The sequence below is a fragment of the Panicum virgatum genome, chromosome 3K (assembly GCF_016808335.1).
Source record: "Panicum virgatum strain AP13 chromosome 3K, P.virgatum_v5, whole genome shotgun sequence".
Classification (NCBI taxonomy): Eukaryota; Viridiplantae; Streptophyta; class Magnoliopsida; order Poales; family Poaceae; genus Panicum; species Panicum virgatum.
Window position 1 is genome coordinate 11,200,594 of NC_053138.1, and position 141,854 is coordinate 11,342,447.

Consider the following 141,854-nt stretch of genomic DNA (forward strand, 5'->3'; position numbering starts at 1 on the left):
AGCTGGATCTTGGTGGGGAGAGAAAATCGCCACTCTCTACTGTTCACTAGAACAGTCGGGAAGGCACCAGCTGAGCCAGTCGTCTAATAGTAATGACTTAATCACCCTGCAGCTGACTCCTCTCCTCTAATGCAATCCACATATACGCATCACACAGTGGCGAATCCAATAGCCAAGTCAAGAGGGGGCTCACTCTCGATTCTCTTCTTCTTTTCTTCTTCATTCTTTGGTCCAAAAATAAAGAGAGGGTTTAGAGAGGTATCCATAGATCTCGAGAAGGGGTGTGTGTGTGTGGATGGGTGGGGAGGGGGCATGATCCCCCTAGCCCCCCATGTCGATCCGCCCCTGCACACACATGCGTTGGCACCTAATCACACCTACTAGCCACACGCGGTAGCTAGCTTGGTCATACCATTGACCAAAATCCCCTATATGTTGACGACCAAAATTGGTACAACCGAAAAAACTGCTCAGACCTCTTCTCCAAACCGGTCAGACCGGTCTGGTCAACTTGTTCAAAATGCAAAACTAGATTTCACCAATGGATAGCTCTCGTCGAGTAGATCAAGATTCATATGTAGGACGTCCAATTTGAAGTCCGGATGAGAGATATACGACTTCGGAAAAATTTGCACCTCGGGCAGACCGGTTTTGGTCTGTAAAATCCGTGTAAAAGTTGTATTTTGGCACGGAATTTGCTAAGTTTTCGACCCTATTCGGGGCAAGACCTCCACGTACATCCTATAAATATAAAGGGTCACAGCCGATTGAGAGTATCCAATCGATCAAATACACAACTTTTATATTTTTATCTTTTCTCTTTTGTCCTAACTTTTTTAATCTACTATTTGTTGTTTCTCCTTCGTCTCTACGTCGATCGAGGGCGTGCTAGGTGGTCTACCGACCCTAGAGCAACTCTGTGTGCGCTTGCCCCGACGAGTCCTCCTGGGCGAATGTTCGTTGGTCTGTCGCCGGTCTTCTCCAGCGAAACCGGTCTGACCACCTTGCGTAGGTGATGCTGCATCGAGCCCCTCCTCGCGCCGCACATTCGAGTGCGTTCATATGTTGGCCTTAAAAGGCGTCAACGCTATGAAATACAGTTTTCTACAACAACTTGGCCTGAAATCGGTTTCACGAGATCGAGATATTATTGGTAGTCGTCATCACACGCTCAGTACAGCGCGCCATCGAGTGTGTTCGGCTCGATCAAATGGACCAATGATATATAGGATCGATCAGGGCCATGTATGCATTATTGGGATCTAGTCGTCGATCGATCGTTGCTTGGGTTATATATGGCGCTGCTGCATCATGCATGAGAAGACATATGGTAGCTGACCGAAATGGGTCATTACAATCATTATCAGCTCCTTTTCTAGCTAGCTTTGTCGGCTGTCGAGGAAAATACATATATACACTGCGGCTTGGTTTATTATTTCCCATAGGGAGAAAAATTGTAACTTGTCGGAGAAGATGCCATAACTGTCCATGGGTGTGTTTAGATACCCAAAAAACCCCCCACAAACTCCAAAATTTCCATTACATCTCCATCACATCGAAACATTAAATATAACAAATGATCTATACATGGAGTACTAAATATAGGTAAATAAAAAAACTAATTGCATAGTTTTGGTATACGTTGCGAGACGAATCTTTTGAGTCTAGTTAGGTCATGGTAGGACAATATTTACCACAAACAAACGAAAAGTGCTACAGTGTGCTATAGTGTTCAATGTGACTTTTTCTCCCATCTTTTCCAGGGATCTAAACACAGCCCATATATACCCTGTGACTTCCAGAAGGATTATCATGCATCTTCGTCATACTCAGAGAACGGAAATGCGTGCGGACAAACGGGCCGGGATACATGCATGCATGCATGCATCCAAACATGAGCTGTGGCGGCCAAGACGACGCGGCGAGATGAGAGGACGAGATCATACACTAACCTTCCACAGATCCTTGGAGAGAAGGCAGTGTCGAGATTTGATCCGTACGTACGTCAGTACGTGGCGCCGGAGATCCGGTATCAGCGGTGCAGCGCACCTCGCACAACCGTCCAAGCTCGTCATTGAGCCATTAGCGACTGACTAACCTCAGGCCAACCCGGCCGCCGTGCCATCGCCAAGGGAGAATCTCTCTCTCGTAAGCCCTGCGGCGATGAACAACGCGTGTCTCTACTACCTGTAGCTCATCGCAGACTAGTATGAGCTTGCTCCAGGAAGCTGACGACTCTGATTACTCCCCCACTCTGACCAGGTTGTGTTGTCGTATTTCGTATATGCACTGCGTGAAACTTTTTTTTATATTTCCCTTTCGAACAATTCCACTTGAATTATTTTGTAAGCTCGCACGGATCTCGATCTTTGCTGCCAAGAAGGGGAAAAAGAAAGGGGGGGGGGGGGGGGGGGGGGGGACATTTCGCAAAACGGAGTGCTCGGTGGGAAACTGTTCCGATGCAAGGGTGTTTCGCGCAGGCTCAACTGCGTCACGTCGGGTCCTCGCCATCGGAATGCGCGCGTGAATCTTCAAGTGCGGCGGGCACGTGCGAGCGCCGAACGGCGGTGGGGGCGGAGGCACGTGAGCGGGGCCCGCCGCTCCGCACCCGCACCGCACCGGGGCTGGGCTCGAGGAGCGTACGAACTGTTCCACACATGTGGGCGACTTTGACCGTACCGTCGGCTCCGTAGCCCGGACGAGGAGAAGGCTACTCCTAAGTCCTAACCACGATGTGCTCTTTGGTATCAAAAAATTGTAATAGAAGTGTGTTTCTTAACAAAGCTTTGGTATCAAAAAAAAAATCTCAAATCTCTACTGTACATGATGTGCTCTTTTACTCTCTGGGAGTGGCAATTGCCTTCTGTTTACTTAGGTCCACATGTACTACGTATGCTAGCTGAATCCTATAGGAGTTAAGGAGTATACCAGCTAATCCCTCGCTTAAACTAGAATTACGAACAGCTACAGAGCTACTACTACTAGTAACATACTCTACATGCTCCTAACCACCAGCTAATCACCTCTCGGTTCGTGTGCACATCCACCGTACCGATCGATATCACGAGGACGATCCTGCAGGGGAGTGGATTAGTCAGTAAACTAATGGCGGATGCGCGCTGATCGACCATATCGATCACAGAGGTGGTCGCAGCTACAGCCTACAGGTAGGGCTATATACAATTAACCTAGCTGTTACGGCTTTTATTTTTGTGAGACCAAACAGCTAGTCTGTGCGGCTGCAGGAGGATCTGTCGTTACGATCCTACGACACGGACGTGCGGGCCTCGCGGTATCGCCCCCCGCCCGGATTCGGTGCTGGATGTCATCTTGTCTCGGTCAGCGCAGCAGCTCCCTGCAGATCGGCCACGCACACTGCCAAACCGATCGTGATGTGTTCACTTCCCTCAAATTTTCCAAACTTTCCGTCACATCGAAATCACATCGAAACATTAAATATAGCAAATGACTCATGCATAGAGTACTAAATATAGGTAAATAAAAAAACTAATTGCATAGTTTTGATGTACGTTGCGAGACGAATCTTTTGAACCTAATTAGCCTATGGTAGGACAATATTTATCACAAACAAACGGAAAGTACTATAGTATACTACAGTATCCGATGTGACACTTTTTACCAGCTTTTTGCGGATCTAAACACACCCCGTGTTATCGTAATCGTACCAGTCACGATTAAAATACCCTTGAATTCAGGAGCTCGGCTAAAAATTCACGTAAATGTAAATATGACAGATAAAATTAAAAACGATTTTTCCACCAACAGGTGTCCTGATGTCGGATCAAAGCAGGTTCCACCAAAATACTATTGAATTAGCTAAAATTAGGTACCGGCTAATTAGATGGTGGATTCGAACAGGTTCCAAAGTACTCTTAAATCCAAGAACTTAACTGTAAATTTACGTACATGTAACAGTGAAGATCAAGATCGATATTGTGCGAAACATCGGCATGGGGCGGCTCAAATCGTCGAGACAGAGCAAGAAACAGAACAAGACAAGGCAATGCCAGTACGGTCGTTCAAATTGCAGGATCAACAAGACGGCCAGCTATCCAATGAGTTGGCTTAGCAAAAACAACGAGCACGCTTAATAATTTGCAGTTGCATACTTGCATTATTATTCGTGGAACACCAATGCTTCTCCCAGGAAAGAAACAAAACCAACAGCAACAGCTCGTAAACCGCGCTTCAAGTCACAATAATCATGCGCACGTTCACACACAAACACACACACACACACGTATCTATGCAAATGATCAACTTGCCCGTGTACTTGACGCAATCCAGGTGCATCACGCACGCACGGTGGCACTAGCTAATAATCTCTCACCTAGTAGCTAGGTCGCTAATGCATTGACCAAAATTGCAAATGATAACATCCATGCATATCTTAGGACAACTTGCATTGGCCTGAGATTAGTTTTAGCAAGATTGGCGACAATCACACGCCCACTACAGCGCACGGTGACGATGTGCGAACAGTATACAATTAACCGATTAGTTTTATAGTATGGCTATCGATAATTTTGTAGGGCTTACGGCAATACTCCTAGTTGGGACCTAACCGATTGAATTGTTGCGTGCAGTACCATACTGTAGTACTCCTATATCAGTATCACGCATGTTGGCTATAGTTGCGTGCTTTTGTCAGAAACGGACCATGCTGAGTCATTCCTACTATTCTTCGATCTGTGCTTTATTAATTTATTTATTCATTTATAACATGTTTATTATTTGCATAGAGGAAAAATTATAAAATTGTTTATTATAGCATTGTTCATGAATATTTCCTGGAAATAGTTTCAATGATTATTGAGTCGTGAGGAACAGATCTGACTCGATTATTTCTCTTTTTTTAGGGGAGGCTCTATTATTTTCTAGTTGAGGACATTATGGTAGTATAAGAAACACATTTCTGTATATGGATGGGCAACGGTTGTTGAGTGCACCTACGTAGACACAAGGAACGCCTTCAGTATAATCATTAAAAAAAATGAAAACACATTTGTTTCCTAGAGAAAAGATATACATGGTGTTTAATTCACCGAAGACCTTTTCGCTGGTTATCTTGTCCACAGGGAATTTCTTTTAGTTTTAGGAATAGTCTTATGTGCCAGGCCCCTATGTTATGATATTTTTTAGATTGCATAATAAACTTAGACACTCACAAATACAGACATACTCACCCCTATAAATGCATGAATGCAAACTCACTTCTATGAGGATCTTCGAAGACTTAACATACAAATCCTCAAGATTGACGAAGCACCACAAGCGTCTAGCTCCCACAAACGTCGTCTACCACTGAAAGCACAACACTGTTAAATCCTAGAATATTCGCTCCCACGGGAAGTCGAATCTAGAATTTGATGTGCTACCGAAGCTCTTGTACCACTAGGCTACATGCTCTTTCGCCCCTATTTTACTATATTGACAAAGTTAATTTGAAAGTTCAGAGACCTAATTGACAGTTTAAATGCAAGTTCGGAGGACCATATATACTACTTTGTCCTCTGAAAAAAGTTTAGAATCGTTTCAATCAACAATAATGCTAGCTCTTCCAGTCAAATTGAATGGAACCCCATTTTCTCGATCTGATAAGAATAGCTCTGAAGCGCCCCGACCCCAAAGATCGAGGCTAAACCATGTATTAATTACCGAATAGGGTCTCCGGCATAATACATGTTACATCAAGTGGAGTCCAGAGTCATACAAAGCTTATTCAACATGTACACGAGAGATAAAGCAACAACACAGAGCTACACAGAACAACCATAGGATAACGACTAGCATGACGGCATGAAGGACTAGCTCTTCATCCATCACGGCTCCACTCGATCAGCTTGGGTGCGGACACGATCTACTCGTAATCTTCAGGCACAAAGTCAGGATCCTCTGAAAAAAATTAATCAACAAGGGTTGAGTACGAAAGTACTCAGCAAGTCCCATCTCACCCTTACGGGGAGGGAGTTACAGATTAATATGCAAAGGTCCATTAATCAACTAGAATAAATAACAAATGTAGTATTAAAGGTAACCCAACCAGTCATCCATCTCAGGGGCTAGGTGGCTCAGCTAGTTGAGATGTCCACACCGTAACCTGTCCAAACCGAGGACACGGACCATTCGAATGGATTGTACACTCTGCAGAGGTTGTACGCTTTACCCACACGCACTTCACCATCCGGAGACGGCTCCGTCATAGCCGACACCCAGCCGTGGCTCAACCCCGACTAGTCGCCCACAAACCCCCGGGGTCTTGACCAATCCAGGTATCACCCCAAAATATATCCACCCCGGACGACTATCAGGTTAGCCAGTGGGATTAGACTAAGGTTTGCCCATACAAACCCATGTGGTCGTACTGAAAGTAGGTTAGGTGAGATGGCACCACAACACACGGTCCTTAAGATTCATCAGGGCAGCCAACAACCATGACCAACCAAACCCGAGATGTCACCACGACAGAGCTCGGTCGCAAGTCTACCACCACGGTAGCGCATGCACCAACACATCCCATACTGCCCTGACCTCATTACCAACCCCGTTTCATCATTTAACAAGATCTGATAACATGCAGGTCTGGCAGTAAATCAACATGCAACATGGCTTCATTCAGTGGTTTCTCTCATTCTCTCAGTGTTTCATCTCATGTCATCCCTATGTCTATCAAGTTTTATTTAACCTCACTTAGGATCAATCATGGTCAACGTAAAGGATCGATGAGACTTGCCTTCGCTTACGTATGCGTCGGCGGCGGCGATCTCCTGATCTCCCGGCTCCTCTGGTTTCTCTTCTGGAATCGGTTCTACTTCGTCATACGCGGCGGAAACACACAACCGACAAACAGCATAAGCAAGCATAAACATAAAATAAAATGAGCTCGAATTGGAAACGATTTAAGATATGGGGATAGGAATAATATTTTTGGGAGATTTTCTAATGGCATGGCCAAAACTATGTTAGAAATGTGTGGTAAAGTCTCAGGTCGATCGGAGATTGTTTGGCGCAAGAAATGATAGGTTACAGCGAGGTTTAGGGGTTGAACAAGGGGTCAGGGACCTATTTGTAATTATTCTCGAGAAGGCAGGGGCTAGATTATAATTTTTGGAAACATCTAGACTACTCTGGAAAGAGGTTGGGGCCTTTCTGGAATTATTTTATAGGGTGGAGGGACTAATTTTCTAATAAATAAAAGAGAGGGTTTTCTTTGCAAAATGATTAAAGAAGGGGGGACTCTTTACTAAATGGGTAGAAAAGGAGGGGGCTGGGGGCAAAATCGTCCCCTTTCTTCCTCCTCTCGCCAGGAACAGAGGAGGGGCAGGGGAGGGGGCGGCGCTCCTGGCGCCGGCGGCCCAGGGTGCGGGAGCGGCCGGGGAGGAGGGGAAAAGGGAGAGGAGAGTGAGGGGGTTTGATTCCCCACCTTGGCTCGGGCTGGGGTGGAGCGAGGGGGTCGGCCCACGGTGGCGGGCGGCAATGGCCGCGGCGGCCCTGGGTGGCGGCGCTGCAAGGTCAGGAAGGAGGCGTACGGGGCTGGGCGGGTTTGTGGAGGAGCGGAGGTGCGTGGAGTGCCTATTTATAGGTGTGGCGAGGCGGTGGAGAGGGCGAGGCAGTGGTGGCGGCCGGCGAGCGGCGTGGCGAGCCTTTAATGGCGTTCGGCCGCGTTCGCGTGTCGCAGAGCGGCGCACGGGCGACGAGGCGGCGCAGGGGTGATGGGACGCGAGCGGCAGCAGTGGCGAGTAGGCCAGCGGCACTGTGGTTGACGGCGGGCGGCGCGGCGAGCAGTGTCACGCGTGGGCGTGCACAGGGGCGGCGCACGTGGGCGGGGTCGGGAGCAGCGGTGAGCGGCATGGCGGGCGGCGCGCGTTGTGTGGCGCGCGTGTGCGTGCATGCGTGGAGCGCGTGGGCGAGCGGCCGCATCGTGGCGTGGCGTCGCGGCTCGGTGCACCGAGCACCGTGTGCGTGCGCGCGCGTGTGCGCACGGGCGGCGAGGGGCGGCGCGGCGAGCCGGCCGCTCTACAGCGCGCGAGAGAGGGGAGGGGGAGCCGGGCCGGGCTGTGCGTGCGGATGCGCGTGAGGGGCGGCGGGGCTTGGAGAGCCGGGGGCCGGACGGCGCGGGCCGAGCGTGAACGCGGGCCGAGCGGCGCCCGTGCGGGAGCGGGGCAGAGGAGGGAGAGAGGAGAAGGGAGGAGGAGGGAAAGAGAAAAAGAAAAGAAAAGAAAAGAAAAGGGGAAAAGGAAAAGAAAAGGAAGGGAGAGAGAGAAAGAAAGAGAGAAAGGGAGAGATGCGCCGGCGCCGATCGCGGCGAGCGGTCGCGCGTGGCCGACAGGCAGCCGGGCGGCGCAGGATGAGATGGCGGCGAGGAAAAAGAGGGAGGGTACGGGCGGCGGAAAAAGATGGGGCAACGATTGAAATCGGACATCAGGGTGGTGGAAACTCTGGGAGGTGATTAGGGTTAATTGGGCTCAACGATGAAAAAGTTTTGAAAAGAAATATTTTAGCGCGTGATTTGATTTGGTAAATTTTTGGGATGTTACTAACCTACCCCACTTAGGTTGAATCTCGTCCCCGAGATTCAGTTAAACTACTAAAGAGACTAGGAAATTCGGCTCGGAGCACGTCTTCTCTTTCCCAAGTTGCTTCTGCTTCCGAATGTCTGCTCCACTGTACCCGACAAATTCTAACTGTTGAGTTGCGGGTTCTTCTCGTCACAGTGTCCAAAATTTTAACTGGCACCTCTTGATACCTGAGATCATCTTGTAAGTCGATTGTCTCTGGGCCACTTGTTCTTCCGGTACTCGCAGACACTTCCTGAGCTGGGACACATGGAACACATCGTGCACATCTGACATCTCTGCTGGCAACTGAAGCTTGTAGGCTACTGCTCCCACTTTCTTGAGAACTGGAAAAGGTCCAATGTAACGTGGGGCCAACTTCCCACGCACCTGGAATCTGCGCGTGCCGCGAATTGGGGAAATTTTAAGGTACACATAATCTCCAACTTCAAAGCTGAGAGTACATCGTCTTTTATCGGCATAACTTTTCTGGCGGGATTGAGCTGCCTTCAGATTCTCTCTGATTTCTGCTATTTTGTCTTCTGCTTCTTTAATAAAATCTAGGCCCTCAATGATGTGGTCGCCAACTTCGGTCCACATGATAGGTGTGCGACACTTCCTCCCGTATAGGGCTTTGAACGGCGACATCTTCAAACTTGACTGGTAGCTGTTGTTGTAAGAGAACTCCGCATATGGCAAACTGTTTTCCCAATCTTTGCCATACGTAAGAACATAGGCTCTTAGCATGTCTTCAAGGATCTGATTGACTCTTTCTGTCTGGCCATCAGTCTGAGGATGATAGGCTGAACTGAAGTCCAACTTTGTACCAAGTGCTTCATGTAACCGGCTCCAGAATCTTGAATTGAACTGGGTGCCTCTATCTGACACAATCCTCTTAGGTACTCCATGCAACTTCACAATACGCTCAATATATAACTTGGCTAATTTATCACCTCCATAAGTGGTACGCACTGGGATGAAGTGTGCCACTTTAGTGAGTCGATCAACAATCACCCAAACTGAGTCATGACCGCTCTGGGTTCTGGGTAGACCGGTGATAAAATCCATACTAACTTCATCCCATTTCCATACTAGGATCGGCAACGGCTGAAGTAATCCACTGGGCTTCTGGTGCTCTGCCTTGACCCTTTTGCACACATCACAATGAGCGACGAATCGAGCGATATCCCCCTTCATACCATTCCACCAATACTTCTCCTTAAGGTCCAGGTACATTTTCGTAGTGCCGGGGTGAATGGAATAAGCTGAGTTGTGGGCTTCATCCAAAATGGTCCTGCGGAAATGACCTTGCTTAGGCACACACAATCTCTTCTTGAACCACAAGACTCCATCTTTATCTACTCTGAAATCTGGGGCTTTGCCTTCACTGTTGCGACCTTTAATCCATACCAATCTTTTATCCTCCATCTAAGCTTGCTTGATCTGGTCGTCCAGGACAGGATGAACACTAAGGTTGTAGTTGCAAGAGCGGCGTACAACCCTTAGATTCAACCTTCTCATTTCTTCACTCAGTTCTGGGGCTTGTGTAACTAAGTGATGGCAATAAGCTTTACGACTAAGCGCATCAGCCACCACATTAGCCTTTCCAGGGTGGTAGTGCATTTTCAAATCATAGTCTTTGATGAACTCCAACTATCTTCTCTGTCTAAGGTTAAGATCTGATTGGGTGAAAATGTACTTCAGTCTCTTGTGATCCGTGTAGATTTCACACTTGTTCCCGATCAGATAATGTCTCCAAATCTTGAGGGCATGCACAACTGCTGCCAACTCCAAGTCATGGGTGGGGTAGTTCTGCTCATGTATTCTCAACTGTCTTGAGGCATAAGCTACAACTCTTCCTTCTTGCATAAGCACACAACCCAATCCTTGTCGGGATGCGTCGCAATAAACGACAAAGCACTCCTGATTATCAGTGTCGTGGGATTTCTAGGGTACCCACAGCCGGGTGGCGGAATGCACCCGCCTATTCCCAGAGAGGGGGTACTCGGGAAGGTACTAGGCGATTGGGCTAATCTAGTTCTGAGACAAGCACATAAGAACACACGATCTAGAGTGGTTCGGGCCGCCGGAGCGTAACACCCTACGTCCACTGGGAGTGGTATTGATCTTGGTTGTGTATGAATCTATCCTCTGCTGGGTCTTGGCTCTCCCCCCAGCCTAGCTTTCTTCTAGCGGACGCCCCCCTTTTATAGACCAAGGGGTGCGGATACATAGGGCGTTGATGCCCCGACAGATGGGCCCAACGCGACTGTGCAGCGTACTGCGCAGAGTAATTTAAACAGCTACAGTGGTTGCGAATCTTTCCTCCGATATGCTTCCATGCCCTGCACACCCTCTGACGAAGGGAGGTCTTCTCTTGTCATGTCAGCAAGGTGCCTGTTGGGGGAACGTAGCTTGCGGCGTGACCTGTGGAGGCTATTATGTAGGCGTCATAATGGGTGAAGCCGAGCCGTCATATTCATCTTTTATGGCAGACTGGCAGGCGCGGCGTGGGCGGCGCCAGCAGCTCCACTATCTTGGTAATACGCGATCAATAGTGCCCCCTGGTCAAAGAATCGCCTCGGCTTCTGCTACATCAATGCGGACGTAGTTAAGGATAACTACAAGGCTCTTGCTTAGACACAGCAAGAGGGGGTACCCAGTCCTGGGGTACCGACAATCAGGCAAGACTAGCACTGGGGCAGAAGTTAGTCTCCTCTTCAACTCTTGAAAACTTCTCTCGCAAGCTTCAGACCAGACATACTTCGTGTCCTTCCGGAGCAACTCGGTCATAGGCCGGGCTATCTCAGAGAAACCTTCGATGAATCTCCGGTAATAGCCGGCTAATCCCAAGAAACTCCTGATCTCCGAGGCTGAGGTTGGTTGTTTCCATTCTGATACTGCCTTGACCTTTTCTGGGTCCACTTCAACACCTTCAGCTATTAAGACATGACCCAGAAAACTGACTCTCTGCAACCAAAATTCACACTTACTAAACTTGGCATACAACTGGTGTTTTCTGAGCTTTCCCAGCACAACTCTGAGATGTTGTCCATGCTCCACAACACTCTTAGAGTAAACCAGTATGTCATCTATGAAGACCACGATAAACCGATCTAACTCCTCCATAAATACCTTATTCATGAGAGTCATGAAAAAGGCGGGGGCATTAGTCAGACCAAAAGGCATCACTGTGAACTCATACTGGCCATAACGGGTCCTGAAGGCTGTCTTAGAGATGTCCTCTTGTCGCACTCTGAGCTAATGATAACCTGACCTCAGATCTATCTTGGAGAAGAACTTATCTCCCTTCAGCTGATCAAACAGGTCATCAATCCGAGGTAGAGGGTACTTGTTCTTGATGGTGGCTACATTCAGATCACGGTAGTCCACACAAAGTCTCATGCTTCCATCTTTCTTCTTCACAAAGAGCACTGGGGCTCCCCATGGAGAAGTAGCATGTCTAATAAATCCCTTTTGTTGAAGCTCCTCAAGCTGCTTCTTCAACTCGGCAAGCTCTGGGGCTGCTAACCGATAGGCATTCTTTGCTATAGGCTTGGTTCCAGGGACTAAGTCAATAGTGAACTCTACATCTCTTTCTGGAAGCATACCAGGTAATTCATCTGGAAACACATCTGCAAACTCCCGAACTACTGGCACATATTCTGGGGATTCTGCCTGGATGTGGTTCACCATGGAGTCTGACAGGCTAGGCTGGATTAGGCATGTGATTGTAATCCCATGGTGGTTGGTGACTGTAACTGCTCTCTCAGCACAGGCTATGTTTCCACGGTGTTTGGTGAGCCAGTCCATACCAAGTATGACATCTATTCCTTTGGAAGTAAGGACTACTAGGTTGGCAAGGAATACTACCCCACTTAGGTTTATAAGGATATCTAAGACACCTAAGTGGCAGGGTATGTGACCTCTAGGGGAACGGGTCATTAGTGGCCTCTTAAGGGCTATAGTAGATATATCATGCTTTTCCACAAAGTTGGAGGATATAAAGGAATACGATGCTCCAGAATCAAAGAGCACTGAGGCTAGAGCTGATTGGACCAGAAACTCACCGAAAATCACTCCTGGTGCATCCTCTGCTTCTTCAGCATACACATGGTTCACCTTTGCCTTGTCGAAGGACTGCTGCTGGCTCCTAGCTGGTGCTGTACGGTTGGCTCCAGTCGGCTACTTTGGTCCTTGAACCGAGTTGGAGAAAACAGAAGGGGCGGGCTGATTGAGATACGGACAGTTGGCCTTGTAGTGTCCGGCTTCGCGGCAGTGGAAACAGGTCTTCACATTGGTCAATTGACTTCCACCCGACGGTTGGGTGCGTAAGGTATTCTGGGTCTTTATAACAGGAGCTGATTGGACTGGCTTCTAGAAAGAACCGGGGTGCGCTTTGAATGAAAAGGCACCCTGGCTCCTCGGGCCTGAGTGAGCAGGATACTGGGTCCTCTGAAACTTCTCCAACTGCTGGGGTTTCTTGCTTTCAAACCGACGTTTGCGCTCACTGAGTTCCGCCTTCCTGTTTCTCTCAGTGGTGATAGCCCTGTTGACCATAGCATTAAAATCACTGTGGATGGTGACTTCAACCAAGGTCCTGATTTCAGAGTTAAGCCCACCAAGAAAAGCTTCTTGCTTCTTCTCGTCATCATTGATATCTTCTGGTGCATAACAAGACAACTCTGTGAACTTATGAAGATACTCTGTCACAGTCATATCACCTTGACAAAGCTTTCTGAACTCATCCCTCTTGAGCTTCATAACACTGCTGGGAATGTGATGTTCTCTGAAGATCTTGACAAAGTCAGCCCATACCATCTCGCTAGCGTTTTCATTTATTTCCCGGTAACTCTGCCACCAAGCAAGGGCTGGTCCCCTTAACTGCTGTACTGTGAGCAAAACTTTTTCTCTGTCATCTGCATGGTCTACTTCAAGCTTCATTTCAATCTCTCGCAGCCAATCATCTGCCTCAATTGGGTTGTCAGACCCTCCAAACTTGGGTGGCTACAGGCGGTTGAAATATGCAATTCTACTGCCATTGCCATTAGGATGTACTGTAGGTCTAGGGTTGCCAAGATTGCCTTGAGCTTGAGCTGTGAGAGTGGTCACAAGAACTTGAAGAAGTTGGTTCTACTACTGCAATATGGCTGCCAGATCAATGGGTGCTGGGGCACGGGGAGGTGGCGGCGGCAGGTGTCCATTTTCTGGTGCTTCTGGGGCTACATTCAGAGGGGCTTGGTTTCTCGGGTTGACCTCGTCACCGTATTCCTGAGCATGGAGTCCCTGGACTCAGCTCGAACGACGAGACATCTGTGGTCAAGGAGGGATACGGCAGGATTAGGTGACTTTCCTAGTATATTCCGGGGGTAGATTTGTATATATAATGTATTTTGTACCACACAAAGCACACAAGCCAATCATTCAACCATCACATAAGCATTCATTCAACCAAGCAGGGATACATGACACGACGGATTACAACAATGCGGTCGACTTTTAAGGGTCGGCCGGAACAACTTGGCTACTGGTCCCTACGATACGGTCTTCGGGGTCTCAGTCTTCAGCTTCACGGGGTGACGCGGGAGGTGTGGGTGGCACCGATTCACCAATTCTCCTGCGCGGTTGGGACAAGGGATACAACCGAATTCCCTCTAAGATTGGCGGCTTCGCGGCAGTCCTGGAATGGCGTTCCTTGCGCTTGGCACGGTCCACTGGGTAGACACCCCTAAGGAGCTGACTGTGGCGATCTGCCTGCTCCCTAATGTTCTCTTCGGCCACGGCAAGGCGGCTTTCAACTTCGGCTGCTCAGGCTTCTGCCTGGGCTACGACCAGTTTAGTCCTACGCCAACGGGACTCCGCTCCCTCAGCACGCTAGATTAAATCTCTCACACGCTGATGCAGTTGGTCGCACAAATCGTCGAGGCTAAGCAAATAGCCGGACATAGCGACAACTGTGGGGGTTCTTCTCTGTCCCTGCGGGGCTCTCCAGGTTGCGGATCCTCGCCGCCCAAGCGGGACGGCTACGATCCAACAGTGGAAAGTACTTCATGGGGGTGGAACCCAAGTGCCATTCAAACATCTGGCGCAGGTACTGCAGTGCCTTGCGTGCTGCAAGTTGAATGATGTCCGGCATACGGGCTCCAGTGGCGGTGACGCTCCAAGGTTGCATCTCCAGGTACTTATCATTGGCGCCAATATGGATGGTGACCTCGCAACTTTCGGTGCCATGATCCATGAACTCGCGACCTACATACTCCGGTCGTTCCGGAATACCAAGTCGCACCGTGGCAGTATAAAGCACCCTACGGAATCCATCTTTGTTGATGCAGTGGGTGGTGGTCCAGTCATCCGCCATCTGACTTACAAAGGTAGGGTTAGCATCATAAGGATAAAGTTTTAAGGAGTAATAGGGTTTCAAGGATTGACCATCCTAGGGCTCCTACGATCATCGTTCCTACCGGTGCGTGTCCTACAGCCAAGCATGGCTCTGATACCACCTGAAGCGCCACGACCCCGAAGATCGAGGCTAAACCATGTATTAATTACCGAATAGGGTCTTCGGCATAATACATGTTACATCAAGTGGAGTCCAGAGTCATACAGAGCTTATTCAACATGTACACGAGGGATAAAGCGACAACACAGAGCTACACAGAACAACCATAGGATAATGACTAGCATGACGGCATGGAGGACTAGCTCTTCATCCATCACGGCTCCACTCGATCAGCTTGAGTGCGGACACGATCTACTCGTAATCTTCAGACACAAAGTCAGGATCCTCTGAAAAAATTAATCAACAAGGATTGAGTACAAAAGTACTCAGCAAGTCCCAACCCACCCTTACGGGGAGGGAGTTACAAATTAATATGCAAAGGTCCATTAATCAACTAGAATAAATAACAAATATAGTATTAAAGGTAACCCAACCATTCATCCATCTCAGGGGCTAGGTGGCTCAGCTAGTTGAGATGTCCACACCGTAACCTGTCGAAATCGAGGACACGGACCATTCGAATGGATTGTACGCTCTGCAGAGGTTGTACGCTTTACCCACACGCACTTCACCGTCCGGAGACGGCTCCGTCATAGCCGACACCCAGCCGTGGCTCAACCCCGACTAGTCGCCCACAAACCCCCGGGGTCTTGACCAATCCAGGTATCACCCCAAAATATATCCACCCCGGACGACTACCAGGTTAGCCAGTGGGATTAGACTAAGGTTTGCCCATACAAACCCATGTGGTCGTACTGAAAGTAGGTTAGGTGAGATGGCATCACAACACACGGTCCTTAAGATTCATCAGGGCAGCCAACAACCATGACCAACCAAACCCGAGATGTCACCACGACAGAGCTCGGTCGCAAGTCTACCACCACGGTAGCGCATGCACCAACACATCCCATACTGCCCTGACCTCATTACCAACCCCGTTTCATCATTTAACAAGATCTGATAACATGCAGGTCTGGCAGTAAATCAACATGCAACATGGCTTCATTTAGTGGTTTCTCTCATTCTCTCAGTGTTTCATCTCATGTCATCCCTATGTCTATCAAGTTTTATTTAACCTCACTTAGGATCAATCATGGTCAACGTAAAGGATCGATGAGACTTGCCTTCGCTTACGTACGCGTCGGCGGCGGCGATCTCCTGATCTCCCGGCTCCTCTGGTTTCTCTTCTGGAATCGGTTCTACTTCGTCATACGCGGCGGAAACACACAACCGACAAACAGCATAAGCAAGCATAAACATAAAATAAAATGAGCTCGAATTGGAAACGATTTAAGATATGGGGATAGGACTAATATTTTTGGGAGATTTTCTAATGGCATGGCCAAAACTATGTTAGAAATGTGTGGTAAAGTCTCAGGTCGATCGGAGATTGTTTGGCGCATGAAATGATAGGTTACAGCGAGGTTTAGGGGTTGAACAAGGGGTCAGGGACCTATTTGTAATTATTCTCGAGAAGGCAGGGGCTAGATTATAATTTTTGGAAACATCTGGACTACTCTGGAAAGGGGTAGGGGCCTTTTGGAATTATTTTATAGGGTGGAGGGACTAATTTTCTAATCAATTAAAAGAGAGGGTTTTCTTTGCAAAAATGATTAAAGAAGGGGGGACTCTTTACTAAATGGGTAGAAAAGGAGGGGGCTGGGGGCAAAATCGCCCCTTTCTTCCTCCTCTCACCAGGAACAGAGGAGGGGCAGGGGAGAAGGGAGGAGGAGGGAAAGAGAAAAAGAAAAGAAAAGAAAAGGGGAAAAGGAAAAGAAAAGGAAGGGAGAGAGAGAAAGAAAGAGAGAAAGGGAGAGATGCGCCGGCGCCGATCGCAACGAGCGGTCGCGCGTGGCCGACAGGCAGCCGGGCGGCGCGGGATGAGACGACGGCGAGGAAAAAGAGGGAGGGTACGGGCGGTGGAAAAAGATGGGGCAACGATTGAAATCGGACATCAGGGCGGCGGAAACTCTGGGAGGTGATTAGGGTTAATTGGGCTCAACGATGAAAAAGTTTCGAAAAGAAATATTTTAGCGCGTGATTTGATTTGGTAAATTTTTTGAATGTTACAAGCTCGTACTACGCGTACCTGCACTGTTCATTAGTAGTAAAATTATGTTCAAAATATAGTTGTGAGGGACAAGTTTCAAGGAGGACTCTATGATGCGATGCTCCTTTTTATGTTGATTCTAGCCTAAGCCATAGGTTAACAGAAGTACTTCACTTTGGCATGTCATGATGGAAAAAAGGGGGCTCTTCTGCATTTTTGTAACTTTGAGGATGTTATGTATCCCGATCAAGATGCATGATGCATTCCTTTAATTTTGCAATAGCACATGATCACGGCTGGATGACCACTCTTGCCATGCTTGTCGTCTTGGTAAACATGTGCGTCTTCCCTTTGCTTCTTCGCATAAAGTAGCTAGTCGACCTTTTGAGCTTTTACATTGTGATGTGTGGACCACTCCGGTGATTAGCAATTCTGGTTATAAATAATACTACCTTGTCATTCTTGATGATCATACACACTTTGCTTGGACGTTTCCTCTGCGGAATAAGTCTGATGTTCTGCCAACTCTCATTTGCTTTCACGCTTATGTTCGTACTCAGTTTCGTAGCTCCATCGCTAGCTTGCAGACTGACAATGGCAAGGAATTTGACAACCACGCGCTGCGATCTTTCCTTGCATCTAATGGCATGATCCTCAGGCTCACCTGTCCTTACACATCGCAACAAAATGGCCGTGCCGAGCGCATTCTTCGCACCCTCAATGACAGCATTCGCGCCCTTCTCTTCCACGCCGACGTGCCCACGACATTCTGGCCCGAGGCTCTCGCCATGGCCACTTACACGCTCTACCATTGTCCATGCCGCCCACGCAACGATGCTACACCGTACCAGCTCTTGCATGGCCACGCTCCTGACTACGATCATCAGCGGGTGTTCGGGTGTTTATGCTATCCCAACATGGCCGCTACTGCTCCCCATAAGCTCTCGCCACGATCTGCGGCCTGCGTCTTTTTGGGCTACCCGGCGGACACCAAGGGATATCGCTGCTGTAACCTCGACACTAACCGCGTGATTGTCTCACGCCATGTCTACTTCGACGAGGATGTTTTCCCCTTTAGGTCCAAGGCTCCAGAAGCGCCCACGACGAAACCGCCACCTCTCATCGAGCTGGTGCCTGTTCCGCCGGCGCGCCATGCCGCGCCACGGCTCGCCCGGCTGCCGCCTGCAGCGACTGCGTCAACGCCGACCGCATCTCCAACAACTCTGCCCTCCACTGCCACATTGCTGGACGACGCTGCATCGCCATCCCATGTACATCCGGTGGCCTCGTCAACTGCGACGTCCTCGCCCTCACCGTCGGCACCGTCTCCTGGTGCTGTCTACGACACGACACCAGTGCCGTCATTGCCTGCTGCTACTTCCTCCACTCCATGATCGACGCCAAGCCAACCAGCCGGTACAACCTCTACGACAGCGCCTGCACCGCCACCGGTTCCTCCTCAACATCCGATGGTGACTCGAGCACATGATGGGATTTGCAAACCCAACCCGCGCTACACCACCGTCGCCACCGTGGACGTACCACCCGCTGTTCCATCGTCGATCCGGGCTGCACTTCGCGATGATGCTTGGCGCCAAGCAATGCAGGAAGAGTATGATGCCCTCCTGCGCAACGCCACCTGGAGTCTCGTACCTCGACCGCCAGGCGCCCGTGTCATCTCCGGCAAGTGGGTGCTCAAGAACAAGCTGCGCCCCGATGGTTCTCTCGAGCGACGGAAGGCCCGTTGGGTTGTGCGTGGGGGCAATCAACGCCCGGGTGTTGATTTTGAGCAGACGTTCTCTCCCATCGTCAAGCCGGCGACAATCCGCACGGTTCTCACGCTAGCAGCTTCCAACGGGTGGCCAGTGCATCAACTCGACGTCAAGAATGCGTTCCTCCACGGCGAGCTACAAGAAATGGTGTATTGTCAGCAGCCCGTGGGTTTCGTCGACAGCGAGCACCCGGACTACGTGTGCCTTCTCTCCAAATCACTGTACGGTCTTCGCCAAGCTCCACAGGCCTGGTACCAGCGGTTTGTGGCACATCTCCGAACCCTCGGCTTCGTCATCACCGGCTCCGACACCTCCCTGTTCGTGCTGCGCCACAGCTCCGACACATCTTGGCTTCTCCTCTACGTCGACGACATCGTCCTAACAGCATCGAGCATGACTGAAGTGTCCGCTCATGAGAGAAGACTTAAATGTGATACAAACATCAGTCCCAGGAGGCTGATGACACATTTATTACATCAGATGGTTCATTACCGTACAACTCTACGCGGTAGCGAGCAGAGAAGCGCCACTATCGCGAGGATTACAACCCACACCCACACAACGATATTAATTGTAAAAAGAGGGTCATCAGAGTCTTGCGCCATGCGGAATCTCCTGCGGGTGACCCAAATCCATAGGCAAGGCTGGGTGCAGGACGGTACCCTACTCAACGTCCTCTGGAACGAAGTCTGGGTCTTCCTCTGTAAAAATTAAGAATGGGGTGAGTACAAACGTACTCAGCAAGTCCAACCACACCCACGGAGGGGGTATAAACAGAATATAATGCACAGGGTAAATCAAGGATAAGGCTAGGGTTTGATTTGCGGAAAGCAATATTTTATGCAGGGGTTCATTTGAAAGAAAGCATTTTCCAAAACCAGTTTTCTTGTACCGAGTAACACGAGGGGTTGATCCACACAGGATCCAAGTTTTAAGCTGCTACCGGACTCCTCATCCGCCATAGCACACGGCACAACTGCCGGACACATTTCCAAAACAACTCACGCCAGCCCATCCCACAATAAACACTAGTTATGTGACCACACCGTAACTCGCCCAGTACCGTGGGTATGGCTATTCGAATAGATTCTTAACTCTGCAGAGGTGTGCAACTTTACCCACAAGCGGGGTACCGCAACTCGATCACCATAGTGTCGGTGCAGATCCGAACAAAGTCATTAGCCACCTTAGCTAGACCTGACTAGCCATCACGGGATGCACCAAGGGGTCATTGACCTATCATAGAGGTTGTAACCGGGGCATAAGTCACACAGAGCTAATCCCTTCTTCTTGATCACCCGTTGCTCTCAGCTCTCCTGATGGCTATCAGACTAACTAGTGGGGTTTATGCTAAGCCGTTGCCCATACAACGGTCGAGTGGTTTGCACGATAGTGGAGTTAGGTGAGATGACACACCAACTCGGTCCTTAGTGGTGACAAGATGGATATCTCCCTTCCTTGCTCTGCCACACAGGCACAAGCACACCAAACGGCAAATCACACAGAAATGCCGTCCATCCCGTCTAGACTCATATTTCAAAAATTTCTACTTTTATCCCTTCCCACACACACACATTTTCTTTATAAAACAAGTTGTATTGAGTATGAGATCCTAAGCGTTCTAGCAGTGATTAACGTCCAAACAACACATTCAGACATTAACCTAGGTGGTCAAGGAATGGTTATAACAAATCAAGGGGTGGCTATCCAACCGTGTTTTCAGCAGGCAAAACATATGCAATTTTATAAAACAGGCCAATAGGTTGTGTTTATAAAAACTGGGACAAAACATGCATCAAAGGGCGGGATTGAACTTGCCGTCTTCAAAGCCTTCGGGGGGGTCCTGGTCGAAGCGCTGTCCTTCGGGTTCGGGGTCGCGGAACTGGTCCTCGTTCGTCTGCTCACAGTACTGCTCGTCGACGGGTTCTCCCTCGTTTACACCGTGATCTACGACGTATACAAACATGCACACAATCAAGAAACAGAAATAAAAGTTTTATCGTTGAGCTCGAATCAGAAATAATTAAGATATGGAGTTCGGAGTAATATTTTCGGGCGGTTTCCTAATGGCATGGACAAAACTATGTCATGAGAGGCGTGGTAAAGTTTATTTGGAAAGGTAATAAAGAGGGGGGCTCTTAATGGAATAGGAGGGAAGGGGAGGGCCTAGGGGCAAATTTGCCCCTTCTTCCTCCTCCCATCGACAGGGAACAGGGGAGGGGAGGAGGCCTCTGCGCCGGCCGATTCCGGCGGCCCAGGGCTCGATGGCGGCCTGGAACAGGGGGAAAAGAGAGGGGAGGGGAGGGGAGGGTGATTCGATCCCCAGCCTCACCTCGTGCCGGGGCGGAGCGAGGCGGCTGGGCGACGCGAGCTGGTGGTGGCGGGCGAAGATGGCTACGGCGGCGGCGCTGTGGCCTAGGGAGGGGAGCTTGTGGGGGGTGGGGAGCTGTGCGGGAGCCCTTTTATAGTGCAAGTGAGGCGGTGGAGGGTGGGGTGCGCCGGTGGCGGCTCGGCGGGCGGTGCGGGAGCGTTAATGGCATCGCGACATTGCATCGCGAGCGGCGATGCGGCACAGCAGCGATGTGATCACTGGCAGGTGCGCTGTGTAGCTCGATGGCGGGCTTTGCGGCGGGTGCATGTGGGAGGGCCGGGCGCCGTGCGCTCGTGCGGTCGGCGGTGATGGCGGGGCGAGCAGTGCACGCGCGTGCGCGGCGAACGAGGAGGGCGGGCACAGAGCGGTGCTATTACGGGCGGTGCACGGTGTGCGCACGTGGGTGAGGTCGGGAGCAGTTGCGAGCGGGACCGGGCGGCCGGCGAGGAGGCTCGGCGTGCGCTGCGGCGTCGGCGAGCGTGGGCAGAGGGGCCGAGGCGGTGCGGGTGCGCGCGCGTCGCAGCACGGCCACGTGAAGTGCGTGTGCGTGCTCGTGGCGGGAGGGTGGCGACGGACCGGCCTGGTAGCGGCGGTGCGCGGCGAGCGGCGCGGCGGCGTCGCGGCCCGCGTGGAGCGCGTGCATGGGCGCGTGGAGGAGGCTGAGGGTGAGCGCGCATGGGCAGGGAGCAGGGGCTCGGGTGCGCATGGCAGGGAGGGGAGGCGCGCGCACGAGGGCCGGGCCGGGAGCGGCCGGGGTAAGCGCGGCTTGAGCGGCTGCTCTGCAGCGCGCGGGAGAGAAGGGGAGAGGGAGGAAGGAGAGAGAGGGAAAAGAAAAGAAAAATGGAGAAAAGAAAAGAAAATGGGAAAAAGGGAAAAGAAAAAGGAAAAGAAAAGGAGAGAGGGGAAAAGAGAGAAAGGAAGAGACGCGTCGGCGCCGACCGCGGCGAGCGGTCGCGCGTGGCCGACAGTCGGCCGAGCGGGGCGGGGTGGGACAGCGGCGAGGAAAAAGAGGGAGGGAACGGTCGGTAGAAAAGAAATGAATGAACGTTAAACGAACTCAGGGTTTGGGACGGCGGAAAAATTCAGATTAGGGTTTAGGGTTACTGAGCTCATCGATGAAAATAATTTTGAAAAAAATAGTTTAGCGATTGGTTTTTCTGGTAAATTTTCAAGGATGTCACAAACCTACCCCACTTAAAATGAATCTCGTCCTCGAGATTCGGCTGGTTCCTAAACAGATGGGGGGATTCTTTCTTCAGAGTGTCTTCACGTTCCCACGTCGCTTCTTCTACTCCATGTCTGCTCCACTGGACTCTGCAAATCCGTACTTTGGAGTTTCTTGTCCTCCTGGTGATAGTGTCCAGAATCTTGACCGGTATCTCCTGATATCGCAGGTCTGGCTGCAGGTCTATCGCTTCTATTGGCACGTGTTCTGCCTCGGGTACCCTCAAACATCTTCTTAATTGCGAGACAGGAAACACCGGGTGTATATCCGACATTTCTTCCGGTAGCTCCAGACGGTATGCTACTGCTCCGACTTTCTTCAGAACTCGGTACGGTCCAATGTACCGAGGGGCCAACTTTCCTTGTACCTGAAACCTTCGGGTTCCTCGAATGGGTGAAACCTTGAGATAAACGAAATCTCCTGGGTTGAAACTTATTTCCCGTCTTTTCTTGTCCGCGTAGCTCTTCTGTCGAGACTGGGCTACTTTCAGCTTTCCTCTAATCTCTGCAACTCTTTCTTCTGCTTCTTTTATGAGTGCGGGTCCGACTAGGGCACATTCTCCAACCTCTGACCACATCAGGGGAGTTCTGCATTTTCTCCCGTAGAGAGCTTCGAACGGTGACATGCCCAATCTTGCTTGATGGCCGTTGTTGTATGAAAATTCTGCATAAGGTAAACTCTGTTCCCAATCCTTGCCATAGGTAAGGACACATGCTCTCAGCATATCCTCCATGATCTGATTCACCCTTTCTGTCTGGCCATCCGTTTGCGGATGATAAGCGGAGCTGAAATCCAATTTGGTGCCCATGGCTTTATGCAAACTCTTCCAACATCTAGAGGGGACCTGGGTCCCTCTATCTAAAACAATTCTGCTAGGCACATCATGCAACTTTACTATGTTTTCCACATAAAGCTTTGCTAGCTTTTCTCCACCGTAATTTGTCCGTACGGGTATGAAATGGGCTGATTTAGTAAGTCGGTCCACTATTACCCATATGGAGTCGTGTCCTTTCTGTGTTTTGGGCAAACCCACTACGAAGTCCATTCCTATCTCATCCCGTTTCCAAACTGGGATGGGTAGGGGTTGCAACAGCCCTGCTGGCTTCTGATGTTCGGCCTTGATCCTTTGACAAGTATCACAACGGGCGACAAATCGTGCAATATCCGCCTTCATCCCATTCCACCAATATTTTTGTCTTAAGTCCATATACATTTTGGTGGATCCTGGGTGGATGGAGTAGGCCGAGTTATGGGCTTCATCCATGATCATTTGCCTGAAGTCTCCTTTCTGGGGCACACAAATCCTATCTTTATACCATAACATTCCCTTATTATCCACTCTAAAGTCCGGTGCCTTATTTTCTCCAGTCTGCCTCTGAATTTCCATCAGCCCCTTGTCCAAACTTTGAGCCTTTCTGATTCTGTCTTCTAGTGTGGATTGAACGTTCAGCACGTGGCTGGTGCCTCGGGGAACAATGTGCACATTTAATTGTGCCATTTCCTCTCGTAGATGATCATCCTTGGGTCCATAGGATTTCCGACTTAAGGCATCGGCTACCACGTTAGCCTTGCCAGGGTGGTAATGAATTTCCACATTATAATCCTTAACCAGTTCTAACCACCTTCTTTGCCTCAAATTCAAATCTGGCTGAGTGAAGATATACTTCAAACTCTTATGGTCGGTGTAAATCTCACACTTATTCCCAATTAAATAATGTCTCCAAATCTTAAGGGCATGCACCACGGCTGCTAATTCCAAATCATGGGTTGGATAATTCTGCTCATGAGGCCTGAGTTGGCGGGAAGCATATGCGACGACTTTCCCGTCTTGCATGAGTACACAACCCAATCCTTGTCGGGATGCATCGCAATAGATGACAAAATCCCGATGAATGTCTGGTAGGGTCAGCACTGGGGTGGTCGTCAACCTATTCTTCAATTCTTGAAAACTCCTTTCGCATGACTCTGTTCAGGTGAATTTCTTCTCCTTCTTGAGCAGCTCTGTCATGGGCCGGGCTATCTTGGAAAATCCTTCAATGAACCTCCGATAATACCCGGCTAATCCGAGAAAACTTCTGATTTCACTGACGTTGGTCGGTTGCTGCCAGTTGGAGACTGCTTCGACCTTCTCGGGGTCCACTGCTACTCCTTCCGCGGTCAGAATATGACCAAGGAAAGCTACTTTCTCCAGCCAGAATTCACATTTGCTGAATTTGGCATATAGCCTGTGTACTCTTAATTTTTCCAAAACTACTCTCAGATGTTGCTCGTGCTCCTGGACACTCTTCGAGTAAATAAGTATGTCGCCGATGAAGACTACGACAAACTTATCTAACTCATCCATAAATATCTTGTTCATGAGGTTCATGAAATAAGTAGGAGCATTTATGAGTCCAAAGGACATTACAGTGAACTCAAACTGCCCGTATCGGGTGACAAAGGCTGTCTTTGGGATTTCGCTCTCTCTAATCTTGAGCTGAAAATATCCTGACCTCAGATCGATCTTGGAGAAGTACTTGGCCCCTTTTAACTGATCAAAAAGGTCATCGATCCTGGGGAGGGGATACTTATTCTTGATGGTTACTTCGTTCAGTGCCCGATAATCTACACACAACCTCATACTCCCATCTTTCTTCTTAACAAGCAGGACTGGGGCTCCCCAAGGCGACGAGCTTGGTCTGATGAAGCCAACTCGTTGTAATTCTTCTAGTTGCTTCTTTAATTCTGCCAATTCGGATGCTGCCATCCTATAGGATCTCTTGGCTATTGTAACGGCTCGGGTTTTTAAATAGCCAATTTAGGGTAATTAGGACCAAATCATGCCTCATATGCTTGAATTGCAGGAAAAGGATCTTTTTGTAAATGTAAAAGGTTCTATGTGTAATTATGATTTTATGCAAGGTCCTTTCTGTAGTTTAATTGAATAGGATGTGCAATTATAGCTTTTGTGGAGGGTGCTTTTGCAAAAATTCAGTACATTTATTGCTTGGCAGGAAACTTTTCAAATCAGCCCAAGTTTGAAGTGAAATTTGATTGAAAAAGTCAAGTTTCCTTTAAATTCAAATTCCCTTCTATGTTTTCAAATTTAGCTCTTGAATCTTTGATCAAATAATTTTTTGCTCAACATCAATGTTGTAGATCTTTAAAAACTGAACAACTTTCATGTTGGGCACTTTTTCATTTGAGCCCTAGATTAATAGTTATCAATGTTTTACAGATAGGTCCCTGAAATTTTGGAAATTTCGTTTAGGTCCCTGTCTTCTTCCCGTGTCTGTCTCTCTCTGCTCTCTCTCGCCGCCGGTGCCGTGCGCCGCCCGCCCACCGCTCTGGGCCGCCCTCCCGCGCCACCTCCCGCCTGCTAGCTTCCACGCGTCGCATAGAAGCTCCTCGACGCCCTCTTCCTTCGCGCTGGACCTCCCCTCCCTTCGCCACGCCGCCCAGAAGCTCCTCGCCGCTGCCACCTCGCCGCCGCCGTGGCCCGGCCAGGACAGAGCCCGCCGCTCCTTTCTATCGCGCGCATCAGCACCCCTGGAAGTTCCACAACGCGTTCCCCTCGCTCTCTCGCACGCTCCCTGCCCAGTTTCCCCAAACCAGCGCCGCCGTTCATCCGTAACCCCGGCGAGCTCGACGCCGCCGCGGAGCCGCCACTGCAGCTCTCATCCGCCCGAAGTGACCCCCTAGAAAGCTCTACCGTGAGCCTGCGCAGCTCACCGACCCATCCTCCTCTCCCAATCGCCACCCGAGCGCCATCCCGCCGGAGCAGACCGCCGCTGGTCACCTGCTTCCGTGGAGCCACCTCTCTGCTATGCCTCGACCCAAATTAGCTTGACCAGCGCCTTATCCTTGCTGCTCTGATCCTTCTCGGCCCGAGCCCATTCGCTGTAGCTCACCGGAGCGCCGCCTCCACCATCTCCGACCACCACCGGCCGCCGGAGCCCGCGGACCCGCCGCCATAGGCCATCCCGAGCCTTCCCGAAGCCACCTAGAGGTGCGCCTGGTCCCCCTCTTGCTTTCCCACCTCGATCCCCTCGCCGCCGGCGAGCCTAGCCGCCGGTAATGGCCGGCGCCCTTTCCCCTGTTCTCCTCTGCGGCCAAGGACCCCGTGTTAGAAGGAACAAAAGTTCCAGGGGCTTTCTGCAAACCCCATGACTCATATGAATAGTAGCAGCAAGGGCCCCTTTGTAATTTTTGCTGAGAACTTTGAAATTCTATAGAAATTCCTAGGAAATTCAGAAAAAGGCAAATCTTGATGTTTTGGAATCCTTGTACAAAGATCTTTGCAGTAGAATTAAAATATTATGGTTGTTTGTTGAAAGTTTTTGCTGTATAAATGGTTTTGTGTCACTAGGTAATTAAAGACTAATTGTTTTGTCTTTTTCTTTACTAATGATTGAAAGCTTGTCTTGCTCTGAAATTTTTATGGTAGTTTACTCATATGACACTAGTTTTTCTATAAAAATTTCGTGGTCAGTTTTCATGTGTAGCTTTTTTTTTGATTTAATGTTTGTTTAGTAGACTTTAATTATGGTAAATAGTTTCTGTTCATAATAAATCATGAAAATATTTATGCATGTTCTTCATGAGTATCTTAGATTTTCCAGGAAGTTTGAGCCTTAGTTCATGGTTAGAACAGGAGATAAAATTTAATCTTGCTAAATTGATGTCTGTTTTGTTTATTTTCTCAGAATTAATTCTGTGTAGGTAAAATCATGAAAAATTCACAGTGGCTAGATCCTCACTGTGTAGATCTCCTGTTAAATTTTGAGCTTCTACTTTGCTCCAGTTTGATCTGTATAATTCAAGCTTGATCTAGGTGTTATCTGAATGAAAGAATTGTTGTGATTAAATGGCTACATGTCTTGGCATGATTTTTACAGGGTAGCTTAGTATGTTCATGTTCTGTTTAGTGTAATTTTGGTAGAATTTATTAATATTTGTACTCTGAGTTGTTGATTTATTTACAAACCATGACTTAATTGTATAGGAAATCACCACCCCTCATTTTATGAAGTTAGTTAACTTCTTTTGTGCTGTTGATCATGATGCCTTGTGTAGTTAAATTTGTTATTTAACTACTCTATAAACGATTGCCCATGTTTGTTTATAATGTTGTTCTTGCATTACATATAAACACGACTGCCTTATCGGACGGGACGTACGAGCTGATCCCGGAATCTGACGGAGGTGATCTAGAAGCTCAAGTAAACACTGCGGAACTAACTGAAGCCCCGAACCAAAGTTCGGAAGAGCCTAGCGCTGAAATAGTTAGCAATTATCGAGAAGGCAAGCCCCGGACATAACCTATACTTCAAATTAATATCATTTACTGTATTATTTTACTTGTGCATTTACATTTCATAGGAGTTGAATTGAATCTCTCGATGCATGATCCTAGGAACCTATGTACTGAACACTAGACTTGAGTTCGAATAATTGCTAAGCTTATAGGACCGGTAAAAGTCGAGTGATTGCCTGTCACTCGCGAGCTTTATAGGAATTGCCTGTTTACTTTCTGTTATCAATATAAGGACAACGGACGGGGTTGTGTTCGATATCATGACCTTATGTGAGACCCCGTCTGTGTTGATGAACTTACTAAGGTCGCGGTGTGTGGTAGTGCCGGTTAAGTTTTTGAACGTACTAGCCACATGCCGTAAATATGGTACGCGGTAAGCCTAGTAACCGATTGGACCGGGGAGTGGATATACCTGACACTCTCTCTTAGAGATAGGTTTTATTTTATGTTGCGCAACACTACGACTTCTAGGGACAAGGGTGGACCGGGCACGGGTGGACCTTGGAGCCCTGTAGTCGGGGAGAGTGTTCCTATCCACGAGCCGGAAAGAAAGGCAAACGGTTGTTTGGAAACGACCCGACGGTGTTCCAAACGTGTGTGTTAGGTTATCCTTGCAAGGTTGAATTTCGATTCAGAATCGTCCGCCTCTCACGATGAAATGAGACTGCTTAATTGATCTGCCACACAGAGTAATAAGAGCAACAATATTCTTATTAATCTTGATGTTTGCTTAGAAGTTCCACCATGATTGGTTAGTAGCTGCTTACATAGAATGGTTAATCAACTAGAATCTTGAAGCTAAAACTTGAAAGTAAGGACATACTCTTATTGCTTTTCAGCAAAAAGGAATACCAGAGCCTCACAAAACCTTGCATAGTCTAGTTAAAGTGGGCTACTTATACCCGTTGACGGTTAAGTCTTGCTGAGTATTAGAATACTCAGCCTTGCTGTTGAAATCCTTTTTCAGGTATGAGTTTTGAGGATCAGATCGCTAGTTTGACCTATCCCTGCTCTTTGCCTCCTGGCTGGTCCGTAGAGTGGGATACGTCTTCGGCCGGCAATGACCATGACGAGTGATACCTTGCTTGGGCTAGCTTGGTATACTTTTGCGACGTGTTGTAGTCGTCGTGTTTCATCTTCCGCTGTTTAAACCCTAAATCTTTACACTTATGGTTTGTATAACTGTTTTACTTAAGTTGGCTTTGTAATAATAGTTATTAACTGGTTTGTAATCATTACTATGCCTGTGTTGTAAAATTTTGGTTGTAATATCTCTGGACTCGCCTTCATGCGGGGTATGCTTGTTCGATCCGAGAACCGGTGGTTGTATCGGGACGTTACCCGACAGACCCAGAATTATTCCGTTTGAAGTGCGATTGAGCTAGTGTTGCCTTTATGGTGATGCCCTGCACACTTGAGCCGGGATAATTTAGGCGGTTCTGCCACAGCTATAGGGGTGGTTCCAGGGACAAGGTCGATGACAAACTCTATATCCCTATCTGGTGGCATTCCAGTGAGTTATTCCGGGAAAACATCTGGGTACTCTTTTACCACTGGGACTTCTTCTAAGGACTTGGCTTCCATGCTAAACACCATTGGGTCTGATCCACTTACCCGGGTATGGCAGGTCACTCGTACTCCTTCCGGGTTTGTCAGGTGTACTACCTTGTCCGTACAACCTATGAGGCTATTGTGTCGGCTTAACCAGTCCATTCCAAAGATCATGTCTATCCCCTTAGACTTAAGTACTACTAAGTCTGCTAAAAATTCTACCCCACTTAAATTGATCCTTACCCGTAGACACCCTAGTTGACACTTGATGTCACCTCCAGGCGTCTGGATTATTAGGGGTGTTTTTAGTAGTACTGTAGGTATGTTATGCACTTCCATAAAACTCGAGGATATGAATGAGTGTGATGCTCCTGAATCAAATAATACTGTTGCAAGAGCTGAGCTGACTAGGTACTCACCGAGCACTACTCCCTGAGCTCCTTGAGAATCCTGTGCGTTGATGTGGTTGACGCGGGCTCGTCCAAATGACTGCTGGAGCTGCCTCATCTGCTGACTGTTGTTGTTGGTGTTGATGTTGTTGCGGATGGGCACTCGGTTGGCACCTGACAGCACTGGCCTTGGTCCATTCACTGTATTGGAGAAGACTGATGTAGCAGGCTTGTTCTTGGCATATGGGCAGTTGGCAATGAAATGCCCTGTCTCACGGCAGTTGGAACAGACCCTAGCATTGCTGTTGTTGGTTGTGACTTGGCTTGCATTGCTCTGCGGGGCCTTCATGGTGTTCTGGCTCCGGAACTGCGTGTTAGAGGCATGTGGGCCTGTCACTTGAGATTGAGTCCTATACTGCATTGGGGCCTGATACCTTGGTGTAGTATAGCTGAAGCTTTTTGGTTTCTGGAAGCGATCCTGCTGGCGGGACTTGCTTTCCAAAAACTTGCGCTTGTTATCTTTTCTTTCATCAATTTTGGCCCTTTCGGTAAGAATCGCCTTGTTCATCAGGGTGTTGAAGTCTGGATAGATCTGCGGAGTAAGCAAGGTCCAGAGCTCTGGGTTTAATCCTTTCTTGAACATATCCTGCTTCTTCTCATCGTCATTCACTTCTTCTTGTGCATACCGGGCCAGCTCCATGAACTGAAGGGTGTACTCTTCCACCGACATGCTTCCTTGCTGTAGTGCGTGGAACTCATCCGCCTTGCGCTTCGTGGTGACCGAGGGGATATGATATCGGCGGAATTCCTTCACAAATTCCTTCCAGGTGATGGTGGAGGCATCCTCGGCGGCGGTACAATAATTCTCCCACCAGGCTAAGGCAGTCTCGGTGTGTTGGTGTGCTGCCAGAAGGACTTTGTCTCAGTCCTGACACTCAAACGGCTCGAGCTTCCTCTGAATCACACGCAGCCAATTGTCTGCATCCAAGGGGTTGCTGGATCCGACAAATTTGGGCGGCTTGGTCCTCAGAAAAGCCGTCAGCTTGTCATTCATGGTTTGTTCTCGGGGCCGCTTGTTTACGAGAGCATTGGCTAATGTTTCTAGGATGAGGGTCTGATTGTGCATTATTTGTGCCAGGTCTCCGAGGGGTGGTGGTGGTGGCAGTGGAACTTCTTGATTTTCTCCTCGGTTCTAGCTCACTTCTTGTTCATCCTGAGGAGGGTTCTGTCCATTAGGCTACACTCCCGTACCAGCGACTGCGGGGTTCCGAATGCGGGAGGCCCTCGTAACGCTTCGGGAAGCCATCTGCAAATTGGGTAGAGTTTTTGTGAGATTGAGATTAAGTGATGTTTAAGTTGTTTAATTCGTACTTTTGAAAAGGCAGAATCTATCTTCTGCCGATAAGCACACAACTAACAAGCACACAAACATGGCAAACAACAATCACACACATCTTTATTACTGCAAGGGAGGGTACAACACGGGGCAAGACTAAAACACGTACTACACGTCCGGGTACAGGTTCATACTTAAGGGTACAACTTAAGCCAAGGGGCTTGGGAGGGTGCAACAACAGGATGGCGTCGGTCATTCTACTCGTGGGGCGAGCCTTCTTCTGGGGCGGAGTGTGCGAGTAGTCCTTGCTCGCCGTCCTCTAGGTTTCCATTTGCCAAGGGTTGCGTAGCAGTTTCTCCTTCATCGGCGGCAGTAGACCTTTCAGGGTTCTCGGGTGGGGCTTGTGGGGTTATCACAAGTGGTCCCCATCCTATGACGGGTGTCCCGAGTAGAACTTGGTCTTTCCCAATTGCCGGGACTGGTGTTCCACTTCTGGTCCATTCTTGCATACGCTGGTCTCGGGCTTGCCTGAGGCTCTCCTGAGCAACTGCTTCACTGCTGACCACGGCTGCGGCTCTTGATTCGGCTTGGGCTGCTCGTACCTGTTGCAGTCTCACCACGAGCTCTGCTTGTTCGGCTCGATGGGTCTGCTCCCTCAGAATGTTGGCTTGCTCGTCAAAGAGCAGATCCAAGGCGGCTAGGTAAGTAGCCACTTGGTACAGGGGGTCTTCTTCATGGCGGCGCCGTTTCAGACTCCTCATTCGAGCTTCCCAAACTGGGGTTCTGATGGCCGGCGGAAAGAACCTGATTGGCGTGGGGGCTAGGTGTTCTTCGAAAATCCGGCACAGGTAACGGAGTGCCTTTCTGATGGCCAAGGGATAGGTGTCTTGGTGCCTAAATCCCGTAGCGGTCACTCGCCACTGCTGGATGTCGGGGTAGCGATCACTCCTGGCGATGACCAGGATCACCCTGCAGCGGAGGGTACCATGGTGCTCTTACTCTCTGTTGTAGTACCTTGGGCGTTCCGTGACGCCAAGGCTTTGCAGAGCGTTGATCAAGAGGCTGGGGAAGCCAGGTGCAGCTTGGCAATTTCCCTGGGTCCATCCTTCCTCAGCCATCTGAAAACAAAGATATGGTGAATAAACTTGCACAATTATTGTGAGCCTGCTGAAGCGCCTGAACAGTGTTGTTCAGGGTGGCCATCATCTGCATCAGGAGCTGGAAGTACTGCTCCGGAGTCAAAGGTGGAGGCATCGGGATCCCGGTCCCCTGGGTGTTCTGCCCCTGGTTGTTCTGCCCCTGCTGGTCAGAACCACGCCTGGTGTTCACCATCTGATTTTGGACAAAAGATTTCACGAGTAAGGATATTGCAGGAATAAATTCAGATGGATATGATAACTCTTTGCGGAAAAAGACTCAGCCATGATAAAGTAGACATGATAGAGTGGACTGTTTTACCCCCAACGATCTAACTCATTTTATTAATTAGTTAACTTTAGCATAAGAGTGATTTTCTCTAAACAAATTTAAACTACTAAGCTATGCAATCATTCAAAAATCCCAATCAAGCATGTAGCATAATAACAAGTAGACAATTTTCACGACTTAGCCGAGTTTAGCAAAAGACTCGACTAACACAACGCGTCGCAGAACGTGCTATCGTATTATTATAAAAAGGTCACCTAGCTATACTCGTGGTGGTCAGATGATTGATTCAGGCCAAAATCTACGAAAACTATTCTTCAGAGAGAAAAATCAAGGCAAGAAGGGTAAAAGTCATAGAAGTCAAGGGGTATAATAGTAAAATAGTTTCAGCAGGCAAGGATTGGTGAGAAGAAGTCCTAAAACTCGACCAGTTCTATCTAGACTTCGTCCTACAGTCGATACGGCTCTGATACCACTCTGTAACACCCGGTTTATAAAAGGACATAAACCGAGCAATCATATACGTGCCAGGATCAAGTCACACGTATATACAACAGAATGAACAGTATATCATAGCACATATCACGTAAAAAGATATAATAAAATGAATACGAATGTTATTTATTACATTAATGACAAAAATATCTGATACAGCGGAAGCGAAGTACAAAAATACGGTAAAAGCTCTCTGAAGCTGAGCAGGGCGCCACAGGGACGTCGACTGGGAGACGAACACCTAGAAGTCCTCGTAGTCCTGGTAGCGCTGGACGAACTCCCTCGTGTCGGCAGGAACTGAGCAGCAGTAGCGTAGCCAAGAGGAAAAAAAGTAGAGAAGAGGCAAGAGTGAGTACACAACTTGTACTCAACAAGTATAACACAAACTATGAGGCTCTAGGCTGGCTGACTGACTGCATTAGCTTTTAAGTCTTGGCAAAAATTTATTAAAGCTATTTACTACGAGTTGATGAATTACCATTAACCCAGTTACATAGTGATTAATCAAGATTAAACATGTCACTACTGAGAACCAAACCGAAACCAAGCCACCAAGGTAACCCCGAGAGGCATCTCCCTCGTCGGAAGGAGACAACCCCACTAATCAAAAGGAGGATCTGGGCCGCTCATAACCGTGAGCACGGCTAGTATACCAATTTTACACTCTGCAGAGGTTGCACATCTTTACCCACAAGTCGTGAGCTACGCCAGTTGTTCATCACACTTCCTTAGGTGAGATGGCCAGCGACTCACTACGAGGCCTTTACAAAGAATCTCGTTGGTAGGGAGTAACCGCGAGGGTGGATCGGCGACTATGGAGCAGGTCTAGTGGGCGTCAAGACACGAAGCACAGACGAGGCCACTCAGCACGAGGGCCATAGAAGCTTCCCGCCCCTGCCCCGCAGGTAAGTTACTCCACACCAAAAAGATCTAATTATTACGCCAAGTCTATCCCATTCTAGCCTTGTGGTAGCGCTGTTGTCCCAGGTTGTCGCTCTATGAACCGGTCCTTATGGAGAGTGACCAACCAAGCACTAAGCACCGTGCTGGCCCCCTAAACCATGTTTCTACAAAAACCATATTTTAACGAGACGTGAGCCACTCAAGCACGAAGCACAGAGGGCCACTCTCAGAATTAAGTTCAAGTAAACCATTAATCAAATTAATTTAAAAAGGACCAGACTGTGTTGTAGCGCAGCAACCTAGCACAACTAACCAAAATGCAACCCAAAGGTATATATAAAGGATATAAAGTGGCTAGGAAATCCTTATAGGCATACAGTATTAAAATGCAGTATGAAATTGTATTTAAAAGTGATGGGTTGTTCATGTTACACTTGCCTTCCTCGTACTGCTCCTGCTGCTGCTCAAAGTGCTCGGAAGACGGCTGCTCCGGGTACTGGTACTGGGGCTCCTCAGATGGATCAACGTCTACTCACGAACACATGGCCAAAACAATGCACAATAATAAGCATACAAGCAAACACTAATAAAAACTAAGGAACAGTACATCAATACATAAAAACAGCACACTAAACTAGTCTAAAACTATTCTACGCGTTACAACGATCGTGTGGACATAAAGAACGCTTAAAACAGAGCTAAAACGCGTATTCTAGGCTAAAAACAAGTTCTAGGGGCTTATCTGCGAGAAAAACTAAGTTCCAGGGGATTTTCTGCAAAAACCGAGGGCTAAAACATAATTAAACCTTAGTCCTGGGGTCTAACTCGCAAAAAGGACAGGTCTGGACCGCGGGTTCAAAATCTAGGAACCTCAGGGAGGTTCTTGCAAAGTTTTGGGCCTAACTGCGATTATTTTTCAAAAGAGGTGGACTGCGGGTTGATTCTAGGAAAACTGGGGGGGGGGCTTAACAAAAATGCCAGGCGAACCGTTATGTTTAGATCTGATCCGCTGATTCTCGATCCGACGGCTCAGATCGGATGGGTCCTGAATCTAATCTAGGCCGTTCACTTCGGATCGAACGGGTCAGGGTGAAAGGGGCGCGGGGGCGGCGGCGGGACGCGCTGGCGACGTGCTCCCGCGGCGGCGGGCGGCCGGAGGTGGCCAATCTCGGCCTTCCCGGGGTGGATTCGAGCGGGGCTGGGGTCTAGAAGCACCTATGCGGCATGCGTAGGCCACTGGTGGCGTCAGGAGGAGGATTCGAGGCTTCGAGCGTGAAGCCCGTCGATGATGGCGGCTCGGCGGCGCAGGGCTTGCCGGCGAGAGGCGTGAAGGCCACTCTGGGCGCAGGTTGTGGTGCAAAGAGGGTGCTCGTGCGTGTGCGGGGTCAGGGCGAGCCCAAGAAAGGGTCACGCGGGGCTGGGGTGGTCTGCAGAAGGCCCGCCACGGCGGAGCAAAGTCGTGCGCGGCGGCTGAGCGCCGGCGCACTGTGTCCCGGTTGTAGGAGTGGCCTACGGGCTAAGAAAACTAGCCTAAAAGGGAGAGGGGGTCTGGGCGGTGCTCACCGTGGGGTTATGTGGCCGGAGTCGCGGCGCAGAGGGGGTCGGCGACGAGGCCCGAGCGGCGGCGCTCGGACGGAGTCGGAGACGGGTCGAGGCAAGGGGCCTCCGGACGTCTGGGCGGCGCGGGACGATGTGGGGTGTGCCTGCGAGGTTGGAAGGTGAGTCAGGGTGGGCCAAAAGTCATCGGCGGCGAGTAATTCCGGTGAAATGCTCACCTGCGGCGGCGGATCTCGGCGAGGCGGGGCAGAGCGGGGTTCGGCTCTGGCTGCGCAGGTAGGGGAAGTGCGAGGCGCAGGGAAGGCTCACGGGGCCAATTAAAGGGGAAGGCCGTGATCCTCGGCGCAGGCGAGCCCCGATGATCTCGGCGGGACTCTGCGCGGGGAAATCGGATCGCAGCAACGGTTTGCGCGTTCCCGGCTCTGGCTGCCGCTTCTAGAAGGCCGGAGCGGGCTCGGGTGGCTGGCCGGTGGGGCTACGGGGTTGAGGCGGTCCACAGGGCAGCGGGCAGCGGGTCTCGGCGCGGAGCAAAGGCGCGGCGTCACGGCGAGGATCCTGGGCGGAGGAAGGGGAAGGTTCTGTCCAGTGGGGCTAGGAGGTCAGCGGGGTGAGGCGGGGGCGCGTGCTTGCGGGCTGAGCGGCAACGCGAGCGGGTGAGCGGGCCGCTGGGCTTCGGCACGCTGGCCGTTGGACCAGAGTGGGGTGTGAGGGAGCGGCTGGGCTCGCGCGAACGGGTGGGCCGTGGCTGGACCGAGCGTGAAGTCTGGGCCGAGCCAGTTTGGCGAGGGTTGGGCCGTTCGGTGGGTGAGCTGGGTTTCTTGTTTTGGGTTTGGGCTGGGTTGAGTTTTGGGTTTGGGTTATGGGTTCCTTTTCTATTTCTATTTACTCTCTCTTTTCTATTTCTAACTCAAACAAATTTGAATTCAAATTCAAATTTGAATTCAAACCACACTCAAATCATTAAAACCATGCACCAGCATGAGTGCAACAACAAATTTTTAAACTTAGACAAATTTTAATGACTTGTGAAACAAAAAATTAGGTTAAATGCCAGACTAAGCAAAATAAATCCTAGAAAATTAAATAAACCAATTAAATTTGTTATTAAATGCTGGAATTTAAATTAGGGTGTTCTTGTAGTCGGGCTTGGAGAGCGGCTAGGGAATTCTCGGCGCGTGCGGCTCTTGTCTGTTGTTCTTCAAGTTCTGCCTCACACTCTTGCATTTGGGCTTGGAGAGCGGCTAGGGAATACTCGGCGCGTGCAGCTCTTGTCCGTTGTTCATCCAGCTCTTGGGTTGCCTTTTCTGCTCTGTGGACTTGTTGCTTCAGTTGTGCCGCTTATTCGCGGTAGAGCTCATCCAAGCTGGTGAGATAGATAAATAGATAGGTGGGAGGTTGTATCTTCCAGGTCTTCTTCTTCTCTTCCGAGGGCGGGCACAGAGCGGTGCTATTACGGGCGGCGCGTGGCTTGCACACGTGGGTGAGGTCGGGAGCAGTGGCGAGCGGGACCGGGCGGCCGGCGAGCGGTGCGCGTCGTGTGGCGCACGCGCGCGTCGAGGCGGCGAGGACGCTCGGTGTGCGCTGCAGCGTTGGCGAGCGCGGGCAGAGGGGCCGAGGCGGCGAGGAGGCTCGGCGTGCTCGTGGCGGGAGGGTGGCGACAGACCGGCCTGGTAGCGGCGGTGCGTGGCGAGCGGCGCGGCGACGTCGCGGCCCGCATGGAGCGCGTGCGCGGGGTGCGTGCGTGGGCGCGTGGAGGCGGCCGAGGGTGAGCGCGCGCGGGCTGGGAACAGGGGCTCTGGTGCGCGCGGCAGGGAGGGGAGGCGAGCGCGGCGTGAGCGGCTGCTCTGCAGCGTGCGGGAGAGAAGGGGAGAGGGAGGAAGGAGAGAGAGGGAAAGGAAAAGAAAAATGGAGAAAAGAAAAGAAAATGGGAAAAAGGGAAAAGAAAAAGAAAAGGAGAGAGGGGAAAAGAGAGAAAGGAAGAGACGCGTCGGCGCCGACCGCGACGAGCGGTCGCGCGTGGCCGACAGGCGGCCGAGCGGCGCGGGGTGGGACAGCGGCGAGGAAAAAGAGGGAGGGAACGGTCGGCAGAAAAGAAATGAATGAACGTTAAACGAACTCAGGGTTTGGGACGGCGGAAAAATTCAGATTAGGGTTTAGGGTTACTGAGCTCAACGATGAAAATAATTTTGAAAAAAATAGTTTAGCGAGTGGTTTTTCTGGTAAATTTTCCGGGATGTCACAATGACACTTCTGCAGCAGATCATTCACAGCCTGCGTGCTACGTTCACCATGAAGGACCTCGGCCCTCTGAGCTACTTCCTCGGCATCCAGGTCCGGCGCACCAGGGAGGGTTTCTTTCTTCATCAGCAGCAGTACGCAGAAGATATCCTCGAGCGCGCGGGGATGCTCAACTGCAAGCCGGCTGCAACACCAGTGGACACCAAGGCCAAGGTCTCAGCGACGGCTGGTACTCCGATGAAGGACAAGACATTCTACCGCAGCATCGCCGGCGCCTTGCAGTACCTGACGCTCACCCGTCCGGAGCTGGCTTATGCCGTCCAGCAGGCGTGTCTGCATATGCATGATCCTCCACCCTCGACGCAAACCGAGCACCCGATGGCCTTCATCATCTTCTCCGGCGACACACGCCGTTGTCTCCGGCTCCGGTGACACACGCCGAGCTTCTTCTCCACAAGCAACTTGTGGCCATGGACAGCACCATACGCACTGCAGCCACCATCTTCATCCTCAGTGACACACGCCGAGCTCCATGTACGCCGGCGACACACTCCGCGCACGAACGCGAACTGGTTGACGCCTCCTCCTCATCAACGCCATGAGTGCCACACAATTTTTGGCGAGATGGCCGGGCTGGGAGTTCGTGGCTCCTATGTGTGTGTTCCCTGGCTGATAAATAGCCTCTGTACTCCACCGTTTCCTTTTGCCAAGTCCAGTGAAATAACAGGTCAAGATACAGGCGTTCGTCGCCGAAAATTCTTGTGTTCATCGTCTCCCTCGCTGGCATCGTGTGTTCGTGAGTGTGAGAGAGTTCCTGGGCGAAGCCAACATTCGTCAGCCGAAGCTGAGTACAGAGGCGTCGCCAATGCTGCGGCGGAGTGTTGCTGGTTGAGGAACCTGCTTTCTGAGCTTGCGATCACCATCGACAAGGCCAGCATCATCTTCTGCGATAATGTCTCCGCGGTGTACCTGTCCGACAACCCAGTTCATCACAAGAGGACCAAGCACGTCGAGCTGGACGTTCATTTCGTCAGGGAACGCACCGCGCTTGGACAACTACGGGTTCTACACGTTCCAACACAACAACAGTTTGCCGATATTATGACCAAGGGATTGCCATCTTCCACCTTTGAAGAATTCAGGGACAGTCTTTGCATCCGATCAAGTGACGCAATAGGGGGGTGGGGGGGGGGGGGTTAGCACTACCGTAGGTTACTGACCGATTCTTTAGGGCTGTTAGCTTCAGCACTAACCCACGTCTATTTTCTGTTAGCAAACTGTGTGCACGGCACTTGTACAAATACCCAAGAGTTGATCAATAGAATTGTCGATCATTCTCCCATTCTCTTTCACAGAGGAACAGTGCATTGCCAGAAGCACTTCTTTTTGCGAAATCGTGGTTGCATTCTTATTTTCATCAAATCAAGGCAGCACAAAAACCCATGCAAATCACCTTTCCCGCAAATCTATGGTCTTTGCTGCCTGAAATACACACATCAAGTCTCAAATGATAAGCACATTGCATCCGGTTAGCCTTTGTACATTTCTTTTTTGGAATCCATGTGGTGCATCCACATCCAACTGCATTCAGAGTGGTCTACCTACACATGTTTACATTGCATTGTGCACAATCAAAGCACAGCAATGCAGCGTGGCCATGAATGTGCCTGAGTGTGGCAGAGAATAATTGAGGCAAGAGGGAGATAGGCCCCATAAAAAAAATCTTGTATAGTAGCAGTGAACATGGGGGTGTAGTTGTAGTGCCCTTGTCCTTCATTAGATGAGTACTCTAGATAAGGTTATAAAACAGAGACCAAACTTTTGATAAACCCTTAAGATCAGAAGCCTAAACTCTTTCTAAATTCTACACCATAATGTGCACATTAATTTTATCTTAGCCTTGGCCTCTTTTGCCCTCCAAGCAATGCAGTGACCATGCCCAACCCCACGGCTACCTTGGGCATGCTGCAACCATGGCTGTCCATGCCACTATAAAACCGCTGGTCTCCCTGCACCGTGAGGAGACGGAAGGGAAGAGACAATCTATATTGAGAAAATTCATCAAGCGAGAGAGGTGGCACCAAAGCTCAAGCTCAAAGCTATAGAGAGAAAGATACAAATCATCCACGCAGCAAGCAATGGGCAACAGCCTCCGGTGCTGCCTCGCCTGCGTCCTCCCCTGCGGCGCGCTGGACCTGATCAGGATCGTCCACCTGAACGGCCGCGTCGAGGAGTACGGCCGCCCGGTGGCCGCCGGCGAGATCCTGGCCGCCAACCCGAACCACGTGCTGAGCAAGCCGTGCTCGCAGGGCGTCGTGCGGAGGATCCTCATCGTGTCCCCGGACTCCGAGCTGGAGCGCGGCGAGATATACTTCCTCATCCCGGCGTCGTCGGTGCCGCCCGAGAAGAAGCAGAATTCCAAGAGCGCCACCAAGGGCCTCTCGGCCGGCGCGCACGGCGGCCAGCAGCTGGTCAAGAAGGAGAGCTACCACGGCATGACCGGCCATCCCAAGAGCAATGGGCGCCGTGACTTGGGTGACGCCCTGTCACAGAAGAGGTCGTCGTCCCACCGGCGGCGCGTGAGTGCCGGCCGGACCGCCGCGTGGAAGCCACACCTCGAGTGCATTGTCGAGGGCACTTGAGCAGAAGTGGATCCTTTTTTCTTCTCCTTTTTCTTTTTTGGGTTTTGTGAGATCAAGGAGGGTTGATGTAACACCATCACCAGCACCGGCATGGTGGTTTGCTTGCTCTCTTGTGTGGTTAGCGAGTATTTTTCTCCTCTTTTTTTCAGGTAATTGTATATCCATGTAATGTTTTCCCGGCCCCTTCCTACATATATATGATGGAAATGGAGAGGGAGGGTTGCCAATTCTTTCTTGTTCTTGTTTTGCAAATTACTTTATTTTTTTCCTGTTTTTCAGGGTCTTTACATGGCTTGTGCCGTGGTTGAGGAAGAGAGTAAATGATGAGGAACCAAGTGGTTATGCAGCTTGGAGTTGTTTGCGTGTATAGACTAAGGTCCCCAGTGTTTAAGGTTAATCCCAGTGGTTACTGCAACAAATCTATCGAACAAAACTTGTTCTCACATATCAAGATAGGAATGTTAGTAGGAGTAGGAAAGAAGTCTTAATCACTACTCCTTTTATTTTCCATCATACCTTAGTTTCTTAACATCATTTGCTAACTAATAGTGGGAGACATGCATCATTAGACCACAAATGATTAGAGGGTGCTTTGTTAGATTTTATAAGGAGGTTGACAAAAAGACAACCTAGCAAGCAAAGTTTTCAAGCAAAGACAGCTAGCAGGGTATATAGTTTATGTTTATTCTATCTTTGTAGATGATGCCTTCCTCCTTGAATTTGTCCCTTCCGTATTGTTACTCAATGAAGGCTCCCCACAAATGCATTTAACCGGTCCAAAAGGCATCCACAATAAGAGGTCGATTGCAATTTAAGTTTGCGAGGAATAGAGGAAAATAATGTCGATGATCCCTTTGTTCCCTTCAATTTACAGAAAATATCTATCATCAATTGTGAGCACTAGAGATGCCCACTATTTCCCTTTTGCAAAGAAAGATCAGCTACCATTTGTGAATTTTGTACTTTGTTTAGTTAGGCTTAGGCCTTCTGTAGCATTATGATTCCTTTTTCTAGAGGCAGGCTTGGTTTAGTATCTGCTTGAGAAATTTGGCACTTGGTGCATCAATTGTCTTCCAAATATTCCTAATATTATCATAATATTGACTTGTGCAAACATATATTCGACACCGTTGAAAATTAAAAGTATCATGCTCATGAAACAAAAAGGAGTTCTGATATTGATTCCAAAGACAAAGAGGAGAACCATAATCAGTAATGTTTGCCCATTGGCTTATAGAGTTATAGCCCAATACAAAACTTACTTCAGAAAAGACAACCACAGTAGTTCAATAGTTATAGTAGTACGGTCTTCTCCTATCAATCACCAATACTCTGCAGCTTAAATTATCTATATTTGTGATCTCAACTTGGAACTGACTGTTCAACAGAATATCTCATTCCTCAACACAACGAACTACTGAATTCAAATATACTTACAAACATGCCAAAGCTGTAACTATTGTGTTGCCGTTGGCCTTTCTGAATTTCGAGACTTACTAGCAGTAAACTTTCAGAGGACCTGCAGAATTTTCAGGAGGAGGTTTGTTTGCTTACATATGTAAACAATCCACATCTCGACAGCTTCGAGTTTGGTCAGCGGCAACAAGGAACATGCACCATTACATGGAAGACAGTAACACATAGCCACCAGTTTGCTTAGAGCTCGTGCAAGCTCTGAACTGAATAAACTTGCGTGAGCTCTTGGATCAGGCACCACAGTCAGAAGCCACCCATCATCGAGCTGACAAAACAAATGCGCACGCACACATGCTGCTGCACGAATTAAGCCGCGCGCGCACCAAATCACGCACGGACTCACATGCCCTATCTTATTTAGTATTACCGGGTCGATTTGTTCGCGTTTGTTTACCTCCAAAAGACAGCTAAGAGGCTAATGATGCTTGGGGTTTCAGGATTAGTCAATGATTGAGGGCCTGCAAGAGACTGGGTAGTAGGGGTAGAAGTAGAACATTGGTGGTTTGCAGACTAGGATGTTTTTTGTTCATTTATGGCTCATAATTGGGGGTTAGGGTGGTAGTTAGGGCATACTGTTTTTGTTTGTAGTGTTTTTTTTCTCGCACTGGGAAAGGGGTGTAGAATTTTCCTTTTTGTCCTGAATTGCCCTTCACATGTGCCTTTAAGTCAGCTTTCGGAGGAACATGTTTTGTTAATCAACTCATTCATGGTTTAGGAAAAGGCTTAATTCGCCGAAAGTTGATGAGATGTTTAACTCTTTTTTTTTGCGGGTAATGTTATACCCTTCTGGTTACTTTGGTTTTCATATGTTGCACTTCTTCAATTTGACTGCATAACGTTTCCTTATCACGCGTATTTTAGGCTGTCAAAAGTATAGGGTTTTCTCCTTTTTTTTGCGAAAATAGTCAAAACTCAAAAGTATAGTTCTGATATCATCCTTCAGCCCTGTACCGTTCTATGGCCACATGGTTCGTCACCGTCTTAGGTTTTCAGTTCCTTTGAAAATCAGGTTATTCACTTTAATTATAATTTTTCCTCAATATTACTAGAGTTTAGTAAACCCTCGTCTCAAGAATTAAGAGAGAGCAAACTTATTATCATCGGCACACAGTGATCCCTGCAAAAGTAATCTAAAAAAATGTAAATAATGATTATTCTGTCCTCTTATATATTACATTGGAGGCAGTAACTTCTCTCATATAAAATAAAATAGATTTTTATTGTTTTAAAATAAATAAATTTAAGCACCTTTCTTTTGCTTTTAGAGGCAAAAGACCAAAAGAAGCCCATATCCAGATCTATCGAAAGAGACTCGACTGGATGGTTGCTCAGCCCAACTTCTAAATTCCATATTCCCATTTTCTCAAGGCGAACCCAAGCAATTGAGCAACCCATCTCGCCTCTATGACCTCCTCGTCGCTGGTGCTACCCAAGCGTCCGACCTCCGACCGTCCGGCATCTCTCTCACAGTGACCCCCCGCCGATCTCGCCTTTCTTAGGCTGACCTCACCAGACGACCGATGGGGCGTCGCGAGGCTGATGTGGCGAGTGGGCGGGCGGACGCGGCGGGGCCGGAGCCGGGCCACGTGTGCGGAAAGCGTCCAGAACGCGACGGCTGCGGGGATGCTAGTGAGGTCAGCCTTACGCCCACCTCCTCCGTCGGACCGGCCTGCCGCCGCCGGCCCTCCCTCTATGGGCGCCGCCTCCTCCAGGCAACCCCGAATCCCTAACCTCGCAGGAGTTGGAGACGAGGTGATAGGCCGGGATGGGCCAAATTGAGGCAGTAGACTTGCTTCAGGCGATGGATCTAGATTTTGTCGTATATGCGATATTCAGCCGGACATCCCTGTATAACTTCCGGAAGATGGATAACCTATGTATCTATAAAGCCCATTTGGCTCAAATTAGATTCAACATTTTCTGAAAAATAGTTCAACATTTTGCCATACTAGATTCAACATCTTTTACAAACTATTTCAATATTTGGATATAATAAATTCAACATTTTTTAACTTGCATCAACATTTTTTTGAGAAAAATCGCCGGTCGCCCCCTTCCTCTCCGGCGCAGGTGGCGGCGCTCCCGGGCAGGCCGGCAAGCGCGGCGGAGCAGCGGCCACGCACCACCAGTAGACCACGACGGCCGGTAGTAGCGGCAGGCGGCGCGCGCGGAGCCAGCAACACAGCTTGGTGAGGCCGTGGGGGCGGCGGCGGCGCGCAGGGCTGGAGGCGCGTGGCGTCGGATCGCACCCGCGTAGGGGCCGGCGGCGGTGCCCGGGACCGGCGGTGGCGGGAACAGCAGGGGCGACGGCGTTAATGGAGGAGGCAAAGGCAGGGGAGGTGGTGTGGGTGAAGAAAGTCCAACGGGGTTAGTTCTTTGCACAAATCTTAAACACTGAAAGATGAGTAAAAAAATCTATCCTAAGGTCCACGCGCCCCACTAGTTCTTGCTCACCTTCCAGTGGGCGCGAGTGTTCACATAGGTCAGGCGCTTCGCCAGCGACTAGTGGTGGGACCCAAAGGATAGCTCATTTAGGCTCAAAAAGTTTTACCTACAACTTTTGGCTCAACAATTCCACCCAAGCCCAAATCAATGAGGCCTCGTTCGGCAGCAACAGGGTTGGTTCCTGCCCCTGATCCGATCCATACCAGGATCCAGTGAACCGAGTGGATCCACTCATTCCTAGCCTAGACGGATCCTGCCCATGAACCAACCCCGCTGGTGCCGTTCGGTTCCATCGCTAGGTGATCTGGAAGCATTCAATAGTATATAACACATAGAGGCTTCCATCCATCCATCATACAGGCTTTCATCCATCAGTAAATACAATAGTAAACAAGAAAAATGCAGTAACTACTTGTACTGAAGGAATTCATAAGTAATAGAGTTCTTCACACTTAAATTACAAGAGGACATTATCTGAAACTTGCACAAAAGTTGTAGATAACAGCTCCAAACAATCATCACTCAATCAAAAAGCTAGATATAGAGATCTAAAGGAGGAAGAGGAGCAGGAGATATATAGCGCATGAGCAATTGCACGTCTCAAACTTAGATCTTGAAGCTTGCATGCCGTCCACCATCTCAAACTTGGGTCTCATCAACCTGCATGAACAAACTAAAACCATGCAGTATATATCAATATAGAGCAATTGACTCATCAGATTATAATAATGTAGAGCAAATGTGTCCAACCTCAATGAATATGAGGTGAAATCAAGTAAAGCAATAGGTGAAGTAGTGAACATAAAACAAACTTGCTCTTAGATCAACTTCAATAAATATGACATCAGCGTGATTCACATAAATTTGTTCATGCAAGTAGCGAATATGCAGTGACATCAGCGTAATTCAAGTAAAGCAGTAAATATGTTTTCTTTCCATAAAGGCATGTCTATTCAGAAAATAACATTTCAGATGAGAAATGTTATTTCAAATGAGCAGGTATATGATATTGCATTATTACATTAACCAAATACAACAGTGTGTATCAGGTAGATGGTTGCAAAAGAAACCTCCAATTGAACACAAAGTTGGCCACATGCTCATACTTGCAGGGCTGCTGGTCCAGCAATTGTTCTTTTCTGAGAACTCACATGTTATCAATCAAGAAAATTCAGAGGTTGCCAATCACTTCTTCTCACTTATTTATTAAACTAACAAACACTAATGGTAAAAAATTGTAAACAAAACATTGCTACAGCCTACTTCGAGCAAGACAAAGTTATTATAGAAATTGATAGAAAAATAGAAAACTTAACAATTTACTGGATCCTCACAATCACAAATGGAGCCTGAGGAGGCCATTGCAAATTAGCAATGTGCAATGAACCGCAGGACAGGGTGGCACTCAATTTTGATCATAATAAGCAAGTCCCAGAGGAACTTTTAGATAGCAAATTGAGGATCTCAGGCACCTTCCGATCTCTACAGCAAGCAAATATTGTTAGAAAATTAGGCAAATTCATGTTTAATTTATTCCATAAATATGACGCAAGCAAGAAATGCATGAACATGATATCATGTATGTGCTTATCAAAAGAATTCATCATCAAAGTCATCATGAGTATGAAACTAGTGCTAACCAGCAAGGCATGTGGAATCTCTCAAATAAAGCATGTCGATCACACTAATCACAAAGATTGCAATAAGATTAGCGTACCCAGTGGCAGAGCCGGAAACACCCGAAAGCGACATGGTGCTTTGTTGATGTAGTCGTCCCGCTCGATGCAGTGCAGAAGTGTTGCAGTGAAGATCGTCCGCTCGATGTCGTGCCGCCAGGAACAGGAACGAAAGTTGCCAATGCCGGGAACAGGAACGGAAGCAGCCAACGCAGGGAACAGGAACGGAAGCGAGTAGTCGTGCCACCGCCGACACTCCCCAAAAACGTGATTGCCGTCCTCACCCGAGCAGGTGAACCCAGCGGACAGAGACGTTCCGGAGGCCTACTCTTCCATCTTGTGTGCGCGCAGGAGACGGAACGGGGAGAACTTAGCAAGCAGCGGAAGCAGTGGATTTCTCTCGCTCAAAACTAAAAGTATTTTTATGCAAGATAGAAGAAAGCTTTTATATTGCAGCCAGCAGTAAACGAGAAGACACGGGAGATCAAGCGACAGAAGAATTTGCCCACGGAAGAAACTTTCGTCATCATTTTTGAAAACTCCTGTAACTCCAGAATTTAAGAATGGAATAACTCTCGCATGCAATTAGTTTGGAGTGAAACTCCCTTCATCGTGCGACAGCTCTCAATTCCACCTTTCACCTTCTTTATTTCTCTCGTAGGTTACTCCCGGCTCATAAATAGCTAGCAGCAAAACCAATTCACCCACACACCACGTCATGCATGCACCATGCCTTGGACCTGGCGGCATGCACACTAAATATTGCATATAATATTTAAAACGGATCTTAGAACTTATTTGATTTAATTAAATAAAATATGGACCAAGCCATATTAAATCTAACAAATATCCCTATCAATTATACCTTATCCACTCACTTCTATACATGAGCACAACAAGCTAGCATCTCCCTATACCCCTCTGCGCTGCTACTCACTCCATTCATGTCACAAGGCAGCACTCAAGTTTCTTCAGCAGCAGCGAAGCAAGGCGATAGCGCTCTCCTTCAGTAGCCACGCACGTACTCGGCCGCTAGCTTCATGTTGCGTAATGTTGGGGATTGGACCTTCGGGAATCCACCCGGAGGTTAATCACAGCCTCAAAAAACATCTCCTGACCTATCTGCAGCTCTCCGTCGCTGGGTAACAGAAATGCCCGAAGGCCCAGAGGCGACTGCCAGGGCGCAGAGGACCAGGAAGGCCACCTTCGGTTACGAAGGACCAGAGGCGTCTACCAGGACGCAGAGGACCAGGAAGGCCACCCCCGGACACGAAGGTGACGACTAATCGTCTAAAAGCACAAGCTTGGGGACCAGGACATGTGAAGGTTCATCTCGAAGCACGAAGGATATCGACCGTTGGTCCGGACCCAGACGAAGGACACCAAGACCTTCGTGAGGGTCATGCATGTGTGTAAAATGTGAATGCGTAAAAAGGCCGGATTTGTACACCTCTCTCCTTGTAATTTTATGACGAAACTAGCTGTTAGTGACCTGTAAATGAGTTGGAGAGGGACAATTTTGAGATAACATAGCGGAGGGTGAGGGTATAAATAGCCCCCCTCCACCGTGTAAATGGTTGAATTTTTTGGTTATTTACTAGAGAATTTATTGTCCATTACCATTTACGTTCCATTTATGCTATCTGTCTGGTCATCTACTAGTCAAAGATCCCAACACATAATGCCTCCACCGCACTGGGATTGGATCAGCCGCCGCCGGTGCCGTCCTCAACGCCTCCACCGCCGCCGGTGCCGCCCAAAGAGACTGCCGACACGGCAAGATCCAAGAAACGCGGAGAGGGGAAGGAGGAGAGAGGCGGCGGCTTACTGGTCAAAAGCTCGCCGCCGGTGCGCTGCCGTGCCGCTGCGCCGTCGCCCACAAGCGCGCCGCCTGCCGCGCCCCGTCGCCCTCCCCTCTCCGCGTCGATCCCAGATTGGATCCGGAGGGTGGGAGGTGGGGATTGAAACCGGGCTGGAATGGGGCAGAACGAGGCCGAACCGAGCCCGTTTTCAATCCGAGCCGCCCAAAACGAACGACGATTCCAGCTCAGACCTGGTTGCAAACCGGACCACTTCGTTCCGGCCGGAATGTAGGCCGTTCCGGGCCGGATTGGAGCAACCGAACGAGGCCTGAATCATCCAAGTCTACACCACCACCCACGCAGGCCGCAAGGCCCTGAGCCCCTGACAAGCTTGAGCCTCCACAGTCCCTACCCCCTGCGCGACTCCGACTGCGCCTCCGCGTGGGGCTGCGCCGCCACCGGCCGCTCGCGCCTCCGCCCCACGCCGCGCCGTGGCCCTGCCTGTCGATTCCGACGGACCCTTCCTGGGAGCTGGCCTGCTCAGGGTGGGCTCGCGCCTCCTGCCGGCACCCCGCGCGGGCGCGCCCTTACCCCGGCCGCTCGGTGCAGCTCCGCAGCCCGCATCCGGCAGTCACCGGCCAGCGCCCACCGCTTCCCGCCCGGCCACCCCGACGCGTGTGGGTGCTGCACACGCACCGCGAGCGGCAGGGGGCGCGGGCACCAGCCGCAGCAAGCCACCAGCCATTCCAGGTTCCGGCATCTACCATCCACAATTCTCCAATCTACAATGCTATTCCATCTCAATCTCGCTTCTGAATTCAGACATCGCGTGATTAATTGAATAATTCGTGGATCCATTTGTCGTGCTGCCGTGTGTTATCACGATATTTAGCCGTGAATTAAGTGTATTATATGGGACCTTTGTAGCCATATTATTGTAAATTTTACTATTATATGTCATATTATTATCGAATTGGTATTAGAATATATGAAAAATATATTGTACTGTGCATCCGACAGGTAAGTTCGCCTATTTCATTCATTTCCTTCGCCTTCCCTTCCCATCTTGCGTGCAAAATCGAAACCCAAAACCCTGATATATGCTATTTGTATTCGGTCTGACCATGCTTTTACCTGCTAATTTTGGATTATTTTTGCATAATTTATTCGGTGTACATGTCCTATACTGGGTCCGCCCCAGCAGAATGTGAAAGCTCCTCATCAGCCCTGTTGGAAGTAATGAGAACTAGCAAAGAGATCAATGGGATGCCCGTTGAGTTGTTGAATGCATGATCTGAGAATTATTGCGTTCATTTGCTGATGTTTCTATTATGAAATCAGGTGTATTAAGTTTGTATCAACTGTTTTCTGGAATGTTAGAGAATTATCGTGCTGAATATAGTCAAAGGCGCGCGCGCGCGGGGGGGGGGGGGGGGGGTCGTGCTTAATTTATATCGTGATGACATTATTGATGTTCGTAGGCTACCAAAACCAGTTACCGAGTGTCATGTAGAAACTAGAGATCAGGCTACATGGGAGTCTTTTGACTTTGCTATGGATTTCCATTTTCCAATTTATATAGTGGAGACATGCTTTGGCCTGGAGATATAATTTTCACCAACTTACAATTTCTGGTTGATGTCGATTTCTTGTACCGCCACTGGTTTATTTATTGGTGCATGATTGATATGCAGCAGTTGTTTCTGGATGTACTGGGACCATGGATCAAGAACAAAAAAGAGAAGCACCTTGTGGCATCTATACTTACAAGCATCATTGTAGCATGGGAGTTGATGTCCATGAGGTCTTTGTTAAGAAGAGCAGACTGCGGATTGTCCTTTCGTACATTGGCATTGTGTTCCTTCTTGTGAATGTCAGCCAACCATTGCTGGCCAAGGTATAATTCTCTTGGAAGTATTGATGGGGAAAATGATGTGATACTTTAAGAAGAATCTTGTTATAATTCCTTGGTTGCTGATCTTAGGTTTAGTTCATTTAATTATGGAAAGAGCTGGAACCACTGAATTTCACATGTTTATACATTACAGTTACGAAATTTACCTTTTTCACATAGTTCTTGGTATGAAAATAAACTTATGGGAGTCTGTCATGTTGCCCATCCTTTTAATGAAGTCGTTAAACTTATAGGTTCACATGTGATGGAAGATGTCATATTTTTGTTTAACTTTATGTACCACTATATATAGTGGAAATTGACATGCTTGAACATTGCAGAAGAGTCTATCCCTTGGATCATTTTGGAATATTACCTTTGCCGTTCTTGTTGCCAAATGTTTGCAATACAAACCTGTGAAGAAAGGTAAATCCTTCATCATAGATGTTTTTTTGTTAGTAATAAATAGGTTTAGTTAATTTAGCTGTTAGATTGCTGCATACTTCAAAATTCAGAGTTGGATATCCATTTTTCCTTTCCTCTATTGTGCATGAAACTGAATAATTTATTTCTTGTTGGCTTTTCCCGTTTTTTTGCGTGCAGAGTCTGTAGTGATTATGCCAGCTTTTGGGGTTCAGCTAGAGATCCATTTTTGGAGGTATATATCATCCTGATCTGAAATAATAGATACCTGTTTATTCCCTTACCATTTGTCCTAATCTTCATCTTATTGTGTATATCCACTGTCTTCGATAATTGGATATGGTAGGTTATTGTACTTTAGTAATTAAACAGAGGGATCACTTTCTCTGTTGAATATAATAACCACCAATCATTCATGTCAACTGTTGCCATGAAATCTCTTCTGGAAGTCACTGCTAGTCTGCTACCCAACATCATAGCAGATCAAGGGTCTCGTTCATCAGCAACTCTGTGCTGAGTGCTGCATAAGCACTTTTCAGTGGTCGTATTACAAGAGGCAGTTTTGTCTTATTTTGCCCACAACGGTGTCAAGAGAGATGGCAACAATCCATTCTCTTTTATACACTGGCAGCTCTAGATCACTGATCACACATGATAAATGATATGCATCGAGTTTCTATAACATGCTGTAGGCTCAACTTTCTTTTAGGAGCATGCTGTAGCAATACTGAAAGTCTAAGCTTATGCTTATGAGCAAAACTGAACTTTTTATGAGCAATGGGATGCATTAACTGGATTCTTTGTATGACTGGCTCTAAACATCAATTTATTCAGTTAAATATTTTCTAAAGTATGGTTGGGCTATGTCTGACAATTGCTAGATGTTCATCATAGCTTTAACAAGATTGGAGTACTGTACTGATCATTATGTGTTTATAACTAAACTAATATACAGGCATACAGCATATAAGCAGAGAATTAGATTTTCTCAACTATGCACTTCCTCACTTTGCCTTAGAGAGTGCTAGATTTATGATTATTTCTTCTAGCTTAGAAAACACATAGGCTACTTGAAGCTTTGGTTCCAGTTGTCGATTCATTCATATTAAGAATTAAAAATTGTGATTCTTAGTGGAAGAGTTGATCGTCGTTTTGTGCCCATTGGCAAGATTATGAAGCCACTGATAAATGAGTGCGTGACACCGGTGACCTGTTATTGGAGCTTGGCACTTCTTTTGCGTGATGAAGAGGAACTCCTGCTAGTTTTCCAGGTAAAACTTGTTCTCACATGTTAGTTCATCGAAAACTAATTCAGAAATCTAATGGCAAGCTTAATCATGCAGAAATCGCGTCCTCCTGTCAAAATGTTGGTTCCAGTATGGAAGGCTCTCTGCACATTGACAAACTCTAAATGCCCGAGCCCCTCTAGGGTTGATAAACCAAACTGTTCAGAAACATAAGCGATTTGGGGCTTCAGTGTAGATATGTGTATGCTCCAAAGAAGCATCTGCAGTTGATACACATTAGATTGAGATTATTGGAACTGTTGATGATGTCATAGGACTCACCTGTGCCGTGCTAGGGGCACTGATTGCTAGAAGGAAATGTTTACCTGGTGGTTTCGGCTGAAGTGTATATCGCTTAACGCTAACCATTCATATTCCATAGTCCTGATATCTGAATAGTACTGAATAGCATTCACTTTGTGATGTAATTTTCGGTCCACGCGTCTGAAATATGTGATGCCAACTATAAGCAGTTCAAGTGAACTAGCCCTGTTTAGTTTCCAAAAAAAATTTCTACACAACCCATCATATCGAATGTTCGGATACATGCATGGAGCATTAAATGTAGTTGAAAAAATAACTAATTACACAGTCTAACTGATTAGCACGAGATGAATTTTTTAAGCCTAATTAGTTTATGATTAGATATTATTTGTCAAGTAACAATGAAATGTGCTATAGTACCAAAACCAATAATCTTTCACCAACTAAACAGGGCCTCCTCTGCCACAGTACCAAAACCAACAATCTCAGTTGTCTCCGGTGCCACATAATGACATAAATGAGGGTACTAGTATTTGAAAATGAAATGTGCACAGACAGGCATGTGAGGTGTCTGCTCCATGCAGAGTTCCAAATGCAGTCAAATACACCGCACACTGTGTAGTAGTATTGGACTATCATATGGCATATGCACGTGCTCTCACTCCGATTCCCAACCCTTCTAGATGAGTTGTTAATTGATACGTACTGTTGAATGAATGAGGTGAGCTTGACTTTCATTTTTTTTTTTTGAACTTTTAGCTATGAACTCCTTATATTTGGGCTCAAAATGGCAACGGAGCAGCGAACTCTATATTTGGGCATATGAATTGCATTGTTTGCCCTAGCAATAATGTTGAGCCAGAGTTGGTTTAAACTTTAAACTTCAATCTGGAATTGGAGCCTCAGTTGTTTGCCCTATATAGCAACCACTACGGGAGACCCCCCCTTTGCCGTGTGCCAGGGGCACACGGTAAAGCCCCAAAAGTCCACGGCAAACCCTTTGCCGTGTGCCGCACACGGCAACCAGGGATCGGTAAAGCCGGCCTTTGCCGTGTGTTACCTTCTAGGCACACGGTAAACAACGGGTTTCCGGTAGTGAATGTAAAGACTTTTATTCCAATATTTTCACAAGGTCTACAGATATTAAAAAAAAAGAGATGCAAAAATAATACATTCAAGAAGCACAGCCAGCTAGCATTCGGTGTTAACCTCTACAATACGTGCTAGTGCTACCTCAACCAAAATAAGGAACATTCTCGTTGGTGATGGAGCTGTAGTCCGTTGAGCTCGAAGCGGCGGCGGCGTACACCACCGATGACGACGATGACGAGGCCGCCGCCAAAGTTGCCGTTCTTGTCCCTACCGGCCTGCCGGCGTGCAGCCCCCGGCCGGCCGCAAGGAGCTGGGAGGCGTGCGACGAGGGGAGCACGGTGGCCACCGGCGACGCCGCGGCGGCGGCAGGGCGGTACCTGTGCCTGACGATCTCGGCCCTGACGGTGGCGAGCTCGGCCTCCAGAGCTTGCACCTGCTGCTGCAGGGTGAGGATGGCGCCCATGCAGCCGTAGACGGGGTCCCGGAGCCGCAGGTTCGCCTCGTACACGAGGCTGTTCGCCGTGTCGGCGCGCTGGCTCTCGTGCACCTCCTGCAGCAGCAGATGAAAAAGGTCGCCATTGTCAGTCAGCTCAAGCTCAGCACGCGGCAGTGCAGTAGTGTCAGTATCCGGTAATTTTGTAGTGATGCATGATTCATAAACTGATAAAGATTAATTTGTTACTTGAATGGATGTCATGCATGGCAAGTTTAGCTTGATTGATGCTGGAAACGTTGATTGCATTGGTAGATGATCCGAGATCTAATTGTCAAAGGGGGCTAGTGTCAGTCGCTGACGAAGTATGCATATGCCATTGCACGTTTTCAGAAGGACACATATAAACGCAACTTTTTAGAGTCCTCTTTAATTTGAGAGACAAAATGAGAATTGGGACATTTTCAGGGTGTGTCCCATAGAGTTGTAATATCTGAAACTTGGCAAAGGAAAATCTTGTGTACCTTCAACAGTAATGGGTTGATCTGGCATAAAAAGATAACAATACAATGGGAAAATCCGAAAATGTTCAAAATCAGTACTATAGAATCTAGACCTATCATTGAAACTTCAAAATTGTACATTGACCGTTGACGTACAATACAAGGAGTCGAGGATATAAAGGAAGGAAGAAAGCTTCTGGTGATCCAGTTCAAATTCCAAAGAGATAGGCAAGGAGAATTTAATTAAGGTTCTTAGCGTGAAAGAGGTCTGATTGAAAACTCGAGATTTCAAATTTGTAATTGTCAAGAACTACGACTGCAAAAAATATGAATCTCTTGACTCCTCAGGGCTAGATATAGATCCAAATCCTATCGATCGAAATAAGTTAAGTTACTAAATCAGTTCATCATAAGATTAACCCGAAGAAATCGGTTCCCAACAAATTGGGTTAGTTCAACCAAAAGGCAGGCCATGGTGGATTTCGTCGAAGACCTTACCAGGAGCATCTTGGAGATGTTGCTGGCACCGAAGACCTTGTGCACGGCGGCGAACTTGTGCGGCTCCAGGGGCGAGAAGTAGGGCGAGAAGGGGCACTCCTGCGCGCACCGTCGCCGGAGCAGCTTGCACGCCGCGCATGGCGTGATCGTGTTCAGCGCCGAACCTGGCCCGGCGCCTGCAGCAGCCGCCGCCCCCGCCCCCGCCCCCGCCGGTAGGCTGCAGCTCCTCCGTGCCGCCGTCATCCGGTCCGCCGCCGCAGCCGCTGACTCCCTCTTGATCTTCTTCCCTAGCTCATGGTCTGGCCATTCGCTGAACACAGCATGAGATCATAAGTCTAGCTTAGGGTCCTAATAATAACTTGATTCGGACGCTGGAATACTTCTACATCTGAAGAACCAGACATTTTATCCTTATGGTAGCAGCTGCATGCTTGAAAATTGAAATGAATTGATCAGGTGATAATAATCTAGTTCGACGATGCATATATAGTTTTCTTTTTCCTGGATGGAGTAGATTTTTTTTTTGCGCAAAAATAATAGCCTTGGATGGAGTAATAGTACTATACCTTGCGGTGGACATGAAGAAGCTAGAGGAGACAGGGATGGGACTGAGGTGCTTTGGAAAAGGTGGCTTCTAGGTTTTCTGTGCTTGTGCCGGCCGCTTGAAAGGGGGGGAGAGAGTGTGTGTGTGACAAAGACACAGACGCTTAAGGGGAAACTAGTAAATGCGTCGGTGTTGTCAAGAGATTGTACTGCAAGATATGTAGGTGTTCTTGCGCCATTTGGAAGCTAGCCTGAGCAGTGTTGACTTCCGGTATAGTTTATCATGAGGTTACACTGTAGATATATGCGTATGGAATGATGGAATCTTCTGATATTTATTAACTATCTTAGTATTGTCTTTTTAATCTTGATCTTTGTGTTTGTTTTGTTGATCTAGTTTTATGTCGTATCCTAAAACCACTAGCACTTTATTTAAAAAACCACCAATACATAATGTTTAGCACTAGCAAGCTAAGCAGAATTTCATAAACCATATTTTGCAACTATTAACTAAGAAACATTCCATATAAGTAAAGGATAGATGGAATATTAATATAATGCATCATTTTCTAGGCTGTAATTAGATTTGGCAAACTTGATTAATAGTCCTTTTTCTTTACTTCTGCTTTTTCATAGAAGTTTATATAAGAAATCACAGCTTGGCACAACAACAATAATGCAAGCTGGCTCCCTTTATTTAAATTATCAATATGGATTTGGAAATAAGGTAAAGCTTAGAGGTGATCACACTAACGAAGTGGATAAGGATAACACTCTAAAATGAAGTTTGATGGGGGCAAGTTTGGTGTATAAAACTACACATTAAATTATTCTATCAATAACGCGTTGGAAATTTGCATTGCATTGTATAGTTATACACTACTTCTGCACCACAACTCCACAAGTTTGTATTATGTACTTTGAGTATCCTAACAAAAGTTGGTTCTGTTTCGACCACACATATTTTGGCATATTTAAGGTACTACAAAGAATGCATATGCACTTCTTAAGAAATGCCTTTGTGCACTTGGGTTAAGAAATAGATGATACTTAATTGAACTTCTGAAATTTCAACACTATTAAAATTTCTAAAAGGTTTTCAGAAAAAAATCCTTATCTTAGTAGGGTGTTCCTTCTCCTTCTCGATCAGTCTGGTTGTTTAGCACATCCCTGTATGGTTATATGCATAAAATTGACTATTTCTTCTGGTAAAGATACATTATCATTGATTAATATACTTATTAATAGGTTCCCAACAAATATATTTATTAATAGCACCAAAGTACTTTTGATGTGCAGCATAAGTACTTGTGTTCGGTATGGAGATAATTTAGCTTTGTTAGGGAAATTAAAGTACGTAGAAAGAAGCTTGACATATGGATAATCAATATAAAAAGATTTGCATGTAGGAGTATATTACTAGAGGCATTGTTAATTATTTTACTAGGAACAAGTCCCTAAATACCCTGCCCAACATCGGGCGCATCTTTAGGGTGTTTAAGGTGGTCCATTATATATGGAAGAAGAAGTCAGTCTTCCACTTGATAACTAGGTCTACATGTGTTTTTATTCTGTTTTCCTTGTTTGCTCATTAGCTGTAGATGGCATATTGGCATGCACCTGCACATCTAAGATCCCATCTAGAAGAAAATAATTTATATCACCTGAACTCTGAGTAATCATCTTAAATATAGATGGCTCAACGTGTCAGTGATGTACTTATCTATAGCTGCCACCAAATCATGAACTTGACACTGCCATTTCCCAATGCCCAACTCCATTGCCATTAACATTATAATAGACATACATTGAGCATATCAACACACATTGTTTTTCTTCTCCATAACATACAATATCTTAGCTAGGAAAGAAAGTCTACCTGGGGACAACCCTAAAGAGAATCAATGAGTCACTATGTATGATGACCTACCAACATTACCCTTGAGCTTTTGTTTTTATCTCTTTTCCCTTTTGTTTATAAATTACAATCCCTTTTCCCTTGAGCTGAACGTTGCACACAGCATGAACTGTGAAGAGAAGAGAGAGAGGCCGGGTGGCGTTCTCAGTGACATTGCAAGTGAAGTGCGTGGCTTGCAAGGAGGTGCATCGCTTGCACGCCTGCCGATCCTTGTTTGACCCGCACATCGTGCCGACAACGTCTTTGCCCTGTTCTTTGACCACACACTTGTCCGCCATTCTGTAACTAACTAAAGAAGGCGCTAGACTAATCGTGCCTCGGAACGCGTGCGCACGGTTTACCTAAACATTCAGCAAGGCAAACCGTTGATCTGTATGCATGTTTGGTAATTAAACACGATTGCAAATTGCAATGGACAACTCAACATTGGTGAAGTGTCTCCTGCTATTTCAGTTAGAAAAACCATTGACGAAGCGAAGCTGGACAGGAGTGCTCAATGGCAAAACATCAGAACCCAGTTATCTACTTCATTTTCAGTGGGTTTTTAGTTTTTTTAAGGAGTTGTCTATACAACTGCCGAGTGTTTTCAAAAGGATTGTGGACACTGTATTATTTGGGGCCATTGGATTGAGATTCTTAGCTATATGCTAAAATAATCTGTTGTTTTGTGCTTTAATAGTCTGTAATTTCCATACTTCCTAAAAGAACACATTCTCTAAAAAATAAGTTGTACTTTTCATAGGTGGATATTTCAGCAGTTCTGCTATCCAAAAGAGAAGATGAGTTGCTTCAGCAAAAAACAGAGGTCACAAAAATAGCAGCCACGTTGAAACTGCTGAGTTCAATTTTCTAGTTTCGTATGCAGTAAATCTGCACCTGCATGCTATTAATTTTTGTTAGCATGAATTGTGATCATCATGGTACTAATTAATAATGAGAATTTATTTTAGTATCATGGGACATTCAGTGCTTACTGTTGTTTTTCTATACCATTTACCCACTCTGTCCATTTGGCATCACCATTTTGCTCTTTCTTTTCAAGCACCGCTATTTTTTCTGTCTTACTCTGAAGATGCCAAGAGAATTGTTGAGGAATAAAGAATTAATGCTCGATTGGAGAGAGAAAGTGTTAACGATGCTATACAGAGAGTTCAACTACCACTTAAGGAGCAGGAAAATATGTATCAAAGAACTGTGAAGCAGGTTACTAATATGCTAATATATAAAGATGGAAATATTATGTTCCTTTCATTACTATGTTTAGATCCATTGCAAATTTACCTCGAACACTTGGATTGAATCACTTCACCTTATTTACTTATTCGATTATCATATCTGATTCGTCCTCTGATAATTTGACCACATTCTAGTAGACCTTTCTGCTTATTCGCAGACATGTATCCCATTCTGGCAAACTAAATTTGTTATCGAGTATTAACCAACAGCATGTTCATAATTATTATTGTTTTTTGTTTTATCATAATCATTTACCTATTCACATCATTCTGACACCTTAGTTTTGTCCCTCCTTTTTTTCCCCGTTTATCGTAGCTGGAACTGTTAACCTTAAAAATCCTAACCTGCAGTCGTTCATGCGTTAGGGTTCAGTTGATTTAAAAGCTGCAATCCATTCAGTGACCAGCTGTTTATCTTTGCGCCCCCAAAATGTGCCTATATGATAAGCAGTGCCTGTTTACAATTTCTTAAGGGTGTGAATGAACTGAAGAAGTTCAAGAAGTACGAAGAGTCGTTCTTCCGAGTAGAATGCTGAATCCGCTGTGTAACCCATAGGCGATTGGTTGGTCGATAACTTGATATGCCAAAATCTCAATGTACAAAAGCTACCCGTTGAATTAGAATCTGACTGGCACCAGCGAATTCTAAGCACCTGTTAGCTTAACATTTCACATAAGACACATCCTTAAACATTCGAAAGATGGACAGTCTTGATCCCTGACAATTAGATAAAACTCGCACAACAAAGCTTTCAGACTTCGACATGCAGTTCAACATTGGACTCATCAATCACTTTTGCAGATCCCTCTTTAAGTGACCCCTCCCCTGCAGAGTAGTTCGCGACTACATTTGTGTTGATCTTTAGCAGACCAAATCAATCATGCAGGGACGGAGTTCAGGCCGACAACGTCAGCCAGAGAGCTGGAGGAGATTGCCATGGCACTAAGATCGAACAGAGAAAGAGTCAGTCAACTTCGATCGCTGGCACGGCCGGGCACGGCGGCTAGCATCTGAAGTTCTGAACCCGACGACGACCACGAATTCCTGAACCTGAACGAGCAGCTGCCATGCTGATCGGAGCTCTTTCTGGGCGCAGCATGTACAGCAACACGCCTCGAGTGGAGACCACACGCAGCTGCCGCCTGCCGGCTTTCGCCGGCGGCCAGGTAACCGGACCCTCAGGCTGCCACTGCCTCCGGGCGAGTACGAAGAGCTCCAAAGCTCACCGCCACAAGAAGCCAGTCAGACACAGACAGGGTTGCAGATTTGAACGCGACCCACAGCCACAGGCCGCGCCGCGGTGGAGTTCTCGACGGCGGCCAAGCTAGCGAGCGGCCCTCCTCTCCTCTCTCTGATTCTCGCCGGAGCCGGCGGAGCGCCACGCCACGGCCTCCGGGTTCCGGCGCCCGACTCTGACTCTGACGAGGCAGAGCGCGCCCGCTCGGCCTTCTTCAGCGATTCAGTCAATCTGAACCGCACACATCGCGTCCGACGGCTCCTAGGCACCGAGGGGGTGGACGGTTTTTGAAACACCGTCCCCCCAGTGGGATCGCCAGAACGCCGTCTCCCGTGCGCGCCGCGGCTCGCCGGCGCTTCGCCGACTTCCGACCGTCTCCCGCTTCTCCAGCCCTCCTCCCGCCAGCCTGGAAGCCGCCCAAGCTTGCACCAGCACGCCTTTCGGCCGCCCAAGCTCTGCTGTAACTGCAAAAACTCCCTGCAGCCATGTGTGCCGGCCGCCGTCGGCTTGGAGCGCCATCTCGTACGGCACCAGGCTCCGTACTAAGAACCGGGGACCGGGGGTGGATGAACGGATGATGCTAGCAGGGGGCGGACCATGTCAGATCAGACATGGCTGGCGGCGGCGTCTAAAGCTCAACCGAGATGCATGGGTCTCCGCGTCTGGGGGCCCTTGCGGGTCGTGCCACGGCAGCATTGCCGGCGTTCTTGAGCACTCCTCTGTTTGCCCTGAGACCGCGGACCACGGCACCAGCGTCCGAGTCCGGCAACCTCAGCAGTCATGAAAATTTCGTCCGCCGTGATCCGCCCCCTCCAGCAGGCATCCACCATGGGCAACTCCAGCTCAACCATCAAGAGCCAATCCAATCAGGCAATCAACAATGCGGCGATCGATCAAGTGGGTGTAGTCCGTGGAACAGGCAGTTGTGATTTGAGTTCACCGATTCACGGACTTGTGAATAACTGAGCACGCATTGCAAATGGCTCACCTTTCTAGTTGTGGGCTGGAAAAGCCTTCTGACGCTGACGGAGAGACAGAGAGTTTAGAGCAGCAGTGATGATTGTATCAGCAGTATAGAGCAATCAGTCCTAATAATTTTGGTGGTGTCGATTTCGTATATAATCATGTGTTGCGCTGTTGCTACAATGATGAATTCTTGAATCTCGACCGAATAATGTGACACTTCCAATCTGAAAAAGCTAGCTTATTGTCTAACAGCACAATTTTTATTTCCTACTGCTACTGCTAGTCTGAAATTTTCTCATCTTGCCATTTAGTCTTTCAATTTCTGTGTATTCAGATTGAAGTTCCACAATAACAAGACAAGTATCCATTTAGTTTCTTTTTTCATGATTCGACGTGCTGCTTTGTGTAGAGCTAGTTCCTGAAGTACAAAAGTCCCAAAGCTTTTCTTAACCGGATAGATGCTGCCATTTTGCAAGTCCTCTGAAATGAAGGACACTGTCCCTGTCATCCATCCAAGCAACTGCTTCTTCCTCGGTTCCTGAACAGAACATGGCGTATTTTCAGATCATGTTATGCGACCCAAAGCAAAAATGTTGCAGAGTTTGTGAGCCAGCAAAAGGCCAGGTATAAATCAAGGACAGGCAACACGCTCCCTGATTCTTGGGACGATGAGATCAGACAGCTCCATGCCTCGATGCATGTCTCCAACTCTGCAGCCGTACTCATCGGCATCCAAGCTACCACTAGGACTCACTCTCATCGTCTAGCTAGCTAGCTGCCGAGCTTAGCTACCCACCACACCGCTTCACCAACCACACGTGCACCGACGAAACGCATGCCCGTATCTGATTCTGGTCTCGCCGCGCGCCCAGTGCTGCTCGGCTAGCTGCCAGCCGTACATGGTTTAGTCTTTGATCCCTGTTGATTAGACAAAAATCTTCTCTTCTTAACCGGCCGGATAGGTGTTGCCACCAGTAGCCAGATCCTCTGAAATTAAGGATACTGTCCTGTCCTGTCCCAGTTGGATGGATCCATGCATCCAATCAACTCCTCCAAGCTTCTTCCCCGGTTCCTCAACTCGACACCACATGGCGTATTTTCGTTTTCAACTATGATTCTGAAGCTAGCGTGTATGTGTACAACTAGAAACATGGCAATTGGCACGACCCAATAATTATAAGGAGTGGCTTATACTTTGCAAATTGGGCACCGACGCTACTAGCTGCATATCCGACACATGGTTTTGGGGTTGGGACCGGCTGCGTGGCAGGACGCGCGCAGAGAAAGAAGGGCGCCATGATAGCATGTGTCGCCGGCGTTGCTCCTAGTCAAGGAGTAGGTTTTGCAACCATGCATGATCCATGATCCCCATCCAGTCCATCATGATTCACAGCGCGCGTTCAGTTACCTTCCTTCCTCCCCCCACACCCACATGGCTCATTCCCAGGTCCCAGCTCTCCTTTCCAGGTCTCATGGCACCATGTTCCCTCTGCAGGTACACACGCACCGGCTCCCCGTCCGGCTAGCCGGAGGAGCAGAAGCTGCTGAGAAGAAAAAAGAAATCCAGAGGCTTCCGAAGGTGGCGATGGCATGCGCGCATCATGTGGCTGCAGCACCGTGTGTGTGTGTGTGTGTGTGTGTGTGTGTGTGTGTGTGTGTGTGTGTGTGTGTGTGTGTGTGTACTACCACCTGCTGCGTCATACCTGAATGTCATCTACTCATGTTGGAACAGAGTACAGCAACGGAGAGCTGCGCATTCTAAATTTCAGATTGATTGATAGCAGGCACATGTATTGGTCGCACCGCACAGAAGAATTTGCAGTTCAGTCGTTCAGCATTGGAAGTTTCAGGAAAAAAATCGAGTGATAAAGGAATATGAGGTGCATAAATTGTTGCATCATTATCTGATTTGACACTGGAATATTGTGCATCGATCTTCAGAGGAAAAAAGAAATAAGTCTCCTCAAGATGGGCTTCCACCTAACAACTACACGGAAGGTTGTGGTTTAAAGATCCTTCTTTTCAGATAGCACGCACAGCCCCCCAATTATCTGCTCCATAGCCTGTTTCCAATCCTTGTGAAATATGAACCGCATTTTACAGAAAAGTTTTTCACAGCGTAAGCTTTGACCTAACCACTACATGGAACATGGAAGGTTGAGGTTTAAAGAACCTTCTGATGGAAATCTCTGAAATCAATGTCACGACAAGCTTTCCTGGGAGTCTTCACGGTTTCGCATCAGAATGGAAAATCAACACCCTGCAGTTCTGATGTCGTATTACTGTTTGCCTGTCACACTGTGGACGAAAAGACCAAGGAGTCCTCCCTCTGCCGATCCTTGGCAAAAGGAATTTGTCGTCACGACTGTAACATCAGGGACAAGGATAAAATGGGCACAGTGCACCGACATCTATGTCACCTTCTTCTCGTCCTGTATCCTTGTATGGTGTACCTGTTGTCTTGGTTTTTGTACGTCTTCCTTAACGTTTAATACAGGTATGCTTTGATAAAAAAAAACAATGCGTGCTGATTGCGTGGTGGTAGTTGGTGGTATTATAGCTTCCATGCTTCTGTTGTCACTGGTCAGTTTAGAAACGTAGGCCCAAATGATTTTTTTAAAAAAAATGGGAATATTTCTACCGAAACCTTTTTTGTGTGTGTGAATTTCAGCAAGTAACACAGAAACTGTCAGTTTAAGTTTGTAGGATGATGGCCTGCACAGCAATTAGCCTGCACATAAACCACCAAAATCAGGTTGTGGGATGGGTAGCTTTCGTGCTGTTCACAAGGACTACGTGCGAAAAGCAAGCAAGATTCTTTTCTTCTTCCCTGCAAAAGATACAAGAATTGTTTGGTTGGATCTAAAGGATATGGCACTCATTCAGATAGTAGCTGGAGATCAACTTTTATCGTTTTTTGGCATGAGCATTCACGTAGAAAACAATCTTGCAGCTACAATGTGCCAATCTGAACTTTATCGATTTGGCATTACACATTGGTTAGCATACACACATCAGTTGCTGACCCATGTCTGATCTTTGTTTGCAATAATCTCTCCTATTGTTTTTATTCTGAACTGTCAGTTCCTAACATTGTCCTGCAACGAAAACCGAAAGACCGGCCACAGTGTTGTGTAACGGATTTTGAGTATGCCCTGTGCACATCTATGAGTACGCTCCGTACAAACTAAAGTAACATGTACTGGTATGCTGCCTCAGTCAGTTTCTCATTCAGACTACCTGTCAAGTTTCCTGTGCAGATCTCTTTTGCTATGATCTTTAATCACTATTAGAACAGAAAAGCAAGGATTAGGTTTGGAGCCACACTAATTAATGCTTAATAATCAGGACTGGGATCATGCAATACACCTAACACATTTGACAGAGTCGTAGGAAGATGCTGGCCATGATGATGTTCTCTACAATATAGACACTATGGACAAGTCCTTATACCCATGGCATAATACTGCTAATCGTTCTACAGCAATCCCTAACTGCAATGACCTACAATGTCTATCCTCAATCAGAAGGATAATCAATTATGATTTGAAGGGTGTCTAGAAAGAATAACGTTGCGTATCACATAAGACAGCACTAATCTGTCTTACTAAGCTCTAAATGTTCAATTCCTAGCACATCAATAATCGGCCGTCATATATGTGCATCAATCTATGAAATTCCACCTAACTTTTGTGCACTAGCACATCAGTCTCGAGTGACCCCTTTAATCAGCAAAAAAACCTCAATTTATGCAACCACTTTAATCAGCAAAAAAAACTCAATTTATGCAGCACCGCCTACAACTGATTACTCCAGTGTTGGTTCCAAATCATGAACATGATGCTTTCTTGCAACCGATTAAACCTAGTCATTTACCTAAAACAGCATTGGCAGCCAGCTGAATTCATCTCCGAGCTATAACCTATCACCACATGGAGCGGAGTGAAACATGGGTCCATCACTCCACCTGTATACTGTATTTTTTTCATCAGCACTTGATGAGCTGAGGTGGTCCTGCAAGTGCAATAACTCCAGTCACTGCGTTCGGCAGGCTGGAGCTGGAATGGTGTGAGAGAAAAATACTGTTGGGCTGGCTGGAGCTGGAGCTGGTGGCTGGAGTGGTATGAGAGGAAAATACTATTGGGCTGAAGCTGGAGTGTCTTCTTCCCTGCTGCGAGTGCTTCAACTACCTAGTGCCCCTCATATGGGGCAACCCAAGCCTCTGCATCAATGGCCATCCATGGCAATGTGCAGCAGCAGCAGGGATGGAGCCCCCAGTCAGGGCTGGTAGCTGGCTAGCCAGTGGCCCTGATGCCCTTGCCTTTACTGAGCGCCTCATTCTGGGCAGGAAGTTTGGCAAACAAACACCTATCCCTTCTTCCCAAGGGATGAACAGGGGAGCTCAGTTCTGCAAGATGATTGAATTGCTAGTACATTAGTAGTACATCTTGTAACTGAACTCATGTCCTATGATTCTCAGCACATACGGAATGAGTGATGATAAATTTTATGATAATATCAGGCGAGTCATTTTGATAAGGGATAACTCCGGTGTGTCATCAGACAGTGACTGCATGGATAAACTTGAACCTGATGAAGGTCAAATAGATGAAGTTCATCCATTACTTATTAAATCATAACTGTCTAGACAGGCACTTGATGCAGCAACTTTCATGCATTCATGATATGTAGATAATAAATTATGTTAAAACTCATAGTAGTCCATAATCCACATGACAGTTTCTTCTCTTTCTTAGAGTTGGAAAATTTCAAAATAACATCACAACTTAACCACCACTGTCTTCTTCTTGGTAGCACCATCCAGGTATCTTGGACTGGGTAAACAAGATTTTAATCCTTTTATTTTTCTGCTAGCTAGCAGAGACGATTAAACAAGATTCGAGCCAGTCAGTAATTAATGGTGATCAAGCAAGAGAGTCAAGGACAATGTCCTAGGGTGCAAATCCATGCGTGTCCTCTCAAGAATCTCACACTAACTGTGTGCCACCCTTAAAATATTTCATCCAAGTTCAGAATTCCATGTTACTAAATATTAGTATATTGCATTCCAAATTGGTGCAAGTTGGAGAAAAACAATTGTAAGCAGTTTTATGACAGAGATATGAATCATGAATCACGAGGGGGGCAAGACAGGGGTTCAACCCCTAGATTTGTGCTTAATTTTCTCTTAAGCTTCATTAATGGCTGACTCCATTGGGTCCCATAAACTATCTACAACTACTAGCTAATAAGAAATTACTACTTAGGAGTTAGGACAAGCTAGCTGGATGATCCAAATGACATATTCGACGAAATTCAGGGAGGTCATTTGTCCGAAATTGTTAGGCAGTTCGTGTTTGCTGTGCTACTGGATTACTTTTTCATATGGGGTGGATAACATTTGTAAAAATTTGGTTTTATAGCTCCAAATGGGATACTTTCAAATAGCTGATGTATCGAGATATCTAAAATAGGAATAAATGGTTATTTGCGAAAACATTCCAAATCTCAGATGATGCCTACAAATTTTAGAACTACTCTTTTTAGGCAAATTACACCGGTGTAATGAACCGAAGGAAAATTCTCAAAATGTATTCTAATTTTCCATGATAATGGGAAGGGGTATTCAAAGACGTTATTCAGTACCATCTTTTAGATCTAACACTCTTATCACTACCGTTTCTGTAGTGATACACTCAACAACTTTGGGACAAGCACACATATTTGCTGGACCAGACTACACAGGACCGTATATATACACGTATATATACGGTTTCATACACACATATATATATATATGCATACACGAAGTACATACTGCTATATGTTCCATATCATGCACGAATAATTTTGGCATGGCACGTTTACTACTACCACAGATCACATAGAGTAGGTCCACATGCCGCAGCAAAATGCAAAGCACACCCTCAACTTTAGCCATATTATGAAGCCTCCCTCTATGCTGCGGTGGCTCGGCGGCCGGGCTTGCCGCCGACGACCGTGGCGAGAGCGTTCCTGACGGCCCCCGCGACGCCGCACCCCTTGACCACTCCCTTGTCGCAGCAGTCGCGGTCCGTCCAGAAGCACCGTGGCGCGGCCTCCGAGTCCTCGTCGCCGCCGGCCGAGAACGCGCGGCGGTGGTGGCCGCGGGAACCCCCCGCGGCTGGCGACGACAGCACGGTGAACACGGGCGACATCGACGACGTGTTCGAGCTCGACGACGACCAGGAGGAGGAGGACCAGGAAGAGCACGGCGCCGTCCGGCCGGGCCTCCGGAGGAGGGCGATCCTGGGGAGGATGGCGCCGATGAGCCCCGGGCGGCGCCTCCTGGACCGGCCGCCGGCGCCGCCCCGGCCCGCGGCGTAGTAGGACGGCGGCGGGGTGAGCGGCGGGAGCGCCGCCGCGGAGGGCGAGTCGTTCTTGGGCGTGCCCGGCTGCGACTCCCACAGGAACGGCACCGCGCCCGCCGAGGCCACGGAGTAGTACACCCGGAACGACGGCACGGCGAGCTGCGCCGCCGCCTCCTTGGAGAGCATCTTGGAGTGGAGCTTGCTCCCCTGCTTCACGAACAGGCCAGGCTCCTCCTTGCCGCCGGCGCTTGCCATGGCGTACATGCCCTCTGTACACTCACTGACACCCTCTGCTCCGAGAGAGAGAGAGAGAGAGAGAGAGAGAGAGAGAGAGAGAGAGGTGCCGCTTGAGATTGAGAAGGTGTGTGGCAACTATAGCAAGTGATTTTTATATATCCATGGGTCACCTGTTTGCAGTTTTGCACTGGACAGGAAGGCCTTCTTGTGCTGTGATCTCTCTCTCTCTCAAGCTGACTTTTGCCGATGACCAACGAGCACGTGACACGGCATGGTTAGTATACATAATCGAAGGGTACTGTCTGAAGATGATGAGAGCGTGAGAAACAGAGTGCGGCTTGCTGGTGTAAGCATATGCAATCGTGTGGTAGAAAAATTGTAACTGATGACTCAACCGGCGGAGCTGGATCGAAGAATGAGGGGGCCACCCTTCTGCTGTAGTAATAAACAGTGTCAAAATCATTGTTCTTCTCGTGTAAAATTTGCAAATCCAGGGGGTCATGGCCCTTTTTGACCCTAATGAAGCTCCGCCTAATCATGAGATTGCCTCTGTTTTTTTTTTCTAAAGGAGAACTGAGATATTATCTCTCTGGTTTGTCAACTTGACCGGCTAAAGTAAACAAACCTTGAACCTGTTCCTGTCAGACCGTGTACGTAATGGTTCGTGTCACGCCGTTTAATTTACTGCCATTGTCTAAATAGTAGTTGAAAAGTGCAAAGTCCTACAATACCATGACATTTTTAGACAACAAATTTTTTTCTGTCCATTTCGTCATGTAACTGTAAGTCCATTTAGTTGGCGATGCCGTCCCTCAGCACCCAGATTCAACGGCCGACTTTAAAAAAATACAATATTCCCAGGCAAGATGTACCTGTTTTAATCATATACCAAAGACTAAAAGCAATTTACTTGCTGCAGTACAGATGCCCATGCACAGTCAACTGCGTAGAAAATATTTTTTTTCTTCACAGTTTTGGCCTCCTCCAAGAGCCACACATAACGGTAGTGCAAGGCGAAGCTATAGAGCTCCTCCCTCCGACCCGGTCAAAAAAATATACGGCCACTTGATCAAAATTAAATAGTTTCAGTTTAATCAATAATATCTCTAAAAATAATTACTCTTAAATAGAAAAGATTATATATTATGATAGCTGATTTCATTATGAATAAACTAATATTATTTTTATATTATCAATCTTCATGATCTTTTTATCATCTCTAGTCAAAGTTTAAAAAGATTTGACTGGGGAAAAAACCTAAAAGTAGCTATATTGGGTAGAGGGAGTAGTCAAGTGTAGCCGCTCATTATATTTCAAACTAAACTTTGATATGTGAAATGTTTTCTCTTTATTATTGAAAAAAATTCGAATGTGGAGCTCAATTGGCGAAGCCTCCCGTCGTGGAGCTTGCCCGTCCGGGCTCGAACTCGGACGTGTGCAAAAAAGTCCCCATCGTCGGCAGAGCCGGGGTTTGGTGGGTTTTTTTGGCGACCAAAAGCCGATGTCGCTTCCTTTTAATGAAATATGACGGGGACCTTCATATCCTCTGGTCGCATTTTTTCTCTTTATTATTATGTTTAACAGAAAAAGGTACCCGTAAAGGTTATGTGTTGGTGTCCAAGGTACCAGTTACGTGATTTCAATTTGTTTTAAGCGAGTACGCAACGTTGGGGTCACACATATTAATTTGTGGCCAATTTGGCCACGAAACGAATGAAGGGGTAGGGCAATAATTTGGTAAATTGCTGGCGCCTCACAATCACCATGTAATGCTAATGCTATGCACCCTGACCCTTTGTTGCTCTATATATTGGTTTTCAAATTTCAATGATGGATGTATTCAAGAAAAAAAAAATCAATGATGGGTGATTCGGTGATGGTTACCTTGCCGGGCGGCGGGCGCCACCTGAAAACGACCCGACAGTGGGCCCACCGCCGCTTCCTTAATTTCTCTAAGCCGCGTGACATCGCGCAATGTTTTTTTATATATATAAATAAAAAATACAGCAGCAAATTGATTAATTGAATTTCACAGTTTATATAGTATCGACGCTAGACTTCGCGTGCATGCCGTGGCAAGTTTTTTTTCTTCATTTTTTTTTTGCAGGTGATCGATGCATGCCACTGCAAATTATTAGGATTTAGGAATACGAGTATTCGAGAGGTATTTGATTCCCTTGCTAGCTAGATTTTGACAAGGTTCGGAGCATTTGCCCCGGTGTTCGTGCAGCTGGTGATGACACGCTCGATCGAGCTCCCGTTGTCCTGGCGCGAACGACACGCCGGCCACGGATCTGCAACCCTTGTGAATTTCGTTGCAGCCGAGCCGACAGCGTCCGCGTACGTGCACCTGGATCTACGGATCTTACCAGCGTCCGTGCGCGCACCAGCGGCCCACCAAACAGCCGAGGCGCAGCGAAGCTACCGGCGGCGGCCCACCAACATTGCATGCGTTGCATGCAACAATTCTTTTCTACACGAAAATGCTACAATATCTAAAAATTTGAAATATACTCCCTCCGTTCTAAATTATAAGTCATTCCAAAAAATTTGGAGAGTCAAACCATCTCAAAATTTGATCAAAATTATATACAGAAATATAAAAATTTATGACATCAAATAGGTGCACTATAAAAATATAGCTAAAAAATCTAATAATACTTAATTGGTATCATAAATGTTATTATCTTGTCATATAAATTTGGTCAAACTTGAAAAACTTTGACTCTACAAATTTTTTGGAATGACTTATAATTTGGAATGGAGGGAGTAATATCTAAATTTTCATTAAAAATAATTTTAGTGCTAGTCAAACAGTTTGCGTGGCTAGCGATAGCAGTAACGATCTTTTACATGAGAAACCCAACTTTTAAATTTGTGTCGTATTAGCGTTAAATTTGTAAGGCTCTTTTTTGAGTTGGTGTTTTCTAATGCTCGATTATACATCCATCTCCCATCTACTCGCGAGCTTGTCAGCGTCCATCCAGCTACTCGCAGCACGGCTTTTCCCAGATGTTGATAGCAACTGTAACGAGTAGTTGCAGGCTCGGCAGTCGGCAGGCACCGGTGCGGCGGTGCCCAGCGCAGGGATCCCGTCCGTGCCCCACGCAACGGGACGCGCCTCGCAGCTTCGAAGCCCCGCGCGGCCGCCTCCCCTCCCCTCCTGTAGCACGCGACGTGATTGATTCGACGGGCACGGCGGCGGCCGGTTCGGTCCAGAAAATTAAACACCGTGTTCGGCTGTTCGGCTGCAGCCTACAATATTTCTTTCTCACATCATTCCAACTCCATCCTCCAGCTCCCGCCAGATAACGGTGAAAGTTAACGGGCGGGAGACAGTCGTACGTACTCCTACGCGATGATCGATCGGTCGGACCGGCCGGCCCGTGCCTGACACGTGACGGAGCCATTGATGATCCCATTTGAGTTTTTTTTTTACGGAAAGAATCCAATTTGGTCGTGTGGCCGGTACGTCCCGTCCCCGATCGACGTGTACCCGCGGCGCGTGCGTGCACCGTGCAGGCATACGTGTGCCGTGAGCAGCCCATGACACGACGGCATGCACCTCCATCGAGTGGGGGTAGTTGGCTTGTGCCTGGTGGCTGCCAGGTGAGAGAGATGGTCGATCCGCCAAATTAAAGGTGCGTGCACGTGCACGAAGCCTGCATCTACGTTCCTAAGATTTTCTTTTGTGATGTGTGATGAGGTACGTAGTTCTTCCTCGCAATTTTCTAGGATGGCTACGTACTCCATCGGTTCCAAAATATTAAAACATTTTATTTTTTTTGTCTTAAATAAAACTTATCTAATTTTAAGTAAAGTTATAAAACCCTTTCAAAAACAGTACTAAACTTGTAGTAGAAAACATATCAACATCTACAATACAAAACTGATGCAGTATGGTGAATTTAATCAAATTAATTTGATGTTGATGATGTGATGTGATTTTTTCCAATAAAGTACATTGGTGTTTGAAGAATTTAGAAGGCATGAGGTCTGCATCCGTTTCAACTTTCAACAAGCAGTATAATATTGACATTTTCGTGGGCTGGTTCATGGGCAGCCATGGCGGTCACTGGGGTCATTGTCGTTTTTTAATGGAGTCAGTGACAGTAAATCAGTGATGAACAATAATTTTATATAGAATTGCCGGAGTTTCGTCGTCGGGGTCGGCTGACTCCGATGGCAAGCTTTAGCTTTGCCACTGGGCTGGTTACTCCACTGGGCTGGTTACTATTGCTTCTCAAGTCCTGAGAGCAACTGCCACGGATAATATCTGTACCATTTAACCTAACCTCACTTCATGAATCGCAAAGCAAAAGGACGCGCCGACGTGAATGCCCCCGACGATAATAACGCCAATAAGTCGTGTGCCCTTGGATTGTTTCGCGTAGCATTCGCCCGTTCCTTGTCCCTGTTTGGTTTTCTACGCCAGTGGACCTAAAAAACTTTGACCGCTAATTACAGTATTAAATAAAATCAGTTTACAAAATCACCTCTATAACTCTACACTAAGAACTTTGAAAAATCTAATGAGACCTTTGACCGCGTGAGCTGAAGACGATTACTGTAGCATTACTGTAGCCAATCATTGATTAATTACCATCACTATATTCGTCGTGAAAAATTATAACCATCCTTAAAAAGATTTTACAAATAGACTTCATTTAGTACTCCATGCATGTGAGATTCTTTTCTCGACTTGTGTGCACTTGGAACACCAAACAAGTCTCCAGAGCCCACACCACTCGTACCTGCTGAGCCAGTGCCACTTTGCAAAACCAGCACGTATTGTTCCTGCTGTACTCTACTTTTTTGCTTGAAATCTCGAACACATACGAAAAGCTAGGAGGACCCGATTAAAAACAAGGCAGCAACATAGTGGAACAGTGGCTGACAAGGAAAGTGCGAGCAGGAGGTACACTGTGAGTGTTAAAGAAAGACTTTGTTTGCTGCATCTTCGCTGCATCCAGCCAACAGTATTTTTCTCTCACACAAAACTAGCACCAACCAGCCGGCAGTATTTTTCTCTCACAAAAAATCAGCACCGGCCACCAGCACCAACCAGCCAAACACAATCAAAGTGGTTTACTTTAATTTGTAGGCAACTTTGATTATCGAATTCCTAACTCTTTGACAATTTGAAAAAAGATCTTTTGCCAGAGGAAGCAGCATAGGGGACACAATATTTTCTGAAATTTTACATGCTAGGATAATAAGATAGCAACTTTACAGCCCGCTTTAATTTCTTTGTATCTGCAAAGCTATGTTTTATTTTTGGTCTTTTTAGACAGGAAAAACAGCTCCCAATCTTTGAGAAAGCTAAAGCGACACGCACAAATGGCAATTTTCTGGGTACATTGGAAAGACCTTTTCTGCAAACTTCCAGTAAAAGTAAATTGCTGGACTGATGATGGCTGGCTGCACGATGGAAAAAGACAAATAATTAATTATAATGATTAAAACGTTGAAAAATTAAAATAAGTCGATATGTCCGAGTGGTTAAGGAGACAGACTTGAAATCTGTTGGGCTTCGCCCGCGCAGGTTCGAACCCTGCTGTCGACGTCTTTTTTTTTTTTTTTTTTTTGTTCCTTCCTAAGCGCCATTGGAAGTCATTCCAGCAACTGCGATGCCAAAACGAACGGCGCCGGCCTGATGAAGCCCTCACTATTGTGAGCATACTTTGATGTAACAGACATCCCCTTAATTTCGTCCCGATTCATCTTGATCATGAAAGTGCACAATAATGCTCAACTTGTCTGCAAGATGAGCCGGTGCAGCTATCTAACCAGCTTGACATGCACGTTCGGAGTAGGTCAGGAGAAAAATTCCAGTGATCCGATGCCAGGAGACGAATCTGAATTCTGAACACCCAGGCCGCCATTAAGCGACTCGAGCACCTCGCCATCTCTCCAGTCTCCACAAGCGCCAGTTTACTCTCTGGCCGCGGCGCAGCGGGCGCCCTCCGGCGGCCAAGTCTCCAAGACTGTGCATCCATCCCTCCTCTTCTGAGTTCTGAGAAGGCAGCCCACCATGGACGCTGGATAGCCTCCGGCTTCCGATGCTGCAGTGCGCCGCGGGGCTCGGGGCGCAGAAACGAGGACGACCAAGTGGCCTGGCACCTTGCCTGCGACGGAAGGGGCTGAAGGGCCGAAAAAATGCCGCCGCGCTCATCTCGTCCGCAGGAGCGCCGCGTTGCGTTGCGGACAGGATCTTGCATTGGCTGGTGCCGCGCCAAGTTCGGTCCTTGGAAAGTATCAAAAAAAAAAGTTCGGTCCTTGCTTGCGGCGGTGCCAATTCCACGCCAAGTCAATTCTATTCCGATGTATTCCCTTTTGCTTATGCAGGTGATGTTACTATTGAGAATGGACACTCAATGCAACTGCACTGAATTGACTGCTCCAGGTTCCAATTGGAAGTCACCTCATTGTCCCAGTCGCATCCCTTCAATGTACTGCAACAGTCCTTTTGTGCTCAGTGCTCCGCTTGCAATGAAGCAACTCATGTTGTCGTAATGTTTTCGTATCCTGCGATTCAGTTGATGCACGATGCCCACGCACAGCAGGCCAGCAGATCCGTATTAGGCCCGACGTGCTGCCATTCACCGCCAGGATCACCACGCGGTGACGGGGGAGTACTCGCCGTAGCCCAGCGTGCTTGATACTGATAGTAGTAGCAACAATGGCGGTGGAGACTGAGGCCCCGTTTGTTTTCGCTTTTTTGGATCTCGCTTTTCTGAGAATCAGGATTCTAAGATAATCTAGCTGCCTAGAGAATCGGCTGTTTGGATAAGCTGGGTGTTTGACAATCCTGATTATTTTGACCCGATTATCTGAGTTGAGTAGTAAAATGTTTGAAATGCCCTTGAGACTGATGATATCTCATTTTTTTGCTGAATACGAGCAGAATTCAATAATTCTTATATTTTTTGAGTATCTTGACTATATAATTAGATCAAATAGATTAATATCACAAATAGACCTCTAGAGGTTAGCCATCACCTTTAGAAAATGGTGGGACCCACCCGTCAGTTCCACAGTCCAGCCTCCCCTCCTCATCTCTCGTCCTCCTTCACTTACACACTGGACCAACTGTCTGTTTCATCTCCTACCTCCAGCGCGCCCTGCTGCACGCCCACGCATGGCCAATCCGAGGCAGTGCCGGGCCTCCATGGCCACTGGGGCGCCGGGGACAGGGAGGAAAAAGGGGAGCGGAGGCGCGCCACCTGCGGGCTCGCCGGCGCGATTCCCAGGACGCCGACGCAGATTCGGGCGGTGGCCGGCCGATGCACAGCGGAGCGAGTCATGGAGCTGCGCCAGGGGCTCCGAGCGCGCTGGTCGGCGGCGTAGAAGGGGCCAGCGGCGGAGAAGGGGCCCGGCGGCGGGGCCCGGCGGCGCAGAAGGGGGAGCGGCGCCTGCTGTAACACCCCGGGTGTTTACACAGTATTTTATTTTGGTGCCTGCACAGTAATGGTGTAGGTTTGCTATGCATCATGTGCTTCAATTACTTAAAAAGGATCTTTTTGTAATTATGAAAGGTTATATGTGTAATTATGATTTTATGCAAGGTCCTTTATATAGTTAATTGTGTTTATAGCTTTTATGGAGGGTGTTTGTGCAAAATTTCAGTGCATTTATTGCATGGCAACCAATTTTGCTTGTAAGTCTATGTTTGTAGTGAATTTACGTTGAAAAAGACAAATTTCCTAGATTTCAAAATCCCTTCAATGATTTTAATTTTAGCTCTTGAATCTTTGGTCAAATAAATTTTTGCACAACATCAAAGTTGTAGATCTTGAAAAGTTGAACAACTTTCATGTTGGGCACTTTTTCATTTGAGCTTTAGTTCGAAAGTTATTGCTTGTTTACAGAAAGGTCCCTGGAACTTTTGGAAATTGCAAAATCGTCCTTATGACCATCTCCCCACCCTGCTCTGCTTCTCGCCGCCGGCCACCGACAGCGCCGTCCGCCGACGATTTCCCGGCCTTCCCGGCCATCAATTCGCCGTGCGCTGGCGCCCACGCGTCGCGGACGAGCTCCTCCCCCGCCTGTTGCCTCGCGCTGGCGCCTCCACCCCTCGCCACGCCGCCCCGCCGCGCCCAGAACCTCCCCGCCGGCTGCCACCTCGCCGCCGCCGCGGAGAGCCCAAACCAGAGGCCCAGCTCTCGATCTTTCGCGCGCCTGAGCACTACCAGAAGCCCCGCGCTCTATTCCCCTCCTCGTTTCGCCAGTTCCCTAACCCCACGCCCCAGAACGCCGCCGCCGCTCACCCCGAACGCCGGCGAGCTCCACTCCACCGCGGAGCCGCCAACCCAGGCCCGCTCCACCCCTACATCCCCCACCTTTAGCACCGCCTCGACCTCGCGCAGCTCCCAGGCCACTTCCCCTCGCCTGAACCTCACCGGAGCACCCTCGCCGTCGCTTGCCTCCGCCGCCGACCCGCCCTGCTCCGCCGAGCCGCCGATTCCGAGCCCCTCCGCGCAACCCTAGGCCACCCAGAGGTGCGCCTTGCACCCGTGAAGCTCACGCACCCCTCCCCTCTCGCCGCCGGTGAGCCCCTCGCCGGGAAACGGCCGGTCAACCGCCGCCTCCCCTCTCTGACCCGGCCCAGGGACCTCGGGTTGAAAGGAAAGGAAACCCAGGGGGTTATTTGCATAGGCATAGACTCAGATGAATAGTGCCAGTAGGGGCTGCTTTGTAATATTTTCAGTGAACTTTGAAATTCTAGATCAATTCGTAGAAAATTCGTAAAATAGCAAATCTTGATGTTTTGGAATCCTCTTGAAGAGCTCTATGCAGTAAAACCAGAATATGTTAGGCCTTAGTTGCAAGTTTTTGCTGTAGATGTTGTTTTGTGTTACTAGGTGTATAACTACTTGTTCTTTAATCTTTTTCTTATCTGATGCTTGAAAGCTTGTTTTGCTTTGAAATTTTGGTGGTAGTTTACTCATGTTACACTAGCTTTGCTATAAAAATTTCATGATCAGTTCTTTGTTGTAGCTTTTTATTTGATTTAATATTTGTTTAATAGACTTTATTCATGGTAAATAGTTTCTGTTCTTAACAAATCCTGAAAATATTCATGAGTGTTCTTCTGGAGTATGTTAGCTTGTCCAGGAAGTTTGAGCTTTAGTTCATGTCTAGAACAGGAGCAAAAATTAAATCTTGCTAAACTGATGTCTGTTTAGTTTAATTTTTCTGAATTAATTCCGTGCAGATAAAATCATGAAAAATTCACATCAGCTAGATCATCCCTGTTTAGATCTCATGTTAAATTTTGAGCTTCTGATCTTCTTTAGTTTGACCTGTGTAATTCTTGCTTGTTCTAGATGTTATCTGAGTAAATGATTTATTGTGATTAAATGATTACATGTCTTGGCATTATTTTTGTAGGGTAGATTACTTTATTCATGTTCTGTTTAGAGTAATTTTGGTAGATTTTATTACTGTTTGTACTTTGATTTGTTGATTTATTTACAAACCATGACTTATTTGTATAGGAAATCGCCACCACTCTTTTTATGAAGTTAGTTAACTTCTTTTGTGCTTTTGATCATGATGCCTTGTGTAGTTAAATTTGTTATTTAACTACTCTATAAACGATTGCCCATGTTTGTTTATAATGTTGTTCTTGCATTACATATAGATACGACTACTTTGTCAGACGGGACGTACGAGTTGATTCCGGAGTCTGACGGAGGTGATCTCGAAGCTCAAGTGAACACTGCGGAACTAACTGAAGCCCCGAACCAAAGTTCGGAAGAGCCTAGCGCTGAAATAGTTAGCAATTACCGAGAAGGCAAGCCCCGGACATAACCTATATTTCAAATTATTATCATTTTACTGTTATTACTTACTTGTGCATTTACAGTTCTTAGGATTTGAATTGGAACCCTAGATGCATGATCCTAGGAACCTATGTACTGAACACTAGACCTGAGTTCGACTATCTGCTAAGCTTATAGGAACGGTAAAAGTCGAGTGATTGCCTGTCACACGCGAGCTTTATAGGAATTGCTTGTTTACTTTCTGTTATTAATATAAGGACGACGGACGGGGTTGTGTTCGATATTATGTCCTATGTGAGACCCCGTCTGTGTTGATGAACTTGCTAAGGTCGCGGTGTGTGGTAGTGCTGGTTAAGTTTTTGAAAGTACTAGTCACATGCCGTAAATATGGTACGCGGCAAGCCTAGTAGCCGATTGGACCGGGGAGTGGATATACCTCCCACTCTCTCAGTAGGGATAGGTTTTATTTTATGTTGCGCAACACTACGACTTCTAGGGACAAGGTTCGGCCTTGGAGCCCTGTAGTCGGGGAGAGTGGCACTATCCACAAGCCGGAAAGAAAGGTTAACGGTTGTTTGGGAATGACCCGACGGTATTCCAGACGTGTGTGCTAGGTTACCCTTGCAAGGTTGAATTTCGATTCAGAATCGTCCGCCTCTCACGATGAAATGAGACTGCTTGATCTCTTTGCCACACAGAGTAATAAGAGCAACAATATTCTTATTAATCTTGATGTTTGCTTAGAAGTTTCACCATGAATGGTTGGTAGATGCTTACATAGAATGGTTAATCAACTAGAATCTTGCAGCTAAAACTTGAAAGTAAGGACCTACTCTTTATTGCTTTTCAGCAAAGGAAAACCAGAGCCTTACAAAGCCTTGCATAGTCTAGCTAAGGTGGGCTACTTATACCCGTTGTCGGTTAAGTCTTGCTGAGTATTAGAATACTCAGCCTTGCTGTTGAAACCCTTTTTCAGGTATGACTTTTGAGGATCAGGTCGCTAGCTTGACCTATCCTTGCTCGTTGCCTCCTGGCTGGTCCGTAGAATGGGATACGTCTTCGGCCGGCAATGACTATGACGAGTGATACCCGGCTTGGGCTAGCTTGGTATACTTTTGGCGACGTGTTGTAGAGATCGTGTTTCTTCTTCCGCTGTTTAGACTCTGAACTGATAATCATGGCTTGTATAACTGTTTTACTTAAGTTGGTTTTGTAATAATGGTTTGAACTATTTTGTAATCACTACTGAACTTGCCTGTGTTGTAAATTTTGTGGTTGTAATATCTCTGGACTCGCCTTCGTGCGAGGTATGCTTGTTCGATCCGAGAATCGGTGGTTGTATCGGGACGTTACCCGACAGACCAAAAATTGTTCCGTTTGAAGTGCGTTTAAGCTAATGTTGCCTTTATGGTGATGGTTTACGCACTTGAGCCGGGATAATTTAGGCGGTTCTGCCACAGCTGGCATCAGAGCTACAAGCATATACCAGAGGTGTTGGAACCTTAAAAATCGTTTTCCATATAAAATTGGAACCATAAAGAATTTCGGAAAACTATGTTGGATTCGTTAAGAGTTGTGTTTAGAACGTAAAGTCCTAGGGAATTTATGGGATTTACTAGGTGGTTATTTTCTGTATGGTTTATGTTATCTGACTTCCAGCACTTTACATTTTGTCAAACCATACTCACAAGCAACTCTTATTATTGTAACGACGCACCTACGTGAGGTAAGATGGTAAGGATCCTCAGTCAGCTGAGAGAGTCTGACCTTCCCGTCGGTGATGCGAGCCGAACGCTGCACTCAAGCAGTGGCTTACTTGAGGTGCTCCCAATATACCAACGATTAGTTGACTATATTGGAAGTAAAGTGTGCTCAGTCAGCTGAGGGAGTCTGACCTTCCCGTCGGTGATGCGAACCGAACGCTGCGCTCAAGCAGTGACCTACTTGAGCTGCTGCCAATATACCGACCTCGGTCGACTATATTGGGAGTAAAGAAATTTGTGAATACGCCTCTGAGTAGCGTATGCTAACGCTGGCCATACGGCGGAAATTGTATGGCTGCCGCTTCTATAGTGAGCGGTAATGTTTGGGAACGCTTTCATGAATGCTGGCATGAAAGGTTCATTGGATATATATATATGTCTGTCAATCTTATGCAGGTACACTAACCGCGATTCGATAAGCTAAGAACGGTTAGAATGTATCGAATAGCTATATAGGGAGAGCCGTATTTATGTATACCACCGTGCTAACCACGTAAGCCCAACGATAGTTGGCAATTGTTTATCTTGTGAGGACGGTCAGGACGTGCATACATATCTGGTTGATGTTTGATTGGTTCATGATATTTAAAGTTGCTACATGAGCTTTTTAAGGAATTTCTAGTATGAATCCTTATAAGATAAGTGTTAGTGTGCTTAAAACATGAGTGAGTGAAACTCTGATTTTAGTAGCATGCTTGTTACGATGCTTAGATTTTCCTTAGATAAAAAAAATATGGTTTCGAGTCATGCCTTCCTCCTAAGCCCCATCTTGTTGTTATAAGGATCTTTTCATTCCTTAGAATCTCAAATGATGAACCAGTACCGATTGTGGTTTATTATTCTTTGAGTTTGGAATCATATCATCTTGTGAATTAGAATCACATTTGTTTTACCGCAGTCTTCTTAAAGCTTTATTTGAGAAGTCTTGAGATAATTGTATTACTCACATTTGAATCCTTTTTGATTCAGATGGCGACTTGTTCCCAGATCTTTTGGGATGAGGAGGGAAATGCTCATACCGATTGTCTGTACTGGGAGGGTTTTCCGAGGATTCTTTGGGATTCACTTCGTATCTTCCACTACCCAGATCCACCCCAGTACACGGGACGCCAGTTCTCGGAGGATGGAATTAAGAAGAACAGAGTTAAGATGACCATTCCTCAGCACCCCACCTTGGAGTGGCCACCGATTGAGATCGAGGTGATTGGGTATCGTCTTGTGGATGCGTTTGAGAAAGCAGCTCTCAACGCTATCACCACTTTTTGTGAGCACCACCCCGAGGAGGTAGCAGCATATCCTATTGGTTTGTTTCCAGCAGTCCGTACTGGCGATGCAGAGTGGCTGTTCAGGGTCACACACTTTGGGCACTTGATTGGAGATGTAGCGGATGAGACTATCGAGGCAGTAGTCAGATATATGAATGCCCAGTCTCACTACCAGATACTTCAGCAGCGACACATGGACCAGGTGATAGACTTGGCCCAGAGTTTTCAGCGAGGTCTTCGTCTGAAGGATATTCAGATTGGGGGACTTCAGGATGCCGTTGCTGGGAGGGACACTGCTATTGCACAGTTTGAGCATCAGGCTATGGAGTATGGTGCTGAGATAGAGCAGCGCAACACAGTTATCGGATTTCTTCAGGCACAGGTGAATGAGCTGCAAGCAGATTGGGCTGATGCTTTAGCACATGTTGGTATGCTCCAGGAGCAACTAGATGCCCCAGCTGAGCCTGCAGCAGCAGAGGAGGACCCAGAGGAGATTGAGGGAGTATCTGACTTAGATTCAGAGCACGCACTTGCTGAGCCTAACCCTCAGCCGGACGACTCTTCTTCCGGCAGTGCCTCTTCTGTGGGCAACCTCGACGACTTCTAGGCGTCTTAGACTTGTCCTAGATAGTTGTGTTCTCTTGTTGTAGCATATGTATATAGGGAAGATGTTATTGTAAAATAGCCTTAGGGAGGAGTACCACTTGTTGTATTATATGTGGTAAGGTTAAGCGATGTTAGGTTGTAAGAACAAGGCTGCTTTGGATGTAATATAAGTAGCGACTACCAGTTTGGAAATAATAATCTTCTACTTAGCAAATCTCTTTATTTGTGCATTTTTCACGCCCTTTGATGAATACAAGAGGTTGCAAATTTTTGTGGCATATGTGTTCATCAAATGTTAGCATGTTGAATCTGTGAGACTAAATTTTAGTCCAACCCCTTCTATGATCTCTGTTGTTTAGCAACATAGCACATAGCAAGGAAGAGCGAATTGATAGATTATTTCCTTTACCCTTTGCTCTCAGCATTGAGTCTTTATACGATGGAGCATGAAGCTATCTAGCAGCTGATCAGTTTTAATTTTTGTGGGTTGCACATTTATGTGTTGTGCACATTGTGCTACACCGCATCTAGTTACATTTTTGCTGATGTTGTTTTATCCAAATGTATGATCATTGCATGTACCATTGATTTTGGAAGCGAGAAATATGTATCTAATGGATGTCTTCCATGATTACAGATGGTTGGTCATACACGCGGAACGCCTGATGGCTTTGGTTGTGAAACTGGCAGTGGATCTCAGCAACCACCGCCACCCCCGTCAAATCTGGCCGAGTTAATGGCCATGCAAACAGAACTGCTTCGCCAGCTAGTCCATGGGCAACAAAATCAGCCACGCCAACAGTATGGAGGAAGGGAGGCACAACCAGCGGGTTACCAGGAATTCTTTGGTACCCAACCTCCACTTTTCAGCAAAGCTGATGACCCATTGGATGCCGATGCTTGGCTTCGTACAATCAATTCCAAGTTTGCTTTGTTAGCGGTACCATGTATTGATGCGAACAAGGCCCCCTTTGCCGCCCAACAGCTTCGCGGTCCTGCACGTTTATGGTGGGATAATTATTGTGAAATGCAGCCTGCTGAACATATCATATCTTGGGAGGAATTCAGAACTGCATTCAGATCACATCATATTCCGGATGGACTGATGGAGAGAAAGTTGAATGAATTCTTGGCTCTAGATCAGGGAACCCGCACTGTTCTTCAATATGCACAGACCTTCAATCATCTGTGCCAATATGCGGGCCATCATGCTGATACTGATGCCAAGAAACGTGATCGTTTCCGTTGTGGCCTCAATACTAAGCTCAAGGAACGTTTAAACTTGGTTCAGCCCCATACCTATAATGAGCTGGTGAATATGGCCATTACACAGGAAGATTGTATTGCTGCACATCGTGCTGAGAAAAAGCGGAAGGCACCAACGGGACCCTCGAGTGCCCAGCCACCAAGGTATCGCCTGGTGCAAAATACTCCACCTAGGCCTCCACAAAGAAATGCCCCAGTGGGTAGGTTTGTCTTTAGGCCGCCTCAGCAACAGGGAGGATTCAGACCTCCAGTGCCTCAGCAACAGCAACAACAGCAGTTTAGCCCAAGGCCGAATGCCCCACAGTTCAATAGTGGGAATAGTAATAATCGATGTTTCAACTGTGGCAGTGCTTCTCATTTTGCCAAGAATTGTCCACAACCCAGAAGAAACAATCCAGGGCAAAACTCTAATCAGAACAACAACAACAACAACAACAACAACAAGGGCAAGGGCAAGAGGCAAATAGTGCAAGTCCGGCAAGGGCGAGTTAATTTCACTACTCTTGCAGACCTTCCAGCAGGAGCACCAGTAATGACGGGTACTTTCTCTATCCACAATAAACCCGCAGTCATATTATTTGATTCTGGTGCAACGCATAGTTTTATAAGTGCCAAATTTGGAGCAAGATTAGGATTGGATTTTTGTCATACTAAGGGATCGTTTATGATAACAACCCCTGGTGGGAAGATAGCTTCCAATCAAATCACTAGATGTGTGCCAATTAAGCTGGGTAGCAAATTGATAAAGACAGACTTGATCTTGCTGAATTTAGAAGGCATGGATGTTATTCTAGGCGTGAATTGGATGACTACACATAAAGTGCTATTAGATATCTCTTCCCGGGCTGTCGAGATAGATTCACCACATCAAGGAGCCACCATACTCTATCTACCCCAACGAGAGTACATTAACTCTTGTGCCTATGTCGCAAAAGAAATTAAACTTGAAGATATCCCTATTGTGTGGGAGTATGCGGATGTGTTTCCAAATGATTTACCTGGAATGCCTCCTGATAGGGACATCGAGTTTGTTATCGAACTTCAACCCGGTACCGCCCCTATTTCTAAGAGGTCGTACCGAATGCCTCCAAATGAATTAGCAGAATTGAAAGTCCAACTCCAAGATCTTCTTGACAAAGGTTTTATACGTCCAAGTTCTTCACCCTGGGGATGTCCAGCCCTGTTTGTGAAGAAGAAAGACGATAGTTTGAGGCTATGTGTTGATTATCGACCACTCAATGCGGTCACTATTAAAAACAAGTATCCTCTTCCCCGCATTGATATTCTGTTTGATCAGTTAGCTGGAGCTAAGGTTTTCTCTAAGATTGATCTTCGTTCTGGCTACCATCAAATAAAGATCAAGCCTTGTGATATTCCAAAGACTGCTTTCTCTACCAGATATGGACTATATGAATATTTGGTTATGTCTTTTGGTCTTACCAACGCCCCAGCATATTTTATGTACTTGATGAATTCAGTCTTCATGCCGGAGCTGGATAAATTCGTCGTGGTTTTCATTGACGATATCTTAATCTACTCCAAGAATGAAGAAGATCATGCTGAACATTTGCGTATCGTTCTCCAACGATTACGAGATCATCATCTTTATGCCAAATTCTCCAAGTGTGAATTTTGGTTGGACAGTGTGAAATTCTTAGGTCACACTATCTCCAGTGACGGTATATCTGTTGATCCAACTAAAGTACAAGAAGTGATGGATTGGGAATCTCCTATTTCAGTTCATCAAATTCGCAGTTTTCTTGGTTTAGCTGGATATTATCGTCGATTCATTACTGATTTCTCCAGAATAGCCAAGCCTATGACGGAGTTATTGAAGAAGGGAGTGAAGTTTGTTTGGAATGATAAGTGTGAAGAAGCTTTCCAAACTCTCAAAGCAAGATTAACTACCGCTCCAGTATTGTCTACACCGGACAGTACTAAACCTTTTGATGTCTATTGTGATGCGTCGGGTACGGGACTTGGTTGTGTGCTTATGCAGGACAACCGGGTTATCTCTTATGCATCAAGAGCTCTCCGAGATCATGAGAAGAATTATCCAACCCATGATCTGGAGTTAGCAGCTGTCATTCACGCTCTTAAGATGTGGAGACATCATCTTATGGGAACTCACTGTAATATTTACACTGACCATAAGAGTCTCAAATATATCTTCACTCAAGCGGATCTCAACATGAGACAGAGACGCTGGCTGGAGTTGATAAAGGATTATGATCTAGAAGTGCATTATCATCCAGGAAAGGCTAATGTGGTTGCGGATGCACTCAGCCGCAAGTCACAATGCCATTGTCTATCTGTAGAACCATTCAATGAAACTCTATGCCAGGAAATGATGAAGTTAAACCTAGAAATGGTACCTCAAGGAAGTTTGAACCATATATCCCTTGAGCCTACACTTCAGGATAGCATCATCATGGGACAATTACATGATGAGGGTATCAAGGTTATCAAGGAAAAGTTATCACAGGGAGAAGCAAAGTATAAATGTTTCAGAGTGGATCATAGGGGAGTTCTATGGTTCGAATCCCGACTGGTGGTACCTAAGGATCATCAGCTTAGAAAGCAAATCCTTGATGAAGCACATCTATCGAAGTTTTCGATTCATCCCGGTGGTACCAAGATGTACCATGATCTCAAACAAAATTTCTGGTGGACTCGAATGAAAAGAGAGATCGCCAGATATGTTTCTGAGTGTGATGTCTGTCAAAGAGTTAAAGCTAGTCATTTGAAAGTAGCTGGTACTCTCCAACCTTTATCTATTCCATCCTGGAAATGGGAGGACATCAGTATGGATTTTATCGTTGGTTTACCCACTACTCCTCATAAGCATGATTCTGTTTGGGTAATCGTTGATAGACTCACCAAGACCGCTCATTTTATTCCAGTACACACCACTTATTCTGCCAAGAAGTACGCAGAAATTTATCTCGATCAGATTGTTCGTTTACATGGCATTCCAAAGACGATTATTTCTGATCGTGGGCCTCAGTTTATAGCACGTTTCTGGGAGCAAATGCAAGAATCCCTTGGAACAAAACTGATTCGTAGTTCAGCTTATCATCCACAAACAGATGGGCAAACTGAACGAATCAATCAAATCCTTGAAGACATGTTGAGGGCATGTGTTATTCAATATGGCAAGAATTGGGTTAAGTGCTTAGCACTGGCAGAGTTTTCATACAATAACAGTTATCAATCTAGCTTGCAAATGGCCCCATTTGAAGCATTATACGGTCGAAGGTGTCGAACTCCTTTGAATTGGTCGCAAGCTGGGGAACGCAAAATTTTTGGGCCAGATTTAGTCTCTGAGGCAGAGGAGCAAGTCAGAGTTATCCAGGTTAATCTTAAAGCAGCCCAATCAAGACAGAAAAGTTATGCAGACAAAAGAAGAGATCCTTTACAATTCGAGGTAGGAGACTTTGTATATTTGCGAGTATCTCCTACTAAAGGTGTTCAACGCTTTGGCTTAAAAGGGAAATTAGCACCCCGATATATCGGACCATTTGAAATTATCGAAACTTGTGGACCCGTTGCCTACCGACTCCATCTTTCATCTCAATTGGCCGCCGTTCATGATGTCTTCCATGTCTCACAACTTCGGAAGTGCACCAGGGTACCTACTGAAATCCTTGAACCACAAGATATCGAAATTGAATCCGATCTATCTTATACGGAGTATCCAATCAAGATTCTTGACACAAAAGAAAGAAGTACTAGAAGGGAGAAAGTTAAAATGTACAAAATCCAGTGGAATCAGCATACTGTAGAAGAAGCTACTTGGGAAACTGAAAATTTTCTCCAAAGAAACTTTCCCGACTTTCTTAGAACCAATCCAGGTACCAAATCGTTGCACCCTTTTCTTTCTATAATCTCGGGACGAGATTCCTTTTAGGGGGGGAAGGCTGTAACACCCCGGGTGTTTACACAGTATTTTATTTTGGTGCCTGCACAGTAATGGTGTAGGTTTGCTATGCATCATGTGCTTCAATTACTTAAAAAGGATCTTTTTGTAATTATGAAAGGTTATATGTGTAATTATGATTTTATGCAAGGTCCTTTATATAGTTAATTGTGTTTATAGCTTTTATGGAGGGTGTTTGTGCAAAATTTCAGTGCATTTATTGCATGGCAACCAATTTTGCTTGTAAGTCTATGTTTGTAGTGAATTTACGTTGAAAAAGACAAATTTCCTAGATTTCAAAATCCCTTCAATGATTTTAATTTTAGCTCTTGAATCTTTGGTCAAATAAATTTTTGCACAACATCAAAGTTGTAGATCTTGAAAAGTTGAACAACTTTCATGTTGGGCACTTTTTCATTTGAGCTTTAGTTCGAAAGTTATTGCTTGTTTACAGAAAGGTCCCTGGAACTTTTGGAAATTGCAAAATCGTCCTTATGACCATCTCCCCACCCTGCTCTGCTTCTCGCCGCCGGCCATCGACAGCGCCGCCCGCCGACGATTTCCCGGCCTTCCCGGCCATCAATTCGCCGTGCGCTGGCGCCCACGCGTCGCGGACGAGCTCCTCCCCCGCCTGTTGCCTCGCGCTGGCGCCTCCACCCCTCGCCACGCCGCCCCGCCGCGCCCAGAACCTCCCCGCCGGCTGCCACCTCGCCGCCGCCGCGGAGAGCCCAAACCAGAGGCCCAGCTCTCGATCTTTCGCGCGCCTGAGCACTACCAGAAGCCCCGCGCTCTATTCCCCTCCTCGTTTCGCCAGTTCCCTAACCCCACGCCCCAGAACGCCGCCGCCGCTCACCCCGAACGCCGGCGAGCTCCACTCCACCGCGGAGCCGCCAACCCAGGCCCGCTCCACCCCTACATCCCCCACCTTTAGCACCGCCTCGACCTCGCGCAGCTCCCAGGCCACTTCCCCTCGCCTGAACCTCACCGGAGCACCCTCGCCGTCGCTTGCCTCCGCCGCCGACCCGCCCTGCTCCGCCGAGCCGCCGATTCCGAGCCCCTCCGCGCAACCCTAGGCCACCCAGAGGTGCGCCTTGCACCCGTGAAGCTCACGCACCCCTCCCCTCTCGCCGCCGGTGAGCCCCTCGCCGGGAAACGGCCGGTCAACCGCCGCCTCCCCTCTCTGACCCGGCCCAGGGACCTCGGGTTGAAAGGAAAGGAAACCCAGGGGGTTATTTGCATAGGCATAGACTCAGATGAATAGTGCCAGTAGGGGCTGCTTTGTAATATTTTCAGTGAACTTTGAAATTCTAGATCAATTCGTAGAAAATTCGTAAAATAGCAAATCTTGATGTTTTGGAATCCTCTTGAAGAGCTCTATGCAGTAAAACCAGAATATGTTAGGCCTTAGTTGCAAGTTTTTGCTGTAGATGTTGTTTTGTGTTACTAGGTGTATAACTACTTGTTCTTTAATCTTTTTCTTATCTGATGCTTGAAAGCTTGTTTTGCTTTGAAATTTTGGTGGTAGTTTACTCATGTTACACTAGCTTTGCTATAAAAATTTCATGATCAGTTCTTTGTTGTAGCTTTTTATTTGATTTAATATTTGTTTAATAGACTTTATTCATGGTAAATAGTTTCTGTTCTTAACAAATCCTGAAAATATTCATGAGTGTTCTTCTGGAGTATGTTAGCTTGTCCAGGAAGTTTGAGCTTTAGTTCATGTCTAGAACAGGAGCAAAAATTAAATCTTGCTAAACTGATGTCTGTTTAGTTTAATTTTTCTGAATTAATTCCGTGCAGATAAAATCATGAAAAATTCACATCAGCTAGATCATCCCTGTTTAGATCTCATGTTAAATTTTGAGCTTCTGATCTTCTTTAGTTTGACCTGTGTAATTCTTGCTTGTTCTAGATGTTATCTGAGTAAATGATTTATTGTGATTAAATGATTACATGTCTTGGCATTATTTTTGTAGGGTAGATTACTTTATTCATGTTCTGTTTAGAGTAATTTTGGTAGATTTTATTACTGTTTGTACTTTGATTTGTTGATTTATTTACAAACCATGACTTATTTGTATAGGAAATCGCCACCACTCTTTTTATGAAGTTAGTTAACTTCTTTTGTGCTTTTGATCATGATGCCTTGTGTAGTTAAATTTGTTATTTAACTACTCTATAAACGATTGCCCATGTTTGTTTATAATGTTGTTCTTGCATTACATATAGATACGACTACTTTGTCAGACGGGACGTACGAGTTGATTCCGGAGTCTGACGGAGGTGATCTCGAAGCTCAAGTGAACACTGCGGAACTAACTGAAGCCCCGAACCAAAGTTCGGAAGAGCCTAGCGCTGAAATAGTTAGCAATTACCGAGAAGGCAAGCCCCGGACATAACCTATATTTCAAATTATTATCATTTTACTGTTATTACTTACTTGTGCATTTACAGTTCTTAGGATTTGAATTGGAACCCTAGATGCATGATCCTAGGAACCTATGTACTGAACACTAGACCTGAGTTCGACTATCTGCTAAGCTTATAGGAACGGTAAAAGTCGAGTGATTGCCTGTCACACGCGAGCTTTATAGGAATTGCTTGTTTACTTTCTGTTATTAATATAAGGACGACGGACGGGGTTGTGTTCGATATTATGTCCTATGTGAGACCCCGTCTGTGTTGATGAACTTGCTAAGGTCGCGGTGTGTGGTAGTGCTGGTTAAGTTTTTGAAAGTACTAGTCACATGCCGTAAATATGGTACGCGGCAAGCCTAGTAGCCGATTGGACCGGGGAGTGGATATACCTCCCACTCTCTCAGTAGGGATAGGTTTTATTTTATGTTGCGCAACACTACGACTTCTAGGGACAAGGTTCGGCCTTGGAGCCCTGTAGTCGGGGAGAGTGGCACTATCCACAAGCCGGAAAGAAAGGTTAACGGTTGTTTGGGAATGACCCGACGGTATTCCAGACGTGTGTGCTAGGTTACCCTTGCAAGGTTGAATTTCGATTCAGAATCGTCCGCCTCTCACGATGAAATGAGACTGCTTGATCTCTTTGCCACACAGAGTAATAAGAGCAACAATATTCTTATTAATCTTGATGTTTGCTTAGAAGTTTCACCATGAATGGTTGGTAGATGCTTACATAGAATGGTTAATCAACTAGAATCTTGCAGCTAAAACTTGAAAGTAAGGACCTACTCTTTATTGCTTTTCAGCAAAGGAAAACCAGAGCCTTACAAAGCCTTGCATAGTCTAGCTAAGGTGGGCTACTTATACCCGTTGTCGGTTAAGTCTTGCTGAGTATTAGAATACTCAGCCTTGCTGTTGAAACCCTTTTTCAGGTATGACTTTTGAGGATCAGGTCGCTAGCTTGACCTATCCTTGCTCGTTGCCTCCTGGCTGGTCCGTAGAATGGGATACGTCTTCGGCCGGCAATGACTATGACGAGTGATACCCGGCTTGGGCTAGCTTGGTATACTTTTGGCGACGTGTTGTAGAGATCGTGTTTCTTCTTCCGCTGTTTAGACTCTGAACTGATAATCATGGCTTGTATAACTGTTTTACTTAAGTTGGTTTTGTAATAATGGTTTGAACTATTTTGTAATCACTACTGAACTTGCCTGTGTTGTAAATTTTGTGGTTGTAATATCTCTGGACTCGCCTTCGTGCGAGGTATGCTTGTTCGATCCGAGAATCGGTGGTTGTATCGGGACGTTACCCGACAGACCAAAAATTGTTCCGTTTGAAGTGCGTTTAAGCTAATGTTGCCTTTATGGTGATGGTTTACGCACTTGAGCCGGGATAATTTAGGCGGTTCTGCCACACCTGCAGGGGCGGCGGCATCCGCGCCTGCAGGGGGCGGCGGCGAGCCGGGAGATCGACGGAGGAGGGGGGTCTCGTGGGGGAGACGGGGGCAGGAGGGGGTATCGGGGGAAAATCCGCTCGATTCTCGTCTAAGCGAGTCGGGAGACGCGGTGGGAAAAATCCGCATGCATGTTGTACCGAGGATTCTCAGAGACGCCGCGGCCCGCATAATCGAAAAATAAGTAAAGCGTTTGGGTGGGCTTCTCGCTTATTTGAACCGAGAATCCGCTTATAAGCGGAAACAAACAGGGCCTGAGTCATCCGCGCGGCGAGGCCCGCGGCAGCAGCTCGACCACGAGGGCCGGGGGCCTTTTATTTTCAGAGGCAGCCGCAGCGGCCTAGCTTCCGTCCCTGGCCCAGTACGACAAAGATGGGCTTCAACGGGACCAAAACCAAATCATGTTAAGCAGGCCAGCAGGGGTCCAGCAATCCTATATATCTTCTAGAAGATTTTTTCTTCTCCACCTTCCAGTGTTTGAGATTCGTATAAACCATCTCATCTGTTAGATCTCCTCAATCCTAACCTTCTTCCTTCTCTTTTATTCCTCACCATGCGCCGCCGCCGCCCCTAAGTCCGGGCTTCGCCCGCTGCGCCGCCGCTGCTGCCGCACGCTGCCTGCTTTGCCTGCTGCCCCATGATTCCCAGTAGTAAATCGTTGGCATATCGCGCGTAACAAATCCTTATTAATAAGGAATGGCTTTTAAAGGGGGCTAGCTTACGGGCCAGGCCTCTCTCTGACCTGATAACTAGTATCGCCTCCCCGCCCAGCTCTATCAACAGGCCCCTTCTTTTGCAATACTTAAGAAGGTCTCTCATGGCCAAATTCTTATTAAAGCCTTCTCTACCATGGAATTCTGCCTTCGGGGTCAACCCAGCGGCTTCTATGAGGAAGACAGCGCAAATGAGGCTTGAGGGCTTGTTAAGGAAGGCGGCTAGGGCTGCTGAAGGAGGGAAGAAATGCGTTTTCTGGTCTCCCCTTCGCCTGGGGGTGCTTGGGGGGGGGGGGCACGACGAAACAAGGGAATGAAAGGTCGCTTTGCGTTGGATGCTCTTTACCCTCCCCACTATGAGGGCTCTGTTTTCTTGGGGAGCGTTGAAGCTTGCTTCTTTTCCATACTTTTCTTGGTCATCAATACGACGACCTATTCTTAATGGAACCCATATGATTTTCACTACAAGAGGAATTTCGTGCTTCTGCCTGCTGCATGCTGCTGGGCCGCTGCGCATGCTGCTGCGCCTGCTGTCACTGCATGCTGCTGCGTGCGTCCGCTGCGCGCCACCGCCTGAACCGGAGAAGAAACCTGTTCAATATTTGATTTTAGTATTTTCAACATTTTATATTTTTAATTTCAACATTTTATTTTTACAGTTTCAACATTTTAAAAGTTCAATGTTGAACAAGTTTAACAAAATGTTGAGCTAACTCTATCAAAATGTTGAACAGTTTGTAGCAGATAATTGGGTTAAAGTGGGCTTTAAAGATGGATAACTTATCTATCTTCCAAAAGATATATAGGAGCCCCGCAGGGGTCTCCTGAGCGGGAATTCCTATATCTATACTATAAAAGTTGAAACAATTAAAAATAATTCTCACCCAAAGTGGACCACCCTTATCCCTCACGGATGGCCCCATACCACAGGTCCCAAGATGGTGGATAGATGGTGGATAGATGAAAATAGCTATTTCTAAAATGTTTCCACTTAAAACCTCCAATTTTTCTCACCATAGCTCTCCTATGTACCTACCGTACCTACCTATTGATCTCATATGGAAAGCCAATTAGCTAGAAATTGGCTGCCTCACCCGTGCATGTAAGGGAGGATGCAAATCACGCGGCCTCATGTTTACGCACACAACCTGAACATGCATGGCGCTAATGACGGGAGTTCATTTGTTTTGTTTCCTTATTATGCCCACACACACGGAAGGAACAGGTTTGACGCACTGTTTTTTTTGGAAGGAAAAAGAGAGGGTCCAGTTCCTCCTGCATTTGACGCACACGTTTGGAAGGAAAAAGCGTTCCGTCGCTGCTTCCGATCCTGCCTAGAGATTTGCTTCTTTATGTATATTCGGTCTCAAAATATATAAATAATCATACTAATCAGAAAATAAATAAAAAATATTGACCACTACAATTATAATAATATTAGCCAAAAATATTTCTATGCCTAATGAAAATAACTAATCATTGCTGTTATGAAAAAAATAATCAAAAATACCTTTAGCTGCTTTCTTTGCAAAGATACCTCAAGTTATGTATAAATTATTAACTTATATTATTGATTAGAAAATAAAGCCTACAAAAGTTATTTAGTTAGAATAGGAACAAGTTAAAAAAAGAGAGATTAACCAATGGAGATAGTAATAGAGCCCTAACAAAAAAAACTTATGACAATATATCTATATTTAAATTATTTTAAGAACAAGACATAGAGTGCGATAGTAAAAGAACAACATAAAGGAAAAGTATAATTTTAATAATAATAATAATAATACCAATATATATAAACATTTAGATTCTCGATACTAGCCACGCAAATGCGCAGGCCATCTCACTAGTATTTTTTAATAATGGAAAATATACGGCTTCAGATCTCTTCGTGAAAGAGGCATCAATCTAAAATTATTACATCGCACATAATTTAAAAATCATAATGGTCCATCATTATAGATTTGTAGAATAAACGGCTATCCATAGGATGCGAAGCACTCCATGAATCTTGACTCTAGACACCGGCATGCTTTGACAATCTCATCCTTTCTGCCATCATGCCACAACCTCAAAATCGGGGCCAATGCATCTCTCTGGGAAGAACCTGCAAAAAAAAATTTTGGTTTGCATTTGGTAAATACAATTTCATTTCTTGTGAGCTATATTGCCCGACAGAAAGAAGCAGTCCCTGTCAATAGCATAAAATTGTGTTTCCAAGAATTCTATATTGCTTCCAATATAGTTTTTTTTATAATGAAGCTTCTAATGTTTGAAATCTGTTACAAAACAAAATGTTTGAAATGTTTTTACATGGAAGATGTATATACATGACAAACATTGAGTACACAATTAAGCCAGAGCATCAACAACAGTCGAAAATATATTCTTTTTCAAAGACCTTTTAGACAGTTTACATCTCCCACATTACATATGCTAGCAAACAAGTTTTATACTTATCTTTTAGTACGAAATACATTTATTATATAGTGATTTCTGTTGCCAGCCTCCAAGGCCGGCTTAAAGGGGAGGGCAGGCAGGGCAATGGTCCGGGGCCTACGAAGTAGGGGGGCCCAAAATCTAGTATCACTATACCACAGCCCCAAAATCCCAACCGATGTCAGTCGGGTAAAGTAGAAGATTAGCAACTGTCGGTACACTCAGACAGGGGTACCCTCTCCCACAGCAACAAGCCCAAAGAGGCGCGAGGTTATCCGTAACCTCGCACTAAGCCTCTGGGCAGCTGGGCACAAAAGCCCGGACCTGACAGTTGGGGACAACGACCTCCGGGTCCGCTCCCCACGTGGTGGCAGGTCCGACGCTGCCACGTGTCCACCTGGACGAAGTGCTCAGGGCCGGCTTCCACGGGTACAGACTCCCGCTGACAGGTCCCGAACCCCCGTGGGCTAGTCCTGGAACCCCACGTGTGGAAGCCGGACCTCCAGGAGGCCTGAGCCTTCGAGCTAGTCAAGGCGCCCGGACCCCGCTCCCCACTCGGGAAGGGGTCCGGAGCCGCCACATGTCCCTGTAGGCTCGGCCGCCGGACCCCCGGGTCCGGCGCCGCCACGTGTCCCTGTGGCCGTGACCGCTGACCTCCGGGTCCGGTGCCGACACGTGTCCCATAGGCGCAAGCCTTCCGCCCGGAAGCCAACCCGCCTGCCGCATTAAATGCGGGCGGAGGAGGCGTGCGCTATCAGAGCAGGGCATGGACCGCCCTCTGACGGGTTGGACAGGCACGAATGACAACACAGTAAGCCCACCAGTTACCGAGGCGTCTCGTCAGTTACCGAGGCAAGCATTAAAGACTGAGCGCCGCGCACATGGGCGACGAGTCATGATGACCAGCTACTGACTTGAGCAACAGTGCACGCTGCTACAGTGGACTGAGTCAGTAGTTCGGCGCTTCATCATGACCTCGACGCACGGCTGCAGAGGCTAGACTCTACTCCGACAGGACAGCTCAAGACCACGCCTGGTCAGAAGATTCGTACGTTGTAAGATAATATATCGCCGGGTCCACATGTCGGGGGGCCCCGCTCAGTGTATGTGCTCCCCTTGGTCATATAAAAGGGAGAGCACGCACGGTAGGATGATAAGTTCACACAGACACAAGTTCTCGGGACTTCTTCCAGGTCTCTCTCCTCCTCCACACTCTCGCTCAAGTCCAGGGCTCTAGCAAGCTCTCATACAACATTCTCTAAGCTCTGGCAATACAACTCACAGTGGACATAGGGTATTACGCTCCGGCGACCCGAACCACTCTAAATCCTTGTGTGCTTTTCATGTTCCTACGCCTTTAGATCGAGCATTCCTTGGCTGTCCCCAAGCTCATCCTGCACTTAGGATTAGGCGGGTGCAATCCGCCACCCGTCTGGAGAAATCCTCCGACATTTGGCGCACCAGGTAGGGGCCTGCTTGGCTTTCGCTTGATCATCGGCTCGGCATCACCATGTTTCAGGTGGCGAGCGCCCGGGGGCTAGAACTCGCACGGCAAGCGCCCGTGTCAACAGGACAGCGACAGCGGGTCATGCTCTCCCAGCTCGTCATCAAGCAGGTCTGGGGGGAGCACAGCTTCAGCAAATCCAAGCTCGCAGCATACCTCACTCATGTGAGGAAGCCCGCTCCGGCGGAAAGTCGACTCCGGTCACACCAAGCCCGCTCCGGCGGAAAGCCGACTCCGGTCGCACCAAGCTCGCTCCGACAGCAATCCGACTCCGGTCGCACCAAGCCCACTCTGGTGGCACGCTCCGGCAGAAAGCTAAACTCCGGTAATGGCGACAATCCCCGTAAGTTTAATCCTTGGGGGCCCGACCGAGAGTAAAACCCTTTCAGAGGGGTACGGAGCCCTGTGAACCTACAGACCCGGGGAAGCGCACTCATTCTCCGGGGAGGTCCGGAGCCGTGTAGCCGCTTAGCCTGGTTCCGTACCCTAAGCCTGCATGCTCCACCTCCTGTGAATGAGTGCCGTAGTACCTAGGTCCGGGAACCTGGAGGTCCGGATCTTCTCTTAACCTTTTCCTTTGTAGCTAGGGAGTACTTGCGTGTGGTCCAGAGCGGTGGAGGTCCGTCCTCATAAACCCGGCCTCTGGCGTTCATCGCACGTCTCGTACATACCAAGTTATAAATGAAAAGTTTACTCTCAGCTCATCCCTAAGGTTGTTACATTCCAGCTTATATCCTTGCATTACACTAGCCCCCACGTGGCTCCTTACTCTTGTGCGGTGATTGTGGTCCGAATTGAGTTGGCTAGCTAGTGACTTAGCTCGAGACCCCTCATGGAAGAGAGGGGTTCGGACCCCTGGGAACCTGCAGGTTCAGGGAAGCGCACTCATTCTCCGGGGAGGTCCGGAGCCGTGTAGCCGCTTAGCCTGGTTCCGTACCCTAAGCCTGCACGCACCACCTCCTGTGAATGAGTGCCGTAGTACCTAGGACTGGGAACCTACAGGTCCGGACTTTCTCTTAACCTAAAGGTTGGCCCCTTGAGCTCCGTTCACTGAGCCTAGCTGTCTATCTCAAAGGATCACAGCCAACAGGATTTGGGATTCCGTGGGTACATTACTAAACGCCAGTTCTAAGTCATGGGCAGGTCCGACGGAGGTCTTCCTTCCCCTGTAGGTCCGGCTTGTCGTCAGCCAAGAAGGTGGTAGGGACATGGCTCCGGAAGCGTGTCCGGATGTACGGCGTTTCCCGACAACTGCGACATGGTTCTGACCCCACCTGCGGGTTCGTACCTCTCCTGCAGGTGGGCTCGGGGGCCTCTGTCGGTACACTCAGATAGGGGTACCCTCTCCCACAGCAATAAGCCCAAAGAGGCGCGAGGTTATCCGTAACCTCGCACTAAGTCTCTGGGCAGCTGGGCACAAAAGCCCGGACCTGACAGTTGGGGACAACGACCTCCGGGTCCGTTCCCCACGTGGTGGCAGGTCCGCCGCTGCCACGTGTCCACCTGGACGAAGTGCTCAGGGCCGGCTTCCACGGGTCCGGACTCCCGCGGACAGGTCCCGAACCCCCGTGGGCTGGTCCTGGAACCCTACATGTGGAAGCCGGACATCTAGGAGGCCTGAGCCTTCGAGCTAGTCAGGGCGCCCGGACCCCGCTCCCCGCTCGGGAAGGGGTCCGGAGCCGCCACGTGTCCCTGTGGGCGCGACCGCTGACCTTCGGGTCCGGTGCCGACACGTGTCCCACAGGCGCAAGCCTTCCGCCGGAAGCCAACCTGCCTGCTGCATTAAATGCGGGCAGAGGAGGCGTGCGCTGTCAGAGCAGGGCATGGGCCGCCCTCTGACAGGTTGGACAGGCACGAATGACAACACAGTAAGCCCGCCAGTTACCGAGACGACTCGTCAGTTACCAAGGCAAGCATTAAAAACTCAGCGCCGCGCGCATGGGCGACGAGTCATGATGACCAGCTACTGACTAGAGCAACAGTGCACGCTGCTACAGTGGACTGAGTCAGCAGTTCGGCCCTTCATCATGACCTCGACGCACGGCTGCAGAGGCTAGACTCTACTCCGACAGGACAGCTCAAGACCACGCCTGGTTAGAAGATTCGTACGTTGTAAAATAATATATCGCCGGGTCCACATGTCGGGCCCCCGCTCAGTGTACGTGCTCCCCTTGGTCATATAAAAAGGAGAGCACGCACGATAGGATGATAAGTTCACACAGACACAAGTTCTCGGGACTTCTTCCAGGTCTCTCTCCTCCTCCACACTCTCGCTCAAGCCCAGGGCTCTAGCAAGCTCTCATACAACACTCTCTAAGCTCTGGCAATACAACTCACAATGGATGTAGGGTATTACTCTCTGGCGGCCCGAACTACTCTAAATTCTTGTGTGCTTTTCGTGTTCATACGTCTCTAGATCGAGCACTCCTTGGCTGTCCCCAAGCTCATCCTACACTTAGGATTAGGCCAGTGCAATCCGCCACACGGCTGGAGAAATCCTCCGACATCAATGAACAGTCGGTCGGTTAAGTTATGTAACAAACCATTGGTCGGTAATTCAAGTTTCGCCGACCGATCATCAGTCGGTATTTGTATTCACATATACCATCAAACTATCTGTCGGTAATACTTAGTATTTGCATCGAACCATCCGTCGGTATATATGGAGTGGAGCCCAATCTGATGTTTAATGGGCTGACCAGATCGGCCCAACCATCTGTGACCACTCATCAAGATGAACGGCTCACATTCTTCCGACCAAGGTATAAAAAGGTTGGGTAAAGTCCTAACTCTAGTTTTCTCATCCTCCCTCCCTCCATCCTCTCACGCGTCCACATGGAAACAAAGGGAGGATTGAGCAGGCAGAGGCAGCTGTTCGGGGCACGCTCGTGCCCTTCCCCGGCACTCACGGGTGGCCCGCGCTGGAGGCCGACGGGTCGGGGGGCCCGCGCCCGCGACTGCGGCCGGCGGCCAGCGCCTGGGGTAGCGTCGCGTTTGCGCCGGGGGCTGCGCTGAGCCGTGGGCTAAAGCCACGCTGGCGGCCGGGGTCGGCGCCGCGTGCATAGGCACCCGCGCCATGGCCAGAGGCCAGCCGCGCTGCACCGGCGGCCGGGGGCCTCGCCTATCTATTTCGCCGATCTGAGGCTCCGTCGCCACCACCGCAAATGCGGGCGCGAGGCGGAGGAGGCGAGGGATTGGGCAGATGTCGTCGTTCCCGGGCTCCTCCACAACGACGCCGGCACAGGGCCCCAGCAACTTCGACAGCAAGCCGCGTCACCACCAGTGACTCGTGGCCTGCAGCTCCATCGAGCTTCTCGCCGATTTAGGGTAAATCCATTCTGCTCTTTCCATTTGTTGTAACATAGTTACCTAAATTTTATCATTGTGTATGAATGGATCTAGCAAAATTCATATGTGCAGGATGTAGTAGCTTCGCTTGACAGCAAGGTTAACTATCTTAGCAAATTAGTAATTTCAAGATGTAGTAGCTTCGCTCTTGTCCAGATAAATCATGATTATAACTTATTGCTACATAAATCATGAAGAAACAGCAAGAACGTGATGTGTTTTGCATCAAGTTTCGGTTGTGTTCTTTTTGTCTAACGTAAAATCTGTGGATTATGATCTAAGATAGTGACTCTTTTTCATGTCATTTCTGTACAATGTGCACAACAGTTGGTATGTCCTTTGCATTAGATACACATTTTGGGGGTACAATTTCTTTTTTTGTGCCATTTATTGCTAGTTGGTTCTCTCTTGATTTAGTAGTAATTTCGAACCTTTCAGAGCTTTGATGAGATCCTAGACAAGGCCCTCAGGATCAAAGGTACGGTGGTTCAATAGTCTGCTAAGATTTTGTTAGTTTAGTGCAAGAGTGGCTTCAAAAGATACATGTGTGATTGCAGAACTTTGTTTCATTGGTTTAGTTGTCGATGTATTCTTATGCTACTTCTTTGTCTTAATTTCAGGTAGCAGATTTACTAGGTGGTGTATTTGCAAATGTTATGGGCTTCTAGAACAGGTTGCGTTTACTCTTGTTTGCTTCTAGTTTTAGTCTTATTTTTATTTCCTCTCTATAGGCTCAAATGCACTCGAGCTTACACCAAACTTGCAATTTTTCTTCACGATTGTAGGGTCCTACCTGGGGCTCCTTAATTTTATTGCTGCCATCAGTTTTGCAATTGGATCTTAACCAAAAACCATCATACTTCTATTGAATTTCAGGCAGTTCTAGGAGATGCTAGCTTGATGGTGTCAGGAGCAAGCAAGACATTCAAAGTGCTTATGGAAGCTGTGTTTTGTTTCAAAGATGCATTAGAAGGAGTCGACTGCTCTGCTGTGTTCTTGGTATGCAGTATAAGCTGTGGCTTGTAGGCTAGTTCTTCTCAGTCAAGTCTTTTGGGTGTTGGCAAACTAATTTTTGGGTATTAGCAAGTTTGCCGCATGGTTCTTGTATTTGCTTGTTGAGATGGAACTCTTTGTTGTCTACACTTGTGGAAAAAACATTGGTTTGACTAATGTTTATGTGGATAATGCAATGTTTGTATCCACATATTAGATCAATATCCATATTATTATGGTTGATGCATCTTATGATGAATGTTGATGTACTAATAAGAATTTTGAATTTCTTGTGAATGAACATTTGAATTTGAACATGTGACATTTCGTACCAATTGCTATCAAAATTTTTTTATCAACATAAACTATCTCATTGAACCGTTGGTCGGTAAAGCTGGCATCGAGCGTCGAATGATTGGTCGGTAAAGAGGTGTCGGTCGGTATAACTTTATACCGACGCCATTTAAAACGACTTATAGCAGGGGTCGGTATAACTTTATACCGACCGATGGTGCGTCGGTACAGAGGCTTATAGCGACCTTTACGGTGTTGGCGATGAGGGGTTGTGGTATAGTGTATGTAGTAGGTAGTAAGGCCAGTTCCAATGGGTTTTCATGCACATTAAAATAGGGTGCCACATAAGCAATTTGAATGACATGACAATGATTTAAAGAAGAGAGAGATGGAAAGAGTTTCATCTAGATGAAACCCCATACACACAGTCATTATGTGTCTTACAATTAAATGCAATAAACATACAGGAAACATCAAAATTGAAATCTTGCATTGTAGGGATTGGTTTTATCTATGGTTTCATGGTATTTTAGATAGATAATGTGGTGGTATTAGAAATAGTAAGATGAAACCACCCAGTGGGAATAGCCTAATACTTGGCCCAACTAGGAGTATACAGGCACGCAGCCAGGCACGCGGGTCTTCTAGACTTCCACGCCGCGATCGCGAGTCAGGGTTTGACATTTTGTTTTCATATGCTTTCACTCGAGCCTGGCGCCGGGTGTTCTCCTTCTCCAAACGATCAGACACCGATACTGGAGACCAGAGTCCGAGTGTCCGACGCACTCACGCATGCCGGACGACGCAGCAACGCGGTCCACGCGAGCATTTGCTGCCTAGGTGCTAGCACTAGCGCTCTAGCAGGTTGCAGGTAATGAGCCGTAAGTTTAATTTTCTAATTGTTAGGGTTATCAACTTCTCATTTGATTAATTGCTAGGGTTTCTTAATTTTTTAATTGCTAGGCACATATATATTCTAAATAAATTACTACAGTTTGTAATATTGATATTATTCTTCATGAATTACATATATTATTAGAATTTCTATCTTCCTTTAAATTACCGTCTCAAATGAAAAATAGTTAGCCAAAAGACCCATAGTGACTGACTCGCGCTGGGGCCCTTTAAAACCATGAACCGGCCCTGCCGGCCTCCAGTTCACTTTATCCATATGATTGTTGCATTAAGACATTTTATTATTCTCTAGTGCGAATCCAATCAGAATTTATGAAGCCTTTTGACCCAACGAATGCATACTAGCAGCTAGGTCAATATCTATTATCTCCATGACAACACATTTTGTATGACTGCTTTTTTTTTTCGCGATGATATAATTTCTTTGGTAAATTAGCATTAGTTGGAAACTGGACCCGTCTTGTATTGTCGTCAGGCTCTTGGTGTGTGCGGTGCGGGGTAAACGCGTGATGCTAATGCCACTAGTTTATTATTAACGGACTAATATACAGGTCCACTTGGCTGTGTGTGTCGGTTGACACGATTGACAAACATGCATTCACATGCGCGTGTGGCACGTTTGGATATATATAGGAGTAATATAATATACATAGTGCTACTAGTTACCTAATAAAGGCGAGACTTTAATCAGTCAGTATTTAATTTCCTCGTAAGATTATATATATGGCGAAGGTGCTGATTACCAACCGCTCCATATGCCAAGTTGCCAACAAATCCAAGAGGAAATGAAGACCCACACACCCAACCTAGGAGTACTCGACTACTACTCGTTAGCGCAAGGGTACGTTACGGTACGGGTCTATATTAGACAGCTAGCGTGCAGGCTCTGCTACGGGGCACAACGACGCGGCCCGTCGAAGATCGAAGATGGCGCACGAGAACAGTCCTCTCGTCAATTCCGATGTGCCCCAGGAGTTGCAGGTGCGTGCGCATGCATCGATCAGATCCCAGGATTTAATAGTTGCAGTTTGCAGTTCCTCTCCTCCTCTTCATCCTCCCTACATCTCTGATCTGATCATATCTCAACCCCTTTGGACCTTTTGGAATTTAATTAATGCCTTACTGCCTTATACTCGATCCAGGACATCAAGCTTGTTGTACAGAGTGGCAACGAGACCATCCAGATCCTTGTCAAAGGGCACGTGATTATTGGAAGCAGCCCTCAAAACAGCGGCGGCGGCGGCGACGCGGCAGGACAAGGCACGGCCACGGTCGGGCAGCAGCAGGCCGACGACGATCCCCTGCAGGACATGCGCGGGTGGCTGATGGCAGCGGCCACCCTCTTCCTCGGCATGGCGTACCAGGCGGCGACCAAGCCGCCGCCCTGGATGCCCAGCGCCAAGGACGCCTTCGACGTGCAGTGGCCTTCTTCGGCAAGGACGGCGGCGGCCCAGCAGCTGGTTCCTCCGTCACCAAGAAACTAGCTCTGAGGGCGCTGGCGCACCTGGTGCTCAACACGATGGCTTCCGCGATATCACTGGAGCTGGTGGTTCTGCTGCCCACGATGAGCAGGGCAACGCCTTGGCTCCGGGAGCATGTAATTAAACCATGTGTAGGGGTCGTAATGGGCCATGGCCCTAATGGCCTCTTCACAGCCCAATAAAATCCTTAAAATTTTTATTTCAAAAATACATATGTTTAGAGCCCGGCTCTTTTAGGGCCCGATCCTTAGATTTTCTAATTCAAAATGTTGGGCCCTTTACCACCCCTAACCATGTGGTCCTGATGCTCGCCTTCGTCACCGCCGTCAACTTGGTTAACGCCATCTCCGAGGACATTCTCGTCGGGAATGTGGTTTCGGGCATCGTAATGGTCTTCCTTGGCCCAGTCATGTATTTCCTGTTGTGCGTTCGTATGGGCGGGGCTGCCATTCTCGTCCCAAGAGCGCGCAGCCTGCGGGCCTGTCTTCCCGCAGTACCACCACGTCTACCGGTTGCCATCCATTCCAGGCTGCTTGACCCGCAGCAGCCGTAGGTCTTGTCCTAGCTCAAATCAATAACAGGATTTTTTTTAATCTGGTGGATTTGCCTCATATATAATCTCTGTAGAGTGCTGCATTATAAAAACCAGAGAAGCGCCCGCTTGTGTGCAAGGCGGTATATCAGCAGCAATGTATTTGGTTATTTTTTTAATTGTGTTTGATGCTCCATGCATGTGTTCAAATATTCGATGTGACGGGTACAGTAGGGAATTTTTTGAGAACTTGAGATGGCTTGAATGCTTGATAATGGATGCAATTTGAATTACCTATGGATCCAACAATATTATATATACATGTAGCAATTAGCTGGTAATATTTTTTTATTAGCTGTATGTTGTATGCATTTTCTTGGCAGTTGGTAGCCAAAATTAAGAAAACAACCGCCAAGTCATGGCAACCAACCACCCGGCCGGCATAATGTCACATTGGTCATGAAAAAATTGGGTAATGCAAGCTTACAACACCACTGGCACTGCTGCAGCAGTCTTTCATCTTGCTACATCGATACAAAAAGCTTCAATCATGCTGCATCCTCATGTCAAAGCATGCATGACGCGACAGCACAAGGAGGCATCCCTGGTGTCTCGACGCGGCATCCGACCATTCTCTCGATTTCGGTCCGATTCATCTCTTCATATGTAATGAAATTGCACGATAAAGCATGAGATGCGCGCGCTCTCCGACGGCCAAGCGAGGTTCCAAGACCGTGCATCCAACCCTCTGCGACGCCAGCCCAGACCATGGATGGCCTCCGGCTGCTGATGCCGCCGCACCTCGCCGCGGTGCTCCGACACAGAAACGAGGGCGACCGAGTGACCGCCTGGCTGCGATAATGTCAGTGTCACTCGCCGCCAGGGCCCCAAGTGTCGCCGGGCTCATCTCGTCCGGTCCGCAGGAGCACCGCAGCCGCGCTGCGCCGCCGGCCTCGCGTCCTGACGGCGCGCCCTGTGCGGGCGGCACCGGTACGTCTGCCTGGTCCGCTCGCGCCACAGCTGCCACCGTCGCTGGCAAAGCGAGCAAGCCCTCAGCCAGCGCCACCGCGGCCTTGGGCCAGTGCATCAGACGGGGACCGGCCGATCAGGGCCGCAGAATATGAATCCGACGGCTGGTTGGTGCCCAGGCCAGGGGGTGGACGGTATTTGAAATACCGCAAATACCGTCCACCCTCGGCGTCCAAGGAAACGCCCGCGCGCCTCCACGCCGCCGGTGTCCCGTCCCCTCCGTCGTGGACACCTCGGAGGCGGAACCATGCCTCTTTGCATCTAGCCAGCGGAGCGCCACGCTAAGGGTCCGAGTCCGACGGTTTGCTGGGCTTCGCGGGAGCGAACGCCATGCGGCGGATATGGCGCGCGGGCGAAGCTCTGCCGGAACGCCGGCGGCCGGCTCCTCCGCGGCACCACTCGATCGATCCCGTGCACCGCCGGAGAGAGTCGCAGCCGTCAGACCGACCATCGCTAGCCTCCGCCGGCCCTGCTCTTCCTCTCGGAGCCCTTCTGTATGTTGAGTTGTTGACACTAGCTGATGGCGGGGGCCACGCTCTCCATGTCCGTGGGCGTCGCCATCGCGATCCAGCGGGCCGTGACGCGCGGCCGCCGGCTGGGACGGGGGCTGGCATGCACCGTCAGGCCGTGAGGATTTACGGCCAAGTTCTCTGAAGCGTTTGTTCATGCTGCTGGCGCTACTGTTCCTGCTTGCAACTCGCCGGGCGATGATGGCCTGCGCATCTCCATCTTGGTCGCCTTCGCCTTCGCCATGGGCGCCTCCGGCGACTCATGGCCCGTCTGCACCACGGCGACAGTGTCCGTCCTAATCTTCAGGCAACGCTGCGGAGAGAATTCCTAAGAGCGAATTTGTTGGACGGGAATCGGCTTTGGCACTAAAACGGATGTCTTGATCGTATTCCAAGGATTTGTGGCAAAGCAAATTTTAATTTCGTCGCATTTCGGGTACAAAACAGATAAGCACCTCACCATCTCTCCAGTCTCCACAAGCGCGAGTCTATTCTGTGGCCTCCGACACGCAGGCACGCAGCGGGCGCTCTCCGGCGGCCAAGTGACCAAGGCTGCATCCATCCCTCCAATTCTGAGTTCTGAGACGGCAGCCCACCATGGATGGCCTCCGGCTTCCGATGCTGTAGCGCGCCGCGGAGGCGGAGCTCGGGACGCAGAAACGAGGACGACCAAGTGGCCTGGCACCTGCCTGCGACGGCAGGGGCTGCAGGGCACAAAAGTATCGCCGCGCTCATCTCGTCCGCAGGAGCGCCGCCGCCGCGCCGCGACGCGTTGCGTTGCGGACAGGCTCTTTCATTGCCTGGTGCTGCGCCAGGTTCGGTCCTTGCTTGCGGCGGCGCCAATTCCACGCGGGAGCACCTTCTGGTCGCCGAGGGCGGCGTGGCACAGCGACATGCGTCTCGCCGGAGCCCGGACGGAGGCCGGACGGCGGAAACCGGCGCGGTAGTTCCGCAAACAAGTCTGGCCGAGCTTGCGCCATGGCTGGCCTGGCCACCGTCGCTGGCAAAGCGAGCACGTCCTCAGCCGCAGAGCACCGCGGTCCGCGGCCTTGGGCCGGCGCGCCAGACAAGGAAGAGAGACTCCTTCGATGAGCCGATCTGGTCCGCACAATACGAATCTGACGGCTGGTAGGTGCCCAGGGGGTGGACGGTATTTGAAATACCGTCCACCCGGGTCCAAGGAAACGCCCGCGCGCCTCCACGCCGCGGCACGCCGCCGGAGCGACGCGGCACTCGCCTCCCTAGCTCCCGTCCCTCCGTCGTGGACACCTCGGAGGCGGAGCCATGCCTCTTTTCATCTAGCCAGCGCCACGCTAAGGGTCCGACGGTTAGCTGGGCTTCGCACGGCATGCGGCGGACATGGCGCGCGGGAGAAGCTCTGCCGGGACGCCGGCGGCCGGCTCCTCCGTGGCGCTACTCGATCGATCCCGTGCGCCGCCGGAGAGAGTCGCAGCCGTCAGACAGACCATCTCTAGCCTCCCCCGGCCCTGCTCTTCCTCTCGGATCCCTTGTGTTGACACTGGTTGATGGCGGTGGCCACGCCCTCCGTGGGCGTCGCCGTCGCGTTCCATGACGCGCGGCCGCCGGCTGGGACGGGGGCTGGCACGCACCGTCAGGCCGTGAGGATTTACGGCCACGTTCTCTGAAGCGTTTGTTTCTGGCCCGTCTGCACCACGGCGATAGTGTCCGTCCTAATCTTCAGGCAACGCTGCGGAAAGAATTTCTAAGAGCGAATTTGGTGGACGGGAATCGGCTTTGGCACTAAAACGGATGTCTTGATCGTATTCAAAGGATTTGTGGCAAAGCACATTTTCTTCGCATTTCGGGTAGAAAACTGATAGGCTCTTGCGACAGGGCACAAGGGGCGGTCGCGCTGAACCTGATGAGCATGAGCATCCATGGTTCGTCGCTGTTATGGACATGTGCTTTCTCAATGCTGCACGGATCCAGCCAAGTAATTTCTGACTCTTGCGACATCGTGCTTAAATTTCACCATATCCGCATGTCACCCTCAAAGATTTGGCAATGGCGACGTGAATGTGGGATTTGTTCGCAACCCTGCCTTTCCTTCTGTCATCTACTTACAAGTGAATCCTGACTTTTTGTTTATGAGTTCAACTAGCATGATGGACAATTCAGTCACCCGCTTCACATACTCTTTGGAATAGCCGAGTAGGCCAGCTCTAAAAACTGGAAATTGTCTGAATCCCAATTGCCACACAACATTTCGTCTGCAAATAATGGAAAAGGAATCAATTTATATGGTACTTGAGACATTCATATAGTACTTGCTACAACAGTTCTGTTGAGTGCCTACCTGCTCAATATTCAGAACCACAAGTGATCTCCAAGGGCAGAATGATGGCTCTCTTAGCCTTTGCAACGAGATCATTAACTTCAACCTACAATGGACAAAGTAAAATGTTTGTTAAAAGGATGCTGTTTTCAATCATAATTCTAATCTGGTCATTTTTGCCATTGCAAGTAACATTAACACACCTTGAAATCATTCACCTCACAAGCCCCATCGAGGAAATCCAAGCCAACATTGAGAAGATAATCTTCGAATTATTCAAAAGGATTGACAATCTAAACTATAATCATATCTAGATTAAATCGATACACTGGTATTAGAGATGGTTACCTCTGGTAGGTAGCAAGAGTCCACATCGGAGAACCTAATCACATTTCCTCGTCTAATGCCAAGCTTCTCAGCATTACAATTATACGCCACCTAGATAAATCTAAAGAGTTGTGATATGGCCAACAACACATATAGATCAAATTTAGTTATACCTCGTCTACAATGAAGCCGTCAGTGATTTTGTATTTGTAACTGAGCTAATCTTGGCGTACAATGTCCAAAAGCTTCACAGTTCCAAAGGACATACCAAACATAGGACGAGCAATACAGCTGCAATAATTAGGATTAAGAAACTCAGATCTAAAAATTAAATTTTGATTTAATCCAATGAAAGCAGAACCACAAGAATAGATAATCGTCACTTTAAAGACTCATTGTTTTTAGCATATATTTAGCTTGTCCAATAATTGTGTTATCATTTATTGGAGAAACTAAATATATGCTAAAAACAATGAGTCTTTTAACGAACCCAAACTTGGTACACATTTCGATCACTGGTTGTTTAACACCATTTTTATGTTTCTCAACTGCAACATATCCCAAGTTTCAACTTATATTATCATACTCGATGGTCATGATCGATGGGGAACAACTCATCCAAGATAGCAATAGTGATGGTAATTGTAGGAAGGATAGAATTGGTGTAATGGATCGATTGTATTAGCTTGAGGTCTCGGCCGGTATATATAAGAGTACAAGACTTGGGGTGCAAGGCAACCCCACCGGATATGTATGGCAGTCCGGATACAATATCTAAACTACCAAATATACTCTAACATCCCCCCGCAGTCACAACGGGAGCACTGCAGACGGTGAGACTGGAGGAGAAGCCTAAGGTAGAAACCGACAGACTGACATCCCCCCGCAGTTGTAGCGTCGGCGCAATGCGGATGCTGCGACTGGAGAGAACCAGCGAGAAACTCATGCGGATGGTAGCCCTTTGTGCTGATGTCGAGATAGCCGAGATGAAGGAGCCATGGTCGAAGATGCCGTGCGTAGAGTAGCCGTGGTCGACGTAGAGCTGTCGAAGTTGCCGAAGACGAGGTAGCCGCACATGAAGCCGCGGGCGCACGAGGAGGCGCCATGGTAGTGGCGTAATGGAGAAGACGCCGGAGACGAAGATGGCGACGCGTCGAGGCAGTCGTAGAGGGAGCGATGCCAAAGTCGATGCAGTCAGGCCATCGAGCGACACATGCCCGAGTTTGCCAGGCTCGGGAACGCATCGGGGACGATGGGCACGCACCGGTGTTGCCAATACCGGACGTGCAAGGGAGGATGCACAACCAGACGCCGTCGCCGAGGGACCAGCAGAGAAGGCCTCCATGGCGGTCGCAGGCGCAGAAAAAGGCGAGGTAGAAGACACCAACGCCTGCTGTTGCTGGAGTAGACGAAGTAGCCGGGGACGAGATGGCGATGCTGGCGACATGGTTGTGCTAGACGATGTTGGACATTAATATGTTAGACATTGAATATCATTCTACCCTGAAGGTGTAGAAAATATTTATATTGTAACTCTCTTAATCTGTCTAGGTTGACCCCAAGTCTGCCGCATGGAAGCAGGGCATTAGAAGTGGGAATGTGATTGTTTCCTTTGATGAGCAGCCTCCTAAACCTCTGCTGGAGGTGATAAATATATCTCATATCTATATGCCAATAATCTAGTTATTACTAGCTTACATGGTCTATCTTTCCGAGCAGTTTGAAGTTTTTCTATTGTCTCTTGGTTTAAAGCACCTCCATGGGACACACACAGAGGTTGATTTCAAGGTGTGATTAGTTAGTTGTTACATACAATGGTGAAAAGAATTTATCAGAATGATTGAAAATAGCAAAATTATTTACAAATGTGTATTGTACCTTGTAGCTGTAAGTTCAAGATCCCGACAATGTTCAGAGAAGCATTACCTTGCATGTTCCATTCTCTGATGTTGCCAATGTGAGTGGTTATGTTATAGCACATTCTCTGCATCTCTCCTGACATCCATATTTGCACCATTGTCTGTGGAGCATGATAATGCATATGTTGTCACATGTTGAGTTTGACATGTGCATTTGGATTAATTCTTTAGATGACACTGGAATATTTTGGATTAATTCCTTAGATGACACTGGAATAAACATATATCCCATATCTGCCACTGCTAAACCAGATATCCCTCAAATGCCACAGGAGTTGATTTGCCCATGACATTGCCAGTCTCATATAACAAATTGACTCAAAAACTCATATAACAGGAGTTGATCTCTCACAATGGCATAGAAGCAATTATTCTGATGATTTTCATTTTTGTGGGCCAAGAAATTCCTTCTATGCAAAATTGTAGTGTTCCCTTGCGTGCCAAAGTTTTAGTTTATGTGCCACAGGTTGAAATTGTGCTTCTCTTGTTTGCCACTACTGTTAGATCCGTCCAAAACTGTAGCGGATAGTATTGACTATCTTTCATGACACTTCACTGCATTGCTGAAAGAATGACAATACCCACTGCTTTTACAAAAATCACCATTGTCTGGTCACCACTACGTTACATGAGGCCAATGCATACACTTATGATTTTGGAAACTTCTACCGTTTATTTTAAGTTTATTTGGTTCTTTTGGCAAGTTTGGCAAAAAGCATGAAGTCTGGGTGCCCTGTGGCAGAAATTATTTTGTTTTAGTTACTTACGTCACTGGATAACTTGTATAAACTGACTATTTTTCTTTTTGTGATTGTATTTGATGGGTGCAGGTTCTGAGCTGAGTGCTGTCGTGCGTGCTGTGTCATATACTCATATGCTCTTCTGCATCCTGACTTTGTTTTTGTGTATGTGCGTTGCAGAACAAGTATGTTGAATAGTCGGGGTCTCCATACCATTGTACTTTTACGGCTGGAGTGTAACATTTCGAATGAGAAATAGGACTGACAGAATATGTAATCTCTCAGCTGGAATAGTAAATTTCTGGAGCTTGACTAGCTTGATTAATGGTTCTGTTTATTATAATTGCTGTGAAACCGTAGCTATCTAAGCAAGAGCGACCCAAAAGTAGTCCTTGGATCATTCTTGCCCTCTTCTTAATGATGAGATGACAAGTAAAAGGGCTTAAGGGCAGGCAAGGTCTACTTTCAGTTACTCTCCGGACCATTGTGTCTCTGTTCAAAACAATGTCGAACCCACAAGTTAACAAGTGCTTGTCTCAGCTTTGAATTGTTATTTGCTCAGTTCTTTTCGCTGACTCGTGGAACTTGAAGACGCCCCTGATGCTAAAAGAAGCATCACCCGTTTACCACTCTTTGATTAATATCTAGTTATAAATAACCAGCTGCACCGCACGGCGTCGGCGTCGGCGACCGCTGCAAGCCACGCCACCAGCCATACCACGCGACTCTCATGTCCAGCCGCAGCTCTGGTCTCCCGCGCGCCTGTGCCAACGACCCTAGCAGCTCCTGCGGCATGCTGCGGCTCACCGGAGAGCCGCCGCATTCCGGCAATCCCTGCCTGCAATTTCCCGAACTCTGCAACCCTTCGCCTCGTCCCATGAGTTGGCCTGGTGGATTGGTTGGTTCTACCTCTGAATTTCGCTGGACAGACCATCAGAGGCCAATCCAATCAACAATTCAGGGATCGATTTACTGAACATAGCAAGATCAGTGCCGCACTGAATTGAACCTGCCATGGTCAGGAATTCTACTTTCCTGTTGACTGACTGACGGACAGACATGAAAAATCAGTAGAAAGAAAAATCAGTTCGGAACTCAGACCAATATAATCGTAGCAGGGATGATAGTAATCATGATTCCAGAATTGGTCTCTAGCTACCCTTGTCTTGCCATCGAAACCTGCAAAATCAGCCGATTGGTTCCCTGTAATTTGGTCGCTTGAAGAAGTCTGACTGATATTTACGCATTCATGCTGTTTCTCTGAAGATTCAAATCTTTCTCAGTCATACTGTTTCTCTGAAGATACAAATCGTCCCTCTCTGCCATTTTCTCTTTCGCTGATCAGAATGCCTCGCATTGTACTTGTACCTGGCAACATTAATTCCTGCCCGATTCATCTTCAACATGACATTTTGCAAAATAAAGCATGAGAAACATAGACTGAAGTAACCACACAAGCATGGAGTCTGGAATCTGGATGGGGCGGCGCCCAGGGGCATGGCGTGTGCGGCGTCGGTGCAGCCGCACCATGTCTGCGGTCTGTGGTCTGCACAAGCGCGCGTCTCTGGTCCGACGGCAGCCCGCGCATCCAACCCTCCTCTTCAGAGTTCTGAGACGGCATCCAGCCCACCACGCACGGCCTCCGGTTGCTGACGCCGGCATGCCGCAGCGGGCCGCGGAGCTCCGACACAGAAAAGAGGGCGATCGAGTGATCGCCTGGCGCACAGCAGGACCCAAAAGTGTCGCCGGCCGGGCTCATCTTGTCCGCAGGAGCGCCGCCGCCGCCGCGTCGCGTCGCGCCAAGTTATTCGGTCGCTGCGGCCTGCCGACCTTGCGCAGTTGCGCCTGGCGCGCCAATTCCACGCGAGCATCTTCCGGTCGCCTCTGGTCTACGTGGCGCGTCCAGTGCGGGCGGCACCGGGACGTTGGCCTGGTCGCGCTCGCGCCACGGCTGGCCACCGTCGCTGGCAAAGGACCAAGTCCTCAGCCAGCAGAGCACCGGGAACGCCAGATGAGGAAGAGAGACTCGTTCGATGCGCCGATCTGGGCCTCACAATATCGATCCGGCGGCTGGTAGGTGCCCGGGGTGGATGGTATTTGAAATACCGTCCACCCTCGGTGTCCAAGGAAACGCCGCGGCCCGTGGCTCGCCGGAGAGGCGCGGAACTCTGCAGGTCTCCTTAGCTTCTATCCCGTCCGGCGTGGACACCTTGGAGACATGCGTCTTTGCATCTAGCCAGCGACATGCTAAGAGATCGATGGTGTGCTGGGTAGGTTCGGCGGGAGCGAACGGCATGTGTGGCAGACAGGGCGCGCGGACGAACTGCCGAGACGCCGGCGGTCGGCTCCTCCGCGTCGCCGTGCCCCTGCCGGAGAGAGTCAGTGAGTCACAGCCAGCCTCAGTCGTTCCTGCTCTTCGTGGGCATCGTCATCGCGTTCCAGGCAGCGATGCGACATTGCGACCGCCTGCCTGGATGGGGGGCGACCGGGCGACCATGGCTCAGAGCAATTCTTATTTGGAGCAACTGAATAACTGACGGCGCCTGGCCTGGAGGCGGCCACGGCCCTGCTGCTTGCGACGGCGGCGCGCCATCATCGCCACCGCCCAACATGGCGGAGACTTTGTTACTTGCCAGCCTGTGACAGTGTGACATCCACCATCGGCGCGTCCTCGCCGTGCGGCGCGATCTGTTTCCGCCACCAGCTTCAACAGGCCGGGCACAGAGCCGCGTCGCGCCCCTGGCCGTGAGCGCGGCGAGGACTCCGAGAGGAAGTGCCGCGACGGATCGGAGGCGCCGATTCGGCAGACATCTGTGACTCTTTACGTTGGGCCACGGGATCGAAGAGGATCTGGGCTGAGCTGGCCGCTGACGCCGGCGTCTCGGCGGAGCATCGTCGCGCCCTGTGTCCGCCACATGCCGTCCCGTGGCGCCGGGCAAGGCGGCCAGCATCCCCGGCTCGCCGTGGCAGGACCCAGGCGCGGACGGTATTCCAGATACCGACCGGCCGGGTGGACGGTATTTGAAATACCGTCCGCCCCTGGATGCCTAAAAGCCGTTCGATTGGACATGTGCGGTCTGGATTGGCGGATTAGAGGGCATGTCATTCTCAGGAGCGTCTTCCCCGCAGGCGCGCGCGGTCCGGCAGCCGGTGGCCGCGGTGGCCCGGCCGCTCGGGAGAAGCGGCAACTTGCTCACTCCGCCGGCGACGGCGGCCAGTGGTGGCGCGATCATCCTTGTTCGTTTGCCGCAGGTCCGTGATTCCGTGAGCATGCTGCAGTAGGAACGAGACACGCATCATCCTTGTTCTTTTTTGCCGCAACTGCAATAATCCTTCTTCTTGATGAGCACCCCCGAGAGGGTCCATGACGATCGACCATGAGTAACGGCATCGTCCAAGCAGCCACCGCGCACTCACCTCCGACGAGGCCACCCTGTGCGCTCACGCTGCCGGCGTCACGGGCAGCCCGAACCCCTCCTGCTGGACGACAGTGCCGGCCATCCGGCCTAAGCTGCGCGCTTAGTGGAGACAGCACGCGGCGTGCCGGAATACGTAGAAGCATCGAGACTGCCGGCGCCGGGAAGCTAGGGACGGCCTCGGTGCCGGCGGCGCTCCGGCGAGCCGTCGGCGGCCCAGCTTAGGCGCATCGTAGAGCCGCGGAGGGCGTCGTCCTTGTCAGGCGGCAGCACGAGCGAGTTCACTTCGCCACAGACAGTGGCCAGGCCAGCCGTGTCGCGAGCACGCGCCAGACGACGTGTTTGCGAAGCGCCTCGCCCGCTTGGGCATCCGGGGCTCCGGCGATGCTTTTCCCTGCGCCGCCTGGACTGGTGGCGCGGCCACCAGAATCTGCCTTCGCCGGCCTGGGGGGAGCTCCGCGCCACGCTGTGGAATCAGCAGCCGGAGCCCGGAGGCGGCCATGGTCGGCTGCCGCACATCTTGGAAGAGGATGAAGGTTGGATGGCCTTGGTCATCGCTTCACCGTCAGAGATCCCCGCTGCGGCTGCAACATGCTACTGCTGGCATAAATCCCATATGGAAAGCCAGGTGAGATGAAAAATCAGTTCAGAATTCAGCCCAAGATGATCGTAGCAGAAGATGGCCGTAATCAACATTCCGGAGATGGTCTCCTGTTACCCATGTCTTGTCATTGTAAATTCGATAGATTGATGTTCCCTCCAAGGTTCCAATTTGGTTTTTTTTCAGAAAATCTGACTGATATTTACGCATTCATGCCGTCTGTGTATATGCACACTTCTTTAAATATCTAACTCTAGAATTTTCCTCATATTTATTTAACCATATGCATATCTAATTTCTAGAGTATTCCATATTTAACCATAAAGCATGGTAATCATGATTCATGCATACTCTATAATCTTCTAGAAACTTCTCACAATTATACATTTCTACTTTAACATCATGCATAAATCTATGAGTAATTTTGCGTATAAACATAAAATCAAGAAAATTTTATGTATTGAAGTAAGTCTTGGGCTTCATTTCCTAATTACATCGTTGAAGAAATACTAAATTTTGTAAATGATAGTTAATACTAAATTAACAATAAATAAAAACTAATTATATAGTTTAGCTGGCTAAATAACCCTTCATTTAACGGCTATAGCGGGATATAGCCGGCTATTAGTGGATTTAGAGCTAAGAGATTGATACTCCTACGGTATTCATTCATCTTTACAACAAAGCCATCATAATCATCCTTGTCCCAAGATGTGGAACAAAGATCTTCACATCCCTCAATTAGTGATCTGCTTTCTTCCTTCATTACAACTACAACAACATAAACAAAAGATTTTTTGTAATTCCCTTACCCAAAAGAAGGTATATCCTTTTATCTTTGGATAAATTTGGTACAGATTTGCTCTGCAAAAAATATATATATATGCATCAGTCACAAATCACAAACAAAATGACATGAACTTATAGTGTAAAAAAATAGCTTCAACTTACTCGGTGACTTGCTTCAGGTTATTTATCAAATCCTCAATTTGATAAGTGTCAAATTGAGGGTCTTTCTTCTTGACATCTACAACTATGTTTAACTCTTTGGCAATGCTTGACAGTTACTTGAGCTTGTTTCCAAGGGCATGTAAGTCTCTTTTTTGGCACAATGTCTTCTTGTCACCTATTTAATGATGAGTAATGAAAGTCTAAACATAACTAGGTTTACATTTAGAATTTAGCAACATAGACGGATTTAATTACTTCTCTTTGTGAAACCAGCAAGCTTCACACACATATCTCCATTAGGCTTCTGAAGGTAGTTTGTCCACTTCAGCAAAAAAAATTCATGATAATAACCTAAAACCATCAGGTGCTCAAGGTAACAACATTGATAATAAAGGTGCATCCTGATGGGAGTGTATACCTCACAATACAGTGCCAAGATTATAACCAAATTTAACCAAAGAGTTATACCTCACAATGCTACGGAGGTTGTCTGTTAGGAGTACTACCATGCCAGATTTGACAGTCAAGTGTATACCCAAACACATCTTCATATATTCAAATACAGTGTCAGTGTATAGGTCAACCAAACTCCAGTACTCAGAACCCAATTCCACACCCAATCTTGGCAAGTCATTTTTATGAGTAAGCCTAGCATGAAAGATGTTAGGGTGCACAATTTCCTTCATCAACCTTAAGCTTAGAGTCAAATCTTTATCAATAGAAAAAGAAGATCCAAAAATACAATAGGATCATCTGCATTCTTTGTGAAGCCACATGGCAGCACGGGAGGCATTCTCAACTGGCATGACGCCACTTTATCATTAAGATAAGTGTTACACTTGAAAGACTGCATTTCAGTTCAAGGCCGTGCAATTTCTTAAGTTATAGCAAAGATACAAAAATATTCGATTAAAAATTTGTTGAAATTCTAAATATGCTTGTGCCTCTTCTTTCTTTTCGTTGCATTCTTGCTGGTTTCAAACATATGAATGCTATTACAGCACGAGCTTTATATAGAGGTCTAATCTGAACACTTCTCACATAAAACCCCTAAAAGTAGGAAAGTTCAAATGGGGGATCTTACATCATCAACGAACTAAAAAAATGCAAAATCGTATTGTTTATAGAGAGATGTGCACATGTTGAGATAATACTTGTTGATTTCTCGTAGCCACGGTAACTTACACAAAGTCTTGCAGTGTGAAGTTTGGTGATGAAGAGAATTGCAGATAGGAAATGCGTAACTAATTCTAAAATGGAGAAATTTGGATTTTTGACACTCTGTTCGTTGGGCTTCGCGAGTTCGACACTGTCAATATTGACTTCATAAAATTAACCATCTCCTTATAGACATTTTGATTTCCTTGACATTTTCATTATTTTACTGATTTTTACTTCCTTTTCAAATTAAAAGTCTATAGAAGGGACTAATTTGCCCCTAGGATATATTGCTTTGGTTGGTTTGATTAGGCAACCACGCGCCATTGTCGATTGCCAAGCCATCGTCACGGGCTCACGACATTTCGGCAGCTCATCGTCTTCGCCATCGATCCCGTCCGGCAGCCTGCCATCAGCATGGTCGACCCCTCCGGCAGGCCACCGTCTGCAACACTGCCGGACACTGCTGTCGCCGCCCGGCAACGACGTAGCCGTCATCAGAGCGCGCGAGAGCCGTGGCCAGTTGCTAGGGGACGAAGTTCTTGGGGCGACGGGTCAAGATCAATCGAAGCAGGTACGTATGGCGTGCTGCCGGACGGGATCGAGACGGGCTGCCAGAGGGATCAACGATGCTGATGGCGGGCTGCCGGACGGGATCAACGCCGCACAGTACACGATGAGCCGCCGTGACGATGGCCTGCAATCGATGGCTTGGTTGCCTAATCAAGCTAACCAGGTAAGGCAATATACCCAGGGGCAAATTAGTCACTTCCTTAGGCTTTTAGTGAGAAAAGGAAGTAAAAAATCATTGAAACAATGAAAATGTCAAGAAAATCAAGATGTCTATAAGGAGTGTCAATTTTACGAAGTCAATATTGATAGTGTCGAATTCGCGAAGCCCAACCAACAGTGTCAAAAATCAAAAAATCTCTTCCAAAATGAGCTGTTTTCTTAAATGTCAAATGCATTTAAAAACAATATGTGCTAACTGACATAAGAAAACCAATATCACCATGCCAAAAATGATTCAAGATTCAGAAGTGGGGATAACTGTCTAAAGGAAGAGCCAAACGGAACCTGCACAAATGCATGTAGGCCAGAGCTGTGTCGCGCCCTTGTCGGATCGCGCGCGCGGCGAGCACTCCGAGAGGAAGAGCAGGGGACGCAGCAAGGCCGGCGACGGTGAGGCGGACGCGACTCTCTCCGGCGTGGTATACTGGCATGGGATCGACTGACTCAGAGGAGCCAGCTGGCGCCGCCTCGCCAGACCGCGGCGGGTGGCAGGTACGGCGGACGGTATCTCAAACACCGTCCACCCCAAGGTGCCTGCAGCCCATCCGATCCGACCTTTGCGGTGCAGATCGGGAGCATATCAAGAGCGTCTTCCTCGCCAGGCGCGCCCCGCGCGGCAGCCGGTGACTGCGGTGGCGAGCGTGGTCGGACGTGTTCGTCGAGGTGTTGCATCCGCTCCGGCTTCCGGCGAGGATACTCCTGCCGCTGCAATCACCGGCCTTGGCGCAGCACCAGCGAAGAGCATCTAATTCGGAACGCGTCGCGAACGAGGCGACTGTCCTTGTCATGGCCGGAGCTCGGAAGGCAGAGGGATGGTGACCGCGCGCGTTGGGCGTCCGGCACGCTGGTGCAGCCCCATGTGGTGGTCCGCCGGTTCAGAAGGGGGTTTGAAATTGAATGTTCGATTGGTTCCGGTCACTTCCCGTCGGCAATCGAAGAGCATGCGAACTCGGCATCTTATCAGAAATATGTAGCATTCCCTAACTACGTACCTGCACCTGCAGTCCTGCACAATTCTGAAGAGGATGCCATGCGATTATGCCACATTGAGAGGACCTTTGAGCAGCGGTCTCTTCCCTCCGCATAACCTGGAAGAACTAAATATTCTTGGATTCTTTTGTTGAAAAAAAGTATCCTGCTTGGCTTGGTGCTACTACCTGTCTGCCTTTAGTGAAATTCCTGAACCTCAATAGACTTGCAAATCACCACCATACGTGCGGTTCCCAACGGTGGTGTCAGATTTTATGGTTGGTTGAACCTTGAGATGATATGGCCGATGTGTTTTTGGTGCTATTTACTCCCCATAGTGGTTGAGCATAATGCACATCTTTTGTAGTCTCCATGATTGTGAAGTCTTCTGTTGGTGGAAACTGCGATTCTCGTGGTCGGATCTGGTGAAGTTTCATGGTGATGGAGTTTTTTGAAGTAGTGGACGTCGGCATGTAGTGAAAATGGCCTCTCATGCCATATTTCAATATAATGTTTTGGTGATTGATATAGACAACACAACACTTGGACTAATATGATTGTTAAGATGATCATTCTCAGACTTTTAGGTTCAAGTGATGACAAAGAGAAGATAGACGTAGTTAGGCCCGAAGGACAAGAATTGAAGAGACCGTGAAGAAATCCAAGTCAAAGAAATGAAGACATAGATACTTTAGTATCACCGGTTGAACCGGCGCTGAGAAAATCACATACGTCGGTGCATTGACTTGGAGCACACCAGGAATCTTGGTTTCACCGGTTGAACCGACGTTAGGAAAGTTGAATACGTTGGTGCAATGGACCTAGAAGCTGAGGCAAGGTCTATACACCGGAAGAACCGACGTTAGGGTCTTGGTGAACGTCGGTGAAGTTGTCTAGAGAGTTTGTTTTTCAGAGTTCACAAGACAACTACACTCACCGGTTAAACCGACGCAGCATCGGTTGATTGCCCGTACATGTAACGGCTAGTTTTTGAGACGGGCAGTTTAGTATCACCGGTTGAACCGACGATGGCTATTGGAGGTGCGTCGGATTAACCGGCGTTAAGTATTTTTCTGGCAGCTTTTCTCCAACGGCTATATTTGCTTGTGCTGCCTATATATACCCCCAAGGCCGGGTCATTTGAGGGTTGGAGACTCTGGAAGTTCTATTGAAGATCAACATCAACTCCATCCACCATATTGAGCTTAGTGCCACATTCAAGCTTAGAATAGCTTAGTGCAAGTGTGAAGCTTGAAAAGCTTAGTGCTTGGGAGGACTTTATCTTGCGAGATCAACCTTGAGCAAAGTCTTACTGCGGCAAGCAATCATTGTATTCGTCGTGTGACCCTCCGACTTGGTGTGGAGCGGCAACGAAACTTTGTGCGGGGAAGGAGACCCCTCTTGGTGAGAAGCTCCGATAGTGAAGACGGTGCCGTTGGTGACGCTTTGAGAGAGACGGTGGCGGTGGCCTTGTCTTGGTGACTTGGCGCCACTTAGCCTTTGCTTGCCGGAAGCCTTGGTAACGAACGCAAGACGGTGATCAAGCGAAGAGACTTGGCATCACACTTGTTCTTGTTGGACAAGTGGCCGTGGACGTAGGGAGGGACTTGGTGTCCTAACCGAACCACGTTAAATCATGTGTCTTGGTGTCTTCACGAGAGTTTGCATATTCTCTCCCTTACCTCTTTACTTACCGTATTACATTTCCGCATTTACTCTATCTTGCGTGCCTTTACTTTCCTAGTTAGTATGATTAGGATTGGCTATAGGTTGCAAATTTTTTAGGGGTAAGTAGAGAGTAGCATAGATAAACCTTAGTCATAACTAGTATGTGTAGGATATATTAGGATTATCTCAAGCAAATAGATTGAGCCCTATGATGGAAAACGATTAGCGACTCTATTCACCCCCTCCCCCTCTAGGATCGGACACCTCGGTGATCCTTACATGCCAGATGCAAGGAAGAGGAAGAATATGGACCTGAGTGCTGGAGACGTGCTTCAATGTAATTTTATTATATGCTATTTTAATGAAATCCGGTCCCTTTCTCGGAAAAAAAATGTTGGGCGGTTGGGTTACTTTGTTTTTTGATGACTGATTTGTTTTTTCTTGGCGATGGTATAATTTCTTTGTTAAATTTGCATTAGTGGAAACTGGACCCGTCCTGTATATTGTCGTCATGCTCTTGGTGTGCGCGAGATAAACGCGTGATGCTAATAATGCCACTAGTTTACTATTTAACGGACTAATATACAGGTCCACTTGGCTGTGTGTTTTCGGTTCACACGATTGACAGCCATGAGTGACGTGTGGACGGCGCTACTACCTAAGGCCATCCACAACCTATAGTGTTTATAAGTGGTGTCTAAATAAAAAAAAGTGTAAGAAACTACTCAAACACTATCTCCATGTAACACCCCGGTGTTAATCATGACGCTAATATCGTGCTTAATTGCTAATTAAAGCTAATCACCATCATTGGTGCTAATCGAGTTCGCGTAGTAAACTTCGAATTAGCCGTGTTCGACCGTGTTTCTCTCCCTAATTCGAGCCTCAAATGAACTCTCGCCCAAAAGCAAAGATGTAGATCTTTTCTTCCTCTACAATTTTTATTTTGGTCAAATTTTAAGTTCCCATATGAAATTTTGAGTTTTGGATGGTCAAACGCGAGTCAAAAATGATCAAATTGAATCACTGTTCTTCCATGTGGCGTCACTGTGCTCGTACGCGACGCCCATGCCGCGACCGGAGCGACACCGCCGGCGACTCCATGCGTCGGGTATCCCGGCGAACCTCGTCCTTCGCGTCCCACCCTTATCCGCTTTCCGCGCGAGCCTATTCATTCCCCGTTCCCTTCCCCTTCCTCGAGCTCGAGACGAGCAGAGCTGAGCGGAGCCACCGTCGCTCGCCGCGCCGGCCAAATCTCGCCACCCCGCCTCGTTTCGCCGCGCCCCAAGCCGTGCAGCCTCGCCCTCCACCCCCTCCACCCATCAACGAGCTCGATTGAGCTGTTTCCCGGCCGAATCGAGCCCGCCACCGCTAGCCGCCATTGCCGTCCCCGTCGAAGCTCCGCCCCTCATGCCGACGACCCCTCTCCGGTCGTCCTCCGCCCGATTCGAGCCCGCGGTGAGCTTCCCTGCGAGCCCCTCACGCTCCCTGACCCCTTTCCCTTTCGATCCGGGCGCCGTCGTCGCCGGAACATCGACACGCTGTCGTGGCCGCCGTGCTGTGCCGCCGGCGCACGCCGCGGGCAGCCCCTGCGCGGGCCAGCGGGCCGCAGCCGCGCGCCCCGGGGCCGCCGGGCTCCCCTGGCCGAGGGCCAGCCCCGCTCGCCGCCGGCGGGGAAAGCGGCGCCGCCGCCCTGCCCCGCGCGCGCCCCGGCTTCCCCGGCCGCCCTGGCCACGCTTCAGCCACGCCGTGCCGCCGGCCGCCCACCGCCGGCGGGGCAGCGCCGCGCGCTCGCCTGGCCGCGCACCGGCCCTAGCCACGGCGGGGCATAGCAGCGCCAAAAGCAGGGGAGGGGCTGGGCCGGCTCCCACTGACATGTGGGGCCCGGCTGTCAGCCACCCTTTAGTTTTTGTTTTGTTTATTTCAAAATGATTTATTTCGCCTGAAAACTTTGAAAATGTGTAGAAAAATATAGAAAAATGTGAAAAATGCAAACTAAATTTTGTTAGGTTTCTAAAATCAAGATCTTCCGAGAAAAAATACTCATGCATGTGAAATGTCACTTTTACCTCTGCTAAAATTTTGGTGTGTAATTAAGCTAGTTTATTTAATACCGGTTGTTTCGTTGCTCTAAAAATTATGAAATTTATTCAGTAAATTACTCTTTGTATGTGTAGTTCACTGAAAAAATTTTAGGTGCATAGCCTATGCGCATATTTGTGGATCTATTGTTGTTCAGTTATTTTGCTTGGGCAAAAATAAATGTGTTCTTTTGCAATAAAGGTTAATAAATTTTTCTTGCATGTGATATCAATGTATTATCATGCTAGTAAAATTTTGTGGCTTTATTTATGTCCGTAAATTAAGTTCTTGCACGTGTTTCGCTCCTAGCCGTCGTTTTACTTTTTGCGCTGCCAAATAATCTTTCTTCGGTTGAAATTTACCTGATTTGCACCGATACTTCGAATCGCGACCCGCTACTCTGGGAGTGGAATGATGGTGGGTGTTGGATAGTATGTCAACTTCGGGTTCTCCGGGAGTTCTCCGTGAGGGACCCCTCACCCGGGTTTTGGCAGGCGTGATTCAGACTCGGGGTGATGATGGGAACAGTTGACGTGTGGGGCCCGACGGGGCTTACATGTGTCGTGTTGGTTAGGTCCACCTTGCAAGGTTAAATCGGATCGATTCGCCGTGACTCGCGGATATGAGAGCCTTGGTCACTGTGTCACATCGTAGTAAAGAAGTGGAATGAGAACGGAATGGAAATGTTGGATTCGTATGCTACTGAAAGCTATCTGATCCACCATGTGTGCTCTAGATGTTTAGGCAAATTTAGTTAATACTCGCTATACTAAATGGAGTTAAAATATTGAAAGTAAGGATTCACTACTAGCAGCCTTTCAGCAAAAGAACTCCAGAGCCAAAAAGCTTTGCATGTCTAGGTAATGGGCTAAGTATACTCAGAGTCGGGTAAGCCTTGCTGAGTATTAGTATACTCAGGGTTGTTGTTGTAACTCTTCTGAGCAGGTTGTGTTTCTGCTGACTTCGAGGAGGTCTGTGCGTCCTGGATTGGACAACCGCTTCCTCCGAGTTGGACCGTCGAATGGGTCCCGTCTTCCCTGTGAAGATCGGGTAGGTTGGCATCACATCGGTGGGCAGGATGTGGAGCTCATCTTGTATCGTCGTTCATGGTTACCGTATTGTATTTCGAACTCTGTTTTAAACTTCCGCTATGCGTTTGAACTCTGTAGTTTGTTCTAAAACTTTTATGTAAGATCGGTGTTGTAAATTAATTTGAGAATCTCTGTATGCTTGTATCACCTGTGCTCGTCTTCGTGCGAGACTTTTAGTGCAATTGTGATCCTGGAGTACAGAAGTTTAATCGGGATTTACTCGACGGACTGCCAGATTACACCGTTTTAAGTGCGCGGTAACTTGATTATTTATTAAAATGATAGTTAGCGCACTTAAGCCGGTTTAATTTAGACGGGTCTGCTACACTCCCCAATACATGGTTTCTATGCTAAATGAAATAAACAAATTTCATCCAATCCACTCTCTTCTCTTTTCTTGCCCCACCCTATCACTCTTCTTTCTTTCTTGGTTCTTGTGTAGATATGGTATCTTGCATGATAAACCATGTCTACCTTTTGACTCATTAACTCTCTTCCCATGCCATCAAATTACTTATGTGGCAACTTCATTAATGCTATGGACACCATTCAACTAGAAGGGTTGGGATGGTCTAATGAAAGGCGAGATTTTAATCAATCAATATGTATTTAATATATCCTGGTAACATGAGGGGAAGGTACTGTGCTGATTACCTACCGCTCCATGTGCCAACAAATCGAAGAGCAATAACATGTCTCTGTCTTATCAATATTTTCTCAACAATACTAAATGGAGCGGGTTTAGTTATGACTTACCAAAACTTGGCCGCCAGGTCCCGGGTCTCCGTCGTTTTCGCTTAATATAATCAGATCTCCGAAGTTAAGCTGCAGCACAAAGCAAGGCCGGGTTTATATTAGGCAGCGCGTCGGTTCTGGTACGGGCACAAGCGCGCGTGGTCCGTCCAAGATATCGAAGATGGCACACGAGCACAGTGCCCATGAGTTTGTAGTCAGTTCCGATGGGCTTCAGGAGTTGCAGGTGCGTGCGCATCAGGGCAGTTTGCAGGAGAAGTGCATGATTCTTCTTCTTGTTTGTGTGCGCGTGACCTTTAATTTTGGAACGAATTTATATTAATGGCTTACTACTCGACGATCTACAGGACATCAAGCTTGTTGTGCAGAGTGGCAGCAACGAGACCATCCAGATCCTTCTCAAAGGGCACGTGATTGTAGAGAAGAGCGGTCCTCCTCCTCCTCCTCAAAACAACGGCGGCGACGCGGCAGCAGGGCAAGCAGGCACGGCAGCCACGACCGGGCAGCCGCAGCAGGCCGCCGCCGACGATCAGCTGCAGAAGATGCGCGGGTGGCTGACGACAGCGGCCGCCCTCTTCCTCGGCAAGGCGTACGAGGCCGCGACCAGGCCGGCCTGGATGCCCTGCGCCAAGGACGCCTTCGACGTGGTCTTCTTCGGCAAGGACGGCGGCCCAGCTGGCCGCGTCACCAAGAAACTAGCTTGGAGGGCGCTGGCGCACCAGCTGGTGAACACGAGCGCCTACGCCATCTCGCTGGCGCTGGTGATTTTATTGCCGACGATGAGCAAGGCAACGCCGCCTAGGGTCCGGCAGCTTCTAATCCTTATGGTCCCGGTGCTCGCCTTCGTCGTCGCCGTGAACTTGGTCAACGCCGTCTCCGAGGACGATCTCGTCGGGGATGTGGTCATGGCCATCATGATGGTCTTCCTTGCCCCAGTCTTCTATGTCCTGCTGTACGCTCCTACCGCTCGCGCTCTCTGGGCGAGAATGCGCGGCCTGCTGCCCCGTCGTCTCAAACTGCAGGCAGGCGCGGCCCGCCACAAACCCTCACAGCTCTTCGGTAACATTTTTTGCGGGTTTGAAGTTACCCACAAGGTTCCGCACGCGGGCAACAAGCAGTTTGTGGGCTTTGCGGCCACAAACTCTAATCCCGCATGTCCCGCATGGACAGACAGCTAGCTCCCTTACTCGGACAGGCAGCTAGCTTGCTTGCCCAGTACTAGTCTGTTTAATCAACCAATAAGTATCGTCTATATTTACTGAAAAGCAATATAAAATGAATAAAACAAAAGCCAAAACAAGAGCATTAATAATTAGAACAACTGTGTCGTTCTATCATCAATCAGATTAGGATTAGATTACATCATTAAGAAATAAAAATAAACAAGAACTATTAGCTCTTCCCAAAAATATTTGGATAACCAAACTAGGACTTTTTTCAGCAAGTGATATTCATCAATCTAAACTGCACTGCATTAATCTATCCTCAAGCCCCGCGTCGCCCTCCCTGGCGGCTCGGGGGGCGACACCGCGTGCCGCTCCGACCCCCCGCCTCCCCGGCTCCGGCGGCCCGCGGCGGTGCTGAAGCCAGCCCCCACGTCGCGCTCCTTCTCTCCCTCTCCCTCTCCCTCTCCCTCTCCCTCCCCCTCCCGCTCGCTCCCGCGCCACTCCCCCCTCCCAACTCTAGGTCGCCGGCTCGCCGTGATCCGCGGTTTCTGGCTGCTGCTCGCCAGATCCGCCCACCCCGGCCCTGGATCTGCGTTCCCCTTGCCGGGGAAGCCCTCTCGTCGACGGTGGAGGTGCCACTACGCCTTGAGGTCCCGGGGGGCCGCGGCCGCACCGGCGCCCGCCGCGCCTGCGGCGGCGGGGCAGGCGGGCGCTGCACCGCCTCGTCCTCAGCTCCACCGCGCCGGCACGTGTGCCCGTTCACCCGCTCGGTGTCGCGCGCAACTTCGTCCTCGGCGGCTTCGTCGGTGACGCTGACAGCTCTGCTTCGGATCCGGTCGTGGCGGTGGCCGCCGGCCGGTTGTGGTCCTGCCTCTGTCGGCCTCTGCTGGCCGGGGCTGGCTCCGTTGCCCTCCGTGTCTCCGAGGCCGGCGACGCTGGGCCTGCCCTTGCGCCGGCCGCCGACGCGGCTTGTCCTCCCCTAGTAGCATCTGCCACGCTGGGACAACCTGGCCTCTGTGGTCCCGGGCATGAAGGTTGTTCCCCGGTGAAAACCATGTCCGGTATTTCGGACCGGCGACGATGGTGCCTAGTGCGTCATGTCTCTCTTGGGGGCGTCGTCGCGGGACACCTTCATGCCTCCTAGGCTTGTTGTTCTGCTCTCGGCGGCCTTAGGCTTGGAGATGGATCCCTGGTGAAAACCATATCCGATGCTTCGGATTGGCGATGATGGCGCCTGGTGCGTCATACGCCTGTTGAGGGCATGGTCTTGGGTTTCCTTCATGCTATTACTGCTGAACTGCCTTCGCCTGGTGGTTGACTGCTCTTCTCTTCTCGGGAGGATCCACTTCTGCGCCTGCCTTCGCTTAGTTTCCTCTACATCGTCCAGGTCGCGTTGGTCGTCGATCCGCGGATGCTTTGCCGTTGTCCTGCTCTGGGGGATGCTTCGCCGTCGTCGTCGTTGGTTGGACTTTTCTTCGGGCGGATGCTTTGCCGCCGCTGTTGGTTGGTTGGGTGGATGCTTTGCCACCCTGTTTGGTTGTAGATCTTCGCACCTTTGGCGGTGTAGTCTCTTTTTGCAGGTCCAGTTGTTGGTTGCCGTTAGGTTGGCCTTGATTAGGGTTGTGGGGTTTGAGATGTTCTCCCCCGTCGTGCTTTTGCTGCTGGGTGTCTGTTGTGGTTGTTGGGTGTTTGTTTGTGTTTTTTCAGTATTTTCTTTATTTTTAGTCCTTTGTGATCTTGTGTTGGTCAAATTCTGTTTGGCCGCAGCAAGAATTATCTGTAAACTGCTTTCTTCTTAATGAAATACGTGCTCAAGCACGGTCGCAAAAAAAATTATTCATCAATCTGAGATGAACCACATCTCATTAGCTTCTTTGAGCAAGAGAACATCGTATCTCACAAGGACTTTAAAGTTAAAAAGAGGAGTAGCTGCAAAGCTTCTTCCTTCAAGCAGACTCTTTCTTCAAATCTGGAAGCACCTCGAAACTCGAAATGATGTCAGAGTGCGTGCGTCTGAGGGCGTAGTGGTGATGGACGGGAGGCCTGGGAGATGGTTCCCGGCGGCGGCGTGGTCGGGACGCCGTCCTGGCGGCCGGCGTGGAGCGATGGAACAAGGGAGCGAGTGCAAGTTACAGGGAAGCGCCTGAAGATCCAAACGATCTCCAAGCTTACTGCAATAGCCTTCAGGTTCGGGCCTTTATGGCCAAGTTACAGACTGGTTTCAATTTACAAATTCGAAAAGCAAAGAGAAACAAAGATGCAACTGCCGCAGCAATGTTGTCGTCGTGGGCGCGTGCCGCTCTAGCCGCGACGTCGCCTGTGGTAGACATTCCCGTACATAACAAATGAAAACAAAAATTTAGATAAGAATGAGATGTGAAATCTTAACTACACCAATGAAGAAAGTGTACTGGTTACTACTGCTGACATCTGAATATAGTCATTCAGAATTGAGAATATAGACAACAAGATCAATAGAATAAATTATTAACAAGGTTTGACAAAGCAAACTGATTTTCAGTATAAACTCGGATGGGGGGTGGGGGGGGGGGGTTGAAATGGTCCCCGCCCACATTTCATTAAGAGGAAGCGACTGCCTCGGCTCTTAACCCCAACCGAGAAACCCCCCGAACCCTGGCCGACCAGCGAGGGAGATTTTTTCCCCGCGGCATCGGAAATTTGCGTCCCCCAGGACTCGAACCCGCGCCGCGGGGGTGCCACCAGCACCAGCCGACCAACTGGTCGTAGGAACCTTAGGCGATTTTCAGTATAAACAAATTACAGATATGACATGAACACTATTTTCAGTAGATTAACTTGCTATGCAGTGAAGGCGATTAGAGGCCACGGCAATAGAAAAGTTAACTAACAGCTACAAGGTTTCTCTCATGTTCAAAATAGGACAGCATAAGCAACTCTGCTGCATATTATTGTGAGCAAGCCTGGTTTTAGACATTTTTGGTATAGGAGTATCTCTTTTCCTTTGGTGCTAATCATTTCAATGTTTGCACTTTATAATAGAAAACCAATCATACATTCATACATGCCCATATGCATGGACGACGTCTCAGTGACATGGATCCAGGCTACATTACCGGCACCCTTGATCTACCAGTACTGCAGGTACCTCTTACTAACAGCTATCTCTAACTGAACGTAGGTGATGGAACTTGAAAAAAAAACCTACACTGACTAACTGAATTACAAACACAAGAACAGGGATTACAACCATAACTTACACTTCTTGGTGAGATACTGAGATCGAGTTTGCTGAGAAGTGTCATCCGGTCGACCTGCAGGCTCCAATTCATCAAAGAAAGGCGCCTGATTGGAATCCCCGTCTTCCTCATCCACTCCGGAGGAGTGTGGAGTGCCATCTGCCCAGTTACCTCCATCTGCCAACTCCACCATGAGGCTGCCGAACGGCGACCGGCGCGGAAGCTGTTGGCGGTTGCCGGTGGGGTCGACGGGGTGAAGCTCTGCACAACTGCACCACGCTGCTCTTGTCGCTCCCGCCGCTCGTGCTCGTGGACAAGTTGCCCTCCGCATCCGACGTCGCCGCGTTGCCCTTGTGCTGCGGCTACTTCTTCTTTGATGGCAGCGTGCTTCTTTCAGATTCGGAAGTCGCCGTAAGTGCTGACGATCTGCGCGAGGGAGGGGGGATGGGATTGCAGAAGCAAAGCAGAAGCGGAGGGATGGGATTGCGGTGAGGCGGAGACGTCGATGGTGGCGGCGGAGACCGTTGCTAGGTTACGAGGCTACAGGTTTGCGGGTCTTGCGGGCTTTGTTTTTGTCCACGTTTGGTCCACGGGCTTTGGCGGGCTACTTAGCAATGGGCCACCAGAACTTCGCAGCTGGGCCGCATTAGCCACAACTGCTGTATTTGCGGGGCGGGTTTGCGGGTTCGAATAAGAACCCGCCCAGCCTGCAACTTGACCGTCGTCCTCCACCGGCGGCTGCCATTAATTCCAAGCTGCTTGACCACCACCAGCCGTAGGTCTTGTCTTGGCTCAAATCGATCAATAACAGGATCGGAGGCCATACATTTTTCTTTCTTTAATCTGGTGGGTTAGTTTGCCGGGAACATATCTGGTGTAAACTGAATTTTCGTGAAAATCTATGTAAATTACAATAAAAAAGTCATCTAAATTCACGAAAAAAAATCACACATATAGATGATATGATGATACATAATTTTGTAAAAGATTTTGTCCAAACTCGATTTCGTTTGTGAGATATAAAAATAACAATTTATTATTTTTATATCTCACCAACGAAGTTGAGTTTGGACAGAATATTTTGCAAGGTTGTGTATCATCATATCATCTACATGTGTGATTTTTTCGTGAATTTAGATGATTTTTTTGCCGTGATTTGCACGAGTTTTCACAAAGAGTGTTGTTTGCACCAGATATATTTCCTAGTTTGGCTCCTAATCTGCTGCATTATCTATTATTATACTACAAAGATTGAAATCAATTGAAAAACTTTTCATTCATATTGGACTCATCATACTCCTCACGCTGAACCTACCCGTCAGATGTCAAGTAACAGTGGAGACCCATGAAAACATGAAAACAAGGAGTTCGGGGCTGTTTCTGCCGAAAACATAAAACTTTTTTCACCGTGTCCACCTCCTACCTGGCCGCCGTAGAATTTTTTTTTTATTTTTAACCTATTTTTCAATTTTATTTTAAAAATAACCCACCTGGATATATATTTGTAGATTTAACCTTTTTGGTCGCGCCAGTCTGCGTGGCGTGACAAAACACGCTGTCGCGCCACAAGCAATGGCGTGACAAGATGTGCCAAGTTGGCACGCTTCGGAGCGCTCGGAAGGGGTCTACCAGCTCATATTCCACGTGTCAACCTTGTCACGCCACTCCCACCGGCGTGACAGTACAGCCTTGTCACGCCACCCCCGCTGGCGTGACAAGGTCTGACTTTAGAAAAATCATATCTTTTTCATACGAACTCGGATGGAGATGATTTTTATACGAAAATTGTAGCCCTCAACGAGATCTACAACTTTGTAGTTTTCAATTTTTTTCATTTTAAGTCATTAAGATTGTTAAATAATTGATTTAAACTTTTGACAGCATATTAAACACTTTACCTCTATCGGATCATCTCTAACTTGACATGTTTATCATGGTTCAACAAATTAAGTTCTATATAATGTTTGATATATGAAATAATATGGACTAAATAATAATAGTTCGATAAGAGATACAATGAGAAATCAAACTATATCATCCTTGTGTATGAAATATAATGCAACACCATAGATATTAATGCAAACTTTACCTCGTCGGTTCCACCGTAGGGGCGGCCCCTCGGGCCTAGCTACGCTTATTTTCTCCTTGTCATCACTTGAACCTAAAAGCCTGAGAATGATCATCTTAACAATCATATTAGTCCAAGTGTTGTGTTGTCTATATCAATCACCAAAATATTATATTAAAATATGGCATGAGAGACCATTTTCGCTACATCGGGGTTGGCTCCGGATGGGAGGATGTCCGTGCCGTGGCCGTCGCCGGTCGCGACGAAGTCGAAACTTCCCGAACCAAATCACGTATCCCGCTGGACCATGCGCTTGCTAATCGGTCTTTGCGGAAGACAATTTGGATACATAGAAGGATATTGAATATAATATAATTTACACTAGGGTGTTACATCCTGGCCAAATATGAGAAGGAGGGAGCTGTTTAGAAGCAGAAGGAACGACCAGATGAAACCAAAGGTACCAAGTCAACGTCAACATTTAGTGAGCAATCGGATTCTCGCCTACGTCAAGATAATTGTGTTGTTACGCCAAATTCTCAGCCGATTGCTCCATGATTCTGGTCATATCCTTGTTATTATACACCTTTGAATTATAGTAGGATATATATACAATCATATTATATTCAATATCCTTCTATATATCCAAATTGTCTTCCGCAAAGACCGATTAACAATAATCTGGTCTAAAAAGACCTTAATTGCAGCAAGGAGGGTGAGAAGAACGTGAAGAAAAATTTAAAGTACTCACAGCTGAGGTGGTGTCCCTCCGGCTTATCTCACACTTAAAAGAGGAGGTTGCAACGTTTGCGTAATCAAGAGAAGATGGAGCAACAAGTGGAGGTCCAGCAAACAAAACCAATAGCCATGAAGAAGGTTTGGAGGCCAAAGCAAATTATTTCATTAACTTGAAGAAAAGTAAGACATGGCCGATAATTTTTATCGCCCTTAGCACAAAAAATGGCCGATGCATTAGTAATCATCACCCTTCGACAATTTTGGTCCAGAAGAGTGTTCTTTGGCACGCAAACTTTGCCAAAAAAACAGGGGGCATATGTTGACGACCAAAATTGGCAAGGACCGGTCTGGCCGGTATGTTCAGGCGGTCTGGCCGGTCGACGTGTATGTAGTTGGTCTGGCACGACCAACCGGTCTGACCGGTGGGTCTGACCGGTCCAAGCAGAGTCTGAGTACAACTAAAGATTTTCATAGATTTAGATCTTATAATAGGATTTCTTGCGGGGCAAGTCCACCTACCCTATAAATATAAAGGGTCATGGCCGATTGAGGCATCTAATCAATCAAAATACAAAACAAATCTACTATTTCATTGTCTTTACTTTTATCTCTCAACCCTAGCTTTTCCAACCCCATTATCCTCTGTTCTTCCTTCGTCTCCGCGACGTCTGAAGGCGTTCTAGGTGGCCTGCTGATTCTAGAACAACCCTACGTGTGCCTGCTTTGACGGGGACCCTCCCAGGCTAGCGTCTCCGCAACGTCTGAAGGCGTTCTAGGTGGCCTGCTGATTCTAGAACAACCCTACGTGTGCCTGCTTTGACGGGGTCCCTCCCGGGCTAGCGTTCGTCGGATTTCACCGCTTCACCTCGGCGACCGGTCTGACCGGTCTCTCTGACTGATCTGACCGCCTTATGCAGGAGGCGCTGCATCGAGGTTCTCCTCGCGCCACACGACCGCGCAATCGTGAGTTGGCCCTATATATTGGCGCCAACAGCGGGTCCTCTCCTTGTGTCTCGCAGGCGCATTCACCGTAGGCACTGCTGACAATTGGGCCGTCACAGCGGCCGTGTGCGCGATCTTGGCATTGTATGCCATCCTAGCAGTTCTGGGTTACCTGGGCTTACTGAGTGATCCCTCGCGACCTTTCCGCCGTGCGGCCATCCCACACGCCCATGTTGATGTTGCATAGTACTCCTCTCTTTCTATCTAGCATGGATTCCATCGCTTACTATTCAACTAGTTAGTTCATGTAATTCAAAATTTACTGTTAAAAATACCACACTGTGACAGAAGCAGTGGTGACCATGGAGAAAGTTGATCACCGCTGCTTCTATCACAAACTTAGGTGGACAGAACAAATATGCCTGAAATGAGGTTCACTCAGCTGATGGATTGCCTCCACTATTTTTGTCCTCAATTAACCATCAGCGTAAATAATACTCCTTCCATCCTAAATTTATTAGTCGTTTTTGCTTTTCTAGATACATATGTTTTGTTTGTTTCAACTTATGGCCGATTTTGACTGCTCAATTTTGGAAAATTAAAAAGTTAGATGACTCCCAAAATCGAGAATCCAGCTGATTATAGATTCTCGATTCTGGGATTCATCAAACTTTTGGAATTTTTTAAAATCGAGCATTCAAAATCGGCCATAAGCTGAAACAAAAATGGTCATAGATTTTTCTATACATTTAGATATATATATTGTCTAAATGAATTGCAAAAACTATGCATCTAGAAAAGTTAAAACGACTCATAATTTGAGACGAAGGGAGTAGTCCGGTGTTACCTCAAGTGTTAGCTAAAACAACTAATAATTTGCGACGGAGGGAGTAGTACTGTGTTGCCTTAGGTTTTAGTACAAACTATGATCATGACGTCTCTAAGGACCTTCATTTTGATTTGTATCAACCAGCAGCATCATAGTTATCAACAGAATGCGTAAAAAAGTCGTGCATATCCTTTCGCCACGCCCATTTTTCATGCTCTCAAAAGATATGGATAACGAATAAATTGGACAGTGTCAGCTTGCAACAACGTCAGCATTGTTGCAGCAGTTCTCTTCATGCTTGTTACCTCGATACAACTACCACATTCAGGCCGACAAGGGGTACAGGGCAGATAACCTACATCAGCGCTATCTTTATATACAACAGCACAAATAAACCGACTGTGGCTGGCTCTGGCTATTCAAGCACGGGCAGGAGACAAACGAGGAAGAATCAATCAGAAGATGGTGTCTACTGTCAGCCTTCTCCTGGGAGGTGCCTTCTCAATTATCTGTTTCTGTAGGTCCATGAAGCTTATCCCCTTGTTCGCAAACAGCCTTCTGAGGTTGATAACCGAGAGCTCGCTGTACTTTGCGATCGCAAGGTCGGCCTGTACCAGCTCATACCTACAAGTAATCAGAATTAGTAGTACCCAGTTAAGATCCAAGAGGAATGGAATCACAAGTTTCAAAGGACAGCTACATACGCTGGATGAGCACCAATCAGTGCGACTGCCATCATGGTACAGTTATGCGCAGCGGTGACACCTCTCGGGTCATCCTCAAACACCACACACTTTGAGGGTTTACGATCCAACTGTGGAGACGGGAAAAGAAGACCAGAAAACATGTGGTAGTATATTCATAACACACTATTCAATTCAACAACTAGTAGTAGCGGAGAAGGAGCATGCCTTCATAGCAGCTGACAGAAACCTATTTGCTATCGACTCCATATCATCTTCGTCAGTCACAATTGCCTGCATTCAACAACCGATGTGAATCAAATCAACGTTGCTAAGAAGCACACTTTACAGGCAATATTATTTCAGTAAACTTTAGAAAGCTCAAACGGTGGATCAAATAACCTTGAAGTATTTGCTTAGCGCCATCCGGTCCAAAGCTTCGATCATGCATCTCCTGTCAAGGGACGATGCGACAGCACAAGGTATCCCTGCTGTCTGAACGGCATCCAACCATTCTCTCAACCCTTCTACGGGTGTATCGAGCTGAACGAAATGAACAATATGTTAAAGATGGTGATATTGTAAATTAAGAAACACTGTTTGCACAAAACAGTGAACTTACTTTGAACAGGTTTTCGTAGTATAACTCTATGAGGCGCGCCTTCAGCTTTTCCATTTTATATTCTTCTTTCGCCCAATACAATACCTGGACAGGCATAAGTATAAAGTATGAACCAGTGAGTTCTGAACAAAATAAAATGGGGAGGTGCCAAGTGAGAATGCAGATTTTCTTATATTTTCCCTTTGTTTTTCTGTTGAGACAAATAAGTGGTGAATTCGAGTCCCAAAATGAAACATCAATCTGATGATGCAGAAATGGTAACAAGTTCAATGTATATAGCATATGGACACATGTAATAAACTCACACCTTTCTCAGAACATGGTCAGCAGCACCATGAAGAATACTCTTTCGGACATGAGCTGCACTTGGGATATCCTTCCCTGAACAAAACAAAGAACATTAGCAGGTATACAAAGTTAGCATCCCTAAACATTGAGATAAACATCAATTCAATGACTTTATTAGAAGTTTGTAAGACAGTTTTTGCCTTTCAGATCCAGTAGCAGTAAGCCCGCACTGGAGTTGAGTAAGCTAAAGTAAATGCCCAAAATGGAAGAAGGTGCTATTATACTTCAAAATATAGCTTCATGAAGTAAACCTAAATCCAACTCAAGTGTTCTTCTTGGATCAACATTGCAGGAAAGCCAAAGCGAGAAGAACAGGTTCACACTGACTCTTTGTAGAATAACATAGATTTGCAACTCATAAAAAAATCCCACTAAAGAGAACTACCTCTGCATGACAATGCAATCAACTTTTTAATTGCACAAAGAAGTTGACTGCATACCCAATACTTTGTCCATAAAATGGTCCTATAACATAGGAATTAGCATCAAAACTAGATGTTACAACTGGAAACCTATAAATAAATCATAAAATACGAATGAGCCTGTTGTTCATACAACATCCCTTCCTTCCCTCACAACATTTCAGTCCAAAAGAGAGTTAACCTTTTATGTATCCCCATATCAGTGTATCCATATCCGTATCTGTCTATCTAGGTAACATAGCTCTAATGCTCTAGGGATACCACTATACCAGTGTTGAGCATATGGAAAGGGAGAATGAACATAAATCCATATGAATAGGAAACAAGAAACAGATAGTCACATATATAGCAGTGGTATCCTACATAAACACACAAATTTGTTTATAAATATACCTTCCTCCAAAGCAAGCTGTCTCCAAGCATCCAACTTTAGCGAGTCTGTATCAGCCTAAGAGAATAGAGATGGACGTCACATGCCAATCAATCAATGACACAATAACACATATAATAATGACATATTGTAAGCTATAGATACAAGCATGCATGCACAGATGAAAAATGCAAACAGCACCATGAGGTGCATCCAACCAAATAAAAGTTGAAATATGTCCAGTGTAAACTAAACTTTATTTGCAGTCCACTGTTGCAGCTAAAAAATTATAAGATACCATTTAGAAAACAAAATGTATTACACTAACACCAAAAGAAAACTTACAATAACATTATCCCACGAAAAAATTAGACCAAACGCCTCATCTGGCTTCATGGCATGCCTTATCCTTTGAAGGAAGCATTCTTGCAATTTTTCATTCAGATAATCCTGAAACAAGAAGAATTTTTAATAACAAAAATACATACTACAGAAATCTTATTGGCACTAAATACATATGATCTGATATGGCAAACCAACTTACGATGATATATACTTACCACATCGACCTTAATTGGTCCATCCATCCGAAATGTTTCAAAGCCCTCCCCATATTCAGCTCCAATTGCCTAATAAAACAAAAAAAAAATAACATGTAATTGACAAAGTGAAAATGTAATTCCTAAAAGTATTTCGATGGACCAATATTCAATGTAGCTTGATGTGGTCTCAATTTTATAGCATGTTACTAATCCAGAGCTGTAGAAAATATCCACGCAGCACAACTAAAAAGGAGCTCAAGAATAAGCCTAACTGGCCAGTGTCCATTCCCTTGAGAAGCTAACAGGTGACACAATCAGTCAGTCCTAAAGTAACTGCTGCAGCACAAACTTATATAAAATAAGGACATGTCTGGAATGCTGGAAATTTACAGAAACAGTTTGATTCTTGTGAGAAAAATCTATGTGGGCCAAAATGCACCTCCATAGTACTAGCTCGCTCAGACACCAAGCACATACAACAATAGCATAGTCTTTTTGTCCCAAGAAAGTTGGGCTAGGCTAGAGATGAAACTCAACATGAACTACAGATACTGGAAAGCATTCAACTGAAGAAGCCAGCACTTATACATCCCATCAGATGGCCCTTTTACATTAAATTCGCTAGCTAATGCATTGAAACAAAAGGAACGATCTAATCTAAAGGCGTTGCAACTAATCAGAGCTAAGCGCTAAAAGATTAACAGAGGAAAAACTCGATGGTACTGATTTTCAAACTAGAAGCGAAAAAAATCTACTCTAGAACTCGCAAGGAGCTAACTCAGCAGCAACCGCACTGACGCAGCTGATTGCCCACATTTGTTGCGCCTAAAAGCAGGGCGCGTTTCTTAAAATCGAAATAACACAAAGCACGAAAATGCAATCTTTATCCATGAAATCAGAATGGGCAAAAGAAGAAAAAAAAACTACAGAACGCACCTCGTCAACAAAGACCTTGCCGGGGAGGGGCGGGAAGGCATCAAATCCGGACGCCCTCCTCCGCACCCGAATCTGTCTCCCGTTTCTTGGTCTCTGCACGAAATTATTCCCCAAACATCAGGATAAGGAAAACGAGGAATCAGGGTGATACGAGCGGAGGAGGGAGGCGCTCACAGGAAACCGGAGATGGGGGCACGGGGCGCGCGGGGATGAAGACGATGAGGAAGGCGCCGAGGGGAAAGGGGAAGGCGCTGTGGCGGGGCGGAAGCTGCACGACTCCATTGGAAGGGGAAAGAAGAGAGGAAGAGAGGGATAGTAGTGGAGGGGTTTTATTTTTAGAAGAGTTTTTCCGATTTCCTATGTATTTATATTATTTTTTCTGGCTGTAAAATGTAAGATGAAAGGAGAGTTTTATTTTTTTTCTGTTGGTATATATATACTTGGTAGGTATAGAGGAATTGATGTGAAAGTTTCTCGTTGGAAGTTGACATAACAGAATTTTCTCGATACTCCTTGGGTATTTTTCTTTAGGATAATGCTTGGTACCTGGCTGTATCCTATATATATTCAAATAAAGTGCTGATTTCTTGAGAAAATATATTTTTTTAAAAAACAGGGGAAAATATCTTTTACAAAAGTGAATGCTATCCTATAATTATTTTATGCAATTTATACACATTATCTTAACATCCATCTATCTGGAATATTGAACATATGTTGAGTTGCTTGTCTGTGTTTTTTTACCGACTATCAAACTATTATGATCTCACAGAATTGATAACTCAAATCAAAGCATTATGACGTTCTGAGACCTGATTGCTCAAACATCTGCCTTGACACTAGCAATCTAGATGACAAATTATGGTAGGTCTAGTTATATTGTTTAGCTCATAATTGTCATCTGTTCTTAAAAAAACACAAATCATGAACGGTTTAAAGCGACCTTTATATTAGGGCTTGATGAGATTTATCTCCAAAACTCACAACTGATTATTGTTGCAGACAGCTGAAACGTGCACTTGCATTGCAAATTTGCAACAGATCAGAATCACGCTTACGAGCACACATGTAACATCAGGTCATCAGCGTCAAATACGACAAATCATTTACCTTTGCAAACGTAAAAGTTGAATATAAAATATATAAGAGTAAATTGCACCCATTATACAACAACTTGTCAGATGGATGCAAATCGGTCCAACAACTTGTAAAATGCTCAATTTAATGCAATAACTTGACAGGTGGGTGCAAATCGGCCCAACAACTTATAAAATGCCCAACGTAATGCAATAACTTGGCAAATAGGTGCATTCACAGTCCAAACATTACACGACAATGTAACTAACGCAAAGTCTCAATAAAGAGTATATTCATGTTAAGACAAATTATTACGTGGCAATGTATTTGGACAGGATAAAATCCCTCACTGTTTAGAAATTAATATTATGTCTTTACATTAATTATTTTTGTATAGTGGTATAATTTTAATTAAAACTATTTAATTTGATATTCGATATTGAAAAATTCACCCTTACTGTTTACTATATGTTTGATTATATGCACTGTTAAACTAAAAAAACCAATACATTGATACAAACTATTGATACATTTTAGGAGCTTGGTACATATATTTTTAACGCCTCATATATTCGTTAGAAAGGAAAAATGAGTTAAATAAACAGAAACAAACATGAGCATCGTTGAACACATGAGCAGAAGCGCCGAATATTTCAGGGTCTCTCTTATCGACTTCAGTGTTTGAGTGATGCTAATGGTGTAATTTTAAAATTTGTTTGCATTTGAACTAATAAAAATTGTACATAATTGAAAAGCAACAACAAAATCACCATCAATAATTTCCATTTATAAAATTTAAAAATTATTGACGTTCATCTACTTTGCTTAATATGTTAATACTGTAATTTTGGTTAAATAATATATTATTTTTAATAAAACCATAATTAATTTATTCTGATAATAAAATTATTGGTGTCCATTGCGACACAAAAATCTACGGTCAAACAATACGTTCCGACGTGAATATACTCTTTATTGTAACTTGACGTTAGCAAATATATTGTCGTGTAATGTTTGTACTGTGAATACACCAATTTACCAAGTTATTGTATCAAATTAAGTATTTTCTAAGTTGTTGGATCAATCTTCACCCAGCTATCAAGCTGTTGGACTAAATTGAGTATTTTACAAATTGTTGGATCAATTTACACCCACCTGCCACGTTGTTGTATGATGGGTGCAATTTAATCAATATAGAATATGCTCTGCAGCATATACTTTGCTTCAGCATCTCTCTGCAGAAACAATGCACGTGCTCGAGTGCACGAAAAATCTATCGTGCTAATTGCTACGCATGACATCAGCGCGCCATGCATATTTATGTTTTTAATACTTTGGGCTATGAGAATATACATTTTTTTTGTACACAGAAAAGGAATATAATGTACACTTAGTTCCATCAAAATACGAAAATACATGTTATATATAAACAAAATAAGCCATAGCCCATAGGTTGAGGTCTTGAACCATTGTGAGGGCTATTATGAATTCAAAATTATTTCTTGAAGAAATTTGCATGCAAGTAAGGCTCCAAGAAGAAAAATAAGTATGGGCAACTATAGTTCAATTTTCTTTTTTTGAGCAACGTAAGGGCATTTTCTCTCTTCATTTTGCGCAAAAGAAAAAAAAAGCTATCTATAACCTTTTGGGTAAAGAAAAATTTATTTCACTACACTACTAAGGTTTCCAACACTATTCCTTCAATCCTCGATCATAAGAAAAGAAAGTTTCTTTCTGCTTCCTTGTGCCTTTGTTGGTAGGTAAGCCACGTGCATAACGTGAATGCGTGTAAATTACACCGAGTAAGAATTGTTAAACACCACAAGTCAAGGTATGAATGACTTTCTATTTAGTCCTAAATCAAAGTATTTTCTCTTTGGATAATGCTTTGGTACCTTTGTCCTTTTTTTAGAGAGAGAGAGAGAGAGAGGAACTTTTTTTTTTGAGAAGGGAGAGAGTGGAACTTGGTACCTTTGTCTATATCGTTATAGAACAAAAAAAAGGTATAATTGGGGCTGAAAGTTTGGAGGCCCAAACTAACAGGGCCACGACTTTCAAAGCCCAAGAAGTGTCCACCAGATCTGACGCCAACCCATCTCCATTCTGCCCGTCTCGACTGCTCCCAACTCCGGCGACCACCATGGCCGCTCGCCGGAGCACCGCCCCCAACCCGCGCGGACTCCTTCCCGCCCTCCTTCTCCTCGTCTGCTCGTCCCTCCCGCCCCTCGCCGCCGCCTATCGCCCCGGCGACATCGTCCCGATGCTCCGCTCCGGCCAGTACCACGGCGTAATCCAATCAACCTCAACCCTTACTCAAGAGCAGGGATCCTGCAGCTATTCCCCTTCGTGTGCGTCTGATCTGTGCGGTCGTTTCGTTTGTTTTGCAGTCGAGATCGGTGTGGTTCGACGTGGTGGGCCGCCACTGCCCGGCCTTCGCGGTTAACCGGGAGGTGAGGCTTTCCTGGAAGGCTCGAAGGTTCCATCTCCACGCTTTCTTCTTTCGGGGAGGTTTAGTGACTTGGTTGAGGTTTCTTGTGCAGGTGCTGATGCCGATCCCAAAGCCGACCGGGTTCACTGGTGCTGATCCGTACAAGATGTGAGTACCATCTCCCTCAAGTACTGCAGTATTCAACATGTCTGAGACTACATTTGTTGAATAATGCATAAGCTTCATGCGATATTTAGTGTGTTTGTGTGAATTGTTCGTGGTTATTGTTTTGTTGTTGCCAAGTTGACTAGTTTGTAAAACTACAATATGTAAAAATTGTTAGATTATTCAGAAGTGCTTGGTTGCTTGATAAGAAATGTCGAACTCAAGCTTTATCTTGTTCATTTGAATGAAAAAAATGTGAGTTGTAGCATGATTCGAGGTGTGCTGTGGGTAAATAATCACTAGTGTGGTTAGGTCTTTCTTCTTCATTATTGATGTGTTTGGGTAAACTTCAGATCCTGGAATGAATGTAAGTGAGAGGATTTGGAATATATAAATATGCGTTAGAAAATCTTCAGAAGACTCTGTGCAGAAGCCCATATGAAATATGCTTGTGATTCCTCTGTAATTGCAATGGAACTTGACTGAATTTGATCAAGAAATAATAATAACTGAAAATGATGGGGTTGCACCACTTGTTATGCTTTTGTAATGAGTCCATATTTGCATAAATGTGTTTGTCTTACCTGATATAACTATGCAGAACATTTCAAATTGGACATGAAAAGTTCCATGTTCCTTGGCTTTATGTTATAAATCGCAAAACCTCTGAAGTTCCACTGATCGATTTCCATTTGGTGAGGAATACGCTCATTTCTGGACTTTTGTTTACACAATCCTAGTGGGCTGTTTGTCTCCTGGGTTTAATAGCATATTGTTCTGAATTTTACAGAAGTACTCTGGAAATGATCTACTTGGTGTAACAGCTAAAGTTGTGGACATGCCTCACCACTGTACGTAATGTGTTGTCTTTCCTCGTTATATCTCATTTTCATGAATGCCGTTTATACTCATTTTTTAAAAGGTTTTTGTCCCCTAAAGTTATTTCTAGGTTCTAGATCTGCCAACTAAACGCTAGTTAGTGATGAGGGCTTTCGTCATTATATATATACTCCTATGTGTTACTACTTTTGTATATTTAAGTTAGTGTAAAGTTCTTTTACCGTGTTGAACCATTTGTGTGCTTTAGTCAAGCAGACTCTGTGTCAATTCACCAATATTGATTGGCCTGCCTTAACAACTGCTGGGTTTTATATGATGTCTGGTGGGCATATTATGAACTCCAATGTGCTATAGACATGTCAACCTCCAAGGCTTGCAAACATGATAATGAAATACATCATCTCTTTTACCAAATCTTGTTCTCTCTTTGCCCTATGCAAGCGGAAATTTCATTTGAAGCAAAGTATTGTGATGCATTTTTTGCTTACATGGTCAATCGGTACCCTACCCACTGAACATTTTGTTCATGGCAGATGTGGAAATTCATCCTGACATAAAGAAGAATTTCTGGGATCCACAGAATTGGCCAAAATATGTTCTTGTCAGATATACATGGTCTGGATTTTTACCTGCCCTATTTCTGTGTATTTATAAATGTAACCTTCTGGAGTAGCCTTTGCCAACTATGAGAAAAGCCGTTAACACCTGAATTCATATGTTTATCCAGGGAGGAGCAATCAGAGATAGATGTTGCTGGAGGGTTTTATGTGTTATTTGGATCTGGTGAGTTCATTGGCTAATTCAGATAGCTTTTACGTAGCTATGGAGCTTACCTTATCCTATGGACAACTGACCAAACAATTTATGATTTCATTTCTTCTGATATATGCATATAGCAAAGGGTTAAATTTTCTGGATCCTAATTACTTCTGTCACTCAAACATGCAGGGCTTGTTCTGTCCTTCATCCTTGCAATCTATGTCCTACAGTCATCTCAAGAAAAGTTAACAAGGTACAGTTCTTCCATATTTAATTTGTTTATGGGATTCTAGGATGAATAATTAGTGACTCTGATGCTAAAAAAATAGATTATTCTGGTTTGAACCAACCTCCCTATCCAGATAGGCCCCTATGGTAAAAAAAGCACTCTTAAGAGTCGGCACCTGTAAACCTGGGACCTATAGCTTGTCAAGACAGCGAGGTTAAAAATAACTAGCAAGCTTGGTTAACATCGACGCCATTGCATTCTTCTATTTTTATCATGTTGTTGGTGCGAGGATCTTTGCTAATCAGCAATACTGTCAGGCAGAAAAACTTGTTGAAAATGTGTTGACACTCTGCTTTGCAGGTTTGTGCGAGAAGCGGTTGCAGATAGTAGCCTACCAGAGGGAGGAGTTGCAAAGGTCGAGTGACCTATCAACAATGGGATGTCATGTTGTCCACTAATTTCTGCACTGATCAGAACAACAAGAGATGCTCAACAGCCAATTTTCATGGATGTGTAGCTTGTAATACTACAGAACCGCAGACATCTGAAGATCCAGTGGATTATTTCTTGTGCATGCTCTGAAATGAACTCAGTTTAACACAACAAAAGTGGAGAAAGGTGCAACATAGGATCATCGGTGTAGTGGCATTTCAACCAGACTGGAGTTTTTGGTGTATTGCAAAGTGAGAATTTGGGAGTGAACCATCTTTTGGTTTTTCTGGGGTTTGTAGTATCTGTAGTGAAAAATGTAGAAATAGCTGGACCAAACGTGTATGATTTGCCTTTCTACTGTCCAATGAGATAGTTTCAGAAAATGCTAAATTGCTTGACACCGTGATGACTAAATCTTTGAAAGTTCCATTAAATCATTACATCAATAGTATGCTACTCCCTACTCCGTCCATGAACATAAGCACCTCTAGAGGTTTTGATTTGTCCATGAATATAAACACTTATGGGTCATTCGCCCCCTTCTCTCCCTCTTGTATAAGTTCGGGGACTCACGAAGCTTAATTATTGGCAACAAGTAACGCAAACCGAACAGCCAATCCACGAATGAGTTGCTTAATTAACGCAATGGTTGGCGATGGTTAATTAAAGGAAAGAACTCATGTTCCATGACTTTAAAGTGTCCTAAAAACTCTAATGGACGGAGGGAGTACTATTGTATGGATTGTCAAGAAATGATAATCAGTCAATGTGCAGTTCAACAACGAAAGATTTAATATATAACCTTAAAGTGCTGTTTTCTTAATTGACTTCAAATATACAACACAAGCATACCAGGGTCCGAAGTGAATATGAACTAACAGCACAAACTAGGGCCTGTAAATACTCCAAATCTTGCACAACTCCGGTTATCTTGATCTTTGGTACAAAAAGAATGAAGTCTATCTTTGGATATTGGCATGCCCCCTTCGGAAGTTACAGTAAGAAGATATTTGGAGCATATCCAGATACAATCATACAATATCTGCTGTCTAGTTTCATGGTAGATCTGCGAGCTCTGAAGGTAAGATCCTCCTAGGAAACAGATCCATTAACCGCTATAGACAGCGACGCTAAGAAGCCCAAAAATGTAACTGAAACATTCATTACACCTGGGTTGGCTTCCAACCCTACTATCTGCCTACTAAATTGAATCCTGTATGATGCCATCGATAAGGGGAAGAATTTTTCACTCCCGCGAGTACTTTGAGCTCCACATGGGTACCTTCAGAGGCTCATCGTCAGCAACACCGCCCCCATTTTCAACTTTGCTCAAAGAGTCTGAGATCAAAGGGACTGCCTCGCTTTCTTTCACCTGCAACGAAGGAAACACAGGTAGTGATTACAAACAAGAGAAAAACAAATGATTCTGGGCATGGAGTCG

General features: G+C 47.2%; 8 protein-coding genes, 4 long non-coding RNA genes and 1 other non-coding gene across 15 annotated transcripts in view; 7 read left to right on the forward strand and 6 right to left on the reverse strand.

The window, feature by feature from the left end:
• Positions 1–39,515: 39,515 nt before the first annotated feature.
• LOC120697542 lies at positions 39,516–40,555 on the forward strand. The gene has a single exon (XM_039980807.1). The coding sequence runs from the start codon at positions 39,822–39,824 to the stop codon at positions 40,323–40,325; it is 504 nt and encodes a 167-aa protein (XP_039836741.1). The 5' UTR covers positions 39,516–39,821; the 3' UTR covers positions 40,326–40,555.
• A 4,014-nt stretch (positions 40,556–44,569) lies between these two features.
• On the reverse strand, positions 44,570–47,906 carry LOC120697544. Its single transcript, XR_005684534.1, has 3 exons — positions 47,751–47,906; positions 45,964–46,258; positions 44,570–44,919 (listed from the first exon to the last, which is right to left on the reverse strand). It is a non-coding gene; the product is annotated as an uncharacterized LOC120697544 (long non-coding RNA).
• Positions 47,907–48,103: 197 nt separating this feature from the next.
• Positions 48,104–51,810, forward strand: LOC120697543. 2 transcript variants are annotated; one of them, XM_039980808.1, is made up of 6 exons: positions 48,104–48,474; positions 49,419–49,621; positions 49,960–50,044; positions 50,222–50,276; positions 51,174–51,312; positions 51,385–51,810. In XM_039980808.1, exons 2-6 carry the CDS (start codon positions 49,445–49,447, stop codon positions 51,499–51,501), a joined length of 573 nt encoding a protein of 190 aa, XP_039836742.1. In that variant the 5' UTR covers positions 48,104–48,474; positions 49,419–49,444; the 3' UTR covers positions 51,502–51,810. The 2 variants fall into 2 exon arrangements, with proteins under 2 accessions (XP_039836742.1, XP_039836743.1); XM_039980809.1 differs by having other exon boundaries at positions 49,422–49,621.
• Positions 51,811–52,687: 877 nt separating this feature from the next.
• Positions 52,688–54,836, reverse strand: LOC120701221 (LOB domain-containing protein 15-like). Its single transcript, XM_039985356.1, has 3 exons — positions 54,684–54,836; positions 54,118–54,427; positions 52,688–53,233 (listed from the first exon to the last, which is right to left on the reverse strand). The coding sequence occupies exons 1-3, from the start codon at positions 54,695–54,697 to the stop codon at positions 52,826–52,828; spliced, it is 732 nt and encodes a 243-aa protein (XP_039841290.1). The 5' UTR covers positions 54,698–54,836; the 3' UTR covers positions 52,688–52,825.
• A 10,788-nt stretch (positions 54,837–65,624) lies between these two features.
• Positions 65,625–66,826, reverse strand: LOC120697545. Its single transcript, XM_039980810.1, has one exon. The coding sequence runs from the start codon at positions 66,629–66,631 to the stop codon at positions 65,975–65,977; it is 657 nt and encodes a 218-aa protein (XP_039836744.1). The 5' UTR covers positions 66,632–66,826; the 3' UTR covers positions 65,625–65,974.
• A 5,262-nt stretch (positions 66,827–72,088) lies between these two features.
• Positions 72,089–72,170, forward strand: TRNAS-UGA. The gene has a single exon. It is a non-coding gene; the product is annotated as a tRNA-Ser (tRNA).
• Positions 72,171–96,782: 24,612 nt separating this feature from the next.
• LOC120701222 lies at positions 96,783–98,393 on the forward strand. Of its 2 annotated transcripts, XR_005686004.1 has the most exons (3): positions 96,783–97,062; positions 97,704–97,756; positions 97,960–98,323. It is a non-coding gene; the product is annotated as an uncharacterized LOC120701222 (long non-coding RNA). The 2 variants fall into 2 exon arrangements; XR_005686003.1 differs by having other exon boundaries at positions 97,704–98,393.
• Positions 98,394–100,107: 1,714 nt separating this feature from the next.
• Positions 100,108–100,828, forward strand: LOC120701223. The gene is made up of 2 exons (XM_039985357.1): positions 100,108–100,266; positions 100,428–100,828. The coding sequence occupies exons 1-2, from the start codon at positions 100,213–100,215 to the stop codon at positions 100,767–100,769; spliced, it is 396 nt and encodes a 131-aa protein (XP_039841291.1). The 5' UTR covers positions 100,108–100,212; the 3' UTR covers positions 100,770–100,828.
• A 4,006-nt stretch (positions 100,829–104,834) lies between these two features.
• Positions 104,835–106,007, reverse strand: LOC120701225. The gene is made up of 3 exons (XR_005686005.1): positions 105,336–106,007; positions 105,154–105,238; positions 104,835–105,067 (listed from the first exon to the last, which is right to left on the reverse strand). It is a non-coding gene; the product is annotated as an uncharacterized LOC120701225 (long non-coding RNA).
• Positions 106,008–107,002: 995 nt separating this feature from the next.
• On the forward strand, positions 107,003–108,443 carry LOC120701226. The gene is made up of 4 exons (XR_005686006.1): positions 107,003–107,103; positions 107,179–107,247; positions 107,345–107,416; positions 108,209–108,443. It is a non-coding gene; the product is annotated as an uncharacterized LOC120701226 (long non-coding RNA).
• A 22,305-nt stretch (positions 108,444–130,748) lies between these two features.
• Positions 130,749–134,824, reverse strand: LOC120697546 (5-amino-6-(5-phospho-D-ribitylamino)uracil phosphatase, chloroplastic-like). Its single transcript, XM_039980811.1, has 11 exons — positions 134,658–134,824; positions 134,484–134,576; positions 133,566–133,634; positions 133,351–133,455; positions 133,029–133,083; positions 132,173–132,246; positions 131,866–131,949; positions 131,646–131,786; positions 131,472–131,537; positions 131,265–131,374; positions 130,749–131,184 (listed from the first exon to the last, which is right to left on the reverse strand). The coding sequence occupies exons 1-11, from the start codon at positions 134,763–134,765 to the stop codon at positions 131,016–131,018; spliced, it is 1,074 nt and encodes a 357-aa protein (XP_039836745.1). The 5' UTR covers positions 134,766–134,824; the 3' UTR covers positions 130,749–131,015.
• A 2,802-nt stretch (positions 134,825–137,626) lies between these two features.
• LOC120697547 lies at positions 137,627–140,826 on the forward strand. Its single transcript, XM_039980812.1, has 9 exons — positions 137,627–137,847; positions 137,948–138,010; positions 138,101–138,156; positions 138,755–138,848; positions 138,944–139,004; positions 139,527–139,608; positions 139,721–139,776; positions 139,942–140,005; positions 140,342–140,826. Exons 1-9 carry the CDS (start codon positions 137,701–137,703, stop codon positions 140,403–140,405), a joined length of 687 nt encoding a protein of 228 aa, XP_039836746.1. The 5' UTR covers positions 137,627–137,700; the 3' UTR covers positions 140,406–140,826.
• A 376-nt stretch (positions 140,827–141,202) lies between these two features.
• Positions 141,203–141,854, reverse strand: part of LOC120697548 (UDP-xylose transporter 3-like) — a 3,963-nt gene continuing 3,311 nt past the window's right edge. Inside the window, exon 8 of the mRNA XM_039980813.1 lies at positions 141,203–141,785. Within this exon, the coding sequence (XP_039836747.1) occupies positions 141,660–141,785 (126 nt within the window). The 3' untranslated portion in view covers positions 141,203–141,659. The remainder of the gene's footprint in view (positions 141,786–141,854) is intronic.

Bases quoted from the DNA above. Each gene is read 5' to 3' on its own strand.
- LOC120697542 (XM_039980807.1), top strand. From the start codon at position 39,822: ATGGGCAACAGCCTCCGGTGCTGCCTCGCCTGCGTCCTCCCCTGCGGC.
- LOC120697543 (XM_039980808.1), top strand. From the start codon at position 49,445: ATGGATCAAGAACAAAAAAGAGAAGCACCTTGTGGCATCTATACTTAC. The intron at 50,045-50,221 runs GTAAATCCTTCA...TTTTGCGTGCAG, and splicing joins ATACAAACCTGTGAAGAAAG to AGTCTGTAGTGATTATGCCA. The intron at 50,277-51,173 runs GTATATATCATC...TGTGATTCTTAG, and splicing joins CTAGAGATCCATTTTTGGAG to TGGAAGAGTTGATCGTCGTT.
- LOC120701221 (XM_039985356.1), bottom strand. The intron at 53,234-54,117 runs GTAAGGTCTTCG...CTGCTGCTGCAG, and splicing joins ACATCTCCAAGATGCTCCTG to GAGGTGCACGAGAGCCAGCG.
- LOC120697545 (XM_039980810.1), bottom strand. From the start codon at position 66,631: ATGTACGCCATGGCAAGCGCCGGCGGCAAGGAGGAGCCTGGCCTGTTC.
- LOC120701223 (XM_039985357.1), top strand. From the start codon at position 100,213: ATGGCGCACGAGAACAGTCCTCTCGTCAATTCCGATGTGCCCCAGGAG. The intron at 100,267-100,427 runs GTGCGTGCGCAT...TACTCGATCCAG, and splicing joins ATGTGCCCCAGGAGTTGCAG to GACATCAAGCTTGTTGTACA.
- LOC120697546 (XM_039980811.1), bottom strand. From the start codon at position 134,765: ATGGAGTCGTGCAGCTTCCGCCCCGCCACAGCGCCTTCCCCTTTCCCC. The intron at 133,084-133,350 runs GTAAGTTTTCTT...CTATTCTCTTAG, and splicing joins TTTCGTGGGATAATGTTATT to GCTGATACAGACTCGCTAAA. The intron at 131,538-131,645 runs GTTATTTGATCC...TGTTGAATGCAG, and splicing joins CGCTAAGCAAATACTTCAAG to GCAATTGTGACTGACGAAGA.
- LOC120697547 (XM_039980812.1), top strand. From the start codon at position 137,701: ATGGCCGCTCGCCGGAGCACCGCCCCCAACCCGCGCGGACTCCTTCCC. The intron at 139,777-139,941 runs GTGAGTTCATTG...TCAAACATGCAG, and splicing joins TTATGTGTTATTTGGATCTG to GGCTTGTTCTGTCCTTCATC. The intron at 140,006-140,341 runs GTACAGTTCTTC...TCTGCTTTGCAG, and splicing joins TCTCAAGAAAAGTTAACAAG to GTTTGTGCGAGAAGCGGTTG.